This window comes from Pteronotus mesoamericanus, unplaced genomic scaffold, assembly GCF_021234165.1.
Source record: "Pteronotus mesoamericanus isolate MK-2021 breed Mesoamerican mustached bat unplaced genomic scaffold, CSHL_Meso_final scaffold_54, whole genome shotgun sequence".
Taxonomy (NCBI): Eukaryota; Metazoa; Chordata; class Mammalia; order Chiroptera; family Mormoopidae; genus Pteronotus; species Pteronotus mesoamericanus.
In genome coordinates, this window is record NW_026555321.1 from 22,101,321 (window position 1) to 22,212,081 (window position 110,761).

Here is a 110,761-nt window from a genome sequence, read left to right on the forward strand (position 1 = left end):
TATGGTGCCCACAAGATGAAAACAGACCATGGGTTCAGGAGAAGCACATTTTTTTTTCTTAGTGTGTGTGGCATGTTCTATAACTGCTAATAATCAGGGAATTTGTACAGCTTCCAGACAGTGTGCTTCAATGCGGGCTGATAGCAGCGGGCTGAAATGCAACTTGGGAGAGCCAGTTCTGGGAAGGTCCCCAGCACAAAGGTGGAAAGCTCTTGTGGCCTGCTTGGTCTGAGGGGGAAATTTAGAAGAAAAGGGACTGCAGGCCTTTAGAGCAATCTTTTGTACAAGCTATTTCTCCACACTGCAATTTTGAGAATTCAAATAACACAGTTCACTCTTTTTTTTTTTTCTCCGTGGGAACCTAGAATTTGGGAATTCTGTGTTGCCCATTAAGGCCACGTTCAAATGATTTGGCAATCTGATCAGAAGCAAGTTTTATTCCTCTTATGAAGAGAAAGAACTCAAGGCAACGCCTGAATGGTGTTAGATCCAGGAACTGCCTTATGTTAAATGCACTGTATCAATCTGCATATGTGCATTTCTCTAAGGGAGAGAGCCCTCAGCTCTCACAGACTCTCAAAGTTATCTGTGAGCCAAAAAGAGATTCAGAGCCACAACTTTAAGGACTGGAACTCTCCCAGAATGGAGTTCAGTTTCCTGGGGAAAGAGACAAAATTGCAGGAGCCCAACCCATTCCACTGAGGCTGAGTTTTAAAGTGAATAGTCATTAAAGGGTGAAGGAAGTGATAACTAAGGGTACAGGTTTCCTTTTGCACTTACGAAAACGTCTAAAAATCAGTTGCGATGGTTGCATAACTCTGAATGTAACACAACTAAAAACTATTCAATCGTACACTTTTAATGAGTGAATTATATGGTATGTGAATTATACCTTAATAGAGATGTTACCAAAACCCGCCCCCAAAAACCCAAAACAAACTTCTAATAAGTAGTAATACCTGAAAATTCCAGCGTATACTCAGAAAACATAACAGCACACACAGCACATGCTGTTCTAAAACTTCACATTTTCTACTCTCAGTTCACACAGAATGGCAGTGGGCGCCATCTTTAGAGAGTGGGGTCAGGCTTATCTGAATAATTGCTGTGGGTGGGCCGTTCTGGACCTTGAGGTAAGTGAGAGAACACGGGGAGGGGCTTTGGCCCACACACTGCAGGGCTCCTGCTTTCCCTTCAATGGATCATAGCCCTGGGCTGCCTGTGAGGGGAGCAGTTTCCAGGATTACTGAGGGGTCTGGCAGCAAAGTCCGAAATAATCAGCCAGGCAGAGCTTCTTGGCTAAGCATATTGTATGTAAGGACTGCAGGAATGCTAGGCATTAACCTCAGAGGTTAGAGGTGGACTGTTTACAGGCGTTTTTGAAAGAGTTATGACCACTGTGGGGAAATGCTGGACCATGGGACTGTGCCCTAAGACTGCCTGGCAACTCCCCCACTCTCTCAACAAGCATGGCCAGGCAAAAGAGAGAGAGAGAAGCCAGGCCCGCTCATGTCTTCAGCTATGAAAAACAGACCAGCTATGACACTACTTTGCCCAGTACACTTACAGAACAGCCGCGCCTTTAGGAGGCAGCCAGCGCGGACGATCCCAGTGCCGGTCCCCAGGGCTCTCCTGTGCCCATGGCACTGGCTTGGGGAGGCCATGCGGGCCATCTCTTGGATTTGCCTTGGCTCTGGTGCATCGCATTAAGTAAAACAACTCACCAGTCCCTGGATCTTTCTGCTATTTAGGAAATATATCTTGGATCCTCAGCCTAAAAGCAAATGTCAGGAACAAGTCAGGAACCCATTAATCTCTTCAGCCATGACTGAACAGAGCCTTTGCTCCCAGCAGGAGCAGGTATCCACGTGTGCAGGTCCCCATGTAACCTGGGAGTAAGCAGTCACTGGGGCAGGAGCCCAGTCACTTCCCCAGGGATCCCCTCCTGGCCGAAAGTCCCCTCAGCCCAGCATGAAACCCTCGCCGCAGCCTGTTCATATTAACATATGCTGGACTGCACAAAGGACTGGATAATTTCTAGATCGCTGATAGCTTCCACCCGCCACCTTCTGCACACACTAACCTTTGAGTGTAAGAAAGCATCACCTGATCTCTTTATTTTGCTCCAAAAAGCTTTAACACTAACCCATTTTTAACAACATCAAGCAATTCTAGCATCTTCCCAGGCTAATCATTCTTTAAATTCACATTTCTCAAATTGTCTTGCAGAGATTCGAAATTTTTCAATGTGTTAATGTATTCCTTAGAAAGAAATGTGCCAAAGCAGAATGGGAAGCGCTGCATATCATAGCCCTAGGGTCAGGCTGGAACTCAGACAGCTGCCTCCCTTCCTCCCACGGGCCAGATCCCTCCATCCCTCTCCCTGGTGGCCTCCCCTATTGCTTCCCAAGTCACGGGAAGCTGGTGGCCTTAGGCACTTAGAGTTCTTAACCTTCTGTGTGCCAGGGACTTCTTTGACAGTGTGATTGAGCCTCTGGGTCCCTCAGAGTAATGATTAAGCACATAAAGTAGAATAACGTTAAAATGAAAACCAATTATATTGACATTCATTTATTAAAACCTGAGGAAAAAACAAATTTGTGGTATAATAGGTGCCTCTTTATTAACTCATTAAATAACAAGGCTGAGCAGCAGGTCTATCTCCTACTATGCTTTTGAAGCAGAGATGCATGAAAATAATATTTGGAGATGTCTGCACCACTGTAATGAAATATGAAATGATCTGTGATTTCCATTGGAAGAAAGCCCCAGGTGCTGCTAGCCTGGCTGTGGGTTATGGCCTAGATTCCTAATGGAATAAAAGCTCAATTTCAGTGAGACCTTATTGAGAATAAGGATGTCAATGTTTCCTATCCAAATACATGGAGTCCTAAATTCTGTCCTTGGACCTTCCCCCTCTCCCCCCTTGGTAGTGAGTCTGTGGACTCCAGGTTAAGAATTTAGAGGCTTTTCGGGCTTGCTTATGCTTTACTTTGTATCTGGTCAATCTGGTTCTCTGTGAACATTCACTTGTGTAGAGGGGGCAATACTTGTGCTTAGTGTCACTTGTGACTAAAGACTTATTCTTTAAATGGATGTGACCACAAACTGACTTGGACACTTGTTCATGGCATACCTTTGGGCGTCTTGGAGAACTAGTGTTGTACGTTAGACAAATCAGAGCCTTTCACCTGGGTTATTGGGGGACCTTGGGGTCTTAAAAACCCTCTACATTTGGGGCAGCCAGGCCAAGCCACAGGTAATCAGAGCTTCTAGCCTGGGGCTCTGTGGAGGAGAGCCAGGTTTGGTTGAGCAACCATTACAAGCCCAATGAATGACATATGGCATCTTGGGCTTGCTGCATGTGACCAAGGAGGAGCTGGACCACTTGTTTCATTTTACAGAGCAGATGGTGCCACTGTCCACTGTGGCATACTGTGTCCATGGCATCCTGGAAGAGCTGCTGCTCTGTGCCCCAAAGAAGAATTTTGCAGCCCAAGTGCAGCCACTGGGGCTGTGGGGCAAGGGGCGGGTAGATGGTGGTCAGTAGAGGGAAGCCAGGTGGACTTCCCTTTGGTGCAACTCCAGACTGCGGTCCAAATCTCTGTTTTCACTATATAATCCAATGGTCTGAATCTTTCTGGAATTTCAACTCCTGTATATCAGACCCTTGGCCTAAATAAAGAATTATCCAGCCATGATCAGATAATCAGAGCTGTCTGCTCGTGTGCCCTGCCGCCTCTCAGCCCAAGCCAGCTACAGGGTAACTGCTCCAACAGGAACATGTTCTCCAAATTAGTGTTTTGCATTATTTAACACTAGATTTCAAAATCTTTGCTTGGATTCAAAAATCTATCCATAACGTTACGAGAAACTTCAATAATAAATTTGTCAATGAAAGAAGAGGAATTATAATTAGAATCTTTAAATACAATTTATATTGTTGTAGTTTTCAAATTAATGTTGTAATAAAACTATCATGACTTTGCAAAGCGTCCCAATAAAGTAAACTATGAAGAATTTAAAGACATTGGTAATTAAAAACGTCTTGATCAGAAATTGTGTGCAACCATTTCAGGCATAAATCCTGATATAAAAAATTAAGGTCATGAAAGAAGTTTCATAGAAACTCAATGTCTTTCCTAATACTTGCATTTTATTTTTATCATCATAATTAAATATTGCAGAGTAAGTGTAATGAAATTTGTTCCATATAGACACCCTTAAATCCTCTTCAGCTTACCCTTGAGGGCTGTGCAAATATTATTGTCTATGCTATTTGTGGGAGGTTCTCTGTTAAATATGCAGCTGTGAGAGGAGAGGGCTTGGTGGCGAAGGCCTGGCGTGGGCTCTGGCGCCTTGTAGGCCAGCCCTCTGCCTCTTCCTTTATGTCTCAGCTAAAATATTTCTGCAGTTAAAACCTATTTTTTTTAATCCTCACTCAAGGACATGCTCATCGATTTTAGAGAGGGGGGGAAAGGAGAGAGAGAGAGAGGGAGAGAAACATCGATGTAAAAGGAAAACATCCACCAGAGATTGAACCAGCAACCTAGGTATGTGCTCGGATGAGGAACTGAATCGGCAAACTTTTGATATATGGGACAATGCTCAAACCAACTGAGCCACACTGGCCAGGGAAAATCTATTTCTTTTTAAATATTTTATGTATTTATTTCTAGTGGGGGGAGAAAGGGAGGGAGAGAAACATTGTTGTGAAAGAGAAACATCAATTGGTTGCCTCTCTCATGTGCCCTGACCAGAAATAGAACCTGAAACGTAGGCACATGTCTTGGGAATCAAATCTGTGACATTTCAATTTATAGGACTACACTCCAACCAAGTGAGCCACACTGGTCAGGGCACAAAATCTATTTTGATTAAATATATGTGAGCTGCTTAGGTGACAGTTTATCCACTTGTTAATTCATTCATCACACATTTAATCGAGCAATCCCCCAATCTTAGAAGGCTGAGTTCCTACTAGTCTCTGAAGGTGCTACATAGGCCCCAGCTTCTTTCATGCCTCCAGAACGTCTGACAAATGGGCATGGCAGGCCTAGTAACACACCTTGTGCCCTTGGCAATTTGTATCAGCAATGCCTAACTACAGCTTGGTGCCCAGGGCAATGGAACCTGGAGAAATGAGTCTGAGAGCCAAAAGGAGGGCCTCAAAGCTGGCCCGCCACTCAGCCCCTGTGGGCCCTTGGGCAGTTTCTTCATATGCAGAATGTGGACTCTGATCCTCCTGGAGCAAGGCTGCTACAGGCCAGGTGAGACACTGAACTGGGAAGAGAATCAAAAAGCTGTTCATCGGGCCTCCCAGGTAGCATCAGTCATGGAAGAGGGAAGCTGTGTGAAAGTGCCCACTCAGGGTCCGCAGCTGACCTGGCCTCAGGGTCTGGGAGACAATCACAGGGGCAGGCAGGGGGTGGCCTGGAGAGTCAAGTCCGTCTGTCCAAAGGGGGCCTGCAACTTGGTTCTATTTGTAGGTATTCACAGGCTTCTTGGGAAAACCAGGCCAGTCAGATTCTAATGCAATTCCCTGATTGGCACTGAGTCACTTTTTTTTTTTTTTAAACATTGTGCAGGCTGAACAGTAAAGTTGGCAACCTCTGTCCACACCAGGGGTGGGGTGATAAAAATGGGCCAGGGCCCATTGCCACAGGCCAGGTCCCCAGGAAAGGGCGTGGGGAAGGCAGCAGGAGGTGAGGCCACCTTACTTTGCCTGCAGGGCTCCAAAGGACACTGATGCCACAGAAGCTGGCCTTGCACCGTGAGGCACATTCCTCAGGTCCCTGTTCGGAAGCCCGCTGAAGGGGGACAGTGGACTCTGATCCCGCAGAGTATGCTCCGGAGGTTGTCACGGATTGGGGGAAATAAAATGAGTCCTTCCAGACACTTCTCTGCCAGGAGAGGGGTAATGGCTCTTTCCTCTAGTGGAGAAGGCCCTGGGCCCCTGTGTCCAAAGACTTTTATTGAAAGGATTATCCATGGGGCTAGGTAGTAGGGATGTACAGGTGATCTCATTACATCAGCATGTTAATGTTTACAGAGATTAGATGATGGAGGAAAACAAATGGCAGGAACACACCAATTTACATGGGTCCTAGAGGAGAGGAAACAAGTAAATATGAGAGCATAAACATAAGGGCGCCAAAGGGTTTAGGGTCAAGGTCTATGAATAATGTAAATTTCCTTCCCAGCATGAGCTGGTTACCATAGCTTTTGAGGGAAAAACAAAGCATGCTTTAAGGAATTTACTTCTAGGTCTGATTTCCCCTGGGAACCACCAGATCCAGTTTAGGGCTGTCTGCAGTATTGTTTCAAGCCTGAGCCAGGAAGGGAGAGGGCAAAGCAGCCAGGAAATAAGGAGACTTCTTTCAGATGGAATGAAGACCCTGGCCATATCAAAGCTGAGGGGTGGGGTCTTTTTGCCCTTTCTCCGTGTCCCGAAAGTTCTTCCCTGATGCCCATTGTGGCTGTGCCTGTCTTAGGTTGCCTAAGGATCCATTGAGGGGTCTTACCCATCATTGACTAACCAGCCATCCTCCAGGGCCAAACAGGGTGATGTGAGGGGACAGGTTCTGTCTTCTCAGTGGCCTGTTTTCTCAAGAATTCCTTGATTAGCTCCAACCTTGGGGCCCTCTTGCCTGTCGATGGGGCTACAGTTCCTGAAACCAGACGGGGTGTTTCCCAACAGTGTGGTGTGTACATTCCATCCTCCAGGGAGAACGGGCTCATTTTGCAATAGAGTGACTTCTATTAAGAGCAAAAACCACAAAACTTCTAGAAGGAAACAGGAGAAAATCTTTGTGAGGGTTAGGCAGACATTCTTTTTTTTAAGTGGTGACATGGATCATTTCTTTGCCTTTAGATTTATTTAAGAAATGCCAATATCTCACCATATGTGCTTCAAAACTTATGTAGAATAAAAGAGTTTTGAAAATTGCTTTGTACTCACCCCTTTTCTTGGGGCATATAAAGTATTTATTAAGAGACAAAGCCTACAGATTTATTTCTTTGTGGACACACCCACAGTGCGACCCAGGCGGCCCCAGTCTCGGTCTACTGGCCTGGAACATGAGGACACTGGAAGCGATGCAGCCTTCTGTGGACCCTGAATTTTCTTTGGTTGCCCCAGGTCTTCACAGAGCTTGTCATCCACACCATTGGCCGGGACCTGGCTGTATTTTTCTGTCCTTCATGTCCTTCTGCCCAAGAACCAGCCTGGAATCTTGTCCTGGCATGGGTTCTGCATCATGGTGACCACATGTCTTCTCTCATCCTCTGGTGAGGTTGATGTCTGCTTTCCTCAACACCACATGAGTGTATCTGTGCCCCATGCCCTGCATTGCAGTGATAGCAAAGGCTATTTTCCATTTCTATTGTCAATATTGGTGTTGAATACTCGCAAAATGTGCTGGAACTTCTCAGGAATCACTAGAGACTTGGCGGCAGCGGCGTGCAGGCCTCCCATGGAAGATCTTCGTGGCCCTTTCCAATGCCACAGAGCAAGTGCTCTCCTGGGATGGCATTGACACGTCACAACCATGCTTTTGTGTTTGTACACATCCACAAAGGACATGGAGCATAATTTCGTGCATCGTAATTGCATTTGTATGCACTAGAAACAATTAGATAATGAACCTAAAAACTGATACCATTTATCACATCATGAAAAATACACCTGCAAATACCTAGAAATATATTTAATAAAAGGTATCTAAGACTCCACAAAAATCTACACATTACTGAAAGTGAGACTTTGCTCGCTCATTCTCTGAAGGAGGAGATGGAAAGGGAGAGTGGGGCTGGAGTGGCACCAGATGTCCAAGCACAGTGTCTGACACATCAATATTCAACATTTATGTTATTATGACCATGTAAATATCACATAGTATACTTTGGTTAATATGATGATTTTGTATAATTTTTCCATGATGGAGTAGTATTGATTTTGCTCTCTGCATGCCTTTCACCAAATAGTCCCCCTAGCTCCTTACTGCCACTATAGAATTCCCTCAGTAAAGTCGGCTGCAACGGGTAACCCATTTATGGGTCCCATTTTATTGTTTCCTCTGAAAGGCTTCCTGGACGGGTCTTCCCTGCCCGTTTCTAGACAGCGCTGATACTGCTCGCTGCACGGCCATTCTCTGGGCACATCCCTTACCATCTCCCTAGGTTCCCTTTGCCTCCTGTTTGGGTAGGATTTCCCGGTTTCCTGTGGATCCTGTTCTTGGTTTACACCCTCATGGGGTAGCACACTCTGCCAGAGAAATGGCTCATGGGAGGTAGGTTTTCTTTGAGATCTTGGATGTCTCTAGATATTATTATTCTGCTCTTACCCTTGAGAGGTTCTGATGGAGGATAGAACTTCAAGCTGGAAATCATTCCCTTGTGGAACAGTGGAGGAATTGCTCAACAATCTTCTCACTGCTAGGGTTTTTATGAAAGGTGAAGCCATTTGATTTCTGAACCTTTGCAGGTCAGGGGTTTGATTTCTTCTCTAGGGGATCTGTTTGTCCCCAGCATTCTTTAATTCACAATCTGTTTTCATTCACTGTGTCCTGCAACCCTATGAAATTTTCTTGAATGATGTGTTTAATAATTTAATCCTCAGCAGTTCCTGGCAAAACTAAGAACTGTCGTATTTGCTAGTGGTATCATTCTCTTTCTGGAACTCCTATGAGTCAGACATTTTCCTCAAATCTGGGGCTTTTTGGAGGTCCTTTCATTTTAGAGACTGAGATGCTAAAACACTGTATTAGTTGTCTACGGTCGAGTAACAAATTACCCCTAACTGTGGCAACTTCGAAGAACAAACTTTTGTCATCTCACAGTTTCTGTGGGTCCAGAATTTAGGAGTGGGCTAAGTGAGTGGGTCTGCCTCGGGGTGACTCATGAGGTCCCAGTCAAGTTGGCCAGAGTGGCTGAATCTGCAGAGGACTCAGCTTCCGTGGGCTTACTGCCACGGCTGCTGGCTGGAGGTCCTGTCCACGTGGCTTGAGAGTCTTTGGCTAACAAGCAAGTGGTCTCAGAGAGAACAAGGAGGAAGCCCTAATGCCTTCTATGTCCAAATCTTGAACATCATACACCCTTCTTGCCGCCACATTCTACTTGTTAGTGGAGAATCACTAAATATAGCCCCCATTTTAAGTGTGTGGGAATTATGAAGGGAAGAGGTATCAGCGAATTTGTGGGCATAGTTTTAAAACATGACAGATGTCATTTGTAGCCAGATGTGGTCACATGGGGTCCCAGTACTTTCACTGGAGTGCTGCTCACAGTACCTCTGGGTCAATTTTCTTGGGTGGCTCTGTTTTCTCAGAGAGGAATCTTCCAGTCTTTGCTTGAGTACAAGCCAGGCAGCCAGCTTGGGGGTTTTAAGGTGGATAAAGGCATGGGGATGGTCTCACCATTCAGTATGCAAATTGTATATCTTTGTTTAACCAGTATTTTTCTTTGTGTGGTTTCAAATGTTTGTTTGCAGGCTTTTCTAAGTGGGAGATTTTCCTTTTCTTTTCCTCTCTCTGAGCTCTCTGCCCCTATCTCTAGGTTGCAGCTGTTCTCCCTGGATACCGGGACCCAGCCTCGGGCCAGGCTCTGTACCGGTGACTCAGGGTTCCTGCCATATGGTGGTCCTGGAATAGAATAGGTAAGTTCATGAGTCAATGAGCAGATTGGCTCAATGGGTCCAATTTAAGGCAGTTACGTATGAAGGAGGGCCTTTTAAAACAGAGGTGTCCAACAACCTAAGAGCTGCCTCATGGAGTGTGGAGCTCCTGGCCTCTGCAAGGGCTCTAGCAGAAGTGGAATGGCCAGGTGTTGGAAACTGGGTTTCTTCTCTTCGACCCTGAAATCAGTGCCTTCCATGGTTTCATGAGCGGCCAGACCTTTGGGTTCTTCAGGCAACAACACACAACATAATGCGGATGACAACTGCAGTGTGGTGGTGGTGACCTTCACGGAGCACGTACTATGTGCTGGGGACCCTCCTGTTCCTTGGGTGGAGGTGGACTCATTCCATTCCCACAAGAAACTCCCGTGGTCAGTGCTCTGAGTATCATCTCCGGTTTACTGCTGAGGAAACAGGAAGTTCGGTCACTTGCCAAAGGCAGCTGGAAGGTGGCTGGGCTGGGGTAGAAGCTGCGGGGCTGACTCAGGCTGGGTTGCCCTCTTACCCCTGTCCCATCCTGCTGGAGGCCTCCTCAGCTTCAGGATGACACAGCGCTGTGAGGAGGGGTCTCCGGCCAGCTGCCCAGCTTCCCCAGTCGAATCCATGTCCGGAGAAGGAAACGGAGGCTTCAGTCCTACAGTTGCGGCTCCTGACTGCGCAACACAGCTTTCAGCCAAACACGGGCCGGCGGCCAAGGGGCCATCTTTCCAGAAAGAAACCCATTCGTTTCTTTTAAAATTGGCCTTTGAACACTCTTAGTGAGCTTTTAAAAATGCCAAGTGAAGTTTTTACTGTCAGAGTGGACTTTCTGCCATGATTGGGTTACCGTCGTCCCCTCACTGTGTTTCTCCTGGATGATGGGGGAGGGGACCTGATGCTGACGAAATGGGTGCCGGGTGCCCGTGGTGCCTACACTGGCCCCTGTCTCAAGGGGAAGGATCACAAAGGATCTTGAGGGGACAGGGTGGAGAGGGGCAGCCTCAAATGCCTCGACAGCTTGGCTACACTTCATTTTTCATAATATCATAAAATGTTAATTTTCAGATCCTCCTGGTGTTCACATACATACAAATACACACAGAAAGCACAGTGTTCACTGGGCAATCTGTAACTCTGCAGTCACTTTGCATTAAATAACCATTTCCTCATGTTTCCTTATCACCGTTCTTCGTCCACACGGGAGCTGCCAGGGCCCCGCACTCCTGACATCTGCACTCCATTAATCACACCGCCCCATTGTTTCCGGTCATTCATGGCGGCCGCCTCGCTGCCCTCTGCCCACAAGCCTCTGCATAGTCCTCCCTGCCACCCTGGAGGGGGAGCCCCGCCCTTGCCTGCCCCCGCCCCCGCCTCCCCCCTCAACACCACACAGCCAGGGTGAAATAATGGCTGATTCCTTGTGTCATGGAGGCAGTCAGCCGTCCCCTTGATGAAAACAAAGCAATCCCAGCATGAGCTGCAGGCAGAGGGTCCCTGAGAAGAAGGCCACTCCTTCAATGGATTGATCGGTTGTGCTGATTGCTTCCTGGTGGCAAACACCACGAGCACTCCCAGCCAGGTGGCCATTTCTCTCTCCCTGTAAACACACATTCCCCGCAGGGCCCAAGGAGCTGCCGCCCAGCATGCGCTATGTCAGTTAGCTGGGGGAAAGCAGGCAATGACTATTTAGAGGTTGTAACTCAACAGTCTTTCGGGTTGACAGCCACATACATAGATCCAGTGATGTATTAATTAATTTAAAAAAATGGTATTTATTGATTTGAGAGAGGAAGGGGTGGGGAGGGGGGAGAAAGAGAGAGAGAGAGAGAGAGAGAGAGAGAGAAACATTGATTTGTTATTCTGCTTATTTATGCATTCATTGGTTGTTTCTTGTATGTGCCCTGATCCATCCTGCAAATTTGGCATATCAGGATGATGCTCTAACCAACTGAACTACCCAGCCATGGCCTATTAATTCATTTTTGAAACAACAAATTGATGTTTACTTCAAAAATTTACTGATCACTAGTTCTAAATGCTAGACACTGTTTGATCATGGAGATGAAATAGCAAATGAGGTTGGCTCAGCTCCCACCTCCTGGAGTGAGATGCCTGTGCCTCTGCATGTTCTAGGTGAGCGGCGTCCTCCTGGAGCCCCAAGGTGCTTGGGAGGTCTCCGGTGCCTCTGTGGACCCACGGTTTGGTAGTTGACTGGTTGTCAGTCAGTGGACCAGGTTGCTGGGAAGCCAGTGCTCACCCCCTGGTCTGGATAACCTCCTCTCTTATTTTGGTCTTAGCCTGATTTGACTGCCTTAAGTCAGGATTGGCTGATGCATGGCATTCCTCACCCTTCAGCTGAGGGGCTCACTAGCTAATCACAATACTCTTTCCTGCAGAACTTGATGTGACTTCAGAATCCTTCTTAACCCAAATGCTCTAGGCAACAATGGCCAAACATCTGGAGAGAGCTGGTTTAAGGTAAGGCATAAGACTACTTTGCAGGCCCTGTCCAGGTTTCCTTCTCCTTCTGAAACCCTCACGACTCAGCTTTGCCACTGGATACACCAAGAACCTCGAGGCCCTTTGGTACCTCATCTTGCAGGTGCGTCCCTTAGAGGACCAGCATTGAGGACGGTCTTGCTCTGAGTGTCCACTTAAGCATCGTTTTCTAAAATAGCAACTCTCCTGAAGATAGTCCTATATATGGTAGACAATGTTTATGCTTTTTGTCTTAAATAACTGAAGATTTGCCGCTCCACAGCTCTTTCCTAAGATAACATGTTCTCCCGGGATTTGGGAAATTTTCTGCAGAAAGGCTTATTTGTTGGGCTCTGTTTGGGTAGGTGTGGGTGGAACCAGCAGATGTCTTCAGCTCTGTCTGTGTGCTGTTCAACAGAAGCACCAAGCTTAGGTTACAGGATTTCCTTTAAACAGGGTTGGGGGTGGGGGAAATCTGGGCAGGAATCATAATTAGATTGAGAAAAGGAAATTCCATAGAACTATTCATGATCCCAAAGAGTCCCTGGCTGTCCATGGCCACCCACCTTTCGCAGCAGGGTAGCCCTTCCTCTCTGGCGGTCTTCCTTCTGTGAATGATCTGATTTACAAGGTGCAGCTTGCTCATTTCCAGGGCTCCCACACTGCACCCCATCTTGGGTCCCGACCTGACTAGGGTGCTAAGAGCCGTCTTACACACTATTGCCTGGGAGTGAAGACAGCAGTGCCTGGCCTCTTCAGAGTCCAAAAACACGAGGGGACTCTCAGATTTTTCCTGCTTCCCGATTAAAAGCAGATTTTGTTTGGAGGCCTACCATTTCCACCAGGGCCTGACTCAAGTTATGCCTTCTCCATAGATGGCAAAGTTCTTTCAGGAGGCTTCCAAGGAAACCTCATCTTAACACAACCCAATAGCCCTGGTGTTCCTATAAGAGGAAACACAGAGAGTCACGGGGCAGGCGGAGCATCCCTGCTATCATAGAAAACAATCACAACAGTGTAACAGGACGATGAAAGCTTGGATTACGGCAAAGGCCATGCCATGGTGTGGACGTGGAGCTGGAAATGTAGGTCAGATGTGAGCCACAGCCAGCATAGAGCAGTTTTCAATCAGTGGGGATGAAGGAGTCGCTGGTGGCCACCTGGAGTTTGACTCATACCTGGGAGATGAGGGTGCATTTACTGCTCTGGGGGCTCAGGAGGAGCTGGAGGTAATCTGGGGGAAAGAAGTGATTTTGGTTCAGTATCTTTTGACTCTGAAATGCCTGTGGGAAATCCAAGAGAGGATTGCCTGACTTTTAGTTTTCTTTAGTTCTGCCGGCAAAATCAGAGAGAAGCAATGTTCTGTCAGGGGCTGTTGCTTCCAGTTTGGTCCCTTGGCTGGGCCGTCTCCAGCCCCTTGCCTTCAGGCAGCAGCCAAGCCCGCAGCCCAGCCGCCCAGCCTGCTGGGGGCTGCAGGGCAGGCTCTTAACGCAGCGGGGCTCTTCAGATGTTCTGCAACTGACAATCCCAGGTCTACCGCCTGCCGGCATCTGTTCACAGAGACACAGCATCACAGACTCTCTGGACTGAAAGGGACATTAGAGGTCATCCATTTCAGCTCCAGGGTTGGCATTTTCAGACTGTTCTAATAATTCAAGAGTTCCTCCTATTATGCAGAAGACTGTTTCTTCTGACTTCCCTTCACATGCTATTAAAGACATGGTCCACCTGCGGGCCCTCTTCCTAAGGAGAAGCGTGGACCTGGCAGCGAGGGCCGCAACGGGGCCGTATTTGGGAACATACGTTCTTTTTTGTCCTTTACACCACAGGTATGAGAATGGTTTCCATGGTTACGGCAGCTTCCTAGAGGTGTCTAGATTTTCATTTTCTCTATTTCCCTAAATGTCCAATTTATGAAGAGTCTGTTCAGGAAGTCTGCTGGAAAGTTTCTGCGTGTATGTGAGTATCCAGAAATATATATGTTTATATATTCAAAACAACAAGAAACGTATGGCAATAGGCGTTTTGTGTCGATTTTTTTTTCTCTCACTAAAAACAGAAATTAGGGTTGACTTCAAAATTTTCAAGTTAAACAAGACTCAATGAAAGAAACACTGCCTTCATGTTCTTCAAAGGCATGTGAGCCAGAGCGGGGCTGGAGCTAACCTAATTATGTTTTCTTTAATGTGTAATAGCTATTTGCCTGACCTTCCATTTGCATCTCACCGTCACATTCAAATGGCTGGGACATTGATTTTCTTTCCTCCCTGGGGCTTCCATTGAACATAAAAATGTTTCTTCCTGTGTTTTTTTCCCCTCCTCTTGTGAGAGCAGTGATAAGAATGGATCGATAATTACATTGTTGGATAAAAATGAATATAAATTTTATTGAAAAACAACACCCGCAACAATGTGGGAAAAGCGTACCCAACAGCCACTGGCCCACACAACTCAGTGCACGCGTTATGAAAAGCAATCACCTCTTAAGATGTCCAACTGCTCATTCCAAAGGAAAAGAAATGATAGAACGCAGATAAACTGATGCATGACACAAGCGCACCACCTCTGAACACTTTGCCAATAGCGAAGGCTGCGGCAGAACCGTTCATCCTGTGTTTGCTGTAGGCGATCACGTGTGTTTCAAGCTTAACTGGTATGGAGAGAGTCTAGTTCTTGCAGTTAGCGTGGCTTCTAAAACCTCAGACCAGTGGGAAAACTTTTCCACTTTCCAAGTCCTTTGAGAAAAGGATTTCACAAAACTTTCTCGGGAACTTGTTCCTCTTGCTTAACAACAGGAAATAGTTCTTTCTGTCTAGCCTGAATCCTTCATGCTTCAGTTATTCTATTTATTTCCCTTTAATCTCAGCAGGCTGTGTGTGCAGAGCTTGTCCTGGCGGGACAATGTAACATATGGGGAACTCACAATGATTATAATCAGACTGAAAACGGAGTCCAGCTGTGCTGGTGTCGCTTCCCAAACGAGCTGAAAAGACGTTAATTGCAGTTGTGGTTGTGCAGCCCATTTACTCCAGCACTCTTCCTCCCTTTCGAACCCACCACACCCTTCCGCCTGTGGCCTGAGGAATGGCCATCCCAGGACTTGCCTCCGAGTTTGATCCGCTTTAATCCTTCACTGGCATAGTACTGAGTTTGGTCGAAAATGTCCCATCCAGTCCTATGCCCAGTGTTCCGGACCAAGCGCGCCCAAATCCTATTACATTCTGTGTCTTCTCGCCAGGCAGTCCCCCAGGCTCGCTTCACAGCTTGTGCGTGGCAAAAATGTGCTCGGTGTACACACGAGAAAGCACTGAGAAGCCACGAGAGAGCACCAAATGAATTTAACAAAAACATCTCAGCAGCATTTTTTCAAATTCTGTGGAAAAACCCTGGCGGTAGGTTCAGCCTCACGGTGTGCAGCGACGGCAGTTCTGCACGTTGGACACCAGGGGGCGCCCGTGCCATTCCGCCGGCCGCTGGGACTCTAGTGGACCAGGAAACAAAGATGGGGTTTGAATAAAAGACTTCAAAATGCAACCCCAAATTCTACCCTGAGCAGCATGCGTGTAAAAATTCATAACTATGGGATTTCATTTCATGTATTTTTACTTCAGTGGAAAAAAATGCACGTGATTTTCTGTGTCTATAGCTGTCTTTACAAAGGGGGTGGGGTGCCTGATTGAACGGTGAGGGAGGGGTACGCGGATGCTCTGCAGGCACTTGGAGAGGCCGGGCCTCTGTCCCCGGTTCTCCGGACAGCTCCTGTTTTGCTGGGTGGCATCCTTTGCATGCTCCAGAATATATTGATTAAGTACATTGTTTCTAAAAAGATGCGTGTCCTTCTCAGCAGAAGGCAGCCAGCTCTGGGCCCAGTGAATGACATGCGTCATTGAAGGCACTTATTATTTTGATGAAACAGCACATTTCTTTCAGCTCATAAAATCAAAGGTGTGAGAAAAGGCTGTTTTCAGGGTGTAAAAACTCCCCTTGTTTCCCTGTCTTTATGCACAGCGGTTCCTTCTCTGGGGCCTTTGTGCGTTTTCCAGGCGAGTGACATGGTGCTGAATGCCCGGGTGGCAGAGCCTGCCAGAAGGCACTGGACACAGGCCAGGGTAGCTCAGCCGCACCATGGGGGCACTCCCCTCGAGTTCCAGGGCCTTAGCCTGGTGGGGGGGTGGGCACTGCTGCAACATCGCTCTGGGCTAGGGTCCTTTGGGGAGGGAGCTCAGGGGCGTGATGGATTGAAGTGTTGGGAGCCTGGAACTTCAGACAGGCCGGGGTGAGGATGATGCTGCTGCTGCTGCCCACCCTACGCTCTGGGTGACAGGGGCAGGGCCTTCTTTGTTCCTTCTGTAGCCCCAGCATGTAACACAGTGGCTGGTGCTTATTAAGTGCCCTGCAAACATTGGTTAAATACATAAATGAGACCATAAAGGCAGAGGAGGCTGTGAGGATTCCTGGCGGGCCCTGGCTGTAGCTGAGCCCTGGGGGCAACTGGAGCAGGAGGGGAGGCAGAGTCCTCGGCAGTGCTGGCTCTCAGGGGCAGGGGGAACTGAGACAGGCAGTGGACACAGAGCTGGAGAAGCCAGGAGGTCAGCAGGGACCACCTTGGGTGTATCGGTGTGCTGGGATGGTGTTGTGTCGGCCACGCATGGCATTCTCCATCCTCCCCTCTCCACTGCCCTCACAGGAGCTAGCCTTTCTGCTGTAGCCATGGCAACGCCTGCCCGAGGTGCTGCTGAGGGCCAGCTGGGCAGTTGAGGCTTTTCCATCCTGAGCAAGCAAGGGGCTCTGAACTGTCCCCACAGAAGTTGGGATCCTGAGGGTCTCTCTTGTCAGAGAAAGGGAGGAAAGGACAGTTTTGTGCTTGGGATAGGGCCAAGCACAAAAACCGCTCCCAGGGCAGGTGGAGGTTCCCCCAGCTGTGGCTTTGTTGGCGGGGACTCCTGGGCGCCTGGAGAGCCCTATTATGTGGGGAGTCTCCCTGGCATTGCAGCGTTGCACCGCTCTCTCACCTGGCCTCCCTGCCCAGGTCTGTATTTAGGGTTATTAACAGGGCTCCCAGGGTCAGGCAGGCCTCCTGAGGCTCCCTGAGCAGCGTGCAGGCTTGGAAAGGGCCTGCAAGGTCAGCCCCACTGACCCAGCTGTCCACAGCGTCCTGTGAGAGCAGAGTCGGAGGCCTTGTCCCGCAGACTCAGGGTGCAGGACTGCCATGGTGCCCTTACCCAGGACACCCAAGAGTGGGCACTGGCTTCTCTCTGCTTTGCAATCTCCTCGTAATTTCTCTGTTGCCACATTCCCAGCATGCACAGGGATTGTGGGGGCCACCAGCACCCAACCAATGGGGAGGGGTGCGCTAGCTTCCTCTCCAACCTTCTTTTCCCCCAGGGCTCTCGGAGAGCAAGAAGCACCTAATGAAGAGGCAGCAGGAATGCGGAAGACGTAGGGTCTGGGGAGAAAATGATAGTCCAACCTGCCCTGGGGTGCACGGGTGGGTGAGAAACTTGTGATGCTCCTGGGAAGGGGCTCTGTGATTCACGATGACAGCCTTGCAAATCACAAATCACGTCCCTCTCGGGCCCGCGGCAGAATTTATTCTCTCACCATCACGTGAAGAGCTCTCAGCCTGGGCCACACCCTGCTTTCCCACATCAAGCCTATAACAACAACAACAGCATTAATATGAGAAGGGGGCAGGTGGGCAGGGGTGTACAGTTTACAATACCTTGGATTTACATAGCACCTTTTTCTTCTCAAGGGCCTTTGCCTCTGTCCCCTCGGCCATCGCCACAGTGGAGTGAAGCCATCAGAACACACAGCTCCTGCGGCGGAGGAGGGAGACGGAGGCAGAGGCCGAGAAGCGATTTCATGCAGACTCAGTGGTGTCCAGGGCTCGCTGCACTTCCCGTGGGCCCTCCCTGGAGGGTGACCGGGCACGGGCCCTCACTGGTTGTTCACTTTGTATTTCAGGATGTAGGAATAGAAGTTGTGGTTGGCGTTCTCCAGCACCATGACGTAGACTTCTTGGCAGCCGGCTGTGCTGCAGCTGCCCTCCCAGTAGCCTTCGCCGTTCAGGGTCAGGGGCCATGTGTCCTGTCCCTTCACTAGGGCTTTGGCGACACCGTGCAGCTTCAACTTGAATGGGACATTCCGGTTGGCAGGAAGCACGCCCGACAGAGGCTCCAGCAGCTCATTGTCCTGCCCCCAGTTGCCAAAGCTCTCAGGGAACATGGGCCAGTTCACCTTGGTGTTGGAGCAGCACAGGAGATAATTGAAGACGAAGACATAGTTGCCCGGTTCCTGCCTCTTTTTGACGAAGATCTTGAGGGCGAACTTGCCAGCATGGGGCAGCTGGACTTTCAGCTCCATCCGCTTCTCCCGGTGCAGCTGGAAGATGTAGCGCCGCTGTGTCTCCTCGGTGATGGGGCCATCGTCCCCATGCAGGGAAGCCAGGACGCTGATGCCCTCCTCCAGGCCAAAGCTGACGGAGCAGCGCCCATCGCTGGTGTGGATGATGGGGTCAGGGTGGGACGGCTTCAGGATGCCCATCTGCTCCGAGAACCAGCTGGGGCCCACAGGCTGGTGCAACTCGGCTGGCAGCCGGACACCCAAGTCCACATAGTTACACTTGAGCGTGTACTCCAGCACCGAGCTGTAGATGTCAGAGTTGCCTTTGGCAAAGATCTGCAGCTTGTGGGTGCCCATGGTTGGGGGGTAGACATCCAGCTTCATCCCGTTCTTCTGGAGGCTCAGCAGCCCGTGCTCCTGCTTGCCATTGAGCATGAACATGAACAGCGTCGGGGCGCAGCTCTCCATGGTGATCGTGGCCTTCCCGTTCACTGTGGAGAGAAAGCCAAGGTCAGGTGAAGTGGGTTCAGCCTGTGAGGATGTGCTGGTCAGTGTTTAACCACCAGCTCTTTGGATAAAAAAAAAAAAGCTGTAGCGTCTGCCCGTTTCTGTGGTGTGAATACTTTCACCACGATTGATTTTAAGCGGCCAGTGTGACGTCCCTGAACAAGACCTAAGCCAGCTGCAGCACACTGTTGGAACGTCCCCCTACCCCCTTTAGGTGGTTCTCTTTGAGGGAGTTGACAGCTGAGGTCTCAAGAAAAAATCTGTCTCCAGCTGTATGTGCTCAGCTCCCTGATTGAGCCACATTAGATGAAGGCAGCATTAGATGGAGGCCTAGCCTGATTCTAGGGCAGGGGAGGGGTCCGGAACAAGGAGGGCCTGGGCCCTGGTTTGAGCGCCACCCTTGGACCATCTCCTCCAAGTTTTGGGCCTTGCTTTCACACTGCACCCTCCAGCATCTGCTCATCACAGTATCAACAGCTGTCATGTCCACCCATTATCTTAAAAATTGCTGGGAATCGCTTCACTCCCGGGGACTGTGCTCAATGGTGGGGCTACCTCCTTGCTCCACCCCTCCCCCAGGCTTCTCTCAAGGGCATGTCTTAGCCATGTTTATAGACTGAAGGGTCCGCGGGTGGTCTGTGGTGTCCACCCTCCCTCTGTCTCTCCCCTTACCCTGCAGTTTTGTCCTCCTCCTTTTTCAGGGACAGGTGGCCGGTTCTCTGGTCTTTGCAGCCCATAAGCACTCCCTTGCCAGGCTCTAGGACAAGCGCCCCTGCGACTTCCCATCAAATCTGCCATGAGGCTCCCTGACTCTAGGCTGCTCAGCTACTGCATTCAGTGCCAACTCCGAACTTGGGAACGAGAATCCCACACAGGCCCCAGGACAGGGATGGAGCTCAACGGACCTTCCCTTCTGCCTTCTTCATGGGGCTTCCACCTGGAAAACTTTATTCGCCTCTCAGGCACTTCCAACTCCTCATCTACCTTAACTCCCAAACCTGTCCCCACTGCACTTCCCCTCTACCCATTTGGCTGTCTGAAATCTGGCCTCTGTCTCCACCCTCCAAAGTCTTTAGTGACTTTCTTGGAGAACCTAGTCTTCAGGCCATACCCTTCTGAAAGTTCTCTCCTCCCCCTGCCTTTGCCACCCTCTCCAGCCTGGCCCTCTTCCCATCCCTCTGACTGCCACCGGATATCTCTGCTGTCATTCTTTCCCTTTCCGTTACACTAATCGTGGGGCTCTTTGTGCTTTCGTGCTATTTTCTTTGTCTACATTCTTTGTCCATGGCCTTCAACACCTGTGGGACATCCGCCCCAAGGTAACCTCCAAAGAAAGTGACCAAGAACAACAGACTTGTTATCCTTTTTCAGTTGAAACCCTCTCCCCTTACTTCTTCTTCTAAACTAGCTCAGTGGGGAGAACCGTCTCAGCCCTTGACTGCTCATGGCCCCTGTCCTGTTTCACTTAACATCTGAGCTGGTTGTGAGGGGCCCATAAAGTCCACATTTGATGGGTGGAACACCATCCAGCACCTGCACATGACAGCTTGAGGGCTTCTGTGAAAATATCCTCCCTGCCGCTCCTAGGATGATTTCTGCAGTCACTGTCAAACGAGACCTTGGAGAAGCCTCCAGCTCAGAGGGCCTACGTCTAGGGCGGTCCTTCTCAGGGGGCCGCAGGGCATTCTCTCATACCCTCCAGGGTACTCCCCTTCACACCTCAGGGCCCTCTCTTGTGCCCTTCCCCTCCACTGCTTTCCCCAAACCTGGATAAGAACTGACTGCAAAGATGCCTCTTTAGACTCCTCAGATGTGGCTGAGCTCCCCGGAGGCCTCTCTCCTGCCCTGTGTCTCTTTCAGGGAACTTAGCACTGCTGTCAAGAATTGGTTTTTGTTTTTTTTTAAAAAAGATTTTGATTCACTTATTTTTAGAGAGAGGGGAAGGGAGGAAAACACCAATCAGTTACCTCTTGCACGCCCCCAACTGGGAACCTGGCACACAACCCACGCATGTGCCCTGACAAGGGAAGCAAACTGGTGACATTTTGGTTGGTAGGCCAGCACTCAATCCACTGAGTTACACCAGTCAGGGCATGAATTGGTTTTGTGTAATGTCTGTCCTCCCTGCTGGGCCTGGGCACTGTGGCGAAGGGGCCCACCTGTCCCCTTTCCTGCCTTGTCTCAGTGCCCCGCCCAGGGGCTCTTGGCAAAGGTGAGTGGTTTGGCAGAGAAGACTTGAAATGAACGGCTGGGGACATCTGGGGACTGTAGGGGCCTGGGACCTCCGCTGCACTCTTTCTCCCTCTCCTCCCCTCACCCCTCCTTAGCTCCTTCCTCTTCTCCGCCTTCAGGCGCTTTCCACCTCCCCTGTCCTGTGTCCTCTTCCCTTCCTGCATTTGTGTACCTCAGCGTCCCTCATCTGCTGCCTTCCCATCCCTACTCTTAACATAACTAGCTGCAACCAAGAGAGAGTCTTTAAATATGAGTCACGAATATGGAATCAAATTTTAGATTACCATCTATGAAAGCACCCAGTGTTTACACTTCTATGTCACTTGAAAAGGCAAATTCAACTCAGTGGCATTAGCTGGATGTTGGTGTGGCCTGGTGCATTCTTCCCTGTGGCTCCATGGCCCACCCGCTGCAGACAACAGGCTCCCATCTGATAAGGCCCGAGGCAGCCAGGGCCGTCCTGCCTCATGCTCCGGAACAGCATTTATTCTCCAGGAGAGTGGCTTCACGCTGTTATTATAACAGCAGGAGCCGCTGGGCATTTGTAGTTTAAATAAGTATGCCAGAATTCAGCCTGGCTCAGGAAGCAGTTGTGAGGCAGAAGGGGTGAGGCAGCTGGAACTAACGTAGGAGCACCTGTGTTCCCGGGTGCCCCCATCACCCACGGGCTCTGGGCTCAACCATGGGCTACCCCATGCTACCACTAATGTGAGTTCAGGCCTTGCCTCCTGAGAGTACACAGGCCCCTGGTAGCAGAGAGGGAGGGGACAGGCAGGCAGTCCTTTGCTGATGTGTGTGGGAGCACAAGCCATGCTGTGCTGAGCCCTGAGGCGTGTCCAGCCATGTGCGCCGCCCAGGACCAGGACCCAGGCCATGGAGCTGTAGAAGACCCAGTCCTCTGGAGACCATCCTGTGATCCCTGGAGCTGGCCTCGTAGTGTGCAGACACACCCAACTGGCTGCCTATGTGACCCCGTGGGGGTGCGGGGAGCAAATGTTACTCTAGGCTAGCCATGGGGACAGCTCAGCTTGGGTTCCTGCTCTGCCCAGACCCAGGGAAGCTATCTGGAAAAGGCTGGATCCTGTTCCCAGGAAGGAGGGAGGTGTAGCAGAGGCCAGCAGAGCCAACAGGCATCCAGGCACTGAGGAGACTGTGCTGTCCTCTGGAGCCTGGCTTGGTCTCAGGGTGCTTGAGCTCAGAGGTTCCCAGAACACGTCTGTCCCCATGTACTCTGATGCCTGTTCTACTCCAGTTCTGAGACCCAGCTCAGCCACCACCTCCCTAAGAAAGCCTCCCCCACCCTCAGTCCTGGGAGACCCCTGTCACTTCCCGGCTATCTGGCTAGACCACTGACACTCAGCTGGGCCAACATATGCCCTCTGCCAGGAGCTTGGGAGAACACAGCAGGGTAGTCAGCTTCTGTGGAGCACCTGAACTGGGAGGTGGTGCAGCCAGGCCTGAGATTGTCCTTGTCTGTGGTGTGAGCTGAGCGAGCCTCCGCCAGCTCAGGAAGCTCAGCTCTGGCTCCCTGACAGGCTGGGCTGTGGGCGCAGCCCTTGGGGCAGGAAAGCCAACAGACATCCTCTACACTCCCTTCTTGGTTCACGCAAGTGTGACTGACGGGCTTGACAGCCTTGGCTGCCTCGGTAGTCCCTCACGTTCCCCACACATACAGCTTACGCTGAGCTCGCCGGCCCTGGAAGGATAGTCCCATGAGGGCCCGGATGCCTAGAGGCATTGCGCAGGCTGCCCTGTCCCTTCTGCTGGCCACCTGCCCTGGGGTTACCTGTTCTGATCACGGGCGTCTCCGGGCGGGCACTCAGCATCCCCTTGTTGTAGAATTCACTCTTGTGATACATGTTGTTCTCAAACTGCCGCAGGGATTGAGGAGGTTTAAGCAGTTGCCAGTTCTTGTTGTCTGGGAAGTGGTCCTCGATGAACAGCGCAGGGTGGGTCAGGAAGTAGAATTCATTGTAGCTAGAGCAGAGGAAGAGCTGGTCAGCAGCCATGTGGGGTGAGCAGGGCCAGCCCTGTGGAGGGGGGGAATCTATGGTGCCTTCTTCTGGCTAACACACCCACCGGAGGGGTCCAGCCAACACCCTGAAAGGGAAGAGGCACCATCTCCACTCCTGGTATGGGCACTGGAGACCACCCCTCAGCGTCTACTTCTGAAAACAGGAGCCAAGTCAGGATCTAAGGCCCCTTCTGAGAGAAGACCACAACCCGCAACCGTGTCCAGGGGAGAATGAGCTCCCCTGCTCTCAAAGCCAGAGACTTGAAGGGAGCAAAAGGCATGACCCATGGACCAGGAGCCCAGTAGTGGAGTGGAGGGGAGGCAGGGAGGGAAAGTGCTTGGTGGGCCAGCTCCATCGCCCCTGCTAGTCTCCACGCCAGAACAGCTGTGCACGTGGAGGCCCTTCTGTGGTGTCTAGGGCCAACCAGATGTGACTTTTTGTGGGTCAATGATGGGGATCAAGATGAAAATAGGGAGGCTCATCTGCGATGGGAATGGGGAAGCTTTACTCGGCCGTTTACAGTGAGCAGCATCCGGAGCTGACAGAGTGAGGAGGCATTTGAATGCACAGGCCCTGCATGGGCGTGTGTTCACATGCTTGCATTTGTCCCGTATGTGGGGCTGTCAAGATTTAAACTGAAAACATTGTAGACGACACTCTTTTTTCTGATGGATCTGAGCTGTTGATGGACATCATAATCCACAATGAATGTCTTGCCTTTAGCTTAAGGCCAGGGCTGGCCAGAGCCTCGGAGGACAGTCAGGCTCCAGCCCCCTGTACCCTGGTGTGGCTCAGTGACTGTGCACAACAACAGCACCCACTGCCTGCAAAACCCTAACCCCTTTCTTAGAGATGTGATAAGGCTGCATTCAGCCCAGAAGGCAGGTGAGGAACCTCGGTGTCTGGGGGAAGCAGTGGGAGAGAATTCTGGTATCTGTGAATCATGATACAGTCAACGGGCCAAAAGCCTGCGGGGAACCCATGGGTAGCTAAAGAAGGTTCTTGGCTTGGCCTTTCTTGATATGTGGCTCTCGGGAAATTGCTGGAGGCTTTTAGCTCTTGGGTGGAGGGAGTAACAGGGAGTCGGAGGAGGGACTTAGTCAGTGGAGGGTGCGGTGATAAAAAGTTCTGGGCCCTTATAATCGGCTAGCAGCTAGATCGCCTGGGAGCCAGAGGAAGGGAGGGAGCAGCCAGCAGGAGGCGAGGCCACCCTGGCTCTCCTTCCCTCCTGCTGCCTCCCTCAAGCTTGGATCTCCCCCATTCCCACCAACCAGACACCCATCAGAGCTGAGCATCGTACGTACAGGAAGGTGAATTTGGAGGTCGTGGTGTCCACCAGGCCACTGCCCCAGGTGCTGTCCAGCAGGTGCCATCTCCCTTCCAGGTACACAGCATTCCAAGCGTGGTCAAACTCCCCAGAGAAGCGCTGCCCCGTCTGGTAGCCAAAGCCCTTGGAGTAGCCAGGCACGGTCATGCACTGTACTCCAGCGATTCTGAGGGCGGGACAGGGGGTCTGAGAGGTGGCTCCCACTGTGCTGCCCACCCCCCAAGCCTGTCAGTGGCCCCAGGCCTCAGGGGTGTCTGTTGTCCCCGAGCCCCTCCATCTCTCTTTTTCCTTACCTTGCACAGAGCCACATATATACAGCCTGAGGGCTTTTATCTCCAGGACAGGGGGACAGGGACACAGGGCGAACCAGTCCTGATGCTGAAGATGGGCTGTGGCCCTGCTGACTTGCTCTCACCTCGAGACTAAAATGTCTCTCCCCACAGCCTGCCTGGGTGCTTTTCATGAGGACAATGAACACCGCAGAGAGGATCCCCTCCAGAACATGGAAACCAGGGAGAGGGTGATGTTCTTGAGGAAACAGAGCTGCTCTAAACACGTGCATGACTGAGGAGCGGGGTCCGGGTGACACAGGTGGGGTGTCAGGGAGGCGTGCTGGAAGCGAGGGTGTGGAAGAAAGCTGGTCCCTACTGCCCCAGCTTCGTGCTGCCCCAGGACCTCTGCGTGGGGCCTCCTGGGGCAGGCCGGCCTGTGTCTGCAGCCCTGACTCGGGAGGACAGGCCCCCGCCAGGATCGCTCCCGTCCGACTGCCGGGGCCGGAGCAGTACACTGAAGTCATCTGCTGACTGATTTCTCTGGTCACAGGTTTGGAGTCCCCCTTAGTTTTCCTTTGGGACATGGGACATGGATCAGTCTTTCTAGGCTCTTGGGGCCCTTTGGCAGTGCACTCCCAGGGCTCACGACCAAGCTGGCAACACTTTCTGGGGCCTGAACAGCGGGGGATGGGCGCTGGCCACGTCTGGGAACCAGAGAAACCCCTGGCAAACCACGATCTGGGTGTTTGTAGCTGAAATCCCGAGGCCCAGGTCTGAAAGGCAGGCAGCGCCCCAAGGCCAAGCAAGAGCCCTGCGAGTCCTGTGACGTTCAGCTGGCCTTCCTCTTCAGTACCCAGCCCCCCGAGTCAGCCGAGGGGCGGACTGCTAGTCTGACTGAGGGGACGGCCCTGTGCTAGTCCTTCTTGGGGCCTTTGTGTGAATTAGAGAAAATGGCCCCTTTTCAAGACACTTTTCTTTTGCTTGTGGTTGGTATAAAGGTTGGTATAAAAAAGACACATATCTATACTACCCAGGGTGTGCACGGTGGCCCCTCAGATGGGGCTTCCTGGAGCAGACAGCACAGGCTGCCTGGCCACTCGCCACAGCAGCGCTGACCCCAAGCTCCGCTCAGGTGAACTGATTCTGCACTTTGGGGGTCACTGGGCCTGGTTCAGAGAGGAGGCCTTAATGGCAGCGGTCCTTCCATGGACCAGGCCTGCAGCCTCAGCTGCTCTAAGCAAGAGTGCCATGGAGCCTCACAGGTATTGGGGTGAAATGGCCACACGGTCACTATGGGAGTGGGGGAAATGTCCTCTCTAAAAATGAATGTTTAATTAACAATTAGCAGAATATTGGATTAAGTATTACTTATCTATAGTACATTATATCATTTGTTGAGAGAGTCAAGAGGCAAGAGGAGCCTGGAGATGACTGTATTCCCCCTGCTGGGTGCTGCTTCACCTGCACTGGGCGACCTGGCTCACCTCCCTGGCCCACCTGAACTTCCCTCCCCGGCAGGCCGCCGGCAGGCCTGCCGCTCTGCTGAGGCTCCTGGTGGGTATGGCTGTTCCAGGGCCCGCCCCTCAACTCCTCCCCCCGCCCCCACCGCCCTGCCACCCCGACTTGCTTCTGCCTGCTGATTCACAAAAGGAGGTCCAGGCCTTCCAGGTGGTCTAAGGGGACAGAGGACCAGCTGGGCCCTGTGGGAAGGATTTTGGGAGCATGTGGGAGACACGGGCAGAAAGCAAGAGAAACTAGATCCTGAAGTCTAGATTTTCTGCTGGTAAAGATCAAAACAGACTCTTGAGCAAAAGGGGCATCTCAGAGGTTGGAGGCCCAGGGGGCAGGGTGCGGCAGGATGGGGCCTATGGGGGGCGGGGGCGGGAGAGAAAGCTCCTGGAGAGCTCCTGCCTCCTGCTGCTGCAAAGCAGCAGAGGAGAGGGCTGGGGGAATGCAGGGCCGAGGGGGCTTGTTCTCAGGATGAGGAGATCCGAACATGTTCACGGTCTTAGAGAAAACAGCCAGGGAGAGGGGAGGGTCAAGAACGAGGCCAGAGGGGTGGGACGGAGGCATGGGTGGGGGTTGGGCCTCAACAGGGGGGCTCCATATACTCAGAGTGAGAAGAAATGTGAAAAATAGTGAGATAAGAAAGGCTCCTGAAGCAATGCTAATTGACAAGAGCCTATAAAACTGTGCCATCAGCACGTTGTGTGTGCGTGTATGGCGTGCAAGAGACAAAGGGGGAGGGCAGAGAGAGAGAGAGAAAGAGAGAGACAGTGCAAAAGTCACCTCGTCTCTTGGTAATAGGGTTATGGGTGACTTAAATTTTCTTCTTTGAACTTCTATTTTCTAAATTTTCAATAATGATTATGTGTTACTTTTGGGGTTGGGAAAATGACACTTGAAATTACTTTCTTTGGTGAGTTATTTTCCTTTCTTGCCCACAACACCAGTGCAGATCGATGTCTCGCTCACTGTGGAGGGAGACGAGGAGCGTGGCCCGTTTTGCTGTCAGGTGAACTGGGTGGACCCGTGCACCTCTGGCCACGCTGCCCACTGATGCTTGTCCTCTGCTCTGAGCCACCTGGAGTCAGGGAGGGAAGGAGAGGGGCCCTGCAGTGAAATGGAGCTGGTGCTGATGTGAGCAGCCTGGGTGGCTCAGGCTCAGCCCGGATGTCCTTCTAGGTGAGGCCGTGTCCTCAGGCTGTGCGCTGGGGGTACCCTCCCATGGGAGAGGCGGGTAGTGGAGGTAAGATCAGAGGACCTGCACAGGCTTGGGCAGGGAGAGCTCCACTTCTGTGGCGCTCTGGGCTGGAGCAGGCGGTCACTGGGCTGAGCCAGGAGATCACTGCTCTACTCCCAGCCCTAAGAGTCACCTCCAGTGTGACCTTGGCAGGCTTCTCATGGGCAAAAAGGAAATCTGGCATTAAATAGTCTCTAGGGGTTGACTCTCCTCTGCCAGGCTGAAGAAGAAGGTGGGAGAGCTCTGGGGAGTGCCTGAGGCAGAATAAAGATGAGAAAATAAACTCAGCTATAAGCTTATGTCATGTTTGAGTATGATATGAGGATATTTTACTACCTGGCAGCAACATGCAAGATGAATTGGACAAAGCAGTCATAATGTAAAGTGTTATTGTTAATATCCCATAATTCTCATGCAAAATTGTAGACCTAGCAATTCCAGCTGCTGGTAGCTAGTCAGGGTGACCCTTGGCCATTTCATGCTCTCAAAAGATCACCGACTATACACTATGAGCAAAGAACTGTACCAGGTCCCAGGGAATCATATCATATCATATCATATATCATATCACATCATATCATATATACTGTAATATAATGAAATATATTTCCAAAAATCAAGCTCACTGGCTGCCCTAGATATGCTCATAGTTGAAAGGGACAGATACGTGAACTATCACTAAAATGTTAGTGACAAACAAAGCCCTGGGAAATGCAAAGGAGGAGGAATTTGCTGGAAAAGCTGGGCGAGTTTTGAAGAAGGGGCAGAGGCCACGAAGTGTCCCCACCTGCTGAAGCGTGCAGGCCAACTGAGCTAGGGCCCGAAGTGTCACCCAAGGAGATCTATCTAATAACCTCAGGCTGCAGAATCTTGGTTTTTACCCTTGATGGTTCTGAAAACCCAGTGCCAGTGGTACGAGTTGCGGAGGCGCAGGATCCAGACTGCGACTGCCACTGGGGACAGGGGCGCCCGGCCCCGCCCTGGGAGCCTGTCGTGCCGCTCTCGCCCCGCACTGCCAGGCCCTGGCGGGGCGCACCCATCGGGCTCTGACCCCCGGGGCCTCCCCGGCTCTGGTCTCCTTGCCCAGCATGTCCGAACCACACCGCAAAAACGGGTTGGGGGCAGGGAAGGGTGGCGGCTGCAGGAGAGGCAGCAAAGCCTGCTATTTTTTTAGGTATTTTATGATTTCAAATAGTGAAATTAGGAAATATGATGTCATAACTATAAGCCCAATGGTAACGTTCACGGGGCAAGCACATGTGATTTAGAAGTCTTAGGGCCTTTCTGTTCCCCACACGTTGGTCCTCAAGAAGGTTAATATTATTTATTATTGTAATAAAGATAAATTCTAAACTGACCAAAAAATAGTGTGGTTTCCACCTGCAGTGGGACAAGCATAGCCATGACTTATGTTTCCCAATTTAAGTTGTTGATTCTCGTAAATTTGAGAGCATCTTCATATTTCTATCTGCTTCGCTTTTCTTACATCGCCCTTATGGTGAGGCCTGTAAGTGTAATCACAGTAATAATTCTCTCTGGAAGGCCCTGTTTGGAGCCTCTTGAGGTGTGACCTCAGGGGCACCCTCTCCGACAGGTGAGGAGACAGAGGTTCAGAGAAGGAGGCTGACTTGCCTGGGGACACAGAGCCAGTCGGTGGCCAAAACACCACCAGGGTTCAGTTGTCCTAACGCCCCATTTGGGGGGCTTTGCCTTCTACCAGCCCTTTGTACACCAAGATATATTTTAATTTTTTAATGTAGTGGTGGTATACAGAGCAAAATTAAAGGGAGGGGCATGCTATAGTGATGTAACTCATATTTGTGAGCCCTATCCTTTGATGCATCTATAAGGGTGGGCGAGTTCAGATGTCTCTTTTGGAGGCCTTACATGACAAAGTCAGATTGGGGGATAATTTAAGGTTATCCAATGTAGCTGCCTCTCTCGGGAAGCCAAGGGAACCACTCCTCAGCTTTGTGGCCTTTGGAAACAAGAGATGTTTTGGGCTTATCCGGGACATCATGTGAAGCAGAAGCATGTCGCTGTGCTTGCTCTGTGTGACAGCTGAAGGATGGATGGGAAACTGACTGACATCTGACTGGCGACAACCAATGCCCTCAGCGTCAGAGCCTCAAACTGGTAATAAGCTCCTGGCTTTATCATAAGTCTCTGAAAAATCTGCTAGCTGGTGCAAGAGCTGTGATAACAGGGCAAGGGAACGTACTGGAGGCTGACTCAGTGGCAGGAACCTGGGGAATTAAGCTTGGCCCTGAAAGGAAATTAAGCAGAATTCATTAAGGCTGTGACAATTAAGGCAAAAGAAAAGACATTAATGCTGGGTGATGGAGAGTCTGAAGGAAAGTGGACCAGCAGTTACAAGCAATAGCATCAACAAATAACCTACATCGGTTACTTGGGAAAGCAGATGAGGAAATGAGTGATGTTGTGAAAATATCTGAATTCCCCACCAAATTACTTTATTAAATCAGTTGTTAATGAGGTCATTGCAGGGAGGCAGAATGGACTGGCAGCAGCAATGATGGCTGTGTGGGTACAACTCTTGCTGAGAGAACATTCTGACAACCGAGTGGGGATAAATCAGCAAGCGTGGATTACATGTCTTCAGTTATTAAGGAATCAGCTAATGAATTTACCAAACCTTTGGCAGTTATTTTAAAGTTAAGGGGAATTAGGGAAGTGATGCATAGATGAGGTTACTGATCTTTAAAGCAAAAGTTAAAGAAATTCAAGGAAGTGTGAGGTATTGTTAAACATCCCGGGCAATGTGAGGAGTCTTGCCCACAATAACTGCCAGGTTGGCACCTAACTTTAAATGATGCAAAATGTTGAATGTGTTTTAATGATGAGCTGCAGGCCAGAATATGGCCATTGTTAAGCATATGGATCAGGCCAAAAAGCTGACAGTTTCACTCAAGGCAAGTGTCAATTTTCTGAGTCTCTGGGAGTCTACATAGGTCTGTAGGAAAATTCCACAGAGCAAAAGCACTCCAGTGCTCAAGAAAGACAAGAAAACTTGAAAAAAAACAATCCCAAAGTCAGGTTGGCAAACCCCAAACTGCATATTCTCATTTAGTCCTATAGTCCTGCCAGTAGGCAACACAGTCCCAGTGTACAGATGAGGAAACTGAGGCTCTGAGAGGTTAAGTGACTTCCACAAAGAACAAAACTAGTAAGTGGTAAGTTAAGGACTGGTAACCTGAGGACTGGGGAAGTCTTTCTGGCTTTAAACCCGGCACTCTTCCTATACCATTCTAGAAAGCTTGTACTGGATAGAGACATGTATACTGGAGAGAGACAGATATATTCTATGACTTAAAAACCCCAAGTGTTTTCAGATTTGCAGATTCAGATGAAAATACTTATGGTCTGAATGTTGCTACACACAAAATAGAGCTGAAGACGGATTGATGGTTATTCTATATTCACAAAGAGAATAAGGTTCACTTTGTACAAATTTGCTGGAATAGCCTATCCTCTCCTGTCTTTGAGGGCCTATTGTGTGTAGGATTCTGAGATGGATGGTCACAGGGGAAGCAGAGAGAAAGAGAGAGGCTAATTACATATGAAGACGGGTAAGACCCATACACATAGGAGAAGAAATGAGCACAGGTAACACCTCAATGGTAGAACAAAGACCAGAAAGGAATATGGCAAAATGTTGTCTCTATGTGGTAGGATTCAGAGTAATTTAATTTGCTTCTATGTTCTTTGTAAGTCACCTACAATTAACAAATATATTTTAAATTTAGAAAACATTCAATAAAAGCATAAGGCATGAGTTTGTGGGTAAGGTGTGATGATCAAGGGAGGGGAAGGTGGTGGGCGTCTGGGGGTGGGGCCTGGAGGGAACAGCAGGGAGAGGGGGGCGGACTGAGCTGGACGTGCAGGTGGCCTCAAAGGGTGCAGGGCTGGAAGGGCGGCTGGGGTCGGATTTTGGAGGACTTTACAGGACAGTCTTGTTCAGGAACCTGGGGCCTGGGGAGGCTGGGCCGGGGGCTGGAGAGGCGCAGAGGCAGATGCGGACACCTAGGTCTGGGGTGAGGGGGGCAGTGGGAATGCTCGCGGTGGTGAGGGCTGCTCCCTGGTGGAGTGAATGGGGAGGGGAGGGGCGGGTGTTCTCTGCACCCTGCCCTGGTCGCCTCTGGGGCTGTGGTCTCAGGGGAGGGCCTTGGAGGCAGGGGAAGGGAAGAGCAGGAGAGTCAGTGCAACACGGAGGCAGGCACACGGTGGTGGGAATGGGGGGTGGGCCGGAGGGAAACCACGGGGGCCAGGCCCAGAATCAGTGGCGTGGATATTCTAATAGAGTGGAACATCCTGCATCCACCTGTGAGACACGGACACATCGCACCTACCCGCCTGTGGACTCTAAGTATTTGTTGCTACATTTCGTTTGATGACTCGCCACCTGCAGTCCTGGGGGCTGACATCTGGGTGGTGAGAAGACCCACTCCCAGAGGCCTGCAGAGACAGAGGACGGCAGTCCACCCCTCCCCTGTGAGGGGGCTTTTCAGTGGCCCCCAGGGCTGGCTGGCTGTTTGCTGGGGAACCCAGCAGACTTCGGAGAGCAAGTACAGGAAGCTGTGGGGGTTAGGGGGCTCCCCTGACCTTGAGTCCCTTTTGAGGTCACCCAGAACCAGCAATGATGACTCCAAACGCAAACGGTTTCCTTACCAGCCACTCAGCTGCTGTCAACACCCAGGCAACCTGGCCAGGTGCTCACTCCCAGAGCAACAAGAATGGAGCCCAAAGGCTCCAGGAGAGACGCTGCTTCCTAGCTATTCAGCTTTTCCAAGTGACTAATCTTTTCGGGTAGGGGATTTTTTTGTTTTCCCTGAGAGAGGGCCCCCGAGCCAGACTTGAGGACAAGCCTTTCGCAGTCCCCTTGGCGTCAGCAGTCACTGTCCTCCCGTTCCCAAATCTGCCATTCTCCTAACCTTCAGCTGCACAGAGATGGGAGAAGGTGGAAAAAGGGCCTTTTGTAACCAAATTATCTCTGTGCATTCATCTGCCATTATGTTAATGCATCGCGAAGCCCGGCAGATGGTACAAAGTCAATTATGCTGGTGTTAAAATGGGAGAAATTGACCTTTTCAGGACTCACTTGGATTCCAGAGCAGAGTTTGCAAACTCAGGTTTGAGGGCTGGCATGTGGGCGAAGGAACACAGCACTTTGGAAGGAAGAGGGGATGGGTGGAAGGGATGGGTCGGCCTGGTCGGCCTGCCTTTCACAGGACCCTTTTGTGATACCTGCACATTCTCTCAAAGAGCCCAGCGTAGCCATCACAGTTGGTCTTCTGGGTTCGCAGGATGTTGCTGGGTTTGAAGGCCTGGCGGTCCTTCTCCTGGGCAGCCTCGATGTCGTATTCTGAAGGGCAGAGTAGGAGGCCGTGAGGAACCAGGTGCAGAGAAGAGAGGGGGTCCACAGCCCATGGCATGGCCCCCGCCCTCGGCCATGCTTTTGGCAGCATTTGGGCTCGCCTCCCTGGGGCCTGGGAGAAGCACTGGGGACGGGGTCTTTGCCCACTTGTCCCCCCCACAAAGCTCTGCAGGCCCATCCAGTGAGGCTGCTCCTGTGCCTGCTGTGGCTCCCAAAGCCAAGGCTTCACCCTGACCCACAGGGGACGCACTGAGCTACCATCAGAGCTGGCCCCAAGTGGTGAAAACTGCTCTCCTACAGCCTGTTACCTCCCTAACAAGAGAGATGAGGCCTGTGACAAGGCCCTGAGGCACAGTGGCCACTGAAGGCAGAAAGGATATGTGTGTGCAGTGAAAAAGTCCTACCAAATATTCTGGTCCTGATTCTGCCCCCTTAAGGCCCAGGTTGAGCTGCTGGGGTTGAGGTGGGAGCAGGTGGCCGCCTACCTGTGTTAGGTGAGTTCATTCTAAGCTGCATCTCTAACTGCTGCTTTGGGAGGACAAAGGAAAAGCCCAGTGGTAGCAGGTCAGGAGACCCCCCTTGGTTGTTAGATAACAGAGAAGGCACTAAAAATCCACCCACCACCTGGTTCTTCCATCAGCTGCAAGGGGCAGCATCCATTATCCTCTTAGCCACCACCTGTGGGGCTGGGCTTGACCTGGCCAGACTCCCAAGGTTGTCCTGTGAAGAGCCGTAGGCAGCTGCACAGGCTTAAGTCCCCTGAGGTGGCCCTGAGAACCTGGAGACTGGGCTGAGCCTGGTGACCAAAGCCGCCAGTGTGGGAACAGGGACAGGCAGAGGAGAGCCCACCCTTCCTGGCGTGCCACCTTAAGCCATCTCTTGCTGCAACAACTTTTCAAACAGCTATGACTCCTCCCCAACGGATGGTCACCATTTTTTGAGATGACCTTTTGTCCTGCATTCTCATGTCTCTGGAGCAGGTTTCCCAGGAGGCCAGGACTGAGAGAAGGTGGCTGCTGGGTAAAGGACCTCAGCTCTGGCCACTGGCTGTGAGCAGAGGGTCACGGGGGACCCCCTCCCCTTTCCAATGACCCTCCATGGCGACTGTTAGCACATGATGGCTTTTACTCTGCTTAGTTAGTCTTAGGTTATTCCATCTACCCATCTGGGACCTCTGTCCTCCACCTTTTCTCTCATTCCACACTCACTGATGATTGAGTGAGTCCCAGAGATACTGCCCTGGGAACAGGGGTCTGCAAGGAGTGGCACTGAGGGGCCCTGGAACCAGTAGCATCCTAGGTGATCCTACCTATGTGGTGGCAGATCCAGATCCAGATCGCACGGACCCTCTCTAGGTCACTGTGGGCCTCCTGGAGCAGGTCATCCATCAGCTCGTCCAAGCCACTCTTGACAGTCACCTGGAGGGGGAGGGGTGGGCTGTGTCAGGGCCTGGGTGAGGGCTGTGGGGAGCCCAGCGTCCTGCTACCGGCAGCCAGTGCGCTGCCTTTCTTCCAGGCAGAGAAGCAGGGGGACAGGTCCAGGGGGACAAAGGCTGGGCTGAGGGCAACCCATGGGGGGCAGGGGGGCTGGACACGGTGGGTAGTGCTGACCAGCTTCTCACTGGCCCTAGAACCACTACTTCTTTGTAGATTTTTGGGGCCAGCCAGGTGGGTATCTGTGTGGATGTAGCAGCGTCTAATCATGGTCAATACTACCCAAAGCAATCTACAGATTTAACACAATCTCTATAAAATTCCAACATCCTTTTTTATGCAGAAATGGAAAAGCCAACCCTCAAATTCATATAGAATTGCAAGGGGCTGGAATAGCCAAAACAATTTTGGACAAAAAAAATAACAAAGTTGGAGGACTCACATTTCTGTACTTCAAAACTTAGTACAAAGCTACAATAATCAAAACAGTGTGGTACTGACATAAGGATGTCATACAGACCAATGGAATAGAATTGAGAGTTCAGAAATAAACTCATAATACACCTATGACTAACTGAATTTTGACAAGGGTGCCAAGTCCATTCAGCAGCAGAAAGAATAGCCTCTTTAACAAATGGCATTGAACAACTGCATACCCACATGCAAAAGAATAAAGCTGGACCCCTACCTCACACCATATAAAAAACTAACTCAAAAAAGACAAATGACTAAACACAATAACTTAAACTATAAAACTCTTAGAAGAAAATGCAGGGTCAGTAAATCATCATGGCTTTGGGTTTGGCAATGGACTCTTAGATATCACAAAAGCAGAAGGTACAAAAGAAAAGACAGATTAATTGGGCTTCATAATAATAAAAAAAACTTCTGTGCATCAAAGGACATTGTTAAGAAAGTGAAAAGACAACTTACAGAAAGGGAAAAAATATTTGCAAATTATATATCTGATATGGGTTTAATATCCAGAACATATAAAGAACTCCTACAACTTAACAATAAAGCGCCCTTGCTCCCAATTTTAAAATGGGCAAAGGACTTGAATATACATTTCTCCAAAGATATATAAATGGCCAATAAGTAGATGAAAAGATGCTCAACATCATTAGTCACTAGGGAAATGCAAATCAAAACCACAAGGAGGTACCACTTCACACCTACTAGGATGACTATAGTCAAAAAGATAGACAAAAAGTATTGGCAAGAATACAGAGAAATTAGAAAGAACCTTGTACATTGTTGGTGGGAATGTAAAATGGTGCAGCTGTTGTGGAAAACGGTCTGGCAGTTCCTCAAGAAGTTAAACAGAATTACTGTATGATCCAGTAATTCCACCCCTAGGTACATACACAAAAGAACTGAAGGCAGGGACTCAAACAGATGCTTGCTCACAAATGTTCATTGTAGCATTATTCACAATAGCTAAAGTTAGAAGCAACCCAAGTGTCCATCACAGATGAATAGGTGAATAAAATGTGATGGATCCATATAATGAAATATTATTAATCTATTAAAAGGAATGAAATCCTGATGCATGTTACAACATGCACTTTGAAAACATGATGCTAAGTGAAAGAAGTCAGCCATAAAAAGATGCATATTGTATGATTCCACTTATATGAAATATCTAGAATCGGTAAATTCATAGACAGTAAGTAAATTAGATGTTATCAGGGGCTTAGGGGAGGGAGAATAGGGGGCTACTGCTTAGTGGGTACAGAGTTTCTAATTTTGGAAGTAGATAGCGGTAAGGGTTGTACAATATTGTGAAAATAATTAATGCCACTTAAAAATGATTAAAATGGCAATGTTATGTGATATATATTTTACCACAATTTAGAAAAAGAAGAAATTAGGTTTTCTTACAGGGGACCTCAGGGGAAATCAGGGTTGGAGTTGCTGGCAAGGCAGCCCTGACTTTATTCCATCTCCCTAGAGAAGCTGAGCAACTGAATGCTCAGTTGGGCCATAGTTGCCCATGTCCCTCACCCTACACTAGGATACTCCTTGACCTATCCTATCCTGGAACTGTTCCACTGCTCACATTGGGACTCTGGGGCTCCACATAGAGACCCCTGGGTCCCTCTTCTGTCTCCCACTTGCCCTGCTGCTCTCTGCTTGTTTTTCTCCTACGTCCAGGTACAAATCCACAGTCCCTGTTTTTGTCCCTCTCCCAGGGCCTAGAACACATTGCAGGCCCATACTATGGCCTGGATGATTCCTGATTTAACCCAGAACTTCAGTCCCGTGGCTTCTGGTCCACTGGTCCCACCCCTGGCGCTCCCTGGGCCTGGCTGGCTCTGGCTGTCCACTGCTCCGTAGCTATGTCTCTGGCCTCAGCTGGCCTCCTGCACTGCTCTTGGAGCCTGGCCAGCAGCCTGTAGATGACCTCCCAGCTTACCAGCCTAGGAGGCTCACTCTGACGTCACCAGCAGGTCCAGCTCCTTGGCCCTTCCAATCAGACTCTGTGGCGAGAGTCCTGTTCGGCTCCCATGACCTCGGTGTGCCCCTAGTACCTCAGCTCTTACAGCTGCTCCTCTCCAACCCCATTCCACATGTGCCCAGGCCCAGAGATGTGAGAGCTTAGCAGCCTATGTGCTCAAGGGATGAACTTGACTATGGGCACAGTGGGAGCTGGCCAGCTGCATCTGTGGTCCTCCCCAACCCTCTTGCTCCATTCCTTCCTGGGTTGGGGATGGCATAGCTCAGTAGTAGCAATGCCCAAATGGGCATAGAGAGAGCAGGATACTGCTGGCCAGAGGGGCCTGCCATTGGGGCGGTTGCAGGGTGAGCAGCCTTTGGTGGAAGCATCAGAGTCAAGGGTGGGGGTCGGAGGGATGGAACGGCCTTTGGTCCTGGGCAGGGGCCTGCAGCCTTGGGCCTTCTGTCCCCCTTCCATACACTGTGAAAAGGCACTCTGGGCCAACCATCCACGGGACTCAGATACATTCAGGAGGGACCAGGGGAAAGGCCATGTTACCCTGGCCTGGAGAACTTTAAGCCACACCGGGGGACCTGTAGGCAGAGGGGTCAGCTTTCCTACCTGTGAGGCATAGGCGTCCAGTTTCTCAAACTGTCGCAAGTCCAGGGGCATGGATTTCAGGCTGGACCGATCCCAGGGGTAGGCTGGAAACACGGAGGCTTGGTCAGCTGCTGAGACTGCTGACAAGGGCTGCCTGGCCCAGGGCTCCCTGTCTCTTTGAGAAGCTGGGACTGCCCAACCTTCAACATGATTCCCAGAGCGAGAAACTCTGCTCCCAACAACTATTAGCTTCTAGAAAAGTTCTTTGGTCAAATTGGTTTGAGAACTATGGCAACTCCTCCAGTCCTCTTGGAGATTCACAAGGAACATAAGCCTATTTGCTGACCCTAAGAAACCATCAGTAAAGAAACTGGTTTCACCTCAATTCACTCAGCAGTCCCCTGACAGACTGATGATGAAATTCCCTTCTCCCCACCATTTAGTTTTCTGCAGAATCCCTCCTAACTATCCTAGGAATGAGTGCTCTGTGGGAAGTGCCCACGCCAAGCTGTTAGCCCCCCATGAGCTTGAGGAGGGAAGGTCTGCGCCATGGCCATGGTGCCACAGAGCATTCTGGGTGTGCGAAGAGGGCATCATGGAGCCAGGTCATCTGGGCCTCTGTAGGTTGAATAGGGTTTGGCACCCAGATAGGCTCTCTCCCCTGTCCTTGGTTAGCCGGAGCCTGGAGCACCCCAAGGAAGCCACATATTCTGATAACAGGCACCCAAGGTACTGTGGGGAGGCTGTGCCCCAGAATCTTTCTCATAGCAAGCCTGGACACAGGACAGGTCCAGTCAGATGCCGTAGGGCTAAATGACCAGTGGTGGGACCGACTGATGGATGGGCAGCAAACCCCTGTCCTAGCCCAGAGGAGAGCCTGGGCTCTGGCAGGGTCTTCTTCTTCAAGGCCCCCTGAGCCAAGCTGACCAAAATCAGGCAAGTTGGGTGGGAGGACAGGGAGAAGGTGAGAGAAGGATGGGGCCATGAACTCCCTGACTCATGTGGACTCCCCACCCTCTCAGCCGACCATCTTAGGAGCTTCCAAGTGTTGGGTGAGGAGGGGATGCTGGTGGGGCACCAGGGGGCAGCGGCAGCCCAGGAAGAGTAGAGTGATGCGGGAAAGTGCCTAGTGGGGTGGCACAAGACATGAGTTCTAGTTGGGACCCAATCTCTGGGGTGTGGTAAACTCAGCCATGGGGTCTCAGGCACACATCTATGGGGCACCTGGGAGGGCGAACGAGATGGTGGGTCATGTTGTAAGGTCAGTGGTCAGTGTCACTCTGCTCCTGGAGGGTGTAGGATGGGGTCCTCTGCAGGCAAGGGCAGGAAAATGGGTATGAAGCCTCTGCCCTGCGCATTTGCCCGCACACCCGGCAAGGCTGTGAGCATTCCATACCCTGGTGCCACAGACCCAAGAGGCATGGTGAGAAGGTGGGGATGCGGTGTCACCACCAGCTCTGGCCTGAGCTGCTCCAGGGCCCTCTCTAGAGGAGAGGCTGTGCCAGCTGGTTAGGCAGCTAGTCCAGGTTAGCTGTCCGGGACAGGCCACATGGATCCTTCTGCATTCCCCATGGCTCGAAGGCCCCTTCCTGTTAGGAACCAGGCCTTCCTCCTTCTCAACTCCAGGCTGGATTTGGCACCTTCCCAAAGGCCACCTCACTCAGCTCCCTTGCTCCCTGCTGTCACACTGCAGCAGCCCCTGGGGGGCTGGTCCCTTTGGCCTCAAGCCTCTGGCTGGGTTCTCGCCAGATCACGTGCTCTGACATCCAGGATCTGAAGGCTGTTCCTCTCCTAAGAGGGGACAGGACGTATGGTAGGCAGGCAGGCAGGCAGCGCAGACCCTACCAGGAAGCTAGCCTCACCCAGGAACCTAGCATTTTCTTTCTTCTTCTGCTCCTTCTAAAAGGACTAAGACATTGCGTCTGCACCTCAAATCCTGCTGCCCAGCACCATTGTGGTTGCCGCTCTTGTGCCGGAGCTGGGGCTTCTTGTCTCCCATTACTCAGGTCGCCAGCAGTCCCTGTCCATGTGGTCTGACTGCAGCCCTGGCCCAGCCTCAGAAGGGCATGGGGACACGGTGGCAGGCCCTGCCGAGCTTCCCGCTCCTCAGTGCCCTCTCCCTCCCTCCACGGAATCTGGCTCCTGCCACTGCCTGACGAGGGCCGTCAGGGTGACCTAAGTGGATATGAAGGGGACTTACACACTGAACAATTTCTGCTCAGTACAGCCCTGCAAATGAGGTCTCCCTGCCCCCATTTAGAAGAAAGATGGCATTTCTAAAATGAAACTGAAAACCCTATTACTGGTTTTACCTTTTCTTGGTTCTATTTTATAATATCTGAGCATTAAAATTAACCATAATGATTTATGCCTCATTAAGCTTACCTTCTGAGCAGATTCTATAAATCCAAACATAATTTTGCACAAATAATTTAAAATACCAGTGGCATTGACTAAATTATTCTAATTTTAAAGCAAAACAATGGGAAGGAGTGCCAGGCTGTACCAAACCTTAGATGCTACCTGGTCTTCTGAGGGGGAAACTGAGGCTCATGAGAAACAAAAGCAGGATTCAAACCCAGGCTGTCTATCACTCCATTCAGGGTTTCTACCTCTGGCCCACTCTGCTTATTGACCTTCCTCAAACCTTACATATGATCGGCATTCTATTTAAAGCTAATACAATTCTAGATTCTTGCTTTAGTATGTTTCCCATAATGGGCTGCCTTGTTACTGGTGGCGTTTGTGCTTTAGCTTTGGGCTCACATCTGGTTTGTGAGCTTTTCACTTCTCCCCGTGTCCATGGCAAACGTTACTAATCAATTACAATACTCCTCCCCTGCGGAGCCCAGAGGTGGCCCTGGACTCTCATCTCAGTAATCCAAGGAGCCATTTTCAATTGACTGGAGATTCCCCATGAGGCTAAATCAATTCTATGTCTCAGAGAACTGCCCCAGAGAAGGCCCTGCAACTTACCATGGGCATCTTTCCCTCCAGGCTGCCGGGGTCTTGTGTTTCCATTTTTATCACCTTGTAAACCTACAATATCCCAAAGGTCAATATGTAGAGACACTTCAGAAGAAACAGAAATGCAAGCACAGATGATTCTCTGTGTGGTGGCCGTTGCTTCTGGCCCCTCCCCTTCACTCTCCTCAGAGCCTTCTTGCTCCCATCCCCACGCCCAACCAAACTGCTGCTGTAATGGCCCTGGACTTCCTGGTGGGGCAGAGGGAGGAGTGGGAACCGGGGATGGATAACAAGAAAGACACATGCAGTCTGAGAGCAGAGGCAGCATTTCCTCCCACAGCAACACTGGGTTATTCAGTGGGCTCGCCTGGAGCCTGCTGCTCCCGCCCTCCCCCATGTTCCCCTGCCACCCTGCAATGCGGCTGGGGGTGCTGAGAGCACCGCAGATTCAGGTCACATAACCCCAGGCGAAGACTGACCGTGGACAGACGTGAAAGGGGCGAGGGGAAAGTGATTTGTATGGAGCTAAACTCAAGAAAGGCCAAGCAATTATTAAATTATTCCCTGGGAAGGTTCAAGGGCAATCAAATCCTATAAATCCAGGACCGTTAAGGCAGAATGGTCACCAATAATTCTTTGACTCCATGGGCAGCAGGAGAGGAATTCCTCCTGCTGATCTGAAACCAGGTCAGGAAGATGTGGGTCTCTGATGGAACCAGGAGGAGCTGGGGGCAGGGGACAGGGTGCCAAGACAGGTTGTTTCCTGCCCTTGAAGCCCACTGTAGGTTGTAAATGTAACAACAGAAGGTTGCAGATATATGCAGGCCATTCTGAGTAACAGTGGGCCTTTTCTTGCACCTACATTTTCTTTCCATCTGCATTTTCTTTCCATCTACCTTCTTTGGTAGAATAATGGGGGTTCAAAATAGAAGCTAGCATTTCTTGTGTACTTACTTGCCTGGCTTATGCTTTACATTGATTATCTTATTTAACTTCACGAGAATCCCACGAGAGACACTGAATTACTGTCCTCCTTTTGTAGATGAGGAAATTGAGTCCAAAAGAGAGGTTAAACCACTTTGCCCAGCCAGTTGATTGCCAGGGCCTGTCCTCTCTACATTTGGCTGCCCTCCTGAGGCCCTGACTGCTTGAGGACCAGGAGGACTTGGAGGGTCTGCCTTGGCTCACTGGGTGCACTCGGAGAGAACCTGAGCCTTGGCTGCTCTGCAGCCTCTGTTCCTTGGCTGGCATTTCCATAGGCCCTTTTTAGCCACCAGATGGACAGATGCAGGGAGAAGACCAAAGAGGGAGTGGAGGAGACATCGTGGGCCTGGGCATGTGCATACTGCATGGAGGACATCCAAGTGTGGTGGGTAGGAGCACAGGCCTCAGCTGGACCTGGGTGCTGACCCTCTTCCTAGCTGGTCATTTGGGCAGTTATTTCACATTGCTGAGCCCCACTTTGCTGATATAAAAGTGGGGATAATACTGGTATATGTCAAAGGGTTAAAAAGTTAATGAATGTAAGAAACTTAGCATGGTACATGCTACTTTTTAGATAGTCAATAAGTGATATCTAAAAACAATAACACTCTTGTGATGAAATTCATCTTTAGCTAAATGCCTTTTTACCCTTGCCTGACTGTAGACACTCAAGAACAGTGATTATTGGGTGTGGGGAAGAAAGAGAACCCAAGCACGAAGCTGTCGTACCTTTGCCTCTTTCCAGCGCGTAGGACCAGGCCACTCCTCTCCTTACCCCAGCACACGTCCAGGCTGGGCTCTGTCTGGCCCATTAAGTGGCCCTCAGTCCTCCCTGCCAGCCCTCCACACACAAGCAGCCCTATACGTACGTACGTTTAGCCAAGGAAAACTTCTTGAGCATCTGGGGCATGGCATCTCGAGGGTGGACCTCCACGGTCAGCTGTGTCCCTGTAAGGAAATAGGAGGGGACATTCTCATCCAGACATTACTAGGAAATGGTGCAACATCTCATGACAGACGTTTGAACAACAAAACACAATTGGTTTTAGAGCTTTCTTGACTATCACCGAAATTCTTGTTGTTGTTTTTTTAAACAAATAAACAAACAAACAAAAAAAAGCAGTTTCCAGATCTAGGCAAGACTGAGTAAGCACATTCCACCTTTTCTCTCCCACTGAATGCAAATATAAACCTTGGAAAGAATGCAGGGGGCAACTATTTGAGGACGCTAAAGTAAATGACAGAAAGAATACTGGGGAAGGAGATTAGAATTTAAAGCATCACCAAATTGGCAGTGAGTCCAGTCCCTTCCCCCACCCCCCGTGGTAATACTTAGACTGGACTCAATGGCAGCCCCAGACCCAGAGGTGCACATGGGTGCAGAGAATAAATGCTCCAAGAGAAGCCATTCTGTCTGGTTGGTGGAGCGAGAAAGAGAACCTCTAAGAGTAAAAGAGTGGGGGAAACCCCTTCTTGTCCCCCCTTTCTGTTTTCTCTCCACGCATCCCCCAGAAAATCCAATTGGTAGCAGTAAGGAGTTATTTTGGTGGCCAGATAGATGCCTGAGTCTTTGAGGGAGGGCATCAGAGAAACTATGGTTCCCAAGAGTGTGGGAGCAAATTCTTACTGTCTTTTTCTCTCTCCCTGTTCTCACTAATTGGCTTCAGAAGCAGACAGAGTTGTGAGAAGCTCCTGGCAGAGTGGAAAAACTAAAGCCCCAGCTTTTTGGCCAGAGCACTGGAAAGTGGATTGTGAAGAGGAGGGAGCTCAAGAAAGCAAATCCATAAAGTTATGAATGAACTCTTGTGGTCACCTCTGAATTGCGTATGCTTGGATCTCATCCTAAATGTCATGCCACAATCTTTGAGAACTCAACTATGGGATAGACCAATGCTCAGATGAACCACTGGGTGGTGCATGTGCAGGGCAGATCTGTACAGTATTGCAGAGGCTACAATCTAAAATTACTCCACAGCATAGGAAGACCTATGAAAATCTCAACTTGAAAAGGAAAAGATAATCAGCAGAGGTTAATCACAGGGTGACACAGATTTTGGAATTGTCAGCCAAAGACTTTAAAATAGTCATGCTCAAAAAAGTGAGGGAAACAGTCTTTAAATAAATGTAAAGACACAAAATATCAGCAAAAAATTAAAAGATGTAAATAACTTTTAGAACTGAAAAATATGACAGTTTCAAAAATTCTCTGGATGTGCTCAGTGACATAATAGAGATAACAGAGGAAAGATTCAGTGAACTTGAACACAGATTAACAAAAATTATCCGATATGAACAACAGAGAGAAAAAGTAAATAGAGTCACAGGGATCTGTGGGACAACACCTAAAGGTCAAACATTCATGTCATTGAGATACCAGAAGGAGAGGAGAAATAGTGTAGTGCAGAAAAAACATTTGAAGAAATTAGTGAGAGAATAATCAATGAAACCAAAAGCTGGTTCTTTGAAAATACCAGTAAAATTGATACAAATCAGAATCAAGACACCACTATCATAAATGAAATGGGTGATATCACTACAACCCCCATATATATTAAAATAACAGTAAGGGAATACAAACAACTCTATTTACATAAATTCTACAACTTGGGTGAAATATACCAATTCCTCGAAAGCTGCAAACTACCAAAACTCACCAGAGGAGTAGATAACCTGAATCTTCCTATATCTATTTCTGAAACTAAATTTGTAGCTCATAATATTCCAAAAGCAAACCAACAAATAAACAAATGCCACATCCAGGTGGTTTCACTGCAAAATTCTAACAAATGTTTGAAAAGAAATAACACGAATTTTTGCACAAGATCCTTCAGAAAATAAAAGAATAGTGAATGTTTCATACTCATTTTATGAGGCCAGCATTATACCAAAACTAGAGTGAGACAGTGTAAGAACACTGCAGACCAATATTCTTTATGAACACAAAAATCCTCAACAAAATATGAGAAAACTAAATTCAGTTATAGAGTAAAAGAATAATACACCACAACCAAGTGTGGTTTATTCTGGGAATTCAAGGCTGTTTAATATTTGACAACTAATACATGTCATCCACCATATTAGCAGGCCAAAGAAGAAAATCACATGATGAAAGGCCAAAAGATGAAAATCAATTAATGCAGAAAAAGCATTTGTCAAAATTTAACATCTATTCGTAATAAAACCTCTCCACAAACTATGAATAGAAGGGAACTTCCTTAATCTGATAAAGGGCATCTACCAAAGTTCTACACCTAGTAGCATTATTTAATGGTGAAAAATGGAATTCTTTTCCTCTGAGATTGGGAACAAGACATGGATGTCCACTCTAATTTCTCCTAATAAACATTGTACTGGTAGTCCTACCTAGTACAATAAAACAAGAAAAAATTTCATATAGATTAGGAAAGAAGAAATAAAATTTTCCTTAGTCACAGATGACATGCCTGTCCAAATAGAAAATCTCAAGTAATCTATAAGCAAAGTTCCTACAAGTAATAAGTTTAGCACGGTCGCAGGATATACGATCAACACCCCCAAATTAATTTTATTCATATTGGCATAAGTGATCGGAAATTGAATTAAAAAATTGTTATTTCCCATAGTTCTAAAAATTGAAATACTTAAGTATAAGTTTTGAACAAAAGGTACAGGAAATGTTTATTGAAAACTACAAAATATGATCAAACAAATTTTAAAAACTTTAGTAAGAGGGGAGACATACCAAGGTAGGGAGTTGGAAGACTCCATATTACCAAGTTAGCGTTCTCCCTAAATTGACCTATAGGTTTAATGCCATTTCAATCAAACTCCTTAAAGAAATTTTGAAGACTGTAGATATAGACAAGATGATTCTAAAATTTACATGAAAAGATACAGCAACTAGAGTAGCCAAACCAAGTTTGAAAAAAAAAAAAGTTGGAAGACTCCCACTATCTGACTTTAAGATGTAGTATAAAGCTACAGTAATCACTACAGTGTGATAGTAGCAAAAAGATAAACATATAAATCAACAGAGATTATAAAGAGTTAAGAAACAGAGCCACACAAATATGGCAAACTGACTTTTTTTTACAAAAGTGCAAAGACAATCCAACTAGAAAATGGGTAAAAGAGCAGGTATTTTGCCAAAACAGAAATGGCAAGTAAGCACACAAAACATATTCAACATGATTAGCCATTAGAATGTAAATTAAAATCATAATGAAATATCACATTATTAAAAGAACAATAATAAAAAGTGATAATACTGTAAGCTGACAAGGTTGTGGAGAAACTGGATCTCTCATACATTTCTGGTGGTATTATAAAATGGTATAGCTGTTCTGGAAAATAGTTTGGCAGTTTCTTACAAAACAAAACATATACTTAACATATGACCCAACTACTGTACTCTTGGACTTTTAACCCAGAGGAACGAAAATTTATGTTCACACAAAAACCTGCACACAAATGTTTACAGGAGCTCTATTCATAATCACTCCAAACTGGAAATAATCTAGATGACCTCTGGGGGTGAATGGATAAACACCCTGTGGTACATCCATATTAAGAAATGATTTCCAACAAGACCGAGAAACTCTGAGGAGTGGTGTGAGGATGTGGTTACAAAGAGCCTGCACAAGATAATTTTTGGGACAACGGAACTGCTCTGTAATCTAGCTGTGCAGGTTATCTAGGTTACATAAATCTATGCAGATGTTAAAACTCATAGCTTAAAATAAAATAAAAATTAAAGACCCCCAACTGAACAAAAAAGCCCAAGCAGAACGAAAACAAAACAAAAACCTGCATGATACAGAAAGATATAAAATAGAAATTGAAAGTCCAAAGTAAGATTATAGGAAACATGCTCTTTGTAACCTGCTTTCTTTACTTGTCTTTATGCATCAGTGAATATAGTCATATGTCATTGTTTTACATGGCGGCATGGTCCTCTACTCTATAGATGGTTTATATCCATATAAACAATCTCTTTTCATTGGATAGTTAACTTTTCTCAAATGTTTTGCTATTATAAACAGTGATGTGATGAACATTCTGATACACTCTTCTCTACCTACTTTTCAAATCAGTAACTTTGAATAAATTCTTAAACATGGATCAAAAGGTATGGAGATTTTTAAGACTTTTATTAGATATTGGCAAACTTTATTCATGAATGATTTTATCAGTTTATGACCACACCTATAGAGCAAGAAAATGTCCATTTTCCTCATTCTTGCTATTTGATTACAGAATTGGCCACAATACTTTGTACTTCCTCCCATCAAGAGATCTTTTTGGACAGGCCTTATGACTTGGTTTGGCCAGCTAGCCGGTGGCAGAAGCGATGTTATGCAAGCTCTGGGCCTAGGCCTCAAGACACTTTGCAGCTCCTGCTTTCATTCTTGGGATTCCAGCCATAGCTGCCATGTGAGGGAGCCCAGGCTAGCCTGCTGGAGGACGAGAGACCACATGGAGCAGAGCAGAGCCATCTCAGGTGAGACCAGCCCAGACCAGCAGGTTGCCAGGCAACCCTCCAGCTGGCCACAGCACGTGAGCAGGCCCAGCCAGACCCATGGTCCGCTGGATGTGGTGCAGACAAGAATGCCCAGCTAAACTTTAGACTTGTGAGCTGGTAAATGCTTCTTGTTTTAAGCTTCTGAGTTTTGGAATGATTTATAACATAAAAATAAATCTCAGCTACCCTCACTGACATTTGATTTTAATCAATCCTTTAACTTTTTATTAATGAATAATGACATTTAGTTGTTTTGTGTATTTCTTTAGTTTTTAGTATAGTATTTTTCACATATTTATTTGCCATTTAAAATTTTTACATTGTGGATAGCCTAGTTTCCTACTATCACTTTTTCCTTACTAATTTTGTAAGAGCTCTTTTTATTAACCCTTTGCCCGCTAAATGTGTTACAATTATTTTTCACAGAATTACAATACTGACTTTCTAGTACAGCTTATAAACTTGCTCTGCATGTCAAAGAGCATAATTCTCAAACAATTTAAAAAGATACAACAGGGCCTCCTGAGGCATTGCTTTAAAGAGGTTAACATTCATTTTGAGTGTAGTTTCTAGAACATTCATTTTCAAAGAAAATCAGCCTATGGCTTGATAATTATGACTAAACACTTCAGAGTTAAAACACAATTCAGTTTTGGTCTTAGGATCGGGTGCCATCACCCTCAGCAGCAAAGATTTCTTGTGTGTCTTCCCACAGTGGTGTGGCCTGGGCCTGTTCTCCTTTGCCTTTTCACAAGTCCACCAGAAACACTCTGAGGTGTTTTTTAAAGAGGGGGCCAAACTGTGCTGGGTTGCAAGATGCCTTGTGAAAACAAAAATTGGGAAACATGACCACTCTTTCCCCTTTGGCAGGTTCCCTCAGTACACAGTGCTCTGAGAAGGCCTGCAGCAAAGTCTGTCGGCTCAGTACTATTCTGTCAAACACAATTAGGACAATGATGGACTAGAACAACCTAGAATAAATACAAAACTGAATTGTTGGTTTAGGGCTCCACAACCAACCTCTTCCCCAAACGTCTCCTAAATCCCAGGAACTTCCAACCTCTCCCCATTCAGTCTCATCATCTCTGCCAAAGAAGGAGCAAGCTGAAAAACCTCTCTTTAATATAATGTTAAAGCCCTTCCAAGGGTGGGTTCTGAGGGAATCTCACAGGCAGAACACAGTCCTGCCAAGAGACCCCACCCATCACCGTTTCTCTTTTCTTCGCTCCTTCCTGCACTTCCTCCTCTTTCTTCCTTCTCGGACAGGGGCCCATGCAACACTCTCCTGAGTCCCACTTCCTGGCTCTTCCCCAAGGTGGTGCTGCTGACCAGCGCCCTCTTGAGAGAGAAACAGCAAAGCTCCCTGGCCTGCCTGCTCTGGTGTGCAGGAGTGTGAGGGCCCTTCCAGGAGGCTCTCTGCTCCAGGAACTGGGGCCGGGCTGTGGTCTCCAGGTGAACACTATTTGCAGCACAGCCCCGAGATTCCTAATGGTGAGAGTTTGCTGACAATACCATTCCTGTATCCAGTAAGACTCTTAATTTAGGAAAACATTAATTTGACCAACCTTCAATGATAAAGAGTGGAACATCACTGAGAACAAAATTTAAAGTAAAATCTAAACCCTAAGTACAGATACCGTTATGCTAATCTTAATATTCACAACCAAACCCAAAGGAGGTCCTTCCTCGGGTCCCTGGCCGGCTCTCTCATGACATCCCTCCCCAGTTCTACCAGCTGTCACGCAAATAACATTTCTCAAGCTGCAGTTTTGGCTGTCTAAGTGAAAGAGTGTTAGTGACCTTTTCTTCTGTACCCAAGAAGTGGCTCCCAGGTGCTTCTCCCAGATGGTACCGGCTCTGTGCTTCCTTTTCTCTATCTTCTCAGGAATGGAGACCAGCAGGCAAGCCCAGCCATGTCCCTGGCACGCCGCTTTGGCCTGCCATGGACCGGGGTCAGGAGACCCGACAGCTTCTCTGCAGGTCTTTGCAAGCTTGAATCAGGATTTGTCTAAAGGCCTAATTTGCTCAGAATTACTAATGCAGAGATGGCCAACAGATACTGTGTTGTTCATTAACTCTGATTGGAAGTGGCTGCCTGGAGCATTGATCAGTGAGCAAAGACTCTCAAGGCATGTGTGTGTATGAATGTGAGTGTACATGTGAGTGTACACACATGTATGTGGAGGAAATGGGGGATTCATTTCAGATACTTGCCATCGCTGACTTAAGGTGTTCATTAACTCTTTCTGTAACTGGCTGCCACATTTACAACTTGAACTCTTTGTCTTCACATTTTTTTCTGCGGTAGATGAGTGTCTGCAAACCTCAGCTAAAACATTTTGAAAATATCCTGAAACAGATTCTAGCTAGGTGTTCAACTGAGCTTCCGTGCAGGATGTGGTGAGCTGGGTCATCCCAGGAACAGCAGGATGGTGGCGGGGGAGAGTCCAGCTCCATAGAATGCTCACTAGGTACTGCTGGACGCGGTATGAAAGCCGCACTCAGCACCTCTAGTTATGAGGTGACCACTGAGTGTGCAGAGCTCAGGGTTAAGACCACGGGGGCCCCACCAGCATGTGTGATGAAGAGTATCTCTTGTGTCCCTGACTGACCAGGCTTCCACTGGGCTCTTGAGAACACAACCACTGACAATTCCTTCTGCAGAGTGGGGCTCCATGGGCATGTTCCTGGCCTGGAAACATGGCAGTTTGACCCTAGTGCTGCATGATCAAAGAAGGCGCAGTGTCTGCATGGGGATAAGGGCGATGACCTGGAAGGATGAAAGCCTCAACAGAAAACTGACTCCAAGAATGACTATGGCAGCCTGACGTTCAGGGGCGCCGGTGAGCACCCTCCTCTCATTCAACCTCCACGCCTGTTACAGACTAATCACCTGAAGCCCCTTGTGTGTGAAAATCCAAGATTCTGATGATCTTTTGTCATCTATTTTATCGAATCTTCCATTGAATGACAAGGCGAGAAGGAGAGGAAAACCTGAACCATGTTGAGTGACAGTTCTGATTGCAATCTTCAATTTCTTGTCCTGCTAGAAGGTGGAAGAGTTGCTGCACCCAGATTGCCCACCCCCCCCAGATTGGTCCCTGCCCTGTATGGAAGGGGGCCTAATGGTGGAGTAGTTATGCCCACTGGCTTTGGAAGTACACAGACATGGGTTTAACTTCCAGGCCTGCCATGTGCCAGCGTTGTAACTAAAACCTTCCCGGTCCCAGCTTCCATATCTGTAAAATGGAAGTGATGACCTACACAGAAGGTGGTGGTGGGAGGAAATGTGGTGACCCCCAAAAGAGGCTTAGGTCACTGACTGGCCCACACCAAGCACTACCCTGGGGCCCTGCTATGACTGGCATGTAAAGAGCTGCCGAGAAAGTTGCGCTGGGAGCCGGTGTGGTTCACAGAACAGAGCTCATGAGCATCAAGGCTCTCTGGATGAATGGGAAGGTGGCCCATGGAATATGGATGTCCCTGGTCACTATTATGCAAAATAGCAGGTATGTGGTTGTTGGCACTGGCACCAACCTCAACGAGGCCAAATCTGAACTCTTCACGTTCTTTCCCTAAAAGGCACCTCCTGCAGCTCCTCCATCTCCACTCTCAGCTCCCAAACCTTAACTCCTCTCTTGTCTTACACCCCGATCCACACCATGGGAAGACCTCTCTTGCCCGCATTATCATGCTGCCTCCCACGGGTTCTTCTTGCATCCACCCTCACCCACTGCTGTTTATTCTCTACTCTTTGGAAGTGTCATTAAACCAAGCGGTTTCCAATGGCAATTCAGGTTAGAAGCCAGCATACTGAGGGTAGCCTTGCAGGCCCTGCAGGATCTGCTCCGTGTCCTCTCTGACTCATCTCTGCTACCCCGACTTTGCCCATGCCCTTCCAGCCACAGTGACCTGCTCTCTGCTTCCTGAACACACCTCTGTTTCCTTCGCTGGAAGCTCTTCCCCAGGTGCCCACATGGCATGCTCCCTCGCCTCCTCCCTTACTCAGACGGTCCCCTTCTTGGGGCAGCCTTTTACAACTATTCTATTGTAAATTGTCCCCTGTGGTAGGCTTCATGATGGCCCTTAAAGATATCCATGTCCCAATTCCAGGAACCTGTGACTGTCACCTTCTATACCAAAGGGGACTTTGAAGATGTGATTAAGTTAAGGATCTCAGGGACAGGAAGATTATCCTGGATTATCTGATACTCATGAGCTCAGTGTGATCACAGGGATTCTTATAAACCAGAGGCAGAGGGAGATTTAACTACTTACATGGAGAACAGGCAGTGTGACAATAGAAGCAAAGATTAGAGTGATGCAGCTACTAGGCAAGGAGTCGGCAGCCTCTAGAAGCTGGAAGAGACCAGGAACATATGCTCCCTATGTGCCTCCAAAAGGAGCCTACCCTGCCAGCACTTTGACTTTAGCCCAATGAGATTTATTTGAAACTCGGGGTCTCGGGAACTATTTAAGAGATTAAATTTGTTCTAGGTCACCAAGTTTGTGATAATTTGTTATAGCAGCCATAGGAGGCTAATACACACCCAGGTGCATATACCCACCCCCATTCTCCAGTTTGCTTTACCTTGCCCTCCAGTCTTGTCTGACACCCTTTTTTAGGACCAGTTATCTCTCCCACTAGGGTGTCAGCTCCATGGGGGCAGGAGCCTTTTCTGTTTGTTTCCTTCTCTGATGAATCTCCAGTGCTGCATCAGGAACTGCTTTTTGTGGAATGAAGGGGTCAGGATCAGTGTGAACTCTGGTGAGGCCCTCAAAGAGGGGGAGCCCTCCTCTCGCTGAGGCCCAGGTTCCCACAGGACCCTGCCAGGCCGGCCCATTCCAGTCTACACAGGGCTCCATCCTTCTCATAGGATGCCAACACTGCCTTCCTTCCTGCCCCTCTGGAAGCTTTGAATGCTGGGAAGTGGCACGTGAGTAGAGCACATGAGCCAGGCTACACTGTGCCAGGTGCAGCTCTGGTGACCGGCAGGCCCCATCCTGTCCCATCTGCCTACGACACAGGGGAGGCCATGCCTTGCTGAGGTCTGATCCTACAGCCAGGCTTGGGGACTGACACATTCCCAGCATCAACTTTTTCCTGTGTAAACAGGAATGACATCACCATCACTGCTCCATCAAGGGGTGTGGCGAGAACTAAGCAAGATAAGTGGTTGCTAATCCACTCTCATTTTAGTGAATATTGTTTATTCTTGTTTTGTGCCAGCTGCATGCTGCTAGTCCAGAGACACAGTGGGGCCCGGGTTGGTCCTTGTGGTACTTAGGGCGGTGGCAGGGCACGGTGGGCCCAGTGAGAGGCTCTGGGGCTTGTCCTGGAGCCATATCCTAGTATACAGAGGTGCTGACCCAGGCTGTGGGGAGAGCCGGCTGCCTCCTGCTGGAAACCGCATTGACAGGCCCTTCCTGCACATGTTTCAGACAGCAGTTCCCTGAGGCTCCTGGTCCTTGGGAGCCGCCACTGCCCTCTGGATGCCATCAGTAATCTCTTTACAGGTCAGGACAACAGTGCTGAGAGCACCAGTGGTGAACTCCTAGGGCTGAGCCTATGAGAGCTCTCATACGCCAGGCCCTGAGTCTTTAATGCAGAACAGGAAACTGAGGCGGGGAGTAGGGGGGTGTCTCTAACCTGGCCTCACCTCCAGCCCCAATGGTACAGCCCTCCTGCTCCACAAAAGCCAGCAGAGGAGGCTGGTTCGGTGGTGGGTCGGCGGGGAGGGGGTGGAGGGCTGTGGTGGAAGCAGAGCTTTGAAGGTTAACAGCTCAGGACTTGGTGGTGGTTGGCAGGAAGTCAATTGCCCAACTCTGAACCTTGCGAGTCATTTGATTTTGAACACATGTCAACCTTTCCATGCCTCAGTTTACTCATCTGTAAAATGAGGGTATTAGGAGTACCAATCAAACAGGATTCTTGTGAAGCTTAATTTATATGAGAATAAACATGGAAATGGCTTGGCAGCACGCCTGGCACATGGTTAACACTCAATAAATGTTAGCTATAGTGATGCAACGTGGGTGATGACGACGGCACCAGTGGGTTCTGTGGCCCGAGGACTATTTCTCCATCCCATGATACCATACAGCCTCTCGCTGCTTCCCATGGATGTGAGAAGAGGGAAAGAGGGCGCCACCATCCATGGGGCAGGGAGGACCTGCCCCCCACAGTCTGCGCTCTGCACCCGGCTGTCTCTGGCACACAGGAGCTGGAAAAGAAGTCATGACTGGAGGTGAATTGCTTACCTTGGTTGTCGTAGGAAGTGATGACCTGGGTCTGCTGAGGATGCTGCTTTTCTGCCAGGTTTCCTATTTAAGGAAGACAGAGGGACCTGCAGTGACCACTGGGACCACAGTGGAATTTTCCCGGGGTGGGTAGAGAATGGGGAGCTGCGTGTGTCCACAAGAAAGGCAGGCTGGTGAGGGCCCCGTTCATCCCAGGGCTGGCCTGGACACATGCCCGCCCATCTGCACGGCCCCACAGCGCGCCTACGCAGGAATCGGCCGTCACACCTCTGAACACAGAAGCAAATGACGGTGGGCCCGGGGCACACAGCCTCACACCACCCAGCAGGTGCCAACACAGATTCTTGAAAGGTTTTTTTGGTACTTTTACTTCTAGCTGTTTTTGATTATTGGAGTCATGGTTTTTAGTTTTCTTCATAGTTTTCAAAATATATACAGGGTCTGGCACAAATAACACTCCTTTTTTTAATTACAAAATCTTTTATTACAAAATCATAAGCATGTAATTCTGTAACATAACAATATCACACTCAAGCACACCATATGACATTTTAGGTGAAATGTTCAAATTAAAACTATAAATTATTACACCCATTGTATTACCTTACCAACCATACTCAGGCAGGTGTTACTTCTGCCAGACGCTGTATATCCAAACTTTTATAGCATTATGAATGCAGTTCTTTGGATTGTTCTTGAGGGTACTAATGAGATTGTCTTCCTTTTTAAAAAATTTTTTTGAATTTATTGGGGTGACATTGGTTAATAAAATTCTATAGGTTTCAGTGTACAATTCTATAATACATCACCTATATATTGTATTATGTTTTCACCACCCAACACAGACTCTTCAAAAGAAGCTGGGGACACTTCCATGTGTTAAATAATCACAGCCTCAGACTTGGTGTTGCTGGGCACAGTCTTCAAAGTGCGTGGGGATGCCTGACATTCCCACCTTTTTGTAGAGCAGGCTGAGAGGTTCCTGTCCCGATTTTACAGCTAAGGGACCTGCAGCTCAGACTGGTTAACTTTTTGCCAGACCCTGCAGTTAGGGAGCATCAGATCTAGGGCTTGAACCCCAAACCTCCTGACTCTTAGCTCCACCTACTTCCTCCTTCTGAGAATGGGGCAGCCTGCCTCCTACTCCAGCCTAGGAGCAGGGTGACTTGCAGTTTGGTTCAATTGCACAAGCATTTGCAGGGCGCCTACTATGTGAAAGCGCTCTCCATGTGCTAGGAATATTTATGTCGCCAGGACACGGAGCTGTCCTCAGAGCCTAGTGTGGTCAGGCTGCTGTGGAGAGATGCTCCGTTTCTGCCATAGGCCACGAGGCTACCTGCCCCTCTTAGGGGAAGCATCGCCTTTCCTTCACATCTCCCTTTAAAGCTGCTACGGTGGCCTGGTCTTGCTGAGGCGGCCCTTGAATCTCTGCTTCAGAGGGGTCAGGGAAGGGATGGGAAGGACAGGGTTGTGGCAGCTGGGGAGGTTCCCCAACTGGTACCACCTTGGCCAGCCCTCTTCTCCCTGGCCTCCCTCCAGTCTGCAGAAAGGCTGTCAGGGCTGCCACTGGAAGTGACCACTGACACCAGTGTCTGGGCCTGGAAACAAGCATGACTGTGGGGCGCTGGCCTGCCCAGGTTCCATTCAGAAGGTGTCCCTCGTGCACCCAACCAGATTAGCTACTCAGTGCTTCCCACGCCAGGATCCAGGCAGAAGCCAGTCATGGTCGGTGGGAGGGGCACTGAGCTGGGCTGGGCTTGAGATCCACCTGGCAGGGTCTTGCCCTGGAGAAGCCTGCTGGCTCCAGCCTTCTCCTAAAAGCAGGCCAGCCAGGACCCTGAGCCCCTGGGTCACAATAGATTGATCGGCTAAGGGCCAGTCCACGGGAGCTCCAACCCAGTGTGATGTGGTATGCTGGGTTGGAGCTCAGGCCAGACTCAGGCTAGGGAACAGGGAGGCCACCTCCTGTGGGCACAGCTGGCTGCATTTCTGCTGGCCGAGGGAGGAAACAAGATCTGGGAAGGGAATCCTCAAGGAGGGCGATTAGCTGGCATAGCTGCTGTGGAGTATTTATAGTCAAGGCTGCACAATTGGTTTCCTTGTGGCTGTGGGGCGTCAGTCCCTGTGCTGCTAGGCAGACTTCAGCCAGGACCAAGGAAAGCAGCCAATCACAGCAGGGGAAGCCCGTTGCTGGATAAGCTGGCAGGGGTGGGGAGGGGTGGCTGGGCCCCAAACACCAGCTGTTTGGAAAAAGTTTGGAGCACTCCAGGCTCCCCCTACCCTGCCAACACCCCAGTCCAAGGAGTGCACAGGGCAGCAAAAGGGGGCACATGTGGCCTTTTGGATCAGTCGCGTGTTCAGCCACATTTGTGCGCACTCCACCAGCACAAGCCATCAGCTGCTTCCTTCAGTTTCCAGGGCTGGGTGCCTTGAGCACCAGCAAGGCAGATATGCACCTAGAATCTCACCATCAGAAAACACATAAAGAAGCTACAACTCTAATTTCTGCATGCACGCAAGTGTGCCATTTAAAAAATAAATAAAATTTTACTTTTATTGCACATCCTGGTGGAATGGCCTGGGTTCCACGAAGCCTCTCTTCAACCCTGCATTTACCTGAAACTCAGTTTTTGCAAGAACTACTTTAATCATCCACTTTATTGGCTGACACATTATACTAAGCCTCACTTCAAGTCTTTCAGAACAGTCTTCTAAGAGTTACAACGTCCCTTTGTGTTTCGTTGTATTTTCCCACTAAACTTCCCCCAAACCAGGGACCCTGAAGATGATAAAAAGAGGATGAATTCAGTATATTTCAACACTCTCCTGATGTAATAACGTGCCCAGAAAGACATAAGATGAATTTCAGACAACCCAGGCAAAGTAAGAGGGCTGCAACGAGCCAAGATGCTGTATCTTGTTCCTCCCGCTGCAGCCCACTTGCCCATGCGCGCATTCGCGGGGCACACATGCCTGCATGGGCTATGCGTTTCTCATGGGTCTCCGGAGGTCTGAGTCTTATCGCAATTCTCACGAGCCTGCAGCACAGTTTCACTAACTTTGGTGTCTGCTTAAGTAGAGCTAGAATGGCTCCATAGCAAGGTTAAAGAAGCCATCCCACCCTTGCATGCCCAACAGCTGGGTCTCAGAGGGGTGGCCTGTAGGGTATATGTCTTGAGAAAGACTCGTTCCCATGCACAGGGCAGAGGACACACTCTTCACTTTTAAGAAGCCGAGACTCAACTGCAGGAAATGGTGTTATGATTACAGTAATTTTAATGTAGCCCCAAAGGGCAGGGGCTCTTGACTGTATTGTCTACTGTTTCATCCCCAACAATTAGAATGCTTCTTGGCACAGTGTAAGCATGCAGACCATTGCTGAGGCAATGAATGAATGAGTTTACTTTCAGAACTCCGTCCTTCTCTTTTGTTACTGTTATAAGGAAGGCAGAGCGTAGCTATTTGGTCCTGTGCAATTGTGCTTTTGTTTCCCCATTTATGGAGGCTCGTGGAGGATAGTTCCTTCACACTGGCATTGGATGAGTCAGTTACCTGACCTAGGGTCTGACTGAGCCCCCTGTTAGGGCTCTGTGAATGGAGATCTGATTCCTATTAGAGTTCTCATACACCCACAGTGCAGTTATACTGATGTTTGTTCCTAGAGGCTGGGCTAATGAATCTCTCAAAGGCACCGAATAAGGCCCATTATAGTTGGTCCATGTATACAATTCCCAGAAAAATCCTGGGCCTGCAGGGAGACAGGTACCTGGCCCCAGAGAGAGGAGGCTTTGGAAGCGGACTGCTTTCAGATTTTATGGTATTCTGGGTCCCGGGCCAGGTAGCCACTGGCACCTCTTAGGCCTCAAGTAATATCATCTCAATGCAGGATGCTGTCCTCTCCATTCAGGACAACTTTCAAAAGATGGGTGCCCTGTGTGACATGAGCAGCCCCACCTCTGTGGGGACACGCCCAAACCTTGCATATCACATGAACAAGAAGGTACAAAAACTTATGGCACTGCCTCCACTACAGCCTCCAAGAAATCGGGGGACCTGATGCCAGGGAAAAGTTTCCAGGGTGGCCCCAGAGGCTCAGCTGAGTCGTGAGCAGCCACTTCTGTGTGGTTTAGATACCTAGAGCCAGTCTTCAAACAACTGAAACCCAATGCGTCCAGTCATTTCTCAATGTGTTGAATTCCAGAGATTTTTTTTTTTTAATGAAAAGAGAATTTACCACACAAGCAGTTTCCTTCTAATTTCTGCCATTTCCGTATTCCGTTTGCGACCCCTCCTGTGAAATAACAAGGACTGGCGTGAGGCTCTCTGTGGTGTGGAGACCCAGGCCTGGCGAGTGATGTGCTACTTGCATTTGTCTCTGGGTCAAAGTGGGGCCAGTAGAATTTGTCTGTCCTGGAATCCAAGGGAGGCTGCCCATGAATGAGATGCACTTGGGAGCATGAATGCAACCCTCAACATTTAAAACATCTTTAAAAGTATTAAAACAGTAGTTTTCAAGGCGGTGGGGTTGGTTATCAGGATCATCCAGGAAGAATTTTCGCAGTACAGGTACCCATTTTTCACTCCCATTTCTCTACTGCACAAATATGGAAGGGTTATTGTTGAAGATGTCTGCCATTTGTTTTGCCTGCCTATTTCTGTACGTGGTGAATTGCCTACTTTTAGAGTCTTGATGTGGGGTGAGAGTGAGCAAAGACTGCCTATCTCTATGGAAACAAAAAGTGGTAGTTTCCTGCTCTCCCAGCCTCCCTTGCAGCTAAAGCATGGACATGTGTGGCCTGGGAATAGTCAGTCAGTGGCACCTGTGTCTAATTCCATCTTGGGGCCTAGTGAGGCAATAGGGAAGGGAATGAAAGCTCTCTCTCTGGTGACAGTTGGAGGTGGTAGCTGCAAGGTCAATTTCCTGGCACAGAGCTGGCATACGTTCTGGCAGTGGAAACAGCTGCAATAAAATCAAGTTCCTGGTGCAAAAGGAGCACCTAATATTCCTTGGTGGCAGTTATGCTGCATAGCTCATGGTGCTGTTCCCAGCAGCTCAGTCTTAGGCCTGTTCTCCAGCTCTTTAAGCCACTCCAAGTCCCCCTTTCTGCAAAGCCCTCCATAGTCAGTGTCTGCGGTGTCTGCGACCTACCACCTGGAACCCTCACCCTGTTGGAGTAGAATGCATATGTCACATTAACTTTGGGGATAAAACCTAAAACAATGAAGCACTTTCAGACTTGGTGCAGGAAGCTTTAGGCCACCTTGTCCACAGCCAGAGGAATACGTGGGAGACCTTGAAGGCCTCCAGGCACAATTTTGAGAAGCACTGCTCCGAGGGAATGGCTGGGAAAATGCTAGGGCTGTACTGAAAAGGGGAGAGAGAACCTGCTGGCCTTGCAACCCAAACCCCTGGTGCCACACTTCTTGCCTCCTGTCCTTTTGACTCTTTTCTGTCACAAGGACACAGCAGAAAGCCATCTGGGCACATCTTCACTCCATCCTCTGCATGGTGACAGTAACTGAGCTCAGGTCCTCCTTTGCAGACCTGAGGACCTGGAGTGGGGAGGAGATACTTGGAAGTGGGCATGGGTGACTTTTGGATCATGTGCACCAACAAGAGGCCTTGGAACAAGCTGGTCTTGCTCAGCATTTCCCCTCCTTAGGTGTCGTGGGCTTGCAAACTGGCTTAGCCAGGGGTCTCCTAGACATCCCACTGCCCAGCAGGCTTTGGCTCTGGTGGATGCTCTCTCTTTCTCTGCTCTGGTGCAGAACTGTCTGACTGAAAATGTGACACAGGTCTCTCCACTGACATAGGGTCTGGAGGAAACATCTGTTAGGAAACTATTTGGAGAAAAATAGCAGAAAGGGGTCAGCAAGCGGGGTCTCCTTTCCCTGACTTATGGCAAGCGCATTGATCAGGAGTCATGTGGGGTTTGTGGTAGGTGTTTGACACCTTCTGGAGCAGTGCGGATCCCAGGCATTTCTGGGGCTTCTCCGTGTTCTTCAGCTTTTCTTGCTAGTGACAGAGCCTTTAGGAGAGACGTGATCAGAGCGGGAGGGAGAGATGAGGACTCACAGTCTGACCCAGAGCTGGGCCTCATGGAGGCCCTCTGGCTGTGCCACACGCAGTGGGAGGCCTTCTGGACTGTGGTTTGTGTAGTAGGCGCAGTCTCAATGGCCTCTGCCAATTTCCTTATTACAAATACCCTGGGTGGGCACTTTCCCTTCCTCCAGGAGCAGCTCTGACAACTAAAGAACCAACCAATGCAAACAACGTTGACCCCCAAATTCCTCCCAAGAATGGAGTACCTGTCAATATTCTCAGCTCTCTAAAATCTATTTTTTCCCTGCTTGCCTCCTCAAGGAGTCACCAGGAACTATGGGGCAGCTCGCGCCCGTGTGGCTGGTGGGGACAAAGCCACCCCATAGCATGATTGCTTCAGTGCAGCAGGTGGAAGGTGGATGTTCAATGTGCAAGGGAGCTCTGGGGACAGAAGAGCCAGGGCAGACTTTAAGGAGTTCAGGAGCTGGAGGGGAGGTGGGAGGCAGAAGCCATTTTACCGCTCGCGCTGTAGAGCACCACTCTCAAAGCGCTGGTGTACAGTCAGCCTAGTGCATGCGCACACCACTCTGCCAGGGCTCCTGAGGACGTCCTCCTAGTCCCAGGACCCAGAGGTTCCCAGACATCTGAGGGGCTTAGTTAACAGTTATTATGCGTCTCTACCCTCTTCGCGTTGTGTCTGTCTTCTCCTCTGGAGAATACAGAGGCCTAGAATCTGCTTTCCACAATCATTCTATACACAGCTGCTTTATTTTACCAGTCTACACTTTACCAGAAAGTCTGAAGGAAAGGAAAATTAATAGCTAAGTTAAGGTAGGAAGAACAGATTTCAAGCCTAACCCTATCCAAGCCTGTGTGCCCTTTACACCTTTTATGCCTTTGGTAGAAAAGGGGCACGGGGAGGGCTCAAGAGAGGGACACTGAGGCTGCGAGTTGTGCAAGGGCACAAAGGGAGCACCCCATCTTCCAGTCTGACTCAGCACGCACATTTCCCTGGGGACCCTGCACCTTGGATGGCCATATGGGGAGCAGGCTTTGGCCACCCCAGATTCAGTCCTAAGGCTCTGGCCCCCTTCTTCCGAGGCATCTTCCAACCCAATCTACACCTTTCAGAGAGTGGTTGGAGTAAACTGGCAGCCGGGGCTGGAAGCACCCACAGGCCGGCACAGGGAGTCAACTCAGGGCAATCACGGGGCTGCGCGTTGCCAAGGGACGCCAGAGCCGCAGCGTCGAGGCGCAGGCAGCCATGGGGAGAGGGTCGGTGTCGCTGACCTCGTTCGGGGGCGAGTGGGGCGCCCCCACGGCGGGTGGGCCCTAGGGAGAAGAGGCCGAGGTGCCGGGGCCTCCGGGGGTCGGGCCGGGCGCGCGTTACCTCCTCTGCACTGCGGAAGTGCGCCCGGGTCCGCCTGCCGGTCCGAGTGCGTGCCCTGCGCGGCGCGCCGCTTCTCCGAGTGCACGATCAGCAGCATGTCAATAGACACGGCGTTGCTGTCTTTCTTCAGCGCCATGGTTCCACTTCGCTCCCCACCAGCGCGCCGCGGCCGCTCGCAAGTCTGCCTGCGCTGCAAATGGCCCCGTGCGCGCCGCTGTCCGGCGCGGGAGATGGCGAGGGCGCGGGAGAGGGCGCTCCCCCGCCGCCTAGCCGCTGCGCGCTGCGTTTCGCTGACTCTGCCAAACACGCCATTAGGGCCCGCCCGGGAGGGCGCTCCCCTAATGAAGCGGCTCTAAGTCACCTTTGAAAGGAAATCCCCGACTGAGCCCAGACCTGCACCGAGGCCACGGGCCCCAGAGCCTCCAGCCCCGCGCCCCTGCCTGCTGCCCCCAGCGCTGGATGCACTTGTCCCGGACTCCAGGACTGTCCTCTGGCTGGTTGGCGCACCTCATCCTTGCCATCTCCGGGGAGGAGGAGGGGTGAGGGGGTTCCCCGAGAGGGCCCGAAGTAGACCTCCGAAAGCCATGGCAAATACAGAATCGCACAATGCTGTCAACAGTGAGAGTCAGTTCAGGAAAAGGAAAAACAGCAAGCGGGCTCCAGATTGAATCGCAAGGTGTGGAGAAACTGGCCTACTTTTGGCCTCGGCCCTATTCCTTCCTGGGTGGGTTTTGGAGGTTGACCGCTCCCTCTCTAAGAAGGACGTGGATGGGCTCTTGGGGTCAGAACATCCCCATGATTATGGCCCCCAAGAATTTGGACACATGCCCACTGGGCATCAACTTAACAGTTCTCTCTGGTCTGAAGTGAAAAATCTTAACATCTCTGTTCTTTCTAGAGGACTGGTTCCTGTATGGTGGGGCTGGGGGGAGGGGACGGGAGGAGGCTGGGGCGCAGGGAGCAGCTTGCCTGCTGTGGTCAGGGAGCTGGACCTGAGAGTCCTTCTATTTTTAGCGGGGCCTGTCCTGCCCAGCCAACAGCAGGAGGGCCTTTGGCTCCAGGTCTCAGGAGTGTTTACAGCGGCATCTGCCAGTTAGCCCCTGCCACTGTGGGCCCACCCCGCCTGAGCCAGTCCCCTAACTTAACTTTCCACCATGAGTAACTGCCAAGTTCATGGAGGCTTCTGCTCTAAAGTCCTTTCCACCTTGGCATGTTGTGACCCCACTTTGCATGGTCCCTGAGAGCTCCCTTGTCCCCCTTTGGAGGCACACTGTCTTTCTTGCAGAGGCCTGGGTTCCAGGCCCAGCTCCAGTACTTATTGCCTGTGGGATCTTGGATAAGCCATCTCCCCTTCATTTTCTCACCCACATCACAGGTATAATACAAATAAACTCTCCCAAGGCTGTGGTGAGAACGACAAGCATGTGAGGTGCCTGATTCATAAGCAGTCTCCAAGTGGTAGCTGTCATTCTTACCTCATTTTAAGGCTGAGGAAAGGGACAGAGAAAGAGACATGTCAGTGATGAAGCTGGGGGCGCACACAGCTGTACCCTCAGACTCTGAAGATCTCTCCCTTCTGACTGTGGCTCACAGTTTGGCTGCCTGTTAAGGCGGCTGTCTCATTGCATCACCACCACCCCCTTGCCCACTGGGCATCTGAGGAAAGGAAAGGTCATTGGCTTCTGACACTGTTGAACTGGAGTCCCTAGATCCTAGAGAGCTGAGCTGAGGGACCAGTGGAGGGGGGTGACTCCCAAGCCAGGTTTCTTCATGCAGTGTCCTCCCCTGTCCTGTCTTCATTAGCACGCGTGCACACGTGCATGCGTGCACACACACGTGCGCTTGTGTGTGGCTGGGAGACCGGCTAAGCCTTGCCGCTCTCTAGATGGCTGGGAGTGTCTAATAAGAACTATGGATTATTCAGAGCTGCCGGGGTCTTGGAGATCCCTCAGGCAGCTCTCCCATCTCAACGTAGCCCCATCTGACCTGGGACAGTGTGGCCTACCTCCTTCTAGGGCGCAGATCCCAGCGGAAGATCCTGTGCAGCATGTCTCCTTACTGGAAGGGGCTGAGTGAGGAGTGTGGGGAAGCTGAAGCCCCTTTACCCGAAGTTTGTGTTAATATCCTCCCACACACACTCCCCTGCTTCAGAGTGTCTCACTTAGGATGTGGCTCGCCGTGACGACGCCTCACGGGGCTGCCTCTGGAGGAGGTGATGACCTGGGGGCAGGGGGCCAACCAGGGGCCTGCCTGTTCAGGTACCCGAAAACAGCTCCTTTGGAGTAGGGCTTCTCATCTGTGACACTATGGGCATTTGGGGCCAAATAATTCTTTGTTGCAGGGCGATATCCTGTGCATTGTAGCTGCATCCCTGAGTTCTACCTACTAGATGCTGGTAAGAACCACTTCCCAGTTGCGACAACCCAGAATGTCTCCAGATGTTGACATGTTTTTCTGGGAGACAAAAATGCAGTGAGAACACTGCTTTGGAGCAAATCCATGAAGTAGGGGTGATGTTGCCTTAATTGCTCTGGGAGATGCTGCTGCTTCTGGATCCCAAAGCTGCCCAGAACCTGGAGCCACTCCCTGAGGCTCCCGCCCATGGCCCTCTGTCTAGCAGCCGGCTTCTTGGGTCTGCAGAGCTGCTCGCTTCTAGGAGCGTGGGCACAAAGATGAGATGCCCTCCTCACTCCCACCTCCTCCTATCCCTGGCCTTTGTTGACCCATCCCTTCATCCATAGTGCCTGAAGAGGAGACACCACAGGGAAGGTGATGCAGCTGAGGGCATGTGGAGGTATCCAGAAAGAGAGGGAAAGAGGAGGGAAGACCGAGGCTATGAGATATAATTCAGAGGGCCTACCCTTCTGCTCAACGCCCCCCTCCAATTGTTCCTGTAAACACTGGGACAAGGAACATACACTCCGCCTGTGATTCACATCTTGAGCTTCTACAGACCCGTGTCTCCCTCTTTCCCCGATGACCCACACATGCTGCAGCCACACCATGTCCATCGTTCCCCACACACCTCTGGCCTTTCCACTTCTTGGTTTTGCTCCATATACTGGTCCCTCCATCCGGCCACCATTTTGAACAACATGGGATTCAAGAACTTCTGTATTTTGACCTAATTCATCTCTCTCCTTGTCTTAGGGCCTGATGAGGGGATGTCTTCATTCTCAGGCAGAACCTTAATTATTTTCATCACAATGAGTTGGAAATTTAGGGCACCAAGGGACAAACAGTGGTTAACCTGGCTGTACTGTCGCCTTTATCTTCCATCACAGGTGATGGTCCGGTGTGTCCTGCTGTCATTCATACTGGCTCCGCCCTTTTGCTCAGAGGTGGGGTTCTGAGCCCTGAGGTGACTTTGGGTCCTGGAGATGGGCAGTGGGTGACGGGGGGAGGGGGGGCTTGCTCCTAGTAGATGATGCCCTCGCCAGAGAGGTGTGTGTTCTGATTCACATTGTTGTTTTTCCTCAGAAATAAGAGTTCTTCGGGGACCAACAGCCATCACTCTTTTACCTCTCCAGAGATCCCAATGGGCAAGTTTCTCTCGGCCCTGCCGAGACATATTAGGCACGCCAATACATGAAAGGCTTTTAGCAGGGGTTTGTAAACATGACGTGCTTTTTCTCCATTGATGCGGCGAGGAAGGGGCACACTGAGCGTGGGACCAAATCCTGGTCTCGCAATGCCCTCATGTCCCCTTAGATGGGCAGACACCTTCCCCAGAAACCTTCTTGACAGCTGATATATACTTCTTGTGGTGTCTTGGGCAACCTGGCTAGGCTCACTTCCTCTTCTGAGGCTTTGTTATTGCTGCCACCAATTGCTGGGAGGCCTTGTCGGACCCCCCGGCAAGTACAGTCTAGCCATCCTTTGAGGCCTGACACCACCCTCACCTCCGCTCTGAAGCCTTCCCTGTCACCAAGTTCTCGGAGCTCCTGGGGAATGCCTACTCTCTGAGGTGCCTCTCTTTTGATCATCCCAATAGTTAGTAGGACTTGAAAGGTTATCCTAGCTCTGTCTCTATGCTCATTAAATTTAGGCCTGTCATTTCCCACTGGGGCAGTTACTCCCGGCAAATATACGTTTCCACACTGCATCTCTTGCAGGGTCACCTTGGGCAATGTACTTAACCTCTCTGAGCTTCAGTTTTCCTCATCTGTCGAATGGGTAAGGGCGTGGCTGGGATTAAATGAAATAAAGCATGTAGTTATGACTTAGTTAAAGATACAGCAGCTTTCTATATTTTGGTCAGACCTCTGTGTGGGTCCTGCTCTGAGGAGGGTCATGTAGATATGGTTCCATAGTTGGGGAGGGGGACAGAAGAAATGGGAGGCATCTCTGACTTTCTTGTGGAGCAGGAGGTTGCCTTCCCTTCTGTGTCACTCTTATGTCACTTTCTGCCATTACAGAGATACTCACTGAGCCACAGAATCCAGCCCTGGCAGGACCGACATGAGATTTGTACAGCCTCACCCTCTGCAGCAGAAGTGAAGGTTTGGCACAGCCGTCCTTCCCTCCCCCCGCCCCCTCACTACCCTCTGTGAATGGTGTGTGCATCCAGTGGGATGTGCCTCTGGACTATCTCCATGTTATATATGAGAAGACTAAGGCTGAGAGGCCTGCAGTGACCTATCCAAAGTCCCACAGGTGTCTCACAGGCAGCAGGTGACACCCTAACTCTTGACACCCTACCTTGCATGCCTCCAAAACTTGTGGGCTGAGCTCCTCCCTCCCCCTTGGCCATCACATGCCTGTGAGCTGAGGCGGCGTAGGGCCCTGGTCCAGGGTAGAGCAGCTGCCAGCCTGCAGGGAAGATGGTCTTAATAGTCATGATAACGCACCTCGAGCCAGGGGCCTAAGATCTCTGCTGAGGCTCTTGGAAAAAGTCTTTGAGCTCAAGCCCTGAGCTGGATCTTTGGGGACAGACTTCTAGGGCTCTGCTGCATGAGTGGTGGCAGTGGCAGTGGTCACAAGCTGGTGGTCAGGTGCACCTGGCAGCCAGCAGGAGCAGTGAGGTCGCCCTGCCAGGGATGCAGAGGCCTGCCGTTTTCAGAGCCATGACAAGGAATTTTGTGCTGCAATAAGCTCCACAGCATTCAACAGTGAGGTCAGTTAAACCATAAAGAGGCTCTCCAGTCCTGCTGGGTTTGCCGCCAAGATGCTGCCCAGCCCTGGCAGCAGCTTGTTTTTGTGTTCCTACTATGTGCAATGACATTATGATGAAATGACAGAGTAAGTGCAGGGAAAGGCACATGTCCTCCTAGACAGGAGGGTCCAGGAAGGCTACTAGGTGGAGCTGACATCTGAACAGTGATCTTGGGGGTGAATGGGTAGGAAAGAGCCATAGAGGAAGGGCGAGAGTTTTCGAGGCAGAAGGGCAGCCTGTGGGGGAAGCGGGGAGGGCAGGGGGTGTGCTGGAAGTGAGAGGAAGATGATGAGTTTCAAGAAACGAAAGCAGGGTGGTCTGGTTGATGCTGCGTGCAAGGAGAAGGGGTCAGAGGGGGGCCGGAGAGCTGTCAGGGCCAGCCTGAGGCTGCGGGTGGGGCTTCTGCTGCCAGCCTGAGCGGAGATGTGGATCTTTGTCAGCAGGGACAGAAGAGCAGAGAGAGTTCATGGAGGGGCAAAGATAGCCAAGCACCACACATGTGCTGTGTGAGAGAAAGGGCATCTGGGAGCGTGGCACCTGGTGCTTAGATCACGTGGGGAACAGTGCCAGGTGCTGGTCAGAGCAACAGGCAGGATGGGGGCAGACCCAGCTGAGGGCTCGGGTGCGGGGGCTGCTCTGGGTGAGCGGAGCCCTGGCGCTCCACAGGGGCCAGTGAAACAAGGCCATCGATCAAGCTCGTGCTTCCTGTTTGATAAGCGTGAAAATTTAAAAGTGCAAGAACTATGAAACCACCCAAACCCCACCATCTAGACATAATTGCTTTAAACATCTCATTATTTAACATTTCTTTCTATTACAACATATATAATAAATGTGTGTATGTTTGTATATATATGTACGTGTATATATACATGCATACATATATATGTGTGTATAGATTTATTGAAAACATAAAGTTGTGATCACATCATATACAGTTTGGTATCATGTTTTTTTTTCACCTAACATAGGTAATGAATAGTTTACAAAAAACTCTTTAAAACCCAATTTAAAAGGCTGCCTCCTCACCCATTAAATCAATGTGCCGTATCCACTTTTTCTGTTTGTCTGCCATTGGACTTTTATTTTGTTTTGTGTTTTCCACTTTTATAAATAATGTGATGATAAATATCTGTGCGTTTATACCTTTGATCACATATTTTAGAATAGGTTCCAGGAAGTGAACTTAGTCAAAGGTTATGACTGTCTTACAGCTTGACATATCTATAAACATAATGTCAAATTACTGTTCAGAATGATTTTGCCTACTTACAATCTCACTGGCTGTATATGTCAGCTTCCCCATACATCATCACAAACACTGAATGCTATTATTACATGAACCTTTGACAAAATATAATTGTTACATGGTAGCTCTTTCACGTTTTTATTTTTATCTCTACTGAGACTGAATAATTTTTATTTTTACCTAAATTTATGTGTGTGTGTGTGTGTGTGTGTGTGTGTGTATGTGGGTGTGAGTATGTGTGTGGTGATTTTTTTGCATTCGTATTCTTAGTTCCCACTCCCTACTGGAATGTCACACACACTTAAATGTTAGTTTGAAAAAAGCTTCCTCTTCCAAACTACTTCGGACCATGTTAAGCTTTTGTGAGGGCCAGGCTGTGGTCTCCCTCACTCCTGAAGTCCCCCACTTCCCCCCAACCCATGGTGCCTTCTATGTGCACTGCACACAAGAGGTGCTCAATTAGTGTTTGAATCAAATCGGACAGAATGAATGCTCCGAGCCAGCCAAGACTTCTCCCTTTATCCTGGAGGTATAACTCCCTTCTGCAGATTTGGAAAAAACACTCTCCTGCCTTTCTCTCAGGCCTTCAGGGAGTGGAGGAGTAGGAGGTTAAATGAGGACAAGAGGCTCCAAAGGCCCCTTCCCCCGCTGCTGACAGAGCCATCTGGAGCATGAATTTGGGGAGAGCTTGGTTCTGACAGCGATGCTCAGTCCCACCCCAATCAGGAGTCAGAGCTGTGACTTTTCTGTTATACACAATTTCCGTTCTCAACCTTTCCATATGTCTCTCCCTGATTGGCCCATCAGCCATTCCCCATTTCAGTATTTCTGTCCATGACACCTTCACTGACTTTCTCTATTTTTCTGTCCCTAACGTATTTCAACCCCCTCTTCTTGCATATAATGATGTGCATGTGTGGGCAGCGCTATATTCCAAATTCCAGGTGGTTTGAATTTTGGAGTCGTTATACTCCATGGCATCTTGGCCTTTTCCTGTGGATGGAGATGATGAAAATCAATTTATCTCTCACCACCACTTCCAAAATATCTCAGGCCATGCCAAGAGAGGTATCCAGTGGCACATGAAAGCCCATGGAGAGATTACCTCTTTAGCTTCGCCAAGTGTTTATTGCAGCTATTGAAGTGCCCCTTGCATAGTCCTCGATCCACTGCTCTCTCTCTGATGGAAACAAAGAGTCCTCATACCTACAGTGTGCTCCTGAGTTTGTTCCCTGGCAGTCACCTACTTCTGTAGAGACTCCTGCATTTTTATGTCCGTGAACTCATGTAGTCTTCGCCATAGCCCAAGGCTGGGCTGATGCCTTTGTGCCCATTTTATTGACAAAGAAACAGAGGGTCAAGAAATCGATTCACACAGTTTTTCCAGTGCATCAACAGTGGCTTCTAGATGGGCCCTGTCCTGGCTCTAAGCCTATAATACACTTGTCGTTCTGCCTGTTTTAGTGAAAAGAGGCACAGATGTCTCTTCCAGGCACAGGCTGAGATGAGGCTGGGCCACTTGCAGAGCTCAGGGCAGTGCTCTGAGTGGCACATGGTCCCTGGGAGGTAGCTCTCACACCTGGCTGAGGGCAAGTTGTCTGATGAGCGGGTGAGGAGGGCCGCAGAAAATAGCTTAGGAGCCAAAACACAAACGAAGTCAGAACAGCCTTTTTGATCATTCCCATAGACCCCTTAGGGACGGTCCGGAGGGGACTGGTGCCCATCTGCCCTCCGCAGGACAGGCCCAGTGGCCTGGATCCCAGGGGGCACAGGGAGCCAGTTTTCCATGTCAGTGCAGACTGTGCTGTGCCTGTTCCTGGGGCAGAGCCTCTAATAGGAGCCACGGGTATTTTTAGTCTCACGTGTGCAGGCACAGGACAGCGTGAGCTGGACAGGAACAGCTAATAAGCCGCGGTCCGTAGGAAGTTGGGAAGGATGAGATGAGGGGGAGGGCGGGGAGCCTGGTAGAAACTTTTGTACATGTCTCGTTGTCAAAGAACTCTCTTTCCATAATTCACGGAGAAAGATTGAGGTCAGGATGATTAGCACAGGCCCCGGTTAGAGCACCCTGAAAGTGGAGCATGCTCCCCTCTTGTGGTCTGCCGGCCCCCTACCCCCAGGCCCCGCTCTGCCCTCCGGGTAAGGAGGCTGGGCAGGAGGGATGTTTGGCTTTGGGGCTTGGATATCAAGGCTTCTAGGATAGGGGGCAGTCCTCAAAAGGACTAGATTCAAAGCTGATTCAAAATCTGATCTTCATAGCCACAGGAGGTTTTTGAGCAGTATCAGCTACTATCCTGATGTCACAGATGAGGAAACGGAAGTTCAGGGAGGTGTGGGCACTTGTGCCAGGTCACACAGGAAGTAGCAGCATTGGGATTCAAGTCCGGTGTCCCAGATCAAGGATGACCCTTGTTTTCCAAGACATTCCATTTTCTTTTAAATGATGATCAGTCATGTCCAAGACTCATTATCCATTTTATTTAACCACAAACATTTTTTCTATGACAACTCAGTGTCAGGAACTCTGTCACTGGAATGAAGGAGTGAGGATGACATAGTTGTCAGTCTCCAGAGCTCTGGACCTAATGAGGGCCACACAGGAGTGACTCCCAGCTGAGCTTCCGCGTGGTCAGTGTGCCAGCTTGCCCCGTGGGACAGGCAGGCTGGGAATTGAAATTGGCAGGTTTCCATCTTTTGATGTTGAGCATGAGGACAGTCAAAACTCTGCTGAGACAGTCTCTTTTTTGGGTAGTATCTTCTGAGGGTGAGCCTGGGGAAAATGGCCAGGGAGGGGCCCTTGGCACTTTCTCCATTCCTATAGCTCTGAGCATTGTGGGGCTGGGAGCCTGGGGCAGGGCTCACTAAGTGAGGGCTTGGCAAAGCCCTTGGAAGGCAGATAGTACCCCAACTCTGATGCTATCAGCCACTTCCCTCCTCTCCTGCTGTGTCTTTATGGTTTGAGAGCAGAAGAAGGCAGGGTGAAAAGATCAATTTGAGATGAAAATATGGAAGTGAGTTCCTTGACCTCCCTGCCTCAACCCAGAGCCAACCACAGCATGTGCTTCTGTCCATCTGTTCATCCATCCACCAATCCACCCTTTCACATACTCTTTCATGTCTGTCCATCCACTCCACACTCTCATCCATTCATCTCACTTAGCTATTTGTTCACTCATCCTGCCTTCTCTACTTGGACATCACTCCTCAATCCATCTACCAACCCTGTCCACCTACCCCTTCCATCTCATGTGTTTCATTAATTCATTCATCTATTCATCCTTGTCTCCCATCCCCATCAGTTGCTGATTATTCCGTTTCATCTGCAACCAGACACTGTGTTCCAGGCTTTATGTCTCATGCTGTGGAGATGAATGAGTTTATCTCTTGAAGTTAACCTAGAAAAAGTATTACAGATCCACTTATGAAGAAAACAGTAGGATTGAAGAGGGTCCTGAGGGGAGAAACAGAAAGAATATGGCTGAAGGAGAAGACGGGGGCTGAAGGAGGGTCAGATACTTAGACTTTACTTTTGGTAAGGATATAATAGAGAGAAGGAAAGACGTGAGGAAGGAAGGAAGGAAGGAAGGAAGGAAGGAAGGAAGGAAGGAAGGAAGGAAGGAAGGAAGGAAGGAAAGAAGAGGTGAATGGAGGGAGGGAGGAAAGGAGGGAGGAAAGGAGGAAGGGAGAAAGTAAGGAAGATGTATTGGGTACCCACTCTAGCTGGATCCTGTATTAGGTGCTTTCACTAGTCTTACTTATCCCAACACCATTTGAGGTAGTTATCTGCATTGGAGAGATGGGGAACTGGAGCTCAGATAAGACACCTACTTAACGTTAGTAAACACAAGGAGTGGGGATAGACTGATCATGCTTGCTAATACAGAGCATCAGAGTGAGAGCTTGAAGTGAACAAGTCAGGGACAACTGAAAAGCAATTGAAAAGTTAACTGCTTCTTGACAGTTAACTTCTGGACTGTGTTGCCTGAAGGTGTGTGTGGATAGGAACTACAAAATCAAGTGGCTTCCAGAGTGCCCAGTGTGAAGAAGATTGTGAAGGTATGCATAGCCATTGGAGTTTGATGCCAGGTCATATCTGTTTGACATGGAATTGAAGTATCCCTTGGTGACTGTGCCAGATCCAGGGTCCTCCTGGAAGATTCCTGGCCCTGGACACCCTCTGTCAAGATGCACCAAGCACCTTCAGGCCAGATCTGCAGGCATTTGCACAGCCAGTTCAATGTCCAGCTTTGTTTTTCTTTTCTGGTCCATGATTTCCTCCTGGAGGTAGAGGACTTGGGAAGACCCAGTGGAGTCCCAAAGAGGAGTTCAGTGTCACCTCCCATCTGCTAGGGCTTTAGAAGTGTCTCCATGAACCCCAGCCCCAGACCCCTATGGGACCCAGGATGTGCATTTTTCTGCTGATAATCATTCTTGGCACTTTCTTGACTCACACCCAGTTCTCATTGTTTGATGTCATCAAATTGTTCCCTAACTGTTCTGATGAATCTGTAAGGACCACTGATTGACAGCCTCTGTTTCAAGGTGGATCATTCTGAAGTGGTTAGCCAGGTGGCCCACACAACCAAGGGTTCTAGTGGCAATTCAAGTGACGGGTTTAGTTAGCATGAGGTAGACTTACAGCTTACCCAACAGCTGCCTTCTAGTAGCTGCAGAGAGTGTGGGTTGAGGGATATGATGGATGCTTAGTGAGGGTGCCATACTAATTAGAGACTCTAGAATTGCACAGGTCTCATTCACTTGAGCCCTGCTGCCTCCTACAAACTTGTTGGTCTTCTGTTCCCTGAGGGGAGTCTGTCTTCTCCTGAGAAACTATTTGGCTCTGCCTTTGCCTGCTTTGGAAAGCAGAGTTTGGGGGGACTGGAATTCAGGTACCCAGATACTGGTAGGGGCTCAGTGGATCCACCATGGGCACGCAGGGCCAAGAGAGGCTGTGAAGCGGGGGATGTTTGAGGAGAATGGTTGCTCTGGGCCTGAGTTACCTCAGCCGTCCTTCCTCTCCAGCTTTCCCCTCGGCGCGGCCGGGCCACCCACCTGACAGCTCAGCTGTCTCCTTGCTCACCATGTAATCCCTGCCAGGAAAAAGGGGGGAAACATGAGCCGGGCCTTCTCCCACTGCATCCTGCCATCCTGTCCTCCCTCCCACCAAGAGGGACACAGGGAGGGGGCTGGGGACATGGAAGGGCAAGGCCCAGGCTCAGGGGGCCTCCTGGATGCATGAAAACCACACAACAAAGGCGTTCTCTCTGGAGCCCATGCACACGTGCATGCAGGGATTGCTCTGGTCTCCCCTGGAGACTGGACACTGTTAGGTCCCTTCAGACCAGCAGAGCTTTCCTGTCTCCTCTGAGCTATGCCTTCCCCTTCGTGTCCCTGGGTCTGGGGTGGGGTGTTTCTATGTGAGCTCAAGTGCTAGCACTGCCTGGCATGTCAGAGCCTCAGTCCCCTCATATGTAACCCAGTGGCAATCATGTCCATTGCTGATCGCACCCACTGCCGGGCTGGAAGACAGAGTGAGGTGGTTCAGAGTGTGGCCCAGCACACATAGGCATGTGGTAGTGACTGTTCATAAGCAGTGCCAAGGCAGTCCCTGAACCTGGGACACAGCCACAGAGCTCACCATCAGGGGCGCCTCTGGCCCACTGCATGGGAGGAGCAAGGACTGGAGCAGCCCGGATGGGCACCTCACTGCGGATCTCAGGAACATGGTCCACATGGTGGTGGCTTGTGTGCCTGCGTTTGCCTGTGGGAGCCCTGCTGCCTGGACCCACTATTCATCTGTGTTTCCTAGAGCAGCCTGCTTCATGCACACAATAGGTGCTTCTTGAAGGCAAGTCCATGTGTATGCACATGTGTAACAAGGCCACGGTGGGTCCCCACTGGTGCTGTGGGGCCTTGGGGGAGTTATGTCACTTCTCTGGGCCTTGATTTCTCATTTGAACAATGGGTGTGTTTATTCCTGCCTGATGCAGCTGTCTGGATTCAGCAGCTGGCCCCCTGCATGGCACACAGCAAGTCAGGAGTTCTGCACATCTGCTCCCTTCCCCGATCCAGTGCAGAGGTTTTCCTCAGGCTACTTTAGAGTCTGCTCCAGGAGAAAAGGGAGGGGAACGGTGCGGACACAGGATGAGCACCAAGGGTGTGGAGAGCCTTGGCTTCTCACCAGACACTGATGCTTGCTGCAGACTGGGGCAGGGCAGGGCTGGCCACAGGTTGGCAGCACAGGACCACTTCTGGTCCTCCTGCCGGTCTGGGAGAAATCAGGTAGGGGGCTTTAGGGTACTCCAACCAGCCTGGCTTCTTCTTTGCTCCCCCTTCGTCCCCCACCACCTCTTGTCATGGGAGAGGGCTAGTGTGAAGACCTTAACCATGCTTATCAGTGAAAGAGGTCAAGGCTAGCCTGTGCCCATGGAGGACCCTTCCCTCCCAGGGCTGACCCAGAGAAAGCCTGGGAAAAGCCTACTGGGTGCAAGGCTCCCCAAACTGTTCCCTTGAGGCGTGGCCTCTGGCCCCTGGAGTGGGTATTTGGCAAGTAAACCAGAGAGCTTGGCCTCTTGCAGGGTTACCCGAGGCAGGCCAGGTCTGCCCCAGATCGAAGTGGTGACAGCAGCCTGTTTGTAGCAGGACAGTTTGCACTTCCCAGGTGGTCGCTGAAAAGCCACCACTGAAGGAAGAGCCTCTGTGATGACCTGGGCCTCTGGCCAAGGTCTGACAGCCATCTGTTCCTGGCCTTCAGCCTAAGGGCCCTCAGGGAGGGAGAAGACAAGGAAAGAAACCGAGAAACAGGGGACAGAGAGAGGCAGAGACAAAGAAAGGGCTGGCAAGAGAAAGACACTGAGAGACAGAGAGGCAAAGAGAGATGAAGAGACACTCAGGCAGAGAAATACAGAGACAGAGAGGCAGAGAGAGGAAGAAGGAGCCACAGAAAGATTATATATATATCACATATATGATATATATAGAGATATATGTGTGATATATATAGATATATATGATATATAGAGAGATATATCTCATATGTATAATAAGATATGTATATATAAAATACAGAGAATGAAAGAGAGAAAGAGGCAGGCAGGGAATGAGAGAAACAGAGGAACAGAGAGAAGGGACAGAGACAGAGACATGGGAAGAGAGCTAGAAGGTGGACAGTCAGTGAGCCAGAGAGAGACAGAAAGAGAGCACAACAGGAACAGAGGAGCAAGGAGGTCAATTATGGGGCAAAGAGATGAGAGAGAGAGAGAGAGAGAGAGAGAGAACAGAGACAGAGAGGGAGACACTAGAGAGAAACAGAATCAGAGAGACAGAATCAAGGGGAGAGAGGAGACAGGCAGGCAGAGATATTCTGGAGACAGAGAGAATAAAGGGATGGGGGTGAGTGCTGGGGTCACTGGCGTCGTGAGGGTAGACAGACAAAGATGCTTCTGGTCAGGCTCCTGGTGGAAGGAGAATTCTCATGAATCAAGGTCCTTTCAGCCTCAGTGCATTCAGTGGGAAAAAGTCACCCTTGGCCCTGGCCTCCTTGACCCAGGGTCCTGACAGTTCTCAGATATTAGTAGGCAGCAGAGTCACTGGGGGCCATATTCAAATTCAGGTGCCAGGCCCATTCCCAGATTCTGATGTACTGGTCAAGGGGAGGCCAGGACTCTGCGCTTCCCAGAGATTCCCCAGGAGAGTCTATTGTGTGGTCACAGCAATCACAGTGACAGATACCGCAGCGGGAGAAGCCAAGGTAGGTCCTTCTCTCCTGGCCCTTGCTCTCCCCACACTGTAGGCTCCTGGGCAGGCAGGAGCCAAGGCTGGGAGGGCTCTGAGGGAACTTTCTCCACCGACCTGGGGGTTTCTTACATTTTTTTGTTATTATTATTATTATATCATCAGCCAGTGACCCCCGGAAAGAGTTGAGGGTCCTCTGTCTGCCCCTGGAAAGGCAGACTGGGAGGCATCTTACAGGTCATGATTCAGTCCTAGCCATTCTGTGAAGGTGAGGAAACTCAGTGGCTGGGCCAAGGCAATAAAGGCAACATGACACGTCAATTTATCAAGTGCCTGCTCTGGCCCAGGCTCCGTGCTGAATATTATTTTACTTTGCTCTCTTAAATAGGGTAGGGGTCATCACTGACTACACTCTAGGGGTGAAGATATGCGGCCCAGAGATGATGAACAGCATGCCCAAGGTCACAATTTATCTACCTGCTCCTTCTGGTCTGTCACCTTTTCTGGTGTAAGTTCACCCCAAAAGGCATTAACTTCCCTGCCCTTTCAGGTTGTTACCTGGCTCCTCCTGTCAGAGCTGTTGCAGCTCCCACTGGTGTGGGTGTGGTGGTGGGTGTGAGAGAGGCTGTGCCAAGCCCAGCCCCCACTTGTGGGAAGGCGAGAGGGCTGGCAGTGTTAGGAGATAAACGGACTCTCCTCTTACCAGATGTGGAGCGAATTCAACCACAACATATGTATCAGTATATGGTTAAGTTCCCATTGTATGTAGAAATAGGCAGACTTCGGTCTGGGAATGCTCACTGTATTTTCTTACTCTCACACTATGACCACACCCATGGCACTTCTGACACTAGATGTATGGGGTATCTGCACCAAGCAATTCTGCCACTAATTGCTTGCAGCTAGCAGAGACCCTACAGGCTAAGGGCTCAGTCCCACAAGACTGCCCCCTGCACTTCAGGTGCCAATTGAAACTACTAGGTCCCCAGGTTGCCCACAACTTTCATCTGACTTGGTTTCAAAATGGTTCCTACTACCCCCTCCTCAGTTTAATAATTTGCTAGAGTGGCTCACAGAACCCAAGAAATAAGTTTACTTACTCCTGCTGATTTATTACAATGAGTATTTTAAAAAGTACAGATGAACAGCTAGATGAAGAGATATATAGGGCAAGGTCTGGAAGGGTCCCAAGCATGGGAGCTTCTATCTCTGTGGAGCTGGGGTGCACCACCCTCCTGTGTACAGATGTGTGCACCAACCTGGAAGGTCTCCAAACCCTCTGTTTTGGGACTTTTATGGAGGATTCATAACACAGCCATGATTGATTCACCACTCATTTTTCAGCTTCTCTCCCCTCTCTGAAAGTTCTAAGCTTCTAATCGTGCTTGGTCTTTTTGGTGACAAGACCTTGTCACAAGACGGGTCCAGGGAGGAGCCCACCAAGACTCACATCAATAGAATACCTGTCCTCTTATTACCCAGGAAATTACAAGGGCTTTAGGAGCTCTGTGTCCACAAGTGGGCTCAAAACCAAATATTAGCAGACACTGGTGGAGCAGATATGTACATTTATTACCATTATTATTATTATTTCACAGCTTGACTACATGAAAAACCCAGTAGAACACCCAAGGATCTGCTTCACAGATGTATCTACCTAGTGACACATACTGGAAGGGGGTTCCCTGGTTCCAAATGTGTGGTGGCCAACTTTGTGCTCCAGCCACTGAGGAGGGGCTTGCAGGGAGCTTCCCCACATCAGAGCACAGGCCTCTGCCTAGACACTCCTGATGGGAGCACTAGGAACTGGAAGTGTGAGTGGGCCTGGGGGCTGCACTGTGAGGCTGCCCTGGAGAGAGGAGATTTGGGCCTGTAAAAGAGTGTAAATCCCAGTCTGCACATTGCAAACTCTTGGGGTGCTCTGACCTGCTGTTCCTCATGTTACCCCAGCCAGGACATGGGAGATAGGAAGCCATGAAGCCCTTGACCATGGGCATCCCTGTCTGCCCAGCTGTCTAACTCAGCAGGAGGAGGAAGTTGAAGATTGAAAAAAGCTGTCCAGGTGTGAGCCAGCCAGGAGGGGAGCTGCCAGGTGGCCCTTGACCTCCAGGAGCTGGACCCACCCAAAGCAGAAAGCAGAACTAAGAGGTGGCTTATGAGTTCACTGCCTCCTTGACCTTCAAGACAAGCCAAGAACACATCCCAGAGCTGCTTTTAGCAAAGAGGGCTTTCCACACCTTCTGAATGGCTTTCTGCCTGTGTGGTGTCCAGTTAACTCTCCTGATAAAATAATTTGTTTCTTTTTTTAACTGAACTTAATGGCTCTTTAGGTAGACTGTTATTTACATCTTGTAGATTTCCACTACTCTACTTTTTCTGTGGGCTGGTTCATTTTTAATAAAGCATATATTTATTTTATAAATTTTCATTTATGTTATTATTAAGGTATAGTTGACATACAGTATTATATTAGCTTCGGGTGTAACATGGTGATTCAACATTAATATACCTTACAGTGTGATCACCACAATAAATTATAAAGCACATCTTATTGCCACATTTCTATCAAGAGGCCACCATCTCCACTTCCGTTTTCACCTCTACCGTTACCACTTCTACCACCTTCACCACCATTACCATCTCACCTTCACCACTACCACCACCACCATCATTACACCATTTTACCTCCATCACCATCTCCACTTCCGTTTTCACCTCCACCTCCACCACCTCATCCATCATTTCCATCTCACCTCCACCACCATCACTGTCACCATCTCAACTCCACCTCTACTACCACCACCTACTCCACCGTCACTTTTTCCAACACCTCCACTATCTTCACTCTCACCATCACCACCAAAGGCATTTGTCCTATGTCTCAGAGACATTCAATCTTCAAGGTAGCATGTAATGAAAGGGAGTCAGAATGTGCAGTCAGAGTTGAACAGAGCATGGATTCACAGTAGCAGTCATTTTCCTCCTCTTTGTGAGGCTGTTCTTGGGCTTCTGGTCAGACACTGGGTTGGAGAGGTGTCCTGGCTTCCCCCTCTACCCACTCCTCCAGCTCTGAGCTTGTGGCCCAAATAATGCAAGGGTCTGGCAGTGCAGTAATGACTGGAGGTTCTGAGGTCCAGCTTGTTCTTCAGCTGGTTTGCATGGTATGGCTGTACCAGGCTGGTGATGACTGCTATCTGATATGATTGATCAGCTCCTGTGTAGTATGCATAACTAAGTATTTTGCATAACACCAATTCTGACCCAGGATAACTGTGACTCAACTCATGTTACTTACTAGTGGGACTGATGGTGATTTCAGCCATGATAAAGCTCTTTAGTTACTGTTTCATGGTTTCTGGAGGACTAAAAAAACTGGGTGATTGAATCAAAGGTCTTAAGTAAAAGTAGAACCAGTGCATGTTAAAAAAGATGAAATTTGGGGACTGGCAAATAATTTCTGTTCACAGGAAAATGTTTTCAACTATTACCAACAGATAACCAAAATCAAATATGATGTTTGAGGCTCTCTGAGCTATTTCCACAGACAGTTTTGTAAGACGTTAGCCTCCAATATGAACACACTCCGTCCCAAACCTTACACAATTTGGTAAAACCTGATAAAGTGGAAATGTGTGTGCCCCATGACCCAGCTCAGATCATGTCAAGGTTGTTTATTACAACAGAGTTTGTAAAACTTACAAACTGAGAAATGTCCATGGTGGGGATGGTTGTTGTGGAAATTGTGGTATCCTTCCACACTGGAATTCTATACAGTGGTTACCATGGATGAACTAGATGAACTTGATTCTCATGGAATCATATAGATAAACACAGATAAACATAAAACTGAATAAACTAGTGTTGGAAGGATAATATAGTGTGATATCACTTAGATACAGTTTTTTAACATCCCAAACAATATGATACATTTTCTACAGACATATGTATGTGCAGCAACATTTTAAAAAATAAATAGAATGTTCCACTATGTTAGGATAGTGATACCTCTGTGGAGAGAGAGAACTGGAGAGGGATTCAGATAGATCATCAATATACCTGTAATAGTTTACTTTCTTTAAAAAATGACCTGAAGCAGACAGAAAAGTGTTAATCTTTGTTCACTGCCAGTGGTAGGCACACGGATATTTGTTATATTTTCAACTTTATTTTTCTGTGTGTTTGAAATATTTCATCATGAAGATAATGGATGTGAAAAAGAAAAGGAAAACACGGAGTTCTGCATTCATGCAAGTGTTTAAACAGCATCTGTACAAGTGTCTGCTGGGTGCAGTGGGGGTGTTGGGAGGTTGCACCAATGCCTTACAAATGACTTAAAAGGGTGTGAGAACCTTGCCCTGACTCTCACTACTTGTGGGACATCACAAGTGCTGGGGTCATCCCTATCTCTCTGAGTCAGTTTCCTGATTTATGAAATGGGGTGCTGTGAGCTGAGGGAGGCTGCAAGCACGGTTGCTGGTGGGCAGCATGGAGTCATGCATAGTGAGTGTCATGACCTGGACTGGCCAGAGGTGTCCATTGGGAACCTCCAGTGACAGGCAGGTTGTCCAATTGAGTAATACTTAAATAAGTGTGTAGGGCTGAGTATTAAACAGCTTTTGAAAATGATGTTCCTGTCTCTTCAATAAAAAAGGGTGCCCTAATTACATCACTAGATGTCCAGAAAGAAATCCATACACCTGTGGTCAACTGGTTTTTGACAAGGGTGTGAAGATAATTAAATGAGGAAAGAACAGAATAGTGTTTTCAACAGATGGTGTTGGGACAGCCTGATATCTACATGCTTAAGGATACCTGCCTCACACCATAAAAAAAAAGGTTAACTAAAAATGCATCATAGACCTAAATATAATTGCTAAATTATAAAACTCTTAGAATAAAATATAGGTGTAAATCTTTATGACTTTGGGTTTAGTTTTTTAGATGAGGCCTCAAAGCATGAACAATCAAAGGAAAAAAATAGATAAATTGGACTTTCTCAAAATTAAAAAAATGTTTGGGTTGCCAGTGACACTACCAAGAAAGTGAAAAGACAACCCACAGACTGGGAGAAACTTTCAAATCATATATCTCCTCAGGAACTATATCTAGAATATATAAAGAATTCTCATGACTCTGTAATAAAAAGATAACTCAGTGAAATATTGGGCAAAGGATTTAAATATACACTACTCCAAAGATGATACACAATGATCAATAAACACATAAAAAGATGATCGGTATCATTAGTCACCAGGGAAATGTAAATCAAAACTACAATGAGATATCACCTCATACCCAGAAAGATGGCTGTAATAAAAAAAAGATAAGACAACAAGTGCTGGTGAGGATTTGGAGAAGTTGGAACCCTTATGCATTGCTGGTGGGAATTTAAAATGATGCAGTCACTTTGGAAAACAGTTTGGCCATTCCTCCAAAAGTTAAACACTGAGTTACCATATGACCCAGCAATTCCATTCCTAAGTATATACCCAAAAGAACTGAAAACATATGTTCACAAGAAGAACTTATACATGGATGTTCATAGCAACACTAGTCATAATAGTCAAAAGGTGTGAACAAGTCAAATGCCCATTTACTGATAAATGGATAACCAAGCTGTAGTATATCCATATAATGGAATTTTATTTGTACATAAAAAGAAACAGAGTACAGATACATACTATGACATGGGTAAAAAAAACTATGAAAGAAGCCAGACACAAAAGGCTACATATTTTATGATTTAATTTACACGCAATGACCAGAATGAACAAATACACAGGGAAAGAGAATAAATTAGTGGTTGCCAGGGGCCGTAGGGGGAAATGGGATGTGACTGCTAATGGGTACAGGTTTTTAGTGTGGCATGATGAAAATGTTCTGGAATTAGTGGTGATGGTTGCACAACCTTGTAAATACAGTTAAAATAATTATGAAGTATAATCATACACTTGAAAAGGGTAAATTTTATAAGTGAATCATATCTCAATTTTTAAAAATAAGACTATACAAAGGTGAATCTTTTTGAGAATGGGGTTGACAGGAAGGAATCGGGGACGGGAGAGGGAGGGGGAGAAACTAGATCCTGGGATACGGCTTGAGCCCCATATCCGGTTGTGCCGGAAGTCAGACTACCTCGGAATGTTTCAGTTCCAGGAGCCAACAAATTCCCTGCTTCTTAGGTCAGGGTGGATCAGGTTTTCTGACACTTACCCCCAAAGGAGCCCAGGCCAGCACATATGTCCTCTGACCTTCTGGGGGCTGCACTTTTCCCTCCTGTTTCTCCACCTCTGCCTCTATTGGCCCCTGGTTCACGCTTCTTTCATTTAAAACATAACACTCCCCTGACTTCACTTCATGCCTTTTTCTCCTCCCATTTCACTCAAATCTCCTCAAAAGTGGGCCACACCTGCTCTTCTATTTCCTGGACACCCCTTTCCCTGTTAACCCTGTGCTTCAAGGTCCCTGCCCCACTCTCCACGGGCGCTCTACTGCCCTCCTGTGGCCAGTCCTCGCAGTCCTGGCCCTGGAGGCCCAGGCCCTCCTTCCCTGCCTCTGGGACGGCTCACAGCTCTCTGATGGCCCTCTCACCTTGGCTCCCATCTACTCTTCTCTGGACTTTGTGCCTCTTCTGAATCTGCGCTGGGCCAGTGCTCTGACTCTGCTCCTTCTCCCTGGGCTGCTGCCTCCTCGCTGGAGTTCTCACAGCTGGACACCTGTCTACGCTTCAGACTTGCCCTCCCCTCACCTCCTCTTTTGGCAGGACCCTCCTGACCAAGCCACTGTTTCCTCCTCCTCATGTAGTCGCCTAACACATCATACCATGCCCTCTCTTAAGAATTCCTGGTGTCCTTGCTTTTTCTGATTCTCATCACTATCGCCCCCTAAGCCAATCAGCTCACTGGCCACTTTGCTGCTAGTATTCTCCCTTCCACCTCCACCTCTTGCTGTACTCAGGTTTAAAACACAAATCTGGGCATGAGGCTCCATGGTCAAACCCGCACGGGATCAAATCCAAGCCTTTGTTTTGGCAGGGCACGTGGGCCACCAGGCTCTGGCTCCCACAGGCTTCTCAGGTGCTTTTTGGGGGTCATCTCGGCTTATGCTTAAACTCCTCTAACCAGGAACTGTAGGTTAGTCACCCCAGGGACCAATGCTGTCCCATGTCTCTTCACACGTGGTGCCTTTCTACTCTCTGACCCCCCGGTGACATTCTTTTCCTTTAAGATTGCGGATGCTTTTCTGGACACTCCATCCCATGTCTGTCCTCCTTCCACCCCCACTTAAGCCAGGTCATGTGCTCTCTCTGGTTTCCACAGCTTGTTGGACTTCTCTCAGTGAGACTATTTATAACATTGTTTAAATGGTTTTCACATCTACGTATGCTGTGTGCTTCTGGAGGGCAGGCTGTGTGTTCCTGGGCCCTAGCAGAGTGCCCAGCACATACCAGCCGCTCAATCAATGTTTAATGAAATAAAAAGGTGAACCATAATGGCTCATCTTCCCTGGCCATTCACTATGTGCCAGGCGCCCTATAAGACCTCTTTGTATAGCAAGTCATTTCAACCACACAACAACCTTATGCGCACCACAGTTGTCCTCGATTTACAGATGAGGATACTGAGGCACGATGTGGCTAAGTAACTTGCCCAAGGTTGCGGAGCTGGATTATGAGCTGGCCCACCACACTTTGCTGTTATACAACGTTGCCCATACTCATCACTGACCTGCCCTGCACTTGGAGCGCCAGTGCCTAGTCACCTTCTCCACGCTGCTCAGGAGTTGCCCAGCTCAGGCTACCTCCACCTCTGCATGAGCCATGCTCAGCCCACCCAGAGCTCCCTGAGCCAGCAGTGAACAAGCCCTTTACCTGTGCTATTTATCAGGACAAAGCACATCAACCCCAGAGCTCATGCAGGTCCCAGCACAAATTGTCTTGTAGCTTCACAAAGAGAGCTGGTGACATATGGACCACTAAGAAATACCACCATTGATAACCATGCCTTTGGAAATGTCTTCTTTTGTGGGGGATATGATACTTGACTCAAAAAAAAAAAGGAACATAAGTTTTAAGAACTTTCACTTATTTGGTGTAATTACAGTTCACATAATGCGGCCACTTATTTGCTTTATCTAATTTCATCTTCCCTGCTTCCCTGTGATGTTTTCAGGGCAGGCTAGTCCCATTTTATTGGAGACAACTGAATGTGAGCAATAATAAGGAGCTTGCTCATGGACCCATAGTTCATTAGGACCCAGGTTTGCTTGTTCTAAACTTGCACTCATTCCTTGCTTGATGTAAGCATCCAAACACTATCTGGCCAACAAGCTGACTCACTGTACAATGTCATTCAGCTGGTGGGTGATTATGGGAAAGATACCCTGTAATTAGTGACTCAGCACAGTCCAGGGTTCTGTTCCCACACTGTGCTGCTAAATAGCACTAACCTCCCACGAGGGTTTCCCCACTGTGTTCTTGTATCACCAAGATAGTTACATTTTCTCATTTTTTAAAAAAAAGATTTTATTTAGAGAGAGGGGAAGGGAAGAAGAAAGACAGGGAGAGAAACACTGATGTGTGAGAGAAACACTGATCGGTTGCCTCTTGCACGCACCCCAACTGGAGACCAAGCCAGCAACCCAGGCATGTGCCCTGACCGGGAATCAAACCCAAGACCCTTCGCTTTGTGGGGTGATACCCAACCAACTAAGCCATGCCAGTCAGGACACATTTTCTCTTTTAAAAACATACATATGATTATGGAAACTGTATCCCCCCCATTCATATATTGAAGTTCTAACTCTTAATAGCTCAGAATGTGACTGTAGTTGGAGATAGTCTTTAAAGAGGTAGCTAAAATAAATGGGGCATAAAGTGGGCATAAAGAGAACTTAAGTCCTCATCAGAAGAGAAAGAGACACCAGGGTGCAGACACACAGGAAGGGCCATGTGAGGACACAGCGAGAAGGTGGCCATCTGCAAGTCAGAGAGAGAGGTCTCAGAAGGAATCAGCCCTGCTGACAGCTTGATCTCAGACTTCCAGTTTCCAGAATGGTGAGAAAATAAATGTCTGTCTTTAAAGCCTCACAGTCTGTGGTATTTTGTTATGGCAGCCCTAGCAAACTAATACACACATACATGTTAACACTCTGTTTAATTCTGTGACCATTTGCTTATGCTCACTTTTTCAATAGTCGTAGTCTTAGTGACAATGTTAAGTTTCCCAAAACTTAAAGGCTGTTGAAGAACAGGCTTTGTAACTCTTGTTGAAGTTGCCCTTTAAGGAGGCTGTGCACTATACAGCGTACTAAGAAGGTGAAAATTCTGGACAAACATGAGCATGTCCAGCTTGACCACCCGCTCCCTGAGGGAGCAGAGAAAACAAGCAGACTTTACTGTCTCAGTTTCCTCATCTGCAAGATGAGCATGTTGAGATGTATGACAAAATTCCCTTCTAACCCCTCAAATGCTATCATTTCCTGATGGGAGAGAGTGGAAAATTTCCCGCTTAGTGATTCTATGAGATATTCATGTTCAGGTCCAGAGGGTCCAAAGCCCCACCAGTCTCTTTCTACTGAAAGAGATTAAATACAAAATGCCCTTTTGTTTCCTTGCAGGACTGGAGCTGGTGGCTCAACGAGAAGCTTGCTCAAAGCAACCTAAAAGACCTGGAACTGCCAGCTCACAGAAGAGGTGGCAGGAGTTTTACAAGGACTTCTGCGAGTACCTTTGAAACTCTCTGCTATTCAAGTCTGTTTAGATCTTGCTTCTGAAGCCTGATATCTTTCAACTCTGGTATCTCAATTTTTCCCTCCTGCCTTGGCAGCTGAGCCTGGAGGAGCTTTGCAGGACAGCGGTACTTGTTAGTGAAGCCACAGGACAGGTGGCTCTTGGGACAAGAGCCTGGGAACATGCAAGGGCGGGGCTCGGGGTGGTATGAGGCTCAAGGATGGGGAGAGCCAGGGGTGGGGAGGGTAGAGAAGTAGACCCTCTGCAGGCTCGGTTCCCATAAGGAGCCCTCTGATTTGGAGGAGAGAGCTGGAAAAGCACATCTCTTGAGGCAGACACCATGAAGAGAGACCTGAGGAAGGATGGAATTCAGGGTGAGAACATGTCACTTTGTTCTGTGGCACTTTGTAAACTGTGAGTGAGGAGGGACTGTTACCCTGCACCTTTCAGGGATGACTTGTGAACATGTGGCCAACAGGGGTGCTGGCCAAACACAGACACTGCTGAAGGTCAATTAAGGCAGGAGATCCTTATCTCGAGGCACATGTGGCCCTAGAAGTCCTGCAAAGAGGCTTCCTGGAGTCCACGAGCCCGTGGAAATCGCACCCACATTTGTGCACAATTCTACAGGGATAAAGGCCATAGCTTTCACTAGATTCTCAAATATGTCTGACCGTTATAATGTTAAGAAGCTCTGAGCCCTGAGCTGGTGTGGCTCAGTGGATTGAGCGCCGGCCTGCGAACCAAAGGGTCTCTGGTTCGCTTCCCCATCAGGGCACATGCCTGAGTTGCAGGCCAGGTCCCCAGTAGGGGGCGCGTGAGGGGCAACCGCGTATTGTTTCTCTCCCTCTTTCTCCCTCAACCCCCCCCCCCGCCCCCTCTGTCTAAAAGCAAATAAATCTTAAAAAAAAAAAAAAAATCCAAAGAAGCTCTGAGATACTATGATCATAAGGGTGGTTTTCCCAGGGCAAGGCTTATCCATCGCACTCCGCATGTGCTGACCCCCTGCAGTTTCTCCAAATGTGGGAAACTCGACTGTATAATTTGTGGTAGTGAGGGACTGTATTCGCGCTCTTCCCACCCTCCCCACTCAGAAAAAGAAGCTCTGCTTTGGGGTGAAATACAACGAATTTTAAACTAGAACCTGCTTAGGTGCATTCCAGTGGGAGGACGGCCATGCATTCAGGAGATGGAGGAACCTGGGAAAAGGAGATCAGGTGGAAACGTGTTTGGAGCTTAGCCATCGCTGTGGAGGGAGATGAGTGGATCCAGGGGCTGATGCTGACTCTGGGCACAGAGCATTTCCCCAGAGGAGCAAGGGCATTTGAGACACCGAGCCTGCACCATTTGTGGATGGGCAGGTATTCTACGTGTCTGACCTCAGTCAGTCCTCGCAGTGACTCCATGGGGCAAATGTCATGGCTCCAGCTTACATGTGAAGAAACAGAGGCTCAGAGAAGTTAGAAATCTGCCCAGAGTCACCCAAGGAGCAAACAAATCTTGAACGAGTAGCAGCCCAGCCCTGTCAGAACCCTGAGCCTGCTCTCATTGTGCTCTGCCAGCCATTTGGAGGGTTTCTGCCTCCCTTTCGGTGTTCCGTGGTGGGTGTTCTGGGAGGGAGGTGTCTGGGTAATGCCAGGGACTGGGCTCCGGTTGACTCTATCTCCTGTTCCACTCAATAAGTGGTCTTCCTGAGTCACAAATTGGTTTCACTTGAGAGCAGGCGGAAAGAATTGGTTCCCATATCCTGTCACTTCTGAGTGCCTCAGGGAATCGAATCCTGGGGTCAGTTGGTCACTCTGGGTGCCTTTTAGCTAAAACATATAAATGGAGAAATGAGTCTGTAATTTTTTTGAGAGCAGTTCACATTAGAAGAGCAAATTCACGTTTGAGTTTCAAATCATCACAAACTAGACATCCTGAGCCCTTTAAGGCAATAACAAAAGCTCCAAAAAGAAGTGATGGGGGGGGGGATGGGACTTGGGAGCAGGCAGGAATGGCAGGATGGGAACGGCCTGGGGGAACTGTCCTTTCTGAATCGCTACTTTTATGTCTCTAAAACATTGTTGTTAATAAGTGCTTACTAATCACCTACAGGACATGAAGTAGTTTTGAGTACTTTATGCTTTAACCCATTTGTCCATTCACCTGTCCAAGGAACCACCCAGTGGACGTTGAGAAGTCTGATCAGAACGATGACAAAGATGAGAGTGGACATTTAATCTGTGTTTACTGTCTGCGGGGCACTGTTTGGAGGACTATTCTCATTCAGTATTCACGACAACACATGGAGGAAGGTACTACTGTCCCCATTTCACAGATGAGGAAACTAAGGCACAGAGATGTGAAGTGATGCACCTAAGATGCCCAAGTAGGCAGCAATGAGAGATGGGATGGGTGTTGGACTTGGCATCTGGGTGACAGAGAGTCACTAAAGGGCTTTGAGTAAGGACAAAGCAACCAGTTTTGTTTTAAAAACTTTCTTGGACAAAGGACCTGAACAGACCCTTCTCCAAGGAGGACATAAACAGGGCCAACAAACATCTGAAAGGATGCTCAGCATCACTAGCCATCAGAGAAATGCAAATTAAAACCACAGTGAGATACCACTTCACACCAGTCAGAATGGCCATCATAACCAAATAAACAAACAACAAGCGCTGGCGAGGTTATAGAGAAAAGGGAACCCCAGTGCACTGTTGGTAGGAATGTGAACTGTTGCAGCCACTGTGGGAGACAGTTTGGAACTTCCTCAAAAAGCTAAAAATGGAACTGCCTTTTGACCCAGCAATTCCTCTGCTGGTATTATACCCTAAGAATCAAGAAACACCAATTCAAAAAGAACCTGTGCACCCCAATGCTCATAGCATAACAATTTGCAATAGCCAAGTGCTGGAAATAATCTAAGTGCCCATCAATAAATGAGTGGATCAAAAAACTATGGTACACTTATACAATGGAATACTACGCAGCAGGAAGAAAGAAGGAGCTCCTACCCTTCGCGACAGCATGGATGGAGCTGGAGAGCATTATGCTAAGTGAAATAAGCCAGGAGGTGAAAGACAAATACCATATGATCTCACTTATAAGTGGAATGTGATCAACAAAATAAACAAGCAAGAAAAATATAGCCAGCAACACTGAAAAAAAACAACAAACCAACAGAAACCAGAGGGGAGGAGGGAGGCCGGTAAAGGGGAAAAGAAGGAGAAGGGTCAAGTCAAGGAACATGTATAAAAGACCCATGGACAAAGCCAAAGTGGGGAAGGATTGAGGGTGGGAGGTAGGGGTGGGTGGTGCAGGGGAAAGTGGTGGTGGGAAAATGGAGACAAATGTATTTGAACATTAAAAAAAAAAAGAAGAAGAAGAAGAAGAACTCATACAACTCAACACCAGGAAAACAAACGACCCAATTTAAAAACGTGCAAAGGACCTGAACAGACACTTCTCCAAGGAGGACACACAGATGGCTCACAGACATCAAAAAATGTTTAACATTACTAGCCATCAGAGAGATGCAAATTAAAACCACAATGAGATATCACCCTACACCTGCCAAAATGGCTTTCATTAATAAATCAACAAACAACAAATGCTGGCGAGGATGTGGAGAAAAGGGGACCCTTGTGCACTGTTGGTGAGAATGCAGACAGGTGCAGCCACTGTGGAAAACAGTATGGAATTTCCTCAGAAAATTAAAAATGTAACTGTCTTGTGACCCAGTGATTCCACTGCTAGGAATATACCCTAAAAATCTTGAAACACTATTTCAGAAGAACCTATGCACCCCTATGTTCATAGCAGTGCTATTTACAATAGCCAAGTATTAGAAACAGCCCAAGTACCCATCAGTAGATGAATGGATTAAAAAACTGGTAAATTTATGTAATGAAATACTATCCAGCAGAAAGAAGGAACTCCTACCTTTTGTGACAGCATGGATGGAACTGGAGAACAATATGCTAAGTGAAATAAGCCGGTCAGTGAAAGACAAACACCATATGATTTCACTTATAACTGGAATTTAATGAACAAAATAAACTAATGAGAAAAATAGAACGAGAGGCATGGAAACATGGAATGGCTGTAGGAGGGGAGGAGAAAGGGGTGAATGGTGGTAAGAAGGGAAAAAGACTAGTCAAAGAACATGTACGAATGACTCACGGACACATACATGGTGTGGGGACTGACTGTGGGAGAGGGGGGTGGGCTGGGTGGAGGGGGAAAAGGGAAAAAATTCGGACAACTGTAATAGAATAAACAAAAAAAAATGCTATATACAAAAAACAAAAAGTAAAAAAAAAGATAGCATTGCCAGATAGAATACATGATGCCCAGTAAGACCTGAATTTCTGATTAACAATGACTTTTTAGTATGTCACAAATATTGCATGAGACATACTTAGAATAAAAAATACTTATTGTTCATCCAAAATTCAAATTTAACTAGGTATTCTGTATTTCTGTTTGCTAAGTTTAATAATCCCATACCTGGTGGTGAATAAATACCTTGAATACCATCTCGGTCAGTCTTATTGTTATGTGTGCAATTTTGTTCTATAGAGCAAAGTAAGAACAAACAGAACATGGTATTTGGAACATGTTCACATACTTGGAGAAAGCACTTAATATATAAATGTGCAAAGTGTCCTGGCTGGTGTGGCTCAGTGGATTGAGCACCAGCCTGCTAACCAAAGGGTCGCTGGTTCGATTCCCAGTCTAGGGCACATGTCTGAGTTGCTGGCCAGGTCCCCAGTGGGAGGCACGCAAGAGGCAGCCACACATTGACGTTTCTCTCCCTCTCTTTCTCCCTCCCTTCCTCTCTCTAAAAAAACCCAAAAAAACAAAAAACAAAAAAACAACTTTCTGATGATTATTAACTGTTATGTCTCTCCTAACTCTGATGAAAGTGTTTGTGGATGAAAAGGCTGGCTGAGACAGACTGGCTACAGCTACAAATGGACATTCTTCATTAGAAGGGGCAGAGGGAGTGGAAGTGTTCAGGCACCAGGAATTAGCAGATAACATACTGAATCATGAAGGCAGTTCCATGCTTTGCTAAAGCAAAGGGGCCTTTCCTGGCTTTCATCATCTGACATTTGATTAAACTTTTTAAAGTTTTATTTTAATGTTCTGAATCCACACTCATGAACGAAACATTTTTGTATCTAATTCTGAGGGTGGAAGTTGCTAAGAGACTATTCATAGAAGTATACAGTTTCAGAGCTGGAAGGTACCTGGGGTATTAGGTTCAATGGCCTCATTTTAGTGATGGGGACACATGGGTATGACTTGTTTAAGGCCAGACAGCAAGACTTTGATGTACACTAGGGATAACCTAGGTCTTTTATGTAGAACCAACAGCTAAATAAAAGAGAGAAAGAAAATTATTCTCTTTTCTAATGTTGACATTTGTTGTCAACCCCAAATCCATCAGTTAGAAATGATAGAAAAATTAACTTAAGTGATTAAGAAAAAATAGAGAATATAGCATTTGCTCAATAGAGATGAAAAGTGCAGGACACTGGCTTTAGACACAGGGCTCAATTGATATAGTCAGAACTCTCTCTCTCATTCAGCTTTTCTCTTTCCATGTTTACTTCATTTTTAGGCAGGCTCTTTTCATAAGCCACCAAAATGACCCCCATATAAGATGGCTTGTATCTATAGGCTTAGCAGATAAAGAACCCCCTTCCCCACTGTCTACCACCAACAGCTCTGTCTCATTTGCTTAGCTTGGCTGGGTTGGGGTCACCTGCCCCCACTTGAATTACTGTTAGCAGAGGGATGCAGTGCTCTCACTGGCTAGACCTGAGCCACATGCTCACCTTGCGTCTGGGGTGGGGTCAAACCCACTGCCAACCACATCGCCCCAGGGCAAAATGGAGGGCTGTTAACAGACCCAGGAGAAATGGGTGCAAGGCAGGCAAGACAGCAGATGTGCGCTGCAAGGTTGCAGGAGAGCCACTGCTGTCAGACATTTTTCATTCTCATTTGGCTTTTGCCATGGAAGGCAAGGTAGGTTTTACTGAGGCCATAAAAAGGGTTAAGAACATCTTTTGGATGGAAAGAAAATGAAAAAGAGCTCCCTCTGGAATATCAGGGATGGAAAGGAGCTGCAGCAGATGGTACAAGCTACCTCTAAGGGCTTCGGGTTCAAAGTTACTCAGAGACCCTAGAAGTGTGCCCACATCCTGGGAACATGAGCTCACAAGTTGACTTGTGACCATGGCAGCTGACGGCATGTCCCCTCAGTGCCCTCTCCCGCATGTGCTCCCACCTTCCCTGAGTAACAAGGGCTGAGCTGTTCTGGGCTGATTGAATGGTTCCAGCTACAGAGAAATCTCTCTCCATCTTAATCTCCTTTATCCCTCCAAAGCTTGGGCTCAGGTGAAGTCCTCCTTTTCATCTTTTCTCATAATTCTCTTGTCAAATAATTCCATGTGGGCAAATGTATTTATTGCTTAAGCTTGGGCTCCTTCAATAAGCCCTTACCTTCTTCCACAATCTCAATTTCTGCATCATTATCTCAAGGGATAATTCCTTTCTTTCCATACATCTCTAAGTGTTTCTCCTCTAGCACAAGGAGGCTTTCCTGCTGCAAGTAACTGAAAATTCCCTCTAATTCAACAAGGGACTGTGCCATTCTACCAAACAGGAAGAGTCTAGACACAGGGCTGACATGGCGCAGCACAGTGAAGCCCAGGCTTAGTTTCCCCAGAATCTCCAGCCTGGCATTCGTCTGTTGCTTCTTTGTCCTCAGCAGGCCTCGCTTACGATGGTAAGATAATTGCCAGCAGACATGCTCTGTGTTCATATTCAGCAGGAGGAAGGAAACCCTTTTTTCACCCACAGGATGAAAGAATGGTCCTTCAGTCCAACTGGACCAGTTTAGGTCTCACCTCCCTCCCTGAAGCAATGATGGTTGCCAGAGGGATGCCATGTGCTGACTGGATTCCTGAACCCAGTACTGGCAAGAGATATGCTTATCATGTTGGCTCCACCGATCAGGACCCTCTCTGGAGCTATGGCTGGTCCAAGAGATTTGGGGTCATGAGGCTTGAGGGAAGGAAGGAAGGATTGTATGCTGGGTAGACATTGTATGGTGTTTAATTGGGCTGTGCATTTTTAATGTGTTGTAATCTAATTTTTTTCATAAAAAGACATAGTATTGCTGACATATTATGGTTTAAATAGACATTTATGGATTTAAAATTATAATCTAAACATCATGTCTAAAATTGTTTGTATGAAGAAAACGTAAGACGTCATGCCAAGCCTCTTATTTATAAATGCATTTATGCCCATTTAAACTATGTTGAGATGAAGCACTGATCAGTGTAATTAAGAATGTGGGATCCTGGCCAGGTTGCTCATTTGGTTGAAGTGTCATCCCTTACACCACTATGTTGTGAATGGGATCCTGGTCAGGACACATACTCAAGTTGTGGGTGTGATCCCCAGTCGGTGCGCAAACGGGAGGCAACTGATTCGTATTTTTCACTCACATCGATGTCTCTCTCTCTCCCCCTCATCCCCTTTCTCTAAAGTCAATAATCACGTCCTTGGCTGAGGATTAAAAAAAAGGACTTGAGGAACTGTGGTCACTCAGACCCTTCCAGAGCTGTGGACGTACACTGTTTGATCACAGCATACAGGCGTGTGCACATACACAGACGCACTGAGGGTCTCTCCGGGGACATTCTTCACATCTCTTGCATGAGGCTTCTCATCTGCTCCCATCCTCTGCCCGATGTCCCTGAGTCTGAACATAGACATGTGGCCTGTGGCTCTCTATGTATTGATTAGAGTCTGTGTTTGGAAAAAGGTAACTTGGGGTTTCATTTCTGGGTTCCCATCTTTAGCCCTTTCTGAAGAATGTTTGGATTTGGGGACAGAAGAGCTTGGGCAGTAAGAAGCCATAGATGATGCTGTCTCCTGTCTTAGCTGGTGCTTTCTACCTTCTTCTGGCTGGAACCCTGAACCCAGGGGTTTGTTTCCCTCTAGTTGGTCCTCCAGCAGAGTTACCAAGACTTGGGGACCAATGAGGAGGAGAGGTAGCAACGAGCATGTGCTCATCAGACCCGCTTCAGGTTCTGACTGAGTGGTTTCAGTGTCCTCATACCTGCAGTGGGGATGCTGCCCTGATAACATACTTGGCTGTCATAGGTGGAGGGCTTCCTCTGTGACAGACTCTGGGCTGCCTACATTCTCTACATGACCTCATCTAACGCCCCAAAGCCATATGAAATACGTATTACCATCTGTGTTTTACAGGTGAGAAAACTGAGGCTCTAAGAGGTTAACTGACTCACTTGAGGTCAAACAATCAGTCTGTGGCAGATCCTGGGGTTTAAGCTCTGGCCTGATTCCAGTGTCTCTGCTCACACCAGTCACTCTGCCCCCAGTGCGGTAGAGAGGAAGTCATGGGAAAGGCAGGGGAAGAGGCTCTCACAGTCCTGGCACCCACTGGGGATTCAGCTGCTGCTGCTCCTGTTATGAAAAGCAAAGGTCCTGGACAATCCCTGAACTGACAGCGGCCATGCAGAATCCTGAGCTGGCCGTGGTCTCCCTGAAAACTTGTTTATTGGCCGTGTCATAGTCTGAAGAAAGAGTTGTCTGTCCTCTCTCAATTTCTCAGGCCCTCAGAAGGTAGGCTCGAGTTACTGAGCACATACACCTGTTGTCCTGGGCCGGGAGGGGCCGGAGAGCTCAGGCGACCAAGCATGCCTCTGCCCTGGGGTGGGGTCAGCAGTGTCCCTGGCAGGCTGAGGTGCTGTCTGGCCAAGAGCCATCCAGCCGGAGGCAACAGTGGGCTTCCATAGCCAGAGGCTGGACAGGGACAGTGGGGGCTCCTCTGGACCATCAAGCTTTCCCTGGTGCCATACCAGACCCCCACCACCCACCTCAGACATGGCACAGACTCTTCCCTGAGGAAGCTCCAGATCAGCTGTGGTAAAAGCAAGGTCAGAGAAAAGCAAGAAACAGCAGCTATGGAAACAGCAAATGCTGGTAAATGCTGCTTAGGTACCAGGAACTGTGCTCCGTTCTCTCTGTTCGCATACTCACGTGAGCCTCTCAGTGCACTGAGTGAAGCGTTATCATGGGTATCATTTTAGAGGTGGAGAAACTGAGGCAAAGTGAAAGGGGGAACTTGCCTGACTGCACACAGCAGGTACAACATGACTTGCACTAGATACATCAGCATGGAAGTTCATTTTCTTAACTGCGATGCTAATGTGCTTCTCCCAAGGCAAAAGATGAGGGCAAAGTCACTTTATTTCACTTCCCTTCAGTGAACCGGGGCCCAATGACAGTTTTGGGAAAAGTGCCAAGCATGTGCCAACACCACGCAGGGGCTCTCCTCGTCACCAAGCCTCACAATAATCCGGCAAACTACAGCTCAGGGAGGTCAGGTGACTCAAACCAGGTCACACAGCTCTCTGTGCTTTCACCAAACCAACTTGGAAGGCCCAGGAAACACGTGCTCTGGAGCATCCTCAAAATTCACCAGGACATCCATTTTCCGATACCCTCCAAGTGTGCCTCCCTATTCATCACGCTTCTCAAAAGCTACTCTGGCCCTTCTCACCACTTTAAGTGATCCTCTGGCGAAACTCTAGCTTCAACTCAGCTGAACCTGTAACAGGTCTGGAGAGGTGACCTATAGCCTGAATAAATGTGCTGCATGCCATCCCAGGTGCCTGGAGAGTTGGGAGATGGTACCAGCTCTGTTTCTGCTGAAGGGGGTTCCCCATTGTTTATCTGCCTAAAGAACAGATCCTGACCCCATGATGCCAGCTGGGCTTATTCCAGCAGGCAAACCTTGGGCACGTTAGCTCCAACTGGAGGTCAGGAATGAGGGGCTGTGGGGAGCGTGTAGTTCAGGTAGGTGCTGTTACACTTGACAAAACTGCATTCAACCTAAATTAAATTTTAAAAAATTTATTGGAAGAATATGGAGGTAATAGGATCAGCTTTTGTACACGGCATAGGAAGGAACAGCCACAGCTATGGACTGCCCTCACTTCATGTGGCTCAACATTGAAATCACAGACCCACAAATGGTTACAATTGAAAAGACACACGATAGCAAATGTTGGTGAGAATGTGGAGTAGCTGGAGCTCTCCTATGTTGCTGGTAGGAATATAAAGTGATATATATAGGTACTTTGGAACACTATCTGACACTTTCTCAAAAAGTTAAACATGCATCTACCATATGACTCAGAAATTCCACTCCTCATATATTTACCCAGGAGAAATGAGGACATAAGTCCCCACAAAGACTTGTCTGCAAGGGTTCACAGCAACACTGATAACTGAAAGACAGAAACAATCCAAATGTTCATCAACTGATGAATGGATAAACAAAATGCGACATATACATCCAATGAAATACAAGTTGGCTATAAAAAGGAATGAAGTATGATATATACACAAATACTATAACGAAGGAAACTCAAAAACATGTATATGATATGATTCCATTTATAAGGACTGCCCAGAAAAGGCAAATCTACAGAGACAGAAAGTAGATTAGTGGTTGCCGTGAGTGTAGGGAATGCCTGCATATGGGCACAAGGTTACTTTCTGGGGTGATGGAAAGATACTAAAGCTAGATTGCGGTGATAGTTGCATAACTCCATGAATTTTCTAAAAGTGTCTGGATTGCATATTTAAAACAAGTGAATTTTATGGTATATAAACTATACCTCCATGAAACTATTTAAACAAGAGAAAGATCTGGATTCCAAAGAGTATGTGTAGACTCATGTGCTGGCACCTTATTTCTAGGCCCACCAAGAAGGTCACAAGGGACCGGGGACAGTCAGGGTGCTGCTCTATCAGCAGCCAAAGTGGGAAGAAGGGTTGTTGAGCAGACAGAAACAAAGTGGGAAGAAGGGTCTGTTGAGCAGATACCGCCCCCCTCCTCCCACCTCAGGATGGCAGGTGGCTGGAACCATCATCATGGCTTCCCCAAGTGTCAGAATCCCTGGTCACTGAACTGTGTTCCTCTGCAGCTGAGGTCAGGCTCCATGGCAACCTACCCCAGCAACCAGATCTTCCTGACAAAGACCTGCCAGAGCTTTAGCAACAGAGGCTGGGATATGGCTCCAGCATGGAAATGTTGGGGACCGCTTCCAAGGACAAGCATTAAACCAGAAGCTCACAAAAGTGTGGTTTTGCTCTCAAAAACAAAATAGGTGTTTAGTGATGGCTGGGCATGACACAGTTATCTCCAGCCATACACAAAGGTGCACGTGGAATGGCCCCTCTGGCCCAGCTATTCAGTCCCCTGTTGGCCTCCCTCTCTTTCTCTGCCTCTTTTCTACCCCCACAAACAAGATACTAAGGAAGTCTAACCTCAGAGTAAGGAACAGCTATTAGACAGAAAAAATATACAGAGGAGAGGGTAAGATACCAGCAGGCAGCAGGATGAGAATAGAAGTGACTTTCAGAGGGTAATTGAGTCACATCACTGGTGGGCTCCAAGTGTAGAAAACCCCAAACTCTGTGGTTTGTGAATAGTGTGAAGAACCATGTTACTTTTTTTTTTTTTGAGAATTTTTATGAGTTTATTTGAGCCACACTGATGACATATGCTGGGGAGCAAGATGTCAAATGCTTCAGAGAATAACAGTTTCGCAGCTTCTTTTATGCATTTGAAATTGAAGAGGAGATATATATAGAGGTGGGAGGGAACAAGGCAGGGATTGGATTATAGGATAAGTAACAAGAGTATGTGCTGTCTTGATGGTTAATACCCCATTCAAGGGGCATTACTTCTGTTACTTAAAAGGTGTGTTAACCTAGATGAATAAGAACAATAGACAAAGCTGGCTCAAAGCCTTTCACTGAAGAAGTTATAGGCTTGGGGCATGACTACCCAGGTGACCTGCCTGGCTAGGAATTACGATCAGATCACCCTGTGAGGTTACTTTCCATAGAATCTCCCCTTTTTTCACCCACAGTTCCCCCTTTTAGCCATAAACCAATCTCAATGATGCATGTATGACCAACGTTTTGGTTGGACAGTGTGGTCTCACAGTGCCAAGAAGGAAGTCTCAGTATGAACTTTGTCTTGTTGACCATTGGGAGGAGGAATTGCTGTAACCATGGGATTTGAGTTGAGGTCAAATTTTCCTCAAAGAGAAGAGCAGGTAAGTGGAAGGCAGATAAGTCTATGTCTTTAATTGAAAAAAAAGAAAAAAAAGAAAAAGCACCCTATATCATTTCTATCTTATGAACTATCATGATCTGAATTTAGCCTTCTGTCTCATTTTTCTGTCTTTGACCTCTAGCATAACATGTACATAAGCTATGAAAAGAGTATTAACAGTTATCTTATACATGTTCAGTAATAATAAACAGTTGGACTGTACAGAAAAACCCAAAGAACAAGTCTAACTATCCTTATGACTATTACCGAACAGCATGTAGGGTCCTGCTGCCTGCCACCACCCTCTGGGCAAAATTCCAGAGACAAAAGTCTGTTGATAAAGGAAAGAAGTCTTTATTCAAAATCTACACAATTTTGGAATAACAGCTTTCCACGTGTATTAGCCACATAAACCTATCAATTAAGGCTAAAATCTTTAACTCTTTAGTTACAGCTCTAATCATGTAAACCTATTAATCAAGGCTAAAATCTTTAACTCTTTAATTACAGCTTTAATCACTTAGCCTATCAATTAAGGTTAAAATCTTTAACTCCTGGGTTCCCCTACTCTGACCCCCGTTAGTTTTTAATCATCTTATTTATATAGGATTAGTTTACAAACTAAAACAACATAAGATACCAACGCTACACAATTTTGGAAGAATGGCAGGCTTCTGCCTCAAAGCTGGTCCCCTCTAGAACACCCAAAGAAAAATAACCCTGCCACCCTCTGCCAGGCCAGCCCGACCCCAGGCTGTGCTGGGAGTTCCTTCTACCAGCCTTTGGAAAACGCAGGCAGCTGCAGCATCATCATCCAGGCATCCTTGAGGAGGAGAGCCTGAGAGCAGCCTGTAGCCTCCATTTATTTTAAATCTTCTGGCCCATAATTCCACGCACGCTGGAGGCATTCAGCTTCTCAGCCAGTCTCTCCTAGACTGTTTACTATTGCCTTGGGCAACATTCTCCCATGGCTCCTCCCTCTGACTCCTCAGTGATTTGATCAGATCTCTGTATCAGGACTAATGTCATTAGCAGACGGGCAATGACAATCAGATAAAATGGATTCTGAGTTCAATATCCATCCATAGAAATACAAGCCCTGATGATGTGTTGAGATAGCTGTCCACTTCTGTTGGTGGCTTCTCAGGACCATATTACTTATTAATGAACACATATTAATGGTTTTATTTAACTCACTAATGAGGACACCAGATATATTACAAGCTCAAAAGGTAATCCAAAGAACAGACAAAATTATAAATTAGGAATATTGAAACACATGAACAAATGGAGACAAAAATGGCAGAGAACCAGATTTTAAAAATTTCTAGTACATTCTGGAATACTTTTGTAAAGTAAGGTAAAAATAAGTTACTAGGAAAATAAAGTGAAAGAGAGAAGGCATACAAAATACAAGCTAGGCTTTTCGTATTAATTTCAATAGACATGAAGTTACTCCATCAAATTGCTATGAATGTTTCTAAAAGCTTCTCTCGATTTCTGTACTTATCTCAGTAGTCACTAGCGGTGAATAGTTTGCAAGCCTGGCTCTGATCCATGGAGCACATTTCAAACTGCATTGCATGAGAATTATTCACACTCATTGCTGCTAAAGCTCCTGGAGCTGCGGCCTTCTGAGGCCAGTGTCCACGAGGTCCAGCCTTTTTCCTGTTCCTATTCTTTAACTCCAAGGAGATTCTACAGCCTAGCTCCCCACTCTCATGCTGTTATTAGTCTAGTCTAGGACAGCAGATCTTCAAGTCTTTGGTCTCAGGACCCCTTTACACTCTTAAAAATTGTTAAGGATGCCAAGAATCTTTTTAAATGTATAGGTTAGAACTATCAATATTTATCATATTATAAATTAAGATCAAGAAATTTAAAAAATAATTTATGAATTCATTTTAAACCATGATAGATTATCATAATTATAATAAATCATTACATGTTAACATAACATTTTTAATGAAAATGACTCTATTTTTCAAACAAAAGTAAACAATGAGAAGAGCGGAAATTTTAACATTTAAAAAAATCTCAGTGGTGTCTAGTGTCTCTATTTCCTTTCTCTAACAGAATAGAAGGCATATAACATATCATTTCTGCTTTTGCATCTGAAATCTGTTGCAATATCACAAGTTATATAACCTGTGGAAAACGCCTTTGTATACCTGTGAGAGAAAAGAGAGTGAAATAGGCAAAGCCACCTTAATTTATTAGAAAAATAGTCAGACCTCAGAGATCCCCTCACAGGGTCTTGAGGGCCCTCAGAGGTCCTTGGTTCTTACTCTCAATGCTTTGAGAGACACTGATCTAGTGTATGGGATCTAATAACCCTCCCTTCACGCACTCAGGGTGATCAGTGGTCCCTGTTTGCCTCGGACTGTCCTGATTTTAGCATCGGAAGTCCTGTGTCCCCAGGCAAACTATGCCTGTTGGCCACCCTAACACACAGGCGCACACACTTCGATCCAGCCCAGCCTGGGCACCGCTGCTCTGGTCTCTGATTACAGGCTCTGCTTCTCTCCCTTCTCTTCTCCCTCTTTCCCATCCTTGTCTTCTCTCTAATTTATTTCCCAAACACTCCACAGGCGACTGGGTCCCTAAATGGCTTCATGGAGTTGCTGAAAAAACCTTGGGTTAATTGCTTCCAGATTTTTTTTCTGTAAGCGTAAATAAATAAATAGATAAATAAATAAAACCCTTGTTATGTTTAAGTCATTACTTTTCAGAATTCGGTTGCCAAACATAGTCCTTAAACAATGCAAGGTGTAATTTCTTTTCTCTATTAGATAAAAAGTTTTTTTATATATATAAAGTGGCAGGAAGCAGACAAAACAAATGAGCTAATTTATGGCTGATTTGTAGCTGCACTTGTGGCTCAGACATTCTCAGGAAGCAGGAGACATGATTCTTCTCTGGGCTGATATTCATTGAGAACCAACCTTTGCCCACAGTCACCAGACCCTTTAAAGCCTTGCTGCTAAAAAATTAAGAGAACCTGAGTGAAGAGGACCGAGTGCTCTCCCCAGGTGATTTTGCCTCAGTGGTTTGGAGACCAGCCTGATTTCCTGGAGGCCCGGCAGTGAGTTTTCAGCCCGTGCTCTCCTGGCAGTGAGACAGAAACATCCCCCATTGCCCCTAAGGTGCACATGTCCTGGAGACCAATGGCATCCTTTGGGAGTGTTGGCAGCCATACCGTAGTCATGTGGACAGAGCTTCTTTCCTAGGTCCAGATGCTAACCTTCTTTTTGGGTCTACTGGCCTCTGGCCCCGACTCCAGAAAGCAAATCCCCCAGCTCCCGAGGATGGTCATTGCTTGCTATGAAGGCCTGGGGGCTCTTGCTTTCTTCCTGAGGTTGTTAGGGTTGAGGGTGGGCTCCATGCAGAACTCAGGCAGGAGCAGTCACATGTGCACCTGCATGCTGTCCCTCCTGGTCCTCTCCCCTCCCCAGCCTCAGACCAGCCTCCTCATCTGGCTGCAGAGGACCCTGCTCATTTGAGTGTATATCCTGCTCAGCAAACACCCAAATGTCATCCAAACCCTGCCCCCAGTTAAATAAAAGAGCGCCCCAGAGTCTCTGAGCAAAAGCTTGCAACACTTCTCTTGTTTCTTTGTTCATTCCATCATCAACAAACATTTCCTGAGTGCTTGCCCATGCCAGGACCTGTGCTGGCTATGAGGGACATACAGATGTGTGGCTGCCCCCCAGGTCTCCCTGCTAGGACAGGAGGCAGACACACAAGCCATCCACGATGTGGCCTGCTGCTCCTGCAGCGATATTTCTCTCTGCACCTTCTTCAAGGACTCATTCTTGAGTGTGGTCTCATTTTACTCCTCTTTGGAGTTTCCAGACCCCACCTCCATTTCTTTCAGTGGAGCTCCACTGTATTCTGGTACCCTGCAATGTAGACAGTGAATAATTTTTTTCTTTCTTATCATGTATGACAGTACTTCCCTGGGATTGTTGATTGCAGATGGAGAAGCAAGCACTCACTGTGTGTGTGTGTGCACGTGTGTGCACAGGTACATGTCAAGAGTTCCACCGTGTTGTGGAGAGGAAGATGGTGGACTAAAGCACAGGACAATGATGTGAGTAGGTTCTTGCAAAGAGGAGTTAGCCCAGCTCCTGACCAGAAAACACAAGGCTGTGAAATACCAAGAAGCTCTAGGGTCAGCCAGCCAGGACCTACCTGAGCTGTGGGGGGTGGGACGAGGGAGGTGGGAGAGGGGCACTCTGCTCCAGGTGCCATTACAAAGTCGAAAGTCGCTAATGGAAATAACCACTGAGGCATGATTTTTCATGCCCTGATTCCAATCACAGACCTGTCATCCAAGAAGAATATTGAAGGGGAAATTCCATTTTCTTTTAAACCAAATGTTCCCCACAGAAGCCAAAGGCTTATGGAAACAACCCCGATTGGAAAGACTTGAGCACACATTGTTCTGGAGTCTCGAGTGAGAGGTGGCAACACTCTTCATTTATCAAGAGATAAGTTTACCGAGAGAGGGGGGCCTGCCCACACATAGCCGTGACCTTTCTTGCTTTCTTGGGCCAGGTACTCGGCTCACAGGAGGAAGTCGGGTCTATGCGGTCTTTGTAAACAGGCTGATGTGGATCCTGGAAGGTGAGAACAGGCCATACCCCTGGCTGTGGTGGTGGAGGTGGGACAAGGCTCCGCACAACAGAGGCACCACCGCAGGGCCCTGTGGAGTCCCCAAGGGAAAGACGGGGTGCTGACTACTCCCGGGGAAAAGCGCAGAGGCCAGTATGTTCTCTCTTCTACTTCTTCAGCACATCTACACACATGAAACTTATTAAAAGATAAAGAAACAAAGAAGGTGGCAGGCCTGATGCCCTGAGCACTAGACACAGGGTCAGGTGGCCTTGTCTGCCACACGCAAACCGTGAAAACCGGTGGCTGAGAGTTTCTGTTCTAAGTGCTCGCAAGTGCTTAGTGAACCCTCACAATGTCCAGGGGGTGTAGTCCTAGTATTATCTCCATTTTATACTGGTGGAGGCTGAGGCTGAGAGGCATTAAGGAATGTTTCTGAGGTCGCGCAGCTAGTAAGTGCCTCTGGGCTTTTCTCTACCTCACAGAACTTCACCCTGGCCCTCCAGGCATTGCTTTCTATCTTATCCACAACCGCCAGGATGAGCTCCTTCAGAGACTGTGGGGTGGTGGGGGTGGCGGGGGTGGCGGGGGGGAACGGTACGGCATGGAGGAAGGGTGGTGCTTATTGCATAGGTGCAATTGGCCCACCTGGCCACACATAGTATATGAAAATGACCTGACAAAATCTGGCCCCAAGGGGAATATGAGACAGGCAGGCCTGTACTGTAGCTGTGGGACAGTCTCCCTATGCCAAGGCTTTCTTACTGACTTCTGAACACCAGCCTCTCTCCGGACTCTTCTACCTCTCTGGCTGCTCCTTGTCTGTCTGTCCTGCCAGTTCCTCCCCTCCTCTCGGTTCCCTGTCAGAATATCTCCCATCTGGCCCCTTCTATATACTTCACACCCACTTTCTCTGGGTTATCCAATCCTAACCCATGGCTTAAAGCATCATCTCTATGCTGAGACTTCTGAATTTCTATCTCCAACATCACTGCCTCCTGAGCAGCAGAATCGTGCTGCTCGACAACACTACATGGGTCACTAATAGATATACTCATCCTTGACTTGTCCAAACTAAATCATTTTTCCTTTCTATCCTCCAGAAGCATCGACCCTATGCTTTTACCACTAATATCCCCATATCAGTAAATAGCACCAGAACCTACCGATTCAAGGTTGGGACTAGGATGAGGAAGCCTTCACTCCCAAGCGCCCACCTGCACCTGCATGGCCTGAGGGCAAGGACTTCCTTGAATGCTGTGCCCTGGCCACCTTGCTTGCCTCATATTCTTCCGCACCTTGTCTGCACCAAGTGGCTCTACCCAAAAGCCTAGAAATTGCATTGATTCCTCTCATTTTCTTTTTAACCACCTATATTTAGTCCTTCAGGAAGTTTTGTTGACTCTGTCCCCAAAACTTGGCAAATGCATCCAGGTCTCCCTACGTGCATTCCTCCCGTGCTGCGCCCGCCCTCTGCATTTCTTCCCTGGACCGCTTAACAGGTTTCCCTAGGTCCTTTCTTTCCCTCCTCTAATCTAATCTCCACATAGCAGCCAGAACTTCAATTTTTATTTTCATAAAAGTGAGACATGGACATAGTTTAAAAAGACAAGTGGTTTTATGAGGCTTATAATGAAAAACGGTAGGGTCCTGTCCCATCCCACCTCTGCCACAATTCACACTTCCCAGAGGTGAACCCTTGCAACTCTTTGGTAGTTTCCTCTATCCTCATGCTATTGGCTTTTTCGTTTTAGGTTTTAGTTATTTTTCTACTGAATTATAGACTTGGAATAGGACTTAACTCCCTTATCTCCCTCGCCCATCACTCAGACACTTCCCGATAATATCTTTCCAATTTAGTTATATCACACCTTGGGTTAAATCAGTAGTCTATGTGCAGTTGCTATTGGTGCAGGATTTGAAGGGATGTGGGGATCTTCTCTTATCCTGATCTTCAACCCATTCTCTAGTGTGCAGCCCCCAACCACACAACTGGTAGCCTTCAGCGTGGTTTCCCTTCTTAAAGTTCCAGATCACACAGTAAGAAGCCACTTCCTCACTGGCTTTCCTCCCTTCAGAAGTGCATCTGCCAGCTTTGGATGGTCTGCCAACGGAGTCCCTTGCCCATCCGCTTTCCATGTTACATTTTCTGCTATGCTTTGTTTGTTGTCCTCTGCCTCTGGTTCTTTCTGTCTTTATGGGTTACTTCTGCTTTTATTTATCATTTTTTTTCGGTCATTTTGTTGGCAGTTTGGGGAAGATGTGTGTGTGTTCCACTCACCAGGTCAATTGGAAGCTAAAGTAATACACATGTGTTCAGCCTACAGTGTTCAAGATGTTTTCTTTTCTAAAAAAATTTTTTTTCTTGAATGATTAAGTGAAATACTATGCATATAAGATTGTCATGTATAAAGACTGATAGATGATCAATGCTGATCTAAAGCATAATATAAAATTTTAAAAATTATTACTAGATCCATCAATGTTTATTCAAAAATACATATCAAACACTATGTGCTAAACCTTACTTCAGGTGTTTGGCATAAAGGGAACAAAACAGACAAAATCTATCCTCACAGAGATCCACCCATGTTGGACACAGAGGCCAGGTGGTGAACAATTACCATACTAAATTGGTGAATTATAGAATGTGCTAAAAGGTGATGAGACCTATGAAGAATGCAAAGTAAACCTGGGTAAGGAGGATTCAGAGTGCTGGGGTAGGGGCAGTTTCCTCACTCAATAGGATAGACAGGCAGGGCTTCGGAGGAGGTGGCATTTGAGCAGAGACCTGCAGGAGGAGAGGGTGTGAGCCATGAGCTCTCTGGAGGGAGAGTGTCCTAGACAGAGGGAACCACTGACACAAATCCCCAGGTCAGGAGCCCATCTTAGAAGTGTGTTTCAGTTGAATGCAGAGATCACTGTGACGGAGAGTGTTCCAACCCCAAACCACAGAGAGATGCTTTAACATGGTCGCTTTCCTCTGGAGCCAGGACCAGCTCACACCTTCTATTTGTAGATGTCTGCTCCCAGTGTACCTCACCAATGAGCCAGTCTGCCATCATGGCCCCTATGTGCTTTATTTGGACTAGCTGGGCAAGCTGAGACTTGTTCATGGGCTGGAATCTTCTGCAAATAGTGGATCCCAGAATGGAAGGGCCATGGCTTACTGGAGAGGTGGGGCCTGGCAGGAGTTTTGGGCTCTCCCAGAGGGAGACAGCTCAGGGTCCATCAGAGCCACTGAAGCAGAGCAGAAGCAGCTTGGTTCTCCTCTAATGTCTTAGGTCTTCTACCCAGCACCCAAGAATCAAGGGTCCCAGACAAGGTCCTCAGTCTGCCTTACTTTCAGAGCCCTTTATATTTAGTAGTTTAGCAAGCACATCTGCAGCCCTGGACCAGCAAACAAAACCAAACAAAAATAACCTGCCAGAAGCTGGGGCTTCCCCATCTCTTCTGGTTGCATTGTGAGGTCTAAATGTGTACCATCTCTGTGCACCCAGGCTTTGTTTACAAAGTCGCTCTGTTTTCTCTTCATCTTCATGAGTGCCTGATCAAACTCCAACTTTTTTTCTGGGACCTGAGTCCCAGGGCAGGCGACGGCTCCTCACCTGTGCCTGGGCCTGACCACCAATGGGTGCTCACACAAACCACATGCAGGTGGTTGTCACACCACTGGAGGGTGCAAATTAAGGATCCTTATTGAGATGAACTGGAATTGATAGCTGCTCAGCCTGCCTCTCACTGTGGGCTGGAGTGCACTGGGGATTCGCTGTGATGCTGCTGGCAAACTCAGGCCCTCCCGGCCCATGGAGAAGGCTGTTCTCGAGAGGCCTGCCAAGGTCCGCCTCTTCCACATACCTCTTCGTGGATTCAAGATTTTATACTGTATAGAATAAGATTTCATTCCACAAAGGGCCATGCTAAAATGCAAGTGTGTATCTAAGGAGGGAGGGAGGGACAGCCACTAATTCTAGGATGGCAAACAAGCAGCACCTACAATACCCTGGTTCCCCAGAGGGCTTGGGGCAGACACCCTGAATTGATCCTGGCACCCTTGCTTGCTGGGCCAAGCTCTGGCCACAGCCATTCTCACATGAGCTCTCTAAGTGATCAGTCATGGTTGGCAGGAGAAATGATATCTATTTGTTACTTTTGCATTAATCTTTTATCTGAGATTAATTTGTCCAATTGGTCCGGGATTTCCAACAACAATAAAGCTTTGCCTGGCAGAGGCCAGGGTCCCCAGGGAATAGGTCACAGAAGAGGGTCATTGAGGGAATGATGAACAATCCTGGAAATTCAGAAGCTTGCTAGAGCCAATCGGTCATGGAGAACTCTGACAGTCAGGCCCTCTGGGCTTAGAATGTTCCTCAGATTTTTCTATTCTGCAGATTCTAGATGAATGAAAAGTTCATGCCTTTTAACCTACCACAGCACAATCACAGTTCTGGCACATATCTCCCATTTTGCACCTCTTAGTCCCAAACTATCAAGTTCTACATTAAATAGTTGTATCTCTTGAAATTTCAGGGCATTGCTCTGAGACGGTGGTGGTGGTGGGGACACACGCCCTCCTGCCAGTTGCTAAGGTTTAAGAGCGTTGGACCTTGACCATGGAAGGATGACCAGGCAGGGTGATCCAGGGGAGGCTGGGGGACAGCTGTGCCTGTGTGTGCGCGCGCGTGTGTGTCCCTGTGTCTTGGGAGTCAGCAGACCATAGGCTCTCAGCCACATCAGCGTGTGTCTGAAAGGTCAATGTGTGGTGGGGGGGGCAGACTACTTTCCTGAGGGATTGAGGAGCCTCCTGGGAAGAGGGTCAGGCAGGAGTTAGACCGAGGAAAAAACCTCTGTCTTTAAAAGGACTGTCACTTGGATTTGTCCCCGGCTCAGTGTCCCATGGATATGTTTAAGACCTGGAATAGAGATGAAAGGAGATTTTTCAGGGGAGATCTTGAAAGGCTTTGGGTGCAGGAGCAACCTTGCATTGGGTACCAGGTGAGCTTCCCATTGAATGGAAGGCAGGGGCAGGGGCAACGTTTTCTCTCCAGGCACAGAATGCAATGTGGCCTCAGCCTTTGGGCTCTGGATACTATAACCCCATTTTGGTGGCCTTAGGAGTCCAGAGCTTTCTTGATGTGGTAGTGGAGGTGGCACATGGGGGGGGGGGTGGCTGCACCATGGGCACTGGGCTGTTCTGGGCCCTCCACTTAGGTGGCAAGGGGCTGGAGGTCAGCATTAAGCAATGTCACAGTACTTTATTTGGAATTTCCTCCTTTATTGGTCAGTCATCCAGTGATGAATTGTACTCTTTTCAGCTCCAGGTGTTTGCCTTTCTTCTGGTTTATGGATAGAATGGGAGGGATTCTGGGATTACCTGTTCCATGTAGGATGGACAGGCACAGGGCCAGCATGGTTGCCGTTCGTGGATGGGGTGATGCCAGGAGGGCTGTGCAGCAGGGTGGGAAACAGACCCCAGCAGGCCTTGGCCATTTAAAGGCGTCCTGGTACTGTATCCTACAGGGAGCTTTACGGGGAGGAGTGGACAAAAGCTTACAACCAATACTCTGCAAATTTCCTCTTTACAAAAATGCCTCCCAACCCACTGATCACACTACAGCCCTTTGTTCAAAATCTCACTTCCCATGGCTGGATACAATCCCAGGAATTTATCATCATCTTTATATTTAATTAAATTGCTGTCCCCTAGTTAATACCTTCAATTAAGCTCCTAAAACTAGATCTTACTTATAGATCTAAGTTTTACATTATAGTTCCTTTCAAAGGCTTTGTCATGAGGGCTTTCTTTTTTATTACTATTAATCCCCTATAATAAATAACATCAACTCCAATAATGCTACACTAGATGCTTTCCCCTGATTCCTGCCTCCTTCTACATTTATTATGGACTCAATTTATGTTCCTTTAAATCACTTTCAATCTGGATGGCAATACTCTCATTTACTGACTGATCAATTTGAATTTGTCTGTAAGGTTCCATTAATTACTGTGTCCAATTCTTGCAGTGTCTGGAACTGGTGAATACTGCATTCCTTAGAATTCCTCTCTCTCTCTGGCTGTATATTTTCATGGGAATGGTGTCTTCAGGTTAGGGTGGGTGAGCCCTCAGATGCTCATATTGTCAGGTGTTTTCAGCCTTTTTCTCGGCAAGGAGCAGGTGGCTGAGTTGCTTGGTGGCCGGCACTTCTGGACATTTTATTTCTCTAGGTCTGGCCTCTTCTCTGGGGAGTCTCCTGAAAACCTTGCAGATAAGGGGATAAAACCTCGGTGGGAAAGTGTTGCTCTCTGAGCGGTGGTGCATAGGGATTCATGTGTGGTTTCTCTTGTGGATCGCTGGGACTTCCAGGGTGGGTCCAGCCTGCCCTGCATGCCGCCCCTGTCCCGACACAGCATGGACACGGGCATGAACCGCCCTCTCTGATAGGCCAGAGGTTCAGAGTACACCTGAGCTTTGGTGGATTTCCTTTTGTTCTTAATCTAAAAACCCCCACCTGGCACTGTCCTCAGAGTCATTGCAACAGCTTTCCAACCTCCTCTGCTGCCGCCATTTGGAAAGACCGTTATCCTGTGGCCATGACCTGATCGCTTTGCACACGGTACGGCTGGTCGGTTACTTCCAGGAAGAACATGAGGCTGGGCACCTGAATTGTCTCAGCAACACTCGGGGGCAGGAGGAGGGGTGCACGTGACACTTTGGGATGTGGGTTAGGTGAGTATCATGTTCCAAAGGTACTTCCACAGCCTTACTGAAGGGCTGCCCAAGCTGCCAAATCTGTGTTTCATGCTCCGGCCATAAAAATTTGGAAAAGTGATGAGATTTGGACTAGTGCTGGCTTATTGTCTGGAGCAAAACAGGAGTTTGTCCAATGAGAGTCCTCTTCCAGGATGTGAGAATGGGACAGTGAAAGGCAAGTCATTTGGTAGCTGAATAGGAAGATTCGAACACGTGGCCCATGGCCAGCCATATGAGCATGGCAGAGTGCTGGGTGAGGCTGTTGAACTCTGGCTGCTCACATCCCAAAGCCACCTGACTGTGGAAACTCAGTTGGTTTCCAGCTTCTTTGAGGCCGGCTGGCTGGTAGTAATTTCTGTCCCAGATGCCCCCAAGCACTGCCATATCCTTACAATGTCAGCTCTGCTCTGTACACATATACACTCTCTCTCTCCTTCTCTCTTTTTTAGTTAGCTCAAGTTATTTAACCATCTTGCAAAACTAAACCCCTCACCTTGAATAAGAGGTGATTTACTAAAGAGTAAAAAGATGGTAATGCTTTACTTAATCCTCACTCTGACATGTCTTTGGACAGAGTGTCATTAAATAGGGCAAAGACCTAAGGCCAAGGTCAGTAACAGGGAGTGACAGGGTGATTTAAGAGAGAAGAGAAAAGGAAATAAGTGTGCTCCCAATAAGGCCTGAAAAATTCTTTGTGGTAAGAATTGGGAGCAGAAGTAAGTGCCTGAGACCAACGCTGAAGATAATGGAGAATCACTGTTCTTAGAATAGAAGTGATCATCCAAGATTTGACTCTCACCTGCTGCTCCCTCCTGGGCAGGGGTGATGGTGTTCATGCAGCCTTTGCTTGGGCATCTCTACAGGTGGAGAGCCCTCTCTGTCCTTTCTTCCCAATGAAGTCTTTTTAATTTGCAGACATTTTGTGAAAATGTGTTGGTTTTCCCGACAAACTTCTGTTTTCCTTTCTTCTGGAAAGAGCAGCCAGGCTATTTTCCTTCCATCTCAAACTCGTGGTTTGGGCAAGGCTGACCCCACCTGTCAGCCTTCATGTGGGCATGTGATCCAAACCTGGTAAATCATCATGTTTCACACTATGGCCACAAAGTTAGTTTAGGAATGGGCATGTGGCCTAAGCTGTCTAATGTAAGTCAGCCCTGGGAGTTTTGATGAGACCCTTGGGAAAGAGAGAGATTTATTTTCCTGGTTGTTAAACAAATAGGATCTAAGCCTGTAACCAACTTGCCACCTCTGAAGGAGAATATACCTGATGATGAAGCCAACATAGAGACAAACAGTGTGGAAAGGCGGAGTGCCTGAAGCCTATCTCTGGACTTCCATGTTACATGAAAAATAAACTCCACATTTGGCTTAAGCCAACTTGTGATAGGTTTCTGAGTCCTGAATGGTGTAAGAAATTCTTAATTATTGGAATTTTATTACTTTTTTATTTATTGGAATGACTTCCTTACAATCTTCTTTTCTTAATCCTTGTTCTGTCTTCTGGGTCACAGAGAAAACATTCATTTCCTTTTTCATAGAATAGCTCTTCTTTAAAGACATTATAGCTTGTCTAAATCTTACTTCTGGGTTATGAATCTCACCAATCATTTTAGTTATTCCCCTTATGACAAGGTTTCTGATCCCCTCGCCATGCAGGTTACCTTCTTCTAGATAAGCTATCTCTCATGTCCCTCTTAAATGTGGTTCCCACATCTGGACCTGGAATTCCAGAGGTGGTCTGATCAGACTGGAGTCCTTTCCTTACTGAGATGGACCTTCTACCTCTATTAATTTAATTTAAGATTCCATTCAGAGTTTCAGTGGCTGGGGTGACCTCTTGATACAGTGTGGTTATGGTTGATGGTTTTATAACACTTCTGACTATGTTTTACAATAGTTGATGAGAAGCCAGGCCTAATCCATTCTCCACTTAACTACTAGTTATGAATTCTGCTGTCACACAAACATGAATTCCAGCTGCTCCCATTTAGTAGCTGTCTAACCCTGAGAAAGCTGTTTAAGTACTTTAGGGCCTTGCTCTTCAAGGTGTGGTACAGGCAGCCTGTTAGAGATGCCAAATCTTAAGCTTTATCCCAGACCTACAAATCAGAATCTACATTTTAACAAATCCCTAACTGAATTGCATGCACATTAAAATACGAGACGCACTTTCCTAGGATACAGCTTTGTTTTTCTTTCCATCTGTGCGGTAAATCTTTTTTATTTTCAAAAAGAGCTTTATTAAGATAGAAGTTACATATCACATATTTCACCCATTTAAGTATACAATTCAATGTTTTTTTTAGTATATTCACAAAGTTGAGCACCTCTTACCAAAATCTAATGTCAGACAGTTTTTGTACCCCTTAGTAAAAAAAAAAAAAAATCCCATACCTATTAACAGTTCATTATCTGTTCCCCCTCCTACCCTCCAAATCCTGACCCTAAGCAATTACTAATCTGCCGAATGTATTTGCCCATTCTGAACATTTCATATAAATGAAATCATGTGATATATTGTCTTTTGTGTCTGGCTTCTTTCACTTAGCGTGTTTTTAAGGTTTGTCATGTTTTAGCATGTATCAGTATTTCATTCCTTTTTATTACTAAATAGCATTCCATTGTATGGATGTGCCACATTTAGTTTATCCATTCATCAGCTGACCAACATTTGGGTTCTTCCCATTTTTTAGTTGTTATGAATAATACTGCTATAGATAATTGTATATAAATCTTTGTGTGGATGTATGTTTTGTTTCCCTTGGGTATTCACTT

The 110,761-nt window shown here is 48.3% G+C and overlaps 1 protein-coding gene, 1 non-coding gene and 1 pseudogene across 3 annotated transcripts; 1 reads left to right on the top strand and 2 right to left on the bottom strand.

The window, feature by feature from the left end:
* Window positions 1-7,012: 7,012 nt before the first annotated feature.
* On the bottom strand, window positions 7,013-7,477 carry LOC129088112 (40S ribosomal protein S18-like; annotated as a pseudogene).
* A 7,015-nt stretch (window positions 7,478-14,492) lies between these two features.
* KY (kyphoscoliosis peptidase) lies at window positions 14,493-60,953 on the bottom strand. Of its 2 annotated transcripts, XR_008530971.1 has the most exons (11): window positions 60,588-60,953; window positions 53,155-53,217; window positions 42,267-42,341; window positions 40,419-40,481; window positions 37,464-37,546; window positions 34,279-34,387; window positions 32,840-32,957; window positions 24,537-24,725; window positions 23,004-23,194; window positions 17,874-18,969; window positions 14,493-17,787 (listed from the first exon to the last, which is right to left on the bottom strand). XR_008530971.1 is itself a non-coding variant. In XM_054595482.1 (10 exons), exons 1-10 carry the CDS (start codon window positions 60,721-60,723, stop codon window positions 18,074-18,076), a joined length of 1,923 nt encoding a protein of 640 aa, XP_054451457.1. In that variant the 5' UTR covers window positions 60,724-60,953; the 3' UTR covers window positions 14,493-18,073. The 2 variants fall into 2 exon arrangements, 1 of the variants encoding a protein (XP_054451457.1); XM_054595482.1 differs by having other exon boundaries at window positions 14,493-18,969.
* A 24,416-nt stretch (window positions 60,954-85,369) lies between these two features.
* On the top strand, window positions 85,370-85,536 carry LOC129061146 (U1 spliceosomal RNA). The gene has a single exon (XR_008528107.1). It is a non-coding gene; the product is annotated as a U1 spliceosomal RNA (small nuclear RNA).
* The last annotated feature ends 25,225 nt before the right edge of the window (window positions 85,537-110,761 follow it).

Bases quoted from the DNA above. Each gene is read 5' to 3' on its own strand.
- KY (XM_054595482.1), bottom strand. From the start codon at position 60,723: ATGGCGCTGAAGAAAGACAGCAACGCCGTGTCTATTGACATGCTGCTG. The intron at 53,218-60,587 runs GTAACGCGCGCC...TTCCTTAAATAG, and splicing joins ACTTCCGCAGTGCAGAGGAG to GAAACCTGGCAGAAAAGCAG. The intron at 40,482-42,266 runs GTACGTACGTAT...GGGATATTGTAG, and splicing joins GAAGTTTTCCTTGGCTAAAC to GTTTACAAGGTGATAAAAAT.